General features: G+C 43.3%; 2 protein-coding genes and 1 long non-coding RNA gene across 6 annotated transcripts; 1 reads left to right on the forward strand and 2 right to left on the reverse strand.

Moving 5' to 3' along the window:
* The first annotated feature begins 9,763 nt into the window (after positions 1 to 9,763).
* On the forward strand, positions 9,764 to 105,809 carry tm9sf4 (transmembrane 9 superfamily protein member 4). Of its 4 annotated transcripts, XM_070896186.1 has the most exons (19): positions 55,021 to 55,095; positions 68,474 to 68,587; positions 73,049 to 73,148; positions 74,007 to 74,175; positions 77,827 to 77,956; positions 80,597 to 80,720; positions 84,428 to 84,546; positions 85,017 to 85,128; positions 88,406 to 88,476; positions 89,352 to 89,484; positions 89,577 to 89,658; positions 92,517 to 92,592; positions 94,740 to 94,823; positions 96,548 to 96,723; positions 101,544 to 101,607; positions 102,392 to 102,511; positions 104,173 to 104,262; positions 104,446 to 104,624; positions 104,724 to 105,809. In XM_070896186.1, exons 1-18 carry the CDS (start codon positions 55,036 to 55,038, stop codon positions 104,593 to 104,595), a joined length of 1,974 nt encoding a protein of 657 aa, XP_070752287.1. In that variant the 5' UTR covers positions 55,021 to 55,035; the 3' UTR covers positions 104,596 to 104,624; positions 104,724 to 105,809. The 4 variants fall into 4 exon arrangements, with proteins under 4 accessions (XP_070752288.1, XP_070752289.1, XP_070752287.1 ...); XM_070896187.1 differs by lacking the exon at positions 55,021 to 55,095 and adding an exon at positions 9,764 to 9,798 and having other exon boundaries at positions 104,446 to 105,809; XM_070896188.1 differs by lacking the exon at positions 55,021 to 55,095 and adding an exon at positions 53,587 to 53,627 and having other exon boundaries at positions 104,446 to 105,809.
* LOC139277564 (uncharacterized) lies at positions 20,639 to 45,272 on the reverse strand. Its single transcript, XR_011596109.1, has 2 exons — positions 44,943 to 45,272; positions 20,639 to 20,963 (listed from the first exon to the last, which is right to left on the reverse strand). It is a non-coding gene; the product is annotated as an uncharacterized lncRNA (long non-coding RNA).
* Positions 105,810 to 116,520: 10,711 nt separating the features above from the next.
* plagl2 (pleiomorphic adenoma gene-like 2) lies at positions 116,521 to 129,191 on the reverse strand. Its single transcript, XM_070895080.1, has 2 exons — positions 128,932 to 129,191; positions 116,521 to 117,775 (listed from the first exon to the last, which is right to left on the reverse strand). Exons 1-2 carry the CDS (start codon positions 129,189 to 129,191, stop codon positions 116,521 to 116,523), a joined length of 1,515 nt encoding a protein of 504 aa, XP_070751181.1.
* Between the last annotated feature and the right edge of the window lie 14,988 nt (positions 129,192 to 144,179).

Raw genomic sequence — 144,179 nt, forward strand, 5'->3', positions numbered from 1 at the left:
TCCGTGTCTCTGAAGCATATATTAGGGCGGGTATCACTGCTGCTCTGCAGACCATGAGCTTGGTGCCAGGTTTGAGATACTGGGCTTCGAACACTCTTTTCCTCAGGCAGCCGAAGGCTGTACTGGCTCACTGAAGACCTTGTTGGACTTTGTCATTGATGTCTGTCCTTGCTTGATAGTAGGCTCCCGAGTTATGGGAAGTACCTTGGTATACATACCAGTGTTGGAAAGCTGAAGGGTGCAGGAAGGGAAGTAAATTTGGAAGAGGTTGCAGGATTAGTGTGGGGAGAGGCTGTGGAGAGGACAAGAATTTTAAATGTAATTCAGTAGGGAACAGGGAGCCAGTATAAGCCTGCAAGGTCAATGGGCAGATATGGACAGCTTTACTTTGGACAAGGGGAAGTTTGTAGAAGACCAGCAAAGAGAGCTTTGGCATAATCTGGTCTGCAGGGGACGAAAAAAACATGCAGAAAGTTTTAAGCGAGGGAGGGGATAATGCAGAGACAGGCAATGTTATACAGGTAGAAATTGCCCCGCGCCCGAAACGGGGCGCTCGCACCGCATTTGAGCCTCCGGTACTACCGATCTGGATGGGGTGGTATTGAGAGAGAAATTGTGTGGCTACGGAGTAGAGTTGCACCACAAAATTCCCCTCCGAGCTATTTGATGCAAACCATCTTGCTAATGTTGTAGCTGCTCGCTGGCCTTGTTAAAGGGCAGGTCTTGCAGCTGTGTCTTGAGTTCATTTTCACCTGCATCCGAGGAGACGGCCGCAAGGGGAGATTTGAGGAGGGCCAGGCGCTTCAGTGACCCAGAGCTCGAGACTCTAATCGAGGGTGTGGAGGGAAGGAGGCGGATACTCTTCCCTGAAAGTGGTGGGAGGCGAACTCGAGGCATCTTCACCGAAGCCTGGAGGGAGATAGCGGAGGACCTCCATTCACTAGTGAATGCCCAGACAATGCAGGAAAAGACTAACTGACATTCAAGTGATGAAAGTGAGTACATGTTCTCCTAACTCCTAACAATACATCTTCCACACTCTTCTTCACCTTAACTTGTTTCTCACCAACACTACACAGTAGCTGAAGTGCCTGTTGGTTGCTAGGCCTGTACGTGTGCACATACACAATGGAGGATGCCTTGCATCTGACATTCACAGCTGCATGTAATGGGCCCACACTGGCACTCATTGTCGGAGCCTCTTGAAACTGCTACTTACCAACCCTTCATTGCTTTGCAGGCCAAGGTGGCGCATAATGTGCCGACCAACAAACCACCGGTGGGGGCGAATCCCAAACTGTGCCATCACAGATCTTGAGCAGAGGGTGCAGCGGCTAGTGGGTGCGCATGTCGGTCGCCCTGTGGCTGCTAGTTGCTCTGATGGTGCTGGGGGCAGTATGGGTAAGTGAAGGCCTTTGTGCAATCCCATCTCTCCCTCACAGTGCAATGGCCTATTTGGCTATTGTTTATGCTTCTGTGCAAGCTGCTTGCTGCATGGTGCAATGCAGCTCCTCACCCTCACAGCACCCCTTCTCCTTTTTATGATTGCAGATGATACCACCCCCCAGTGTCATCATGAGCAACACAGACACCCTTGACGCGACTGGCAGCCACAGTCAGGAGGAAACACGACACCCTCGATGATCTTGGATGAGGAAGCTGGAGTGGCGGAGAGCTCTGCCTGTAACAGTGCCTCACTGATTCCTACAGTCCCACCCACCAGCTCAGATACTGGGAGTCCACGGTCAGGTATCTTCGATTCAGGAGAGGGGTCTGCACTGGGGCCTAGCGGGCTGCAGCATGGTGCAGGGCCAAGCGAACTTCGGGTGCCATCTCTCCAGAGGGCGAGAGCGCAGCTGAGTCCTGCTGAGGAGGACTCAGACGAGCCCATCGAGGTTGGGGCTTTTGAACAAAGGGTGGAGGCCATGCAATTGGAGCTCTTGGCGGCAATGCAAGGGATGCCCGAGAGGTGAGGAGCATGGAGGAGTCCGCCTCCCACATTGCGGACAGCTCTGCGTGCACCATGGGGACCATCATTGCCAGTGTGCAGATGATGGTGGAATCCCAGAGTGACTGTGCGGATCCAGCTGCGATGACATGTCTTTTGGCGGAGGTAACAGCTGCCATTGCAACACAGGCGCAAGGGAACGAGCGTGGCTATGCTTCTTTGGACAGGATGGCCGCTGCCCTGGAAGCTCAGAATGCTCTCATGCACTCTGGGCAACAGGGCATGGAGCGGCTGACTGCTGTTGTCTCTGATGGCTTCCAGAATGTGGCTGCTGTCATGCAGTCTCAGCTGGAGGCTACGCAAGATCTGACTGCTGTCACTGCGGCTGGGTCCACCACGATCCACCGGAGGCCTAACGGTGGCACCCCACTCCGCCTCCCTGTGTTCCAGCAGCTTGGTGGGGGAGGTGGCGTGCTGCCCCGGGGGAGTGGCACGGGCTCCTTGGACCAGGATACGATGTGGGCTCTCCGGTTCACTGCAGCCTTGAGCTGAGACCTGCCACTCTGCAATTGTTGCCAATCATGGAATCGCCCCAGACACTTCCAACTGAAGGCGCACAGGAGGATGCGGCCCAGTCTTCACCCAGTCCTTCCAGTGCTTGAGCTGGTTGAGCTGTAGCTTCCTCTACAGACATACAGAGGCCTTCCCAAAGCCATGAGGCAGCCACAGGGGACAAACTGCAGTGTAATAGGGATAATAAGGAGTTGCACAAGGGTGATAATTATGTGAATGTTTTGGAAACCCATTGTATGGTTTCTAATAAATCCTTATTTTCTGTTTGGAATTTGTGATCAAGGTCTCTCATTTTACTGTGCGGGAATGATGTGACAGGGATCACAGGTTGGCCCATGAACATGGCCAGATGCAGGCTCAACTGGGCGTTGAGTTATGTGAACCACGCAGCTATGAGATGGCATTGTGCTTCCCTTGTAGGGTCACGATAGTAATGCCGCCTTCTGCGTGACTGCCCACCCACATCCTGCTCCTCTTCCTCCTCCACAGGTGCTGCCTCGTCCTCCAATGGCTGCGCCCTCACGATGGCCAGGTTGTAGAGCATGCAGCACACCACCACTAATATGGAGACACACTCAACTGAGTACTGCAGCACACACCCCTGAGCAGACCAGGCAACGGAACCTCTGTTTGAGAATGCCAATAATGTGTTCGATGATGGTCCTGGTGGCCGTCAGACTCCCATTGTACACGACCTGCCCAACAGTTCTAGAGTTGCACAGAGGCGGCATGAGCCAAGTGCTCAGCGTCTAGCCCTCGTCACCCAGGAGCCAGCCGCAATCTTCATTGGGACCAGTGAAGAGGTGTAGCACACCGCTCTGGCGCAGTATGAAAGAGTCGTGGCTGCTGCAAGAAACTGAGCATCCACTTGCATAATCTTGCGGTTGTGGTCGCAAACGAGTTGAAGATTGAGGGAGAAGAAGCCCTTGCGGTTTCAGAATTGCTCGAGAGTTTGTTGGGGTGCCCTGAGAGCGACATGGGTGCAGTCAATGACTCCCCCTGGACCCTGGGGAAGCCTGCAATGTGCAGGAATGCAGTCGAGTGCTCCAATTGCTTGTCCCTGGTCATGGGGAAGGAGATGTAATCGGCCCCCCGCCTATACAGAGCATCTGTGACTTACCACATCGATATATGGGCTGCAAACTGTGAGATGGTGCACACGTCCACAATGGCAGCTTGGAAGGACCCAGTCGCATCAAATTTGGAGGCGATAGTCACCTTGAATGCCACGCTTAGGCTGTCCTCACCCGTGTCTGTGGCTCCAATTCTGGCTGCAGGAGATTTCAGAGCTCCGTCATGGCGTTCCTCCGAAATCTCAGTCTGCGCAGGCACTGATCATCATTCATATCCCTGTATGAGAATTGCTGGCGGAAGACCCTTTCTCGATATGGCCTGTCGCCCCCATGTCTGTGTGGCCATCTTGCTCTGTGAGGTGACTCATTGGCTTCTCCCTGTTGCTCTGCTGCCTCCTCCACCTCTGCAAGCTATTGCTGCCCAGCATCTGGCTCTGCTGCAGGCTGCCTCCTGGCCTGCTGGCCCTATATCTGGTGTTGAGGGTCCGCGTACCCCACCCTTGCTGAGGGCTTTCCTGTGGCAGCTCTCTTGCCTCCCTCTGTGGCTATCTCCCTGGCCCTCTCCATGCTGGACCGCCATGATGCCTGCGGCCCTTGCCCGCTGCCTCAGCAGCCGTTGCCCCCAGCGCCGCCACCTCCTCCGGAGTGGAGTAGCAGGCGATTTTTCATGGAATGGCCGCCGATAGCCCAATTATCCTGCCGCGATTTTCCAGCGGTGTGTATCACCGCACTGCTTCCCCACTTCCGCGGCGGTGATGGCCAGCACTCCTAAGTGAGTCATCACTGCGCAGACCGCCGAGGTCCCCGGCCGGAAGCATCATTGCTCTATAAAAGTTGTCCCACCGCTGGGCTTTGGCAAGAGTTTTTTTCGGGTGATGCATAGTTCCTGATGCACATCGCCAGAGTGCCTTAAAGGTGTGTTGCTTTCAGTCGATTTTGTGTCGCCGACTTTTTTGCCTTGCTTCACTAGCAGTGCAAGGATATAGTGTGTTGTGTATCTGTAAAGCATGCACTCCCATGTTCCGCCACCAGAGAGCGCATCCCCTGAAGTCCCAAGGGATCCCAGCATCTCTTGGGAGCACTGTATATAAGCCGGCCCCTAAGGCCTCTTCCTCACTCTGTAGTGCCTTGTTAAAGACTGAGGTCACTGTTACTTTAACCTCCCTGTGTGCAGCCTCATCTCTGTTAGGAACACAATAACTGGTGACGAGAATACGAATCCAACGCAAAGATACAGCAAACTGTGGGCAGCCTGGAGTAGTTCTCGGAGGGTGAGGACTGGGAAGCCTATGTCAAACGGCTAGACCAGTACTTTGTAGCCAATGAGCTAGACGGAGAAGGAAGCGCTGCACACAGTCCTCCTCACAGTCTGTGGGCCACCGACTTACAGCCTCATGAAGAATCTTCTGGCTCCGGTGAAACCCATAGATAAGTCTTATGAGGAGCTGTGTACACTGGGTCGGGAGCATCTGAACCCGAGGGAGAGTGTGCTGATGGCGAGGTATCGGTTCTACAGGCGCCAGCGATCTGAAGGTCAGGAAGTGTCGAGCTATGTCGCCGAGCTAAGGTGACTTGCAGGACAATGTGAGTTTGATGGCTACCTGGAGCAAATGCTCAGAGACCTTTTTGTACTGGGCATTGGCCACGAGACCATCCTACGCAAACTTTTGACTGTTGAGACAACGACCCTCAGTAAGGCCATTGCGATAGCACAGGTGTTTATGTCCACCAGTGATAACACCAAACAAATCTTACAGCGCACAAGTGCGAGCAATGTTCATAAATTAACTGGAACTGTTTTTGCGAGCAGAAATGTACAGGGCAGAAACCACGAGTCTGCAACTACCAGCAGGACTCAGATGATTCAGAGTCCCCAACAAAGGATGAATGCAAGGCAATTCACACCTTGTTGGCGTTGTGGAGGCTTCCATTCAGCCTATTCATGCCGCTTCAAAGGATATGTTTGCAAGAGCTGTGGAACAATGGGGCACCTCCAACAAGCTTGCAAACGAGCTGCATGCTCTGCAAAACCTGCTAACCACCACGTGGCAGAGGAAGATCGATCCATGGTGGATCAAAGCAATTTTGAGCCTGAGAGAGGAGGAGGCAGATGCTGAAGTACACGTGGTGCACACATTTTTCGACGAAATGTCCGCCTATAATGCTAAACATAAAATTGAATGGCTTACCCGTAGCCATGGAACTGGACACTGGCGCTAGCCCAATCCACCATGAGTAGAAAGATGTTTGAGAGACTGTGGTGCAACAAGGCATTCAGACCAGCCCTGAGCCCCATCCACACGAAACTGAGAACGTACACCAAAGAGCGTATCACTGTCCTGGGCAGCGCCATGGTCAAGGTCACCTACGAGGGCACAGTGCATGAACTGCCATTCTGGATTGTCCCGGGCAATGGCCCCACACTGCTTGGAAGGAGCTGGCTGGGCAAAATCCACTGGAACTGGGATGACATCCGAGCGCAATCACATGTTGATGAGACCTCATGTACCCAGGTTCTTAACAAATTTCCTTCCCTTTTTGAGCCAGGCATTGGAAACTTTTCCGGGCGAAGGTGCGGATCCACTTGGTCCCAGAGGCACGACCCATTCACCACAAGGCACGAGTGGTACCTCACATGATGAGGGATAGAGTGGAAATCGAGCTGGACAGGCTGCAACGCAAGGGCATCATCTCCCCATTGGAATTCAGCGAGTGGGCCAGCCCGATTGTTCCAGTACTCAAAAGTGATGACACAGTCAGGATTTGCGGTGATTATAAAGTAACTATTAATCGTTTCGCGCTACAGGACCAATACCCGCTACCTAAGACAGATGACCTATTTGCGACGCTGGCAGGAGGCAAGACCTTCACCAAGCTCGACCTGATTTCGGCCTACATGACGCAGGAGCTGGAGGAGTCTTCGAAGGGCCTCGTCTGCATCAACACGCACAAGGGACTGTTCATCTACAACAGATGCCTGTTTGGAATTCGGTCGGCTGCAGCGATCTTCCAGAGAAACATGGAGCGCCTACTCAAGTCGGTACCACACACAGTGGTCTTTCAGGATGACATATTGGTCACGGGACGGGACACCGTCGAGCACCTACAAAACCTGGAGGAGGTCCTCCAGCGACTGGATCGCGAAGGGCTGCAGCTGAAGAGGTCGAAATGCGTCTTCATGGTAACAGAAGTGGAGTTTTTGGGGAGAAAGATCACGGCGGATGGTATTCGGCCCACAGACGCCAAGACAGAGGCTATCAGGAACACGCCCAGGCCACACAACGTCACGGAGCTGCGGTTGTTCCTGGGACTCCTCAACTATTTTGGTAACTTCCTACCGGGGTTAAGCACCCTTTTAAAGCCCCTACATGTGTTATTGCGTAAAGGTGAGAGCTGGGTATGGGGAAAGAACCAAGTAATTGCTTTTGAGAAAGCCAGAAACATTTTATGCTCCAACAAGATGCTTGTATTGTACAACCCGTGTAAAAGACTTGTGCTAGCATGTGACACATCGTCGTATGGAGTCGGGTGTGTATTACAACAAGCTAACGTTGCGGAGAAGTTGCAACCTGTCGCCTATGCTTCCAGGAGCTTGTCTAAGGCTGAAAGGGCCTACATCATGATTGAGAAAGAGGCATTAGCGTGTGTGTTTGGGGTAAAGAAAATGCATCAGTACCTATTTGGCCTCAAATTTGAGCTGGAAACCGATCACAAGCCTCTCACATCCCTGCTCCCTGAAAACAAGGGGATAAATACTAATGCCTCAGCCCGCATACAAAGGTGGGCACTCGCGCTATCAGCATATAACTATACCATCCGCCACAGGCCAGACACCGAGAACTGGGGTGGAAATGGGGCAGCCTGCAAACTTGTTGATGGTGGCACAGCCCGCAGACTTGTTGATGGTCATGGAAGCGTTTGAAATGATAAATCATCTGTCACAGCCCGCCAGATTAGGACTTGGACCAGCCAAGATCTTCTGCTGTCCCGAGTAAAAAAAACTGTGTACTGCATGGGAGCTGGGCCAACATCCCCGTTGAAATGCAAGAGCCAATCAAGCCGTTCCAGCAGCGAAAGGACGAGCTGTCCATTCAGGCAGACTGCCTGTTGTGGGGTAACCGCGTAGTGCTACCAAAAAAGGGCAGGGAGACGTTCATCTCAGATCTCCACAGCACACACCCAGGTATAGTAATGATGAAAGCGATAGCCAGATCCCACGTGTGGTGGCCCGGTATCGACTCTGACTTAGAGTCCTGTGTACGGCAATGAAGCGTATGTGCTCAGTTGAGCAACGCACCCAGAGAGGCACCACTAAGTTTGTGGTCCTGGCCCTCCAGACCATGGTCGAGGATCCATTTCGACTATGCGGGCCCGTTTCTCGGTAAAATGTTACTGGTGGCGGTGGATGCTTTTTCAAAATGGATTGAGTGTGAAATAATATCGGGAAGCACCGCCACCGCCATTGAAAGCCTGAGGGCCATGTTTGCCACCCACGGCCTGCCTGACATACTGATCAGTGACAACGGGCCATGTTTCACCAGTGCTGAATTTAAAGAATTCATGATCCACAATGGGATCAAACATGTCACCTCGGCCCCGTTTAAACCAGCCTCCAATGGGCAGGCAGAGCGGGCAGTACAAACCATCAAACAGAGCTTTAAACGAGTCTCAGAAGGCTTACTCCAAACCCGACTGTCCAGACTACTTGCTCAGCTACCGCACGAGGCACCACTCGCTGAGCTATTCTTGAAAAGGACACTTAAAACCAGACTCTCGCTGGTTCACCCCAACCTGCATGATCAGGTAGAGAGCAGGCAGCAGCAACAAAATGTAAATGATCGTCACGCCACTGTGTCACAGGAAATTGATCTGAATGACCCTGTGTATTTGCTAAACTATGGACATGGTCCCAAGTGGATCGCGGGCATGGTGACAGCTAAAGAAGGGAATAGGGTGTTTGTAGTCAAACTAGACAATAGACAAATTTGCAGAAAGTACCTGCACCAAACGAGGCTGCGGTTCACAGACTGCCCTGAACAACCCACAGCAGACACCACCTTTTTCGAGCCCACAACACACACCCAATGGATCAACGACACCACGTCAGACCAGGAAATCGAACCCATCACGCCCAACAGCCCAGCAAATCCAGGCTCACCTAGCAGCCCTGCAGGGCCAACAGCACGCCAGCCCAGCGAGGGCACAGCCAACACACCAGAACAGATATTTGTACCGAGGCGGTCCACCAGGGAAAGAAAGGCTCCCGACCGCCTCACCTTGTAAATAGTTTTCACTTTGACTTTGTGGGGGGGAGTGATGTGTATCTGTAAAGCATGTTCCGCCACCAGGGAGCGCATCCCCTGAAGTCCCAAGGGATCCCAGCATCTCTTGGGAGCACTGTATATAAGCCGGCCCCTAAGGCCTGTTTCTCACTCTGGACTGTCTTAATAAAGACTGAGGTCACTGTTATTTTAACCTCCCTGTGTGCAGCCTCATCTGTGTTAGGAACACAATGCAGTGCGTGCTGGAAGCACCTCCCGCCTGCAGAGCAGAGAGCCGACTTCGAGGAGGCTGGGCTTGTGGAGGGCTTTGAAATGGGGGCAGTGCTGGCAGGCCGATTTGCGGTGGTAACAGACCTTAAGGAGGGGGGCAATTTTGGCCCAATTTTGTCTTGGTGATGAAGGCGATGTATGGTTTGAACGGCAGTTCAGCTCCACTCAGGGTACTATGATTTCGCCTGATCTTGTCCAGCCTGATTGACTGGTTAGACAACAGAATGAAGTCATTGGCAAGGAAACAGTTTACGGTATGTGCCAAGAACAATAGATTAAGTCTTCTCAAATTTTCAGCTGAAGGAAATTGTAACTCGACCATGGTAAGGTGACCATATGCTCCCGTTTTCCGGGCACTGTCACCAGATTAGGGACGGTGTCCCGAGGCAAACAATGTGCCCGGAAGAGACGCCTGTTCTGGAAACACATTATCTATTATCACAAGTACGGTTGATGTTTCAACAATTCTGGTCGTGACGTGCTGAAGGCATCGCCCACCATGTCGTCAAACCGGAGTGACTGACGATTGATGGTGGAACTGACCAATCAAAGCAGGGGGAAATTGAGCTGCATCTACATCATAAATAAATTAGATGAATAAAGTGCAGGCAGACGTGGAATGGAGCAAAGACAGTGTGCCAAATTTAAGAAAGTAAGTTTATTTAACCAGTATCTTTTAAGTACTTTTCTAAGCATTAGTAAATAAACAAAATCTGTGTGTCTTGCGCACGTTTCGTTTGCTCTGTGAAAACCCGGCAGGTGTACCTGGCAGGGGTTCACCAAATGATGCCAGGAAGATAAGGACTAACTATTACTGCCTGGCTGTATAGCCTCCTCCGGGTAACCCGAGGTCGAAAGCAGCCTAGACTCAGTCAGCTTCTTGCATTGCACTTCACATTTTTTTTCAGTTTTGTTTCCTCCCCAGATTCGTAGCCATCCGGTGTCACAGGCTTCCTTTCCCCGGTTATAAACAAGGCCCAGGAGCAGCCTCTCCCCCCCAGGCCCGGTGGACGCGTGTCTCTTCCTTTCCCTCCCCGGACTCATTGTCACCACAATCCCTTAAATATCAGCTGATCCAGGTCTAGCCCCGGAGGGTGAGGGGCCGGGAGAGAGGGAGAGTGTGATGGAATTTGATTTAACAACACTTAGCATGGCTGCTGTGTATCACTACTCAACATTTAGCTTCCTCAACTGGCTGGAGTGGGGCTCCCACATTGGGTGCACGAATGTTGAATTCACAAGAATTATGTTTAACTCCGAGTCATCATGAAAACCAAAAAAAAAGAGTAACGGTTTCTAAGTTGTAAAATAGTTTAAGAAATGGCCACAAAAAATGCCTGATTTTGAGTGGACTAACTCTGTTCTTAATTATTCTTGAAGCGGGGACTAGAAATTACTGTTGGAAATATTAGTGGATAAAGTGGATAACATGGTTACTTGAAATTTCTCTGGCCACTATTTTAACAGGGATATTAATCCATTTAAAATAACCTGGTTAATACAGCATTAAAATAGTGGACAGATGACTCTAGCTAAAGTGAAAGTTTGGGCGAGACAACTAGTTGGTAATCACTTATGACTCGGGCTTTTTCAGTGCGTTTTCTCAGGCCTAACACAAACAACAGCTGCCAAAGGCAAGATCATACTTCCTATTAGTTGAAGTGAGGCCTTGTAATATGGGAGCATGCCCTTGGTGAACAATATTTATTGCCTCCGGATTTCCGCCTGGTATTCCTATAAGGTACCTATTTCCCTGCACTTAATATTTCACCCGAGGCACAGAAGACTGAACTACCAAGTGTGTTAAGTCCTGACTCTAATGTACTGACTTACATGAGACACATGCTTTAGTCAAGGTCACTCAGGACCTGCACCTTTAATTCCAGCTCTCCAGTGCTGCACTTGCCGCAAGACCTCCCTTTATATACCTCAGTGGTAAGGTATGCTTATTGTTACAGGTCATATCCAGTTACAGTCATGTACAGCATGGTAAGATACAGTTATATACAGTAATGTGAGATACATGACATCACCCTCCCCCAAGGTCTTATTGCCTTTATAGATTCAGTCTCTCAGGTGGTCTGCGCTCTCGCGTGGAGCGTCTTAGTTGTGGTTCAGTTGTTTGCCTTGGTGCTGTTTTTTGTTCGGTGTGATTGCTGGTATCTCGCCTGGGTTGTCTGTTGAGACTGCCCTTTCCTCAGGTTGTTCCACCTGTCTATCCACCAGGTGTGGTGTGAGTTCCACATTGTAGTCTGCCTCTGGTTCTTCAGTGTTATCAGTGAATCTACTTTTTACTTAATCTACATGCCTCCGGCAGGTTTGGCCGTTGTCCATTTGTACAACCAGTAGCCGGTTTCCTTCTTTGTTACTGTCCCTGCAAGCCATTTGGGACCCCGGCCATAGTTTAGCACAAACACTTTGTCCCCTATCTCATTCCACCTCCCCCTCGAATTTCGGTCATGGTACTCAGTTAGCTTTTGACGCTTAGCCTCAACAATTTCATGCATGTCTGGGAGGATTAACGAGAGCCTGGTCTTTAAGGTTCTTTTCATCAATAGTTGCACGGGGGGAATCCCAGTCAACGAATGCGGACGAGATCTGTATGCCAGCAGCAGTCGCGACAGGCAGCTCTGCAGCGTGGGAGCTTGGATTCTGAGCATGCCTTGTTTAATGATCTGTACTGCTCGTTCCGCCTGGCCATTGAAGGCCGGCTTGAAAGGTGCCGTCTTAATGTGATTTATACTGTGGTTAACTATAAAATCGTGAAATTCTGCGCTGGTGAAGCACGGACCATTATCACTGACCAATATGTCAGGAATGCCGTGCGTTGCAAACATGGTTCTAAGGCTCGCCACAGTGGTGGAGGTGGTGCTCGAGTTTAAAATGGTGCACTTGATCCATTTTGAAAATGCATCAACGACTACGAAGAACATTTTGCCCATGAATGGGCCCGCATAGTCTACATGCACCCGCGACCACGGTTTGGTGGGCCAGGGCCAGGGGCTTAGGGGGGCCTCCCTGGGGGCATTACTGAGTTTGATACAATGGTGTACCAAAGGACGCAGAGCTCCAAGTCCGCGTCAATGCCAGGCCACCAGACATGAGATCTGGCTATGGCCTTCATAAGGACGATGCCCGGGTGCTCGCGATGGAGTTCCCGGACAAACACCTCCCTGCCTCGTAAGGGTATAACTACTCGGCTGCCCCACATCAGGCAGTCTGCCTGTAGTGAGAGTTCATGCATGCGCCTATGGAAGGGTTTGACCTCCTCGGGGCAGGCATCGTGAGCCTCTGCCCAGTCACCGGTTAAAACGCATCTTTTAACTAGAGATAACATGGGGTCGCTGGTCGTCCAGGCTCTGATTTGGCGAGCCACCATGGGCGAACCTGTGGATTCAAAGGCATTGATTGCCATGACCATCTCACAGTCCTGTTCGTCGGACCCTTCTGTGGTCGCCAGGGGTAGCCTGCTAAGCGTGTCGGCACAGTTGTCTCTGCCTGGTCTGTGCCTTATCGTGTAGTCGTAAGCCGCCAACATGAGAGCCCACCGCTGAATGCGCACCAAGGCGCTGGCATTGACTGCCTTGCACTCTGATAGTAGGGACGTGAGGGGTTTGTGGTCGGTTTCTAACGCAAACTTAGCCTCAGAAAGGTATTGGTGCATCTTTTTGACACCGTATACGCACGCGAGCGCCTCCTTCTCAACCATACCGTACCCGCGCTCCGCCCGCAAAAGTGACCTGGAGGCATAAGCAACGGGCTGCAATTTACCCGCATCATTGATGTGCTGTAAAACGCACCCGACCCCGTATGCTGACGCATCACACGAAAGGACTAACTTTTTACCTGGGTCAAAAAAGGCTAAAACACTCCTGGAACATAGACGGTTGCGTGCCTTATTGAAGGCGTGTTCTTGGGCGTCCCCCCAAAACCAATCGCACCCCTTCCTGAGTAGCACGTGGAGAGGCTCCAGCAGCGTGTTCAAGTTCTGCATAAAGTTTCCAAAGTAATTGAGTAGCCCGAGAAAGGCGCGCAGTTCTGAGACATTCCGGGGCCTGGGTGCCAGGCGAATCGCTTCGGTTTTGGTTCGGTTGGGTGGATTCCATCAGCGGCAATCCTTCTGCCCAAAAATTCAACCTCAGTCGCGAGAAACAGACACTTGGATTTCTTAACTCTTAGGCCTACCCGATCCAATCGACTTAGTACTTCCTCAAGATTGCGGAGATGAGAGTCTGTGTCCCTGCCCGTGATGAGTATGTCATCTTGAAACACAACCGTCCCTGGGATGGACTTGAGCAGACTCTCCATGTTGCGCTGGAATAGAGCAGCTGCCGACCTGATGCCGAATGGACATCGATTGTACACAAAAAGGCCTCGATGTGTGTTGGTGTGGAAGAGTAGTTATCATGTCGGTTTTCTTCAAACACGGAGATGACACAGCAGTCATTAATAAATCTGTAAAAAATTAATGACATGGGCAGTGATATGAAGAAAGATTTTCTGAATAGGCTGTATAGGCAGTGGGTACATTCCTGAACAGTGCTATTATATTACTTATAAACAATGTTTGAATGCACTTCAATAGTGTGATGTCACATCCATGGTAATTATATGCACATTTATTTTGCATTTGTGGTGTATATGTGCAACTGTTCAGATATAGACTGCTGAAAAAAATTTGTTTCACTACGCTGCACAATCTACATTTTCCATCGTGGCTACTTTGTTGTGCTCCCACCCTGTGTGTCCCTAGATTTGGTTTAGAAAATATGGTCACCCTACACCACGGGGAAGCAAATAGATAAATATAAGGGTGATTGGAAGGCAGTATACAATTGGAAGTTGAGCAGGATGGAACAGAGTGAGGTGCACGAATGAGAAGACAACAAGATGTGATTTAGCAATCGGAGCTTCACTGTTGCTGTGATGATTTGGGCAAGGCAAACAATGGAACAAGTAATCAAGTGGGGAAGCTCCGGTGAGGGGGAAGGAATCACCAGCCATGAGCCACGCTCATGTCAATTGCAGGATGACAAAAGATTCCCTCACAAAGCGAAGCATGGTGAGGGACTGGTTTGCAAAGGAGTATATCATCTAGAGGGTGATACAGCGTGGGCAATAAAAGTAAATCTGCCAGAAGATCATGGGGAGGGCAGATGAAGAGGTCAGAGGGATAGAAAGGAGGTTTGGAGAGATTAATCCACGAGAAACAGACAAGTGTGATGACTGCCAGGAGTAGAGGGTGAGGCAGTTGGGATTTCCACTCTGGGAAAGCAAGTGACAGGTGCCATTGTGGCATAGTAATGCATACCAAGTGGGGCTGTGGGCTTGTTCAGGAGGGATTGAAACCTGGGATGGCAGCGAGAAAATGTAGGCTGGGAAATGGTGGCAAGAGGGAGGAATGATATTGGAAAAGAGAAAGGGGGCATAGCTGGATGAGAAGTAGAGGAGTAGAGAGCATGGTCCGCAATGGCCAGAAAGGAAGAATGGGGGAGTGAGGGTCTGGGTCTGGAGCAGTAGTCAAAATGGACTCAGATGGAAACCTATACTATATGGACCAGTAGGAGAGATGTCATCATCACAGGCAGTCCCTCAGAATCGAGGAAGACTTGTTTCCACTCTTAGCATGAGTTATTAGGTGGCTGTACAGTCCAATAGGAGAACCACAGTCTCTGTCACAGGTGGGACAGATAGTCATTGAAGAAAAGGATGGGTGGGACTGGTTTGCCGCATGCTCCTTCCGCTGCCTGCGCTTGATTTCTGCATGCTCTCGGCGACGAGGAGCTCAGCGCCCTCCCGAATGCACTTCCTCCACTTAGGGCGGTCTATGGCCAGGGACTCCCAGGTGTCAGTGGGGATGTTGCACTTTATCAGGGAGGCTTTGAGGGTGTCCTTGTCATGTTTCCTCTGCCCGCCTTTGGCTCATTTGCCATGGATGAGTTCTGAATAGATCCTGCAAATCCCCTGGGAGGACAGACGCACAAACGTTAGCATCCTCATCCAGGCCAATATCCCCAGCATTGAAGCACTGACCACACTCGATCAGCTCCACTGGGCAGGCCATGTAGTTCACATACCAGACAGGAGACTCCCAAAGGAGAGACGTAGGCATGATGAGGAAGGTGTATTTAGGGTAGTGACTGACAGAAGAGGTGATAACCAGACCAAATTATATGACCTATCTTGAGGGGAAAGGGGATAATAGTTTTCCAAAACCAACCACAAAATAATTAATTAAATGTTTGCAGCAATCCTTAAAAAAACTCGCAAACCAGTGCTGTTTATCTTTATCCTTCCCATAGTTGACAGACACTCAAGACCTTCTCTAACAAGCGCTACTGAATACCAAGGATCAATCTCCAACCTGGTATATCTTGCTACATATACACAGTTTTTAAAAAGGCAACCAATTAATATTAAAATACATACCTAGGTAAAAGAATATATATAAAATGAAGGCTGCTCGTTTATGAACAGTTAAGGCCACCAGTTTACAGTTTTCACAAAGTGAAGAATTGCTGAATTCAAACTTCAAAACAACAATAAAAATCCAAAAATACCAAGTAGCAAAAATGGAATTTGACTTATTTGGTTACTTTAAATCATTGGCCCTGATAAGGCAATGTGCATTACCTGGCGTAACACCCCTATTATTATAAAGCAGTGTATCAGCGGAGTCACCAGAGGACATCTGCTAATACCTGTATACATAAAGAATAAGAAATTTGTTGTGTATCTGTAAAGCATGCACTCCCATGTTCCGCCACCAGGGAGCGCATCCCCTGAAGTCCCAAGGGATCCCAGCATCCCTTGGGAGCACTGTATATAAGCCGGCCCCTAAGGCGTGTTCCTCACTCTGGAGTATCTTAATAAAGACTGAGATCACTGTTACTTTAACCTCCCTGTGTGCAGTCTCATCTGTGTTAGGAACACAATAACTGGCGACAAGCATACGAATCCAAGGCAAAGATGCAGCAAACGTTGGGCATCTTGGAAAAGTTCTCGGAGAGGGAGGACTGGGAAGCCTATGTCGAATGGCTAGACCAGTACTTTGTAGCCAATGAGCTGGACGGAGAAGGGAGCGGTCCTCCTCACAGTCTGCGGGCCACCGACCTACAGCCTCATGAAGAATCTTCTGGCTCCGGTGAACCCCACAGATAAGTGGCATGAGGAGCTGTGTACACTGGTTCGGGAGCATCTTAACCCGAGGGAGAGCGTGCTGATGGCGAGGTATCGGTTCTACACGCGGCAGCGATCTGAAGGTCAGGAAGTGGCGAGATACGTCACTGAGCTAAGGCGACTTGCAGGACAATATGAGTTTGATGGCTACCTGGAGCAGATGCTCAGAGACTTTTTTGTGCTAGGCATTGACCAAGAGACCATCCTACGCAAACTTTTGACTGTTGAGACACCGACCCTCAGTAAGGCCATTGCGATAGCACAGGCGTTTATGTCCACCAGTGATAACACCAAGACAAATCTCTCAGCACACAAGTGCGAGCAATGTTCATCAATTAACTGGAACTGAGTTTGCGAGCAGAAATGTACAGAGCAGAAACGACGAGTCTGCAACTGCCAGCAGGCCTCAGGTGACCCAGATGATTCGGAGTCCGCAACAAAGGATGAATGCAAGGCAATTCACTCCTTGTTGGCGTTATGGAGGCTTCCATTCAGCCTATTCATGCCGCTTCAAAGGGTATGTTTGCAAGAGCTGTGGAACAATGGGGCACCTCATACAAGCTTGCAGACGAGCTGCAAGCTCTGCAAAACCTACTAACCACCACGTGGCAGAGGAAGATCAGTCCATGGTGGATCAAAGCAATTTTGAGCCTCAGAGAGAGGAGGCAGATGCTGAAGTACACGGGGTACACACATTTTCAACGAATTGTCCACCTATAAAGATAAATGTAAAATGGAATGGCTTACCCGTAGCCATGGTGCTAGCCAATCCATCATGAGTAAAAAGATGTTTGAGAGACACTGGTGCAACAAGGCACTCAGACCAACCCTGAGCCCCATCCACATGAAACTGAGAACGTACACTAAAGAGCTCATTACTGTCCTGGGCAGCGCCATGGTCAAAGTCACCTACGAGGGCACGGTGCATGAACTGCCACTCTGGATTGTCCCGGGCGATGGCCCCACACTGCTTGGAAGGAGCTGGCTGGGCAAAATCCACTGGAACTGGGATGACATCCGAGCGCAATCACATGTCGATGAGGCCTCATGTACCCAGGTTCTGAACAAATTTCCTTCCCTTTTTGAGCCAGGCATTGGAATCTTTTCCAGGGCGAAGGTGCGGATCCACTTGGTCCCAGAGGCACAACCCATTCACCACAAGGCGCGAGCTGTACCTCACATGATGAGAGAGTGGAAATCAAGCTGGACAGGCTGCAACGCAAGGGCATCATCTCTCCAGTGGAATTCAGCGAATGGGCCAGCCCGATTGTTTCAGTACTCAAAAGTGATGGCATGGTCAGGATTTGCGGTGATTATAAAGTAACTATTAATCATTTCTCACTACAGGACCAATACTCGCTACCTAAGGCAGACGACCTATTTGCAACGCTGGCGGGAGGCAAGACTTTCACCAAGCTCGACCTGACTTCGGCCTACATGATGCAGGAGCTGGAGGAGTCTTCGAAGGGCCTCGCCTGCACCAACACGCACAAGGGACTGTTCATCTACAACAGATGCCCGTTTGGAATTCAGTCGGCTGCAGCGACCTTCCAGAGAAACATGGAGAGCCTACTCAAGTTGGCACCACGCACGGTGGTTTTTTTGGGGCAACATATTGGTCACGGGACGGGACACGGTCGAGCACCTACAAAACCTAGAGGAGGTCCTCCAGCAACTGGATCGCATAGGGCTGCGGCTGAAGAGGTCGAAATGCGTCTTCATGACAACAGAAGTTGAGTTTTTGGGGAGAAAGATCACGGCGGATGGCATTCGGCCCACAGACGCCAAGACAGAGGCTATCAGGAACGTGCCCAGGCCACAGAACGTCACGAAGCTGCGGTCGTTCCTGGGACTCCTCAACTATTTTGGTAACTTTCTACCAGGGTTAAGAACCCTCTTCGAGCCCCTACATGTGTTATTGCATAAAGGTGAGAACTAGATATGGGAAAAAAAAACAAGTAATTGCTTTTGATAAAGTCAGAAACATTTTATGCTCCAATAAACTGCTTGTATTGTATAACCCGTGTAAAAGACTTGTGCTAGCATGTGATGCATCGTCATACGGAGTCGGGTGTGTATTACAACAAGCTAACATTGCAGGGACGTTGCAAACTGTCGCCTATGCCTCCAGGAGCTTGTCTAAGGCCGAGAGGGCCTACAGCATGATTGAGAAAGAGGCATTAGCGTGTGTGTTCGGGGTAAAGAAAATGCATCAGTACTTGTTTGGCCTCAAATTTGAGCTGGAAACCGATCACAAGCTCCTCATATCCCTGTTCGCTGAAAACAAGGGGATAAATACTAATGCCTCAGCCGCATACAAAGGTGGGCACTCGCGCTATCAGCATATAACTATACAATCTGTCACAGGCCAGGCACCGAGAACTGTGTGGATGCTCTGTCGGCTACCATTGCCCACCACGGGGGTGGAAATGGCACAGCCTGCAAATTTGTTGATGGTGGCGCAGCCCGCAGACTTGTTGATGGTCATGGAAGCGTTTGAAAATGATAAATCACCTATCACGGCCCGCCAGATTAGGACTTAGACCAGCCAAGATCCTCTGCTGTCCCTAGTAAAAAAAACTGTGTACTGCATGGGAACTGGGCCAGTATCCCCATTGAAATGCAAGAGCCAATCAAGCCGTTCCAGCGGCAAAAGGACGAGCTGTGTCCATTCAGGCAGACTGCCTGTTGTGGGGTAACCGCGTAGTGCTACCCAAAAAGGGCAGGGAGACGTTCATCTCGGATCTCCACAGCACACACCCGGGTATAGTAATGATGAAAACGATATACACATCCCACGTGTGGTGGCCCAGTATTGACTCTGACTTAGAGTCCTGTGTACGGCAATGCAGCATGTGTGTTCAGTTGAGCAACGCTCCCAGAGAGGCACCACTAAGTTTTTGGTCCTGGCCCTCCAGACCATGGTCGAGGATCCATGTCGACTATGCGGGCCCGTTTCTCGGTAAAATGTTCCTGGTGGTGGTGGATGCTTTTTCAAAATGGATTGAATGTGAAATAATGTCGGGAAGCACCGCCACTGCCATCATTGAAAGCCTGAGGGCCATGTTTGCCACCACGGCCTGCCTGACATACTGATCAGTGACAATGGGCCATGTTTCACCAGTGCCGAATTTAAAGAATTCATGACACACAATGGGATCAAACATGTCACCTCAGCCCCGTTTAAACCAGCCTTCAATGGGCAGGCTGAGCGGGCAGTACAAACGATCAAACAGAGCTTTAAACGTGTCACAGAAGGCTCACTCCAAACCCGACTGTCCCAACTACTGCTCAGCTACTGCACAAGACCCCACTCGCTCACAGGGGTGCCCCCGGCTGAGCTATTCTTGAAAAGGACACTTAAAACCAGACTCTCGCTGGTTCACCCCAATCTGCATGATCAGGTAGAGAGCAGGCGGCAGCAACAAAATGTGAACGATGGTCACGCCACTGTGTCATGGGAAATTGATCTGAATGACCCTGTGTATTTGCTAAACTATGGACATGATCCCAAGTGGATCGCGGGCATGGTGACAGCTAAAGAAGGGAGTAGGGTGTTTGTAGTCAAACTAGGCAATGGACACATTTGCAGAAAGCACCTGGACCAAACGAGGCTGCGGTTCACAGACTGCCCTGAACAACCCACAGCAGACACCGCCTTTTTCGAGCCCACAACACACACCCAATGGATCAACGACACCACCCCGGACCAGGAAATCGAACCCATCACGCCCAACAGCCCAGCAAGGCCAGGCTCACCCAGCAGCCCTGCAGGGCCAACAACACGCCAGCCCAGTGAGGGCACAGCCAACACACCAGAACAGACATTTGTACCGAGAGAAAGAGGTCCACCAGGGAAAGAAAGGCTCACAACCGCCTCACCTTGTAAATAGTTTTCACTTTGACTTTGGGGGGGGGGAGGAGTGATGTTGTGTATCTGTAAAGCATGCACTCCTATGTTCCACCACCAGGGAGCGCATCCCCTGAAATCCCAAGGGATCCCAGCATCTCTTGGGAGCACTGTATATAAGCCTGTTCCTCACTCTGGACTGTCTTAATAAAGACTGAGGTCACTGTCTCATCTGTGTGCAGTCTCATCTGTGTTAGGAACACAATAAAGTTCATGTTCTGTTGTTACAGCACAAACATGAAGTAAAAAGGCTTGAGAACTTTGTTTGCATTGAATGAATTAAATCTGAGAATGTATTATTAGCACTTCAGTGTCTTTAATGTTTCATAGGTGATGCAGGACTGCAGATAGCTGCTACTGTTTAACAGAATGTATTTAATGAATGTTTGAGGCATTTAACAAATAATTGCAACATATTTTAATATCTTCAATATGAATGATCACATTCCAGTAATAATAACATTTGAAAGAAAAATAATTGTGATTTAGAACACTGGGCTTCCAGCCGAGGGAGATATAACTCCCCCTTGTCTGGCATTCAAATGAATGTTTCTTGCCAGAATAAGCTAGCACAGCAGTGGAGCTCTCTATCTCGTGGGAACGGAGAATTATGGGGGGGCGAGGTCAAAACAAGGTAATCTACTTGTACATAGGGTAGTATTAAAGTCAGTTGTAGAGAATTCTGTAGCTCAGACTGTCTCATCTTCCCTGCTGGATGAGTGGATGTGCTGGTGGAAGATGAAAGAAAAGCAGTAACTATCGGTATTCACTTCTATTGCTTGTTCAATTTTTTACAGTCGTAGTAACTGTTTACATACATAGCTCTAAGAATAAGAGAACCACATCCAACAAGTAAGAAATTCCTGTCATTATCTGTAACTAGGGAAGTATTTTATTTATTCTGAGGTCAAGCATTTTAGGTTCAATTTGTTATAACATGTTGGAAAAAAGAAATTAAAGACTTTCATTGTGTCTTTGTGTGGAATTCCCCAGCACTGTTAATTGGACTGTAGGGTACAGACCATAATTTTGAAATTTGCAGATGACATGAAACTTGGAAGTGTAGTAAACAGTGAGGAAGGTAGCAATAGACTTGAAGACATAGACAGGTTGGCAGAATGGGTGGACACATGGCAGATAAAATTCAACGTAGAGAAGTAAGAAGTGATCCATTTTGGTAGGAAGAATGAGAAGAGACCATACACAAGAAATGGTACAATTTTAAAAGGGCTGCAAGAACAGGGAGACTGGGGAGTCTTGGGCACAAATCTTTGAAGGTGGCAGGACAGGTTAACAAAGCTGTTCGTAAAGCATCTGGGATCCTGGGCTATATAAATAGAGGCATAGGTGCCGAAATTGCTCCTCTGCGCAAGGCCCGTTAGCGCCTCCGGCCAGCACTAGCCAGGCAATAAATGGTTTGCACCCGAGGGCAGAGGGCGGGATACCGCGGACGAAAATGGCTTTGCGCCGCACCCCGTAGTTGGCACCCCAGGAGGCGGCCCACACGGGGCGACGAAGCTGTCGGTGGCTGGAGCGCAGCGGCCCCCCTTAAAGGGGAGGGCCCAGCACCGCGGCTGCCATCTTAATTTAATTGTCGGCTGACTCTAGAGTTGGCCCGACAATGGCGGCTGCTGGTTTGGCCATGCCGGCAACAGGTGAGGGCCAAGCCGCCGACTCTGCGGGTGGGAAAAAGGGCCATCCCTGGAACACCAGGGAGCGAGGTGCCGTAGCAGCAGGCCGTCACACAAGCAGAGTGCTGGGCTGCAAGATTGTGACAAAGGCCCCGTGACCGAGGAGGAAGAAGGCCGCGCCCGGCAAGTCGGCTATTTTTGGGGGTAAGTTCCCCACCTCCTCTTTAATTGTCACCCCGCAAGTGGTTTCAGGGGGTGCTATCGAATGTTCGCAACGAGGCGAAAACGGGTCACTGCACATGGTGATGACATTGTCATCGCTGGCGCAGCGGAGCAGGGCGCTATTGGTTAGAGTGGAGCGATACTGGTTACCGCTGCCACTAAACTCCCGCGGAATTTTACGGGAATCGGTAACGGTGAAAAGTCGTTTGCGTCCCGTTAGCGCCCTCCAGCGACACTAATGGGAGGCGCAAAAGCCCCGAATTTCTCCTCCTAAGCCATTTAATATGAATGGGTTAATGTTAAAGTAGCAGACAAAGGAATGTTGTAGAACTTTATTAACTATTAGTCCACTAATACTAATTCTAGGCTTATATATACTTAGAACATACAGAGAGTAATGTTTATTAAAAAGAATGTGCAATGATGAACTAAACACTCTACATCCGTTGTTGGATATCTTAATTATAGAATTTACAACACAGGAGGTTGCGGAACTTACCTCTTCCCAACTCGACTCTATCTTTTCTCCCTTTGTTCACTCTCTTCCCACTGACTCTTCCGTCACTCTCCACCACTTTAACAGTTTCCAGTTTCCTGGCCCCAAACCATTTCCTTTTCGCATGGACGTCCAATCACTCTACACTTCCATCCCCCACCAGGATGGCCTGAGGGTGCTTCGCTTTTTCCTTGAGCAGAGACACAACCAGTCTCCACCCTCCTTCGCCTGGCTGAACTTGTTCTCACATTGAACAACTTCTCCTTTGATTCCACTCACGTCCTCCAAATTAAAGGTGTTGTTATGGGAACCGACATGGGTCTGAGCTATGCCTATAGGCTACATGGAACATTCTTTGTTCCAGTCCTACTCGGGTCCCCTCTCTCATCTCTTTTTCTGGTACATTGATGATTGTATCGGTGCCATTTCCTTCTCTCACCCTGAACTAGAAAATTTCATTCACTTTGCTTCCAATTCCCACCCTTCCCTTACCTTCACATGGTCCATCTCCGACTCTTCCCTTCACTTCCTCGACTTTTCTATCTCCATTTCTGGGGATCGATTGTTGACAAACATTCACTATAAGCCCACTGACTCCCATAGTTACCTGGACTACACTTCCTGTAAGGACTCTATTCCATTCTCCCAGTTTCTCTGTATTTGTCGCATCTGCTCTGATGATATGTCTTCCTTTTTCCTCAACTGAGGATTCCCTTCTACCAAGGTTGACATGGCCTTTGACTCTCCACTCTATTTCCTGCACTTCTGCTCTCACCCCTTCCTCTCCTCCCAGAACCATGATGGGGTGAAATGTGAGGACAAGGGGAACCCTATCAGTCTCCTCATTCACCATATCATTCTCCGCTATTTCTGCCACCTCCAGCGTGATCCCACCACCAAACAAATCTTCCTGAACCGTAGCATAGTGGTAATGTTACTGGACTAGTAATCCAGCAGCCTGGATTATTAATCCAGAGGCGTGAGTTCAAATCCCACCACGGCAGCTGGGGAATTTAAATTCAGTTAATTAAATAAATCTGGAATAAAAAGCTAGTATTAGTAATGGTGACCATGAAACTTTCGGATTGTTGTAAAACCCCATCTGGTTCACTAATGTACTTTAGGGAAGGAAATCTGCCGTTCTTGTCTGGTCTGGCCTACATGTGACTCCACACCCACGGCAATGTAGTTGACACAACTGCCCTCTGAAATGACCTAGCAAGCCACTCAGTTGTAACAAAACCTCTACGAGTAACAATAAGAAGAATAAAACCAGATGGACCACCCCGGCATCGACCTCGGCACTGGCTACAGACACGACAATGGTACAGCCAGCCCAGTCGACTATGCAAAGTCCTCCTCACCAACATCTGGGGACTTGTGCCAAAATTGGGACAGCTGTCCCACAGACTAAAAAGATTAGGATTAGGCAAGACTTGACACAGACTAGTCATGCAACAGCCAGACTCACAGAATCATATCTTTCAGCCAATGTCCCAGACTCTTCCATCACCACCTGGATATGTCCTGTCCCACTGGAAGGACAGACCCACAGGGGTGGTGGCATAGTGGTATACAGTCAGGAGGGAGTGGCCCTGGGAATCTTCAACATTGACTCCGGATCCCATAAAGTCTCATGGTTTCAGGTTAAGCATGGGCAAGGAAACCTCCTTATGATTACAACCCACTTTTAAACAACTAATGAGGAGAGGCAGAGGCTCCATGAATATCTCTGTCCTTGGTGATGGTGGAGCCCAGCACGTGAGTGCAAAAGACAAGGCTGAAGCATTTGCAACCATCTTCAGCCAGAAGTGCCAAGTGGACAATTCATATCGGCCTCCTCCTGAGGTCCTCATCATCATAAAAGCCAGTCTTCAGCCAATTCGATTCATTCCACGTGATATCAAAAAGTCGCTGAGCGCACTGGATACAGCAAAGGCTATGGGCCCCGACAACATCCCAGCTGTCGTGCTGAAGGCTTGTGCTCCAGAACTAGGCGCGTCTCTAGTCAAGCTATTCCAGTACAGCTACAAAACTAGCATCTATCCGACAATGTGGAAAACTGCTCAGGTATGTCCTGTTGACAAAAAGCAGGACAAATCCAATCCGGCCAATTACCGCTCTATCAGCCTACTCTCAATCATCAGCACTTACTCACCAATAACCTGCTCATCAATGCTCAGTTTGGGTTCCGCCAGCACCACGGCTCCAGATCTCATTACAGCCTTGGTTCAAACATGGACAAAAGAGCTGAATTCCAGAGGTGAGATGAGAGTGACTGCCCTTGACATCAAGGCTGTATTTGACCGAGTGTGGCATCAAGGAGCCCTAGTAAAACTGCAGTCAATGGGAATCAGCGGAAAAACTCTCCACTGGCTGGAGTCATACCTAGCACAAAGGAAGATGATTGTGGTTGTTGGAGGTCAATCATCACAGCCTCCGGACATCGCTGCAGGAGTTTCTCAGGGCAGTGTCCTAGGCCCAACCATCTTCAGCTGCTTCATCAACGACCTTCCCTCCATCATAAGGTCAGATGTGGGGGTGTTTGCTGATGACTGCACAGTGTTCAGTGCCATTCGCAACCCCTCAGATAATGGAGCAGTCTATGCCTGCATGCAGCAAGACCTGGGCGACATTCAGGCTTGGGCTGATAAGTGGCAAGTGACATTCGCACCGCCCAAGTGCCAGGCAACGACTATCTCCAACAAGCGAGTCTAACCACTGCCCCCTGATAATCAATGGCATTATTGCTCCACTGTAAGCATCTCCCATGATATGTTAATCTAAATTGGGTGAGATTGACATCAGGTTTTCATTACTCAGTGATAACATATCTCACTTCCTCGTGCCATTTATATCTCACTGCCTGGTCAAGGACTGATGAAATTAAGTGCAGTCAAGCAGGCATTTACACAGTGACGCAAACCAATTACCTCAAGGTTGGGAGGCAAATGCTGCATTCCCACCTTTTAATAAATACTTTTCTTCTGACCTCTGTTGGCTCATGCTGCTGCCTAAGGGAGATGAGAATTTTTTTACGCAGCGAGTTGTTGTAATCTGGAATGCACTGCCTGAGAGGGTGGTGGAACCAGATTCAGTAGTAGCTTACAAAAGAGAATTGGATAAATACTTGAAGGGGAAAAAATTGCAGGGCTATGGGGAAAAAGCGGGCAGTGGGATTAATTGGTAGCCCGTTTAAAGACCCGGCACAGGTACGATGGGCTGAATGGACTCCTTCTGTGCTGTAAGATTCTAAGTGGTAGATCTTTGTGTATTGGCAGACTATTCGAGCGTGAAGACATTACAGACAAACATAGAAACATAGAAAATAGGTGCAGGAGTAGGCCATTCGGCCCTTCGAGCCTGCATCACCATTCAATAAGATCATGGCTGATCATTCCCTCAGTACCCCTTTCTTGCTTTCTCTCCGTACCTCTTGATCCCTTTAGGAATATATCCAATGAACAATCAACAGCTCTCTGCAGCAGGGAATTCCACAGGTTAACAATTCTCTGAGTGAAGAAGTTCCTCCTCAACTCAGTCCTAAATGGCCTACCCGTTATCCTAAGACTCTGCCCCCTGGTTCTGGACTTCCCCAACAGCGAGAACATTCTTCCCGCATCTAACCTGTCCAGTCTAGTCAGAATCTTATATGTTTCTATGAGATCCCCTCTCATCCTTCTAAACTCCAGTATATAAAAGGCGCAGTTGATCCAGTCTCTCCTCATATGTCAGTCCAGCCATCCCGGGAATCAGTCTGGTGAACCTTCGTTGCACTCCCTCAATAGCAAGAACGTCCTTCCTCAGATTAGGAGACCAAAACTGAACACAGTATTCCAGGTGAGGCCTCACCAAGGTCCTGTACAACTGCAGTAAGACCTCCCTGCTCCTATGCTCAAATCCCCTAGCTATGAAGGCCAACATACCATTTGCCTTCTTCACTGCCTGCTGTACCTGCATGCCAACTTTCAATGACTGATGTACCATGACACCCAGGTCTCCTTGCATCTCCCCTTTTCCTAATCTGCCGCCATTCAGATAATATTCTGCCTGCGTGTTTTTGCCCCTAAAGTGGATAACCTCACATTTACCCACATTATACTGCATCTGCCATGCATTTGCCCACTCACTTAACCTGTCCAAGTCACCCTGCAGCCTCTTAGCGTCCTCCTCACAGCTCACACCGCCACCCAGTTTAGTATCATCTGCAAACTTGGAGATATTAAACTCAATTCCTTCATCTAAATCATTAATGTATATTGTAAAGAGCTGGGGTCCCAGCACTGAGCCATGCGGCACCTCACTAGTCACTGCCTGCCATTCTGAAAAAGACGCGTTTATCCCGACTCTCTGCTTCCTGTCTGCCAACTAGTTCTCTATCCACGTCAGTACATTACACCCAAAACCATGTGCTTTGGTTTTGCACACCAATCTCTTGTGTGGGACCTTGTCAAAAGTCCAAACCTCACCCGATGTTCACACCAATGCACACTTTCCATTGGAGAGCACTAGATAATAATCAAGATCAGGAGTCTGGGGATTTGTTTTCCTCTTCCTAGCACAGGCAAATTGAGGACAATTGTAGCACTTCCACTGCTGCTCTGGCTGAGACCAGTTAAGTCAGCATAGACTTTGAATCACACCTAGAAGCTTATGATGTATTTGAGTCAGGAACCACACCTGGTGGAGCATTTACCCATGATGCCATGGGGAAGAACAGATGAAGTAGTTTGGATCCAGTAGATCCATGGCTGTAATTCCACTGCTTCTCAAACATTATAAAGTATCCTTTTTGAATAATCTGCAGTTACAAGTAATTAACTATCAAATTAGTGAGGTGTTTATTACCTTGTACTGTTTGGTAACATGAATTAAGGTGTTTGTAGTAAATGAACAAAGTTGTTTTTTTAAGAAATCAAATCTTCCCAAACAAACACTTACTTCGGCTTTATGAACACAAGCTCAATTTGGCCTGGGTCTTTCAGAGAGAAAAAAATCAACATTGAACATTAACCGTGTTATTTTATGGATGTGTAAAAAAAACTGTGGCTGTCTGTGTGAAAAAGAACTGTTACTGGATCCAGGTCTCTGGCATCCAGCCAAGATCCAGTAAACCCAATCCCCAACTGTTTTGATCTCTTCTCTTGTTCCATCTCAGTCTGTGCCACTCGCAAATGTTTTGGTCAGGAGCACAAAAACAGTGGCATAGTTAGTAGATGCGGTGTAGCTAATATAGAAAGAGTGAGATGGTTGGATAATCTTACCCATTCTGTTTATTTTAACTTCTCTTCAGTTTAGTTTGGACTTAACCGCGTCTGAGTGGTGAGAATCTGGGTATACTATGTTAACATTTGTGGTTCATAAGTGCAATAAAAGAAACAGATGAGTTTTTAGAACTTCTGTACTTGGACAAACAGCCAGGCTGTTGTCTCTCTTTAACCATTTCCAGCAAAGTTCGTGCAATGTCATGTTTTACTCTGGTGTAGCGATGTAAGCTATATTTACACAACTAAATCAGAATCATACCACATGATCTCCATCGCACTTCACTTCCCTCAACTGATGGTTAGTGACTTGTTGTAGGCCACTGGATCATCAAAGCTACTATGAGGCCACTTTTAGTGTTATTGAGCCAATCAACAGCTATAAGACCATGAAACTTGTAACAGGACAGGGTGATTCCATGACCTGCTACCCCCAGCATGAAATTGCTTTCAGCCATTGATTTTAGATCCATTAAAATTAGTGGATAGAAAAGCACGATTGCATGCCTGAGATTTCTCAAGATGTGCCCGTATGAGGGGTGGTCCCCACAGACAGTGCTGGATCATGGCATCCCCCTTTAATGACCTTATGATGGCTCAGAGGGACATTTGCTTGTTCTGAGCAAGAATGTTACCTATTTCTTCTGATCTAAAGTGAGCTAACTGTATTTTACTAATTAGACCTGAAATTACCTATTTGGATTCTAGGGTTTGGTGTTTATCCCTCATGCTGGATATATCTTTAGGGAAAATTGTTGATTTGATTCCAAATTAAACAACTGGAAGAAGAGGTTTTGGTATGAAGCTAAATTCCATCTGATTTTGATAGGATTACTTTGATAACCTTGGACTAAACCCATTTTGTTGTTCATTTTAGGCTCAGTTAATGTTGCACTTTATTTTTGTAATTGGGCCAGGAACTCAGAGCTGCACGTTCCATGAGGAAAAAGCTGTTTTACCACTACGAGTGTAGCTCGGAGACATATTGGACTTGTTTAAATATCATATCGAATGTCAGTTCTCTGCTCTCTAGTGTGGGCTGGCCCGTGCTGTCCCTGGACCCTCGCCTCTTCTGGGCCCCAAACACTCGCCTCCCCTGGCCCCAATCACGATGCTCCTGGGTTCCAATATCTCACCACTCCTCCGCCCCAATCAAAAATGGAGCAGTCAATAACAGGACATCAATTAGTCTCCTCTTATCTTGGAGACATCAAAGTGGGAGTACGTGCGTGTGCACTAGGCCCATGCAGCAGAGCTTGGTCTCCAGTCATCTTGGTTAACTCTTGCCACTGGATCAAGACCTAGCTCTGTCAAGCCTGTGTGGTGGCTGGTGTACAATGGCCACCCCACGTTGAAACATCTGTGAACTCATCCCTTTTTGGTGTGGAAGCAGGTCATCCTCGATACGAGGGACTGCCTAATACTACTAATACTAATACATCACCGAATCCCCCAGCAGCAACATCCTGGGGGTCACCATTGACTGGACAATTAACTGTGGCAACAAGAACAGTTCAGAGGCTGGGTATTCTGCAGCAAGTGTCTCGCTTCCTAACTCCCCAAAGCCTTTCCACAAGGCACTGTATGGATGAATGCAGCTCCAACAAGAAGCTCGACACCACCCAGGACAAAACAGCCCACTTGATTGGCACCCCATCCACCACCTTAAACATTCACTCCCTCCATCACAGACCATACCGTGCTTGCAGTGTGTACCGTCTACAAGATGCACTGCAGGAACTCACCAAGGCTTGTACGGCAGCATCAGCCAAACCCGTGACCTCTACCAGCTAGAAGGGCAAGGGCAGCAGGCACATGAGAACACCACCACCTCCATGTTCCCCTCCAAGTCACACACCATCCTGAATTGGAAATATATCGCCGTTCCTTCATCGTCGCTGGGTCAAAATCCTGGAACTCCTTTCCTAACAGCATTGTGGGAGTACCTTCACCACACGGACTGCAGCGGTTGAAGAAGGCAGCTCACCACCATCTTCTCAAGGGCAATTAGGGATGGGCAATAAATGCTGGCCTTGCCAGCGACGCCCACTTCCCATGAACAATTTTTTTTTAAGTTCATAAGCGTAACCTCAGCTTCTAGTCGCCTGCCACTTTAATTCTCCGCTCCACTCCCACTTTGATCTCTCCATCCTCGGCCTCTTACACTGTTCCAATGAAGCACAACATAAGCTCGAGAAACAGCACCTCATCTGTCGATTAGGTACTTTACAGCTTTCTGGACTCAACATCGAGTTCAACAATTTTAGACCATAAACTCTGCCCCTATTTTTTTTATCTCTCACATGGCAGCTGTTATGAATTAGCTATACCCATTTACACCTCATCTAGACTCATCTTTTAGTTCTTTACTTGTCCCATTACCATCTCCTTTTGCTTTGCACTATCGTCCCTTTTGTCTTTTAATCTCTCCTGCCTTCCATCCTATCACAGACCTTCCATTTTGGCTTAAAAATCTGTTACATCTCTAACTTTTTCCAGTTCTGATGAAGGATCACAGACCTGAAACGTTAACTCTGTTTCTCTTTCCACAGCTGCTGCCTGATCATCTGAGCGTTTCAAGCATTTTCTGTTTTTACTCCAGAAGGGAGCCAATCAGTCCATCATGCCTGTGAAGGCATTAACTCTTCTCTTGAAGTTAATTCATCTAATCATATGTCCCCACCCTTTCTTAGTATCATTTTCAAATGCTTATCCTGTTCTAGTTTAAACTATAAAGTCTTTGTCTCGATAGCTATTTCTCATAAAGCATTCTATGTTCTAATAATAAAGTGTGAAAATATTCTTCCAACTTCCCCCTTCATTCTTCTAATGATAATCACTCAATTTCTCCTTGTTTCTGATTCACCAACCAATGGAAATTGTTACCAGCTGAAAACTTTTCATGATTTTGAAAACCTGTATCAGGTTCCACCTTAACCTTCCCCGTTGCAGTGACAAAAGCTCCAATTGTTTAAGTCATTCATACTATAATCTCTCATTTCTGGTATCATTCTAATAAATCTCTACTGTATCCTTTGCATTACCCTAATATCTTTCTAATAATGGTTTCCCAACACAGTACACATTAGTCATGCTTTGACCTAACTAATGTTGTGTTCAAATTTAACTTCACTTCCTTGGAATAACTGTTAAACAGAATTACAATTACAGCTAAAGTCTGATCATTTGTTTTCGAGGCTTTTGTGGCTTCCCTGTTGATTGAGAGTTGTAGTCCTCTTGTATGCTGCAGTTACAATAAAAATGTTCTGAGAAGATATTTGCCTCTTGTACTTCAATGGAGATGATACAGTGCAATTTCTTAAGTTTAAAACGGCAGAATGTTGTGACTACTTACAAAAGATTAAGATGTTTACACTGGTAATGCAGTGAGTTAAATTCACATTCTTTCACCTCTTGAGTGCCTGAGGACGTCCAGTAGACACCCACAGCACGCTGTCCGAATTTAAATGAGGCTATTTACATCTACTTAAATGAAATCCAATATTGAGTGGGCCTTGGGCCAACCTGTTCCGGCACAGGGATTGTTCCCCGCATACAGTTCGTACTGTCAGACTCAAACTCGCCAGTTATCCATTTTAACCCTCGCTATTTAACGTAGTACTGTCCTCCTCAACTGTCTTCTCTCCGTGAACGAGGAACTCCTCCCGGAATCAGTGTGGATTTCGGCCCCTCCAGGGCACAACGGACATGGTTTTTGCAGCGCGACAGCTGCAGGAAAAATGCAGGGAACAGCGCCAGCCCTTATACATGGCCGCCTTCGACCTTACAAAGGCCTTTGACACTGTCAGCCGCGAGGGTCTATGGAGCGTCCTCCTCTGTTTTGGATGCCCCCAAAAGTACATCACCATCCTCCGCCTGCTCCACAACGACATGCAGGCCATGATCCTTACCAACGGATCCATCACAGACCCAATCCACGTCTGGACCGGGGTCAAACGGGGCTGCGTCATCACCCCAACCCTCTTCTCAATCTTCCTCGCTGCTATGCTCCACCTCACAGTTGACAAGTGGAACTAAACTACAGTAGCAGAGGGAAGCTGTTCAACCTTTGCCGTCTCCAGGCCAAGTTCAAGACTACCCCAACCTCTGTCGTCGAGCTACGCATACACAGAGGCTGAACTCCAGGACATAATCGACGTATTTATTGAGGCGTACGAAAGCATGGACCTTACGCTAAACATCAGTACGACAAGAGCCTGTCCTCGCCGCACAGCACTGCCCCCCAGACATCAAGATCCACGGCGCGGCCCTAGACACCGTGGATCACTTCCCTTATCTCGGGAGCCTTCCATCAACAAGAGCAGGCATTGACGACGAGATCCAACACTGCCTCCAGTGCGCCAGTGCAGCCTTTGGCCGCCTGAGGAAAAGAGTGTTTGAAGACCAGGCCCTCAAAATTGTCACCAAGCTCATGGTCTATAGGGCCATAGTAATATCCGCCCTCCTGTATGGCTCAGAGACATGGACCATGTACAGTAGACCACCTCAAGTCACTGGAGAAATACCATCAACGATGTCTCCGCAAGATCCTACAAATCCCCTGGGAGGACAGATGCGCCAACATCCCCCAGCATTGAAGCATTGAACGCACTTGATCAGCTCTGCTGGGCAGGCCACATAGTTCGCATGCCAGACACGAGACTCCCAAAGCAAGCGCTCTATTTGGAACTCGTCCACGACAAACGAGCCAAAGGTGGGTAGTGGAAACGTTACAAGGACATCCTTGAAGCCTCCCTGATAAAGTGCGACATTCCCAGTGACACCTGAGAGTCCCTGGCCAAAGACCGCCCTAAGTGGGAGAAGTGCATCCAGGAGGGCACTGAGCTCCTCGAGTCTCGTCACCGAGAGCATGCAGAACTCAAGCGCAGGCAGCGGAAGGAGCGTGCGACAAACCAGACTCCCCGCCCACCCTTTCCTTCAACCACTGTCTGTCCCACCTGTGACAGAGACTGTGGTTCTTGTATTGGACTGTACAGACACCTAAGAACTCATACTAAGAGTGGATGCAAGTCTTCCTCGATTCCAAGGGACTGCCTATGATGATGAATGAATATCATGTGGCATTGCTCACATTATGTCAGAGCAATGCATATGTTATAAGTACAGGAACCTTTTATAATGTAAAACATGTTGTAATAGTCTGCTGAAATATAGGTGTCTGTCCCTGTAGACTGTAAAAGTTAAATGCTGTTAATTTAAAAACTGGGTGTGCTTGTTCAAAAGTCAGTTAACAGTTGCAGTTATTGTCCTTCTCGTATTTCACCACTGGAGACTTTACATTACAAATTATTGCCTTTGTTTTATAAGAATATAAGAAATAGGAGGAGACATGGGCCGTACAGTCCCTCGAGCCTGCTCCATCATTCAATCGATCATGGCTGCTCTTCTACCTCGACTACATTTCTCCGCCCCATATCCCGTGATACCCTTAGGAGGAGAAATTCAGATAATTTGTGCCTCCCGTTAAAGGGCACAAATGACTTTGTGACTGGGCGAGGTGCCGCTAACGACTCCCGCTAAATTTGGCAGGAGTTTAGCGGTGGCGGTTAAACGTAGCACCCCGCTCTACTGCGCCGGCGATGCTGACATCATCACCATGTGCAGTGCCCCGTTAGCGCCCCGGACCCTAAATTGGGTATCGCTCCCTGAAATTGCACCGGGCGATGACAGTGACAGCTTCAGGGGACGTGTACCGGGCGGCAGGCCGATAGCGGGGTGAAAGTTGAAAGGGAGGGGGGCTGCTGTTCAAAAAAAAAGGCCGGTTTTCTTGTGCGTCCCTTTTCTGCTTTGGACGCGGGGTCTATGCCGCAATCAGTCAGCCCAGCCTCTGCTCGAGTGCCTCCGCTCCACAGGTAGGATCTTTTCATTAATGGAGAATATGTAGTTTGGCCCGATCCCTTTAATTCAGGGAAGAGCCCCTCCTATGCGGCAATGCCCCTCCCCCCCCAGCTGTGCGCCCGCTCCCGCCCCAGAAAGGAAGTGGAGCGCTTGATTTTGCCAATTTCTCATGAGAGGTGAGACTTCTACGCCTGCCGCAAAGTCTCGCACCCCGTGTGTGTTACCACCCACCACCCCCAAATGGGGCGCACCCAAATATTTAGCCCTAATTAGAGTCCAAAACTCTATCAATCTCAGTTGAAGGAAAAATCTGCTTTAAACATCCCTAACAACAACAAGATCTTTTAATGATGGCTAAACCACATTAAAATGCAAGTTGAGGAACAGGAATATGGAAGAACCTTTTAAACACACGCTGCCCTGGTTTTTGCAGTAGTAGTGACGGCAAAACTGTCAGCGTTCGCCGTCATTGTCCCTCTGAAACTGAAACTCTGCAACTTCAGGATTTAGCGTATGCGCAGATAAACGTGGAAATCCTGAAGTTGCCGTCAATCATTCCCTGCTCCGCCACAGGTTGCGCTGTGGAACTCTGCAGAGTCGGCAATCAATTGAAATGACACTGAAGGATGAAAACTGCCCTCATTGCGCTGGAATATCGCTGTTAAACAATTTTGCTGGATAAGAAACAAACTCCTTCTGGTTCCATTTTTATGTAGCGGGGCCCCGATCTGACTGAGAAAGGCACAGAGTGAGAGAGGCAGGGAGGGGAGGAGGCAAAGTGAGAGATGAACCAGCGAGAGCGGGAGGGGAGGAGAGAATCAGAGCGACAGACAGAGCAGAGAGTGGCCTCTGATGTTAACCCCCCCACGCCCCTGTTGAAAGAGATGTAAATGAGGTTTTAATAGCATATTGACTGTTGTACAACCGTTCTGGCTCTGAAAAATGAATGTTATATTTATGGAATGTCAATTTTTTTCATTAATATGATTAAGAATTACATGGTTTTTAAAACAATATTTTTTTAAGTTTGTTTATGCTATTTCAGTTTCTACCATAATCCTATGTGTATGTCCCAATCTTTATTTTACTCTCTGTAAAATTTATAAAAGGTAAATTAGAATCTGTGCATTTTACTTCCTGATTTGCTGTCTGTGAAAATTCTTCAATGTGATTGACTGCTTAGCCAACATGATGACACCTGTTGCTGGACACTGGAGATTTGTTTTATTTGGCGCCAGATTCAAGCAAAGTTTGGGAGAGCTGAAATCAATGTCACAGAGATCATGAGATCTTTGTGGGCAACTTTCTTGGAGGTGAGCGACGAGTGCCATCGCTTGCCGCTGACCATAAATTCCAGGCCAATATGTCAGACAAAAGCAGCTTGTAACCAAGGATAAATCTTGGGTTGCTATGGGACCAGTCGGTACTGTCTTGAGATAAGACACTCATTAAACTTCAATTGTTTCTTATCCAGCAGCAATTTGAGTGGTGAAATAACCCCTCTAAACTTTGGTTCCTTCAAGCATGGCTGTTCCCCTTCTGGTTCAATCATTGAGACGTCCATGTGAAAATCACATGCGAGAAGTCTGGACACAAAGAATATAAGAACTTAATAATACCTAGCTCGTTTACTGCAGTCAGCCAGGACAAACATAAGAACATAAGAACATAAGAATTAGGAACATCTAGCCCCTCGAGCCTGCTCCGCCTTCAACAAGATCATGGCTGATCTGGCCGTGGACTCAGCTCCACAACATGTCCTGGTCTAATGGAAAGAAGACGTCTAAAGGTTTCAACAGACTTCAGGTGATCGGCGTTTTGGTCACCAGACACTTGAAGACTCCAGAACAGGTCTGGAAACTTACAGCATAGAAGGAGACCATTCGGCTCGGCATGCCTGCGCTGACAAGTTGTGTTTCTTATTAAATCCATGCATTAATGGTTAAATAAAAGATCTCAGAGAGGTGATGTATCTATGTGTTTTTGTTAAGGTGGATTCAGGTCTACAAATCCCATTCCAACAGCTAAAGTGGGAGGTGCGAAAGTCATAAATAATTCTTACAGTCTTGACTATATTCAATGACTGAGCATCCAGACTGAGCCTTCTTGGGGTAGAGAATTCCAAAGATTCATAACACTCTGAGTGAAGAAATTTCTCCTCGTCTCAGTCCTAAATGCCAACCCCGTTATCCCTAGACTAGTTCTAAACACTCCAGTAAGTGTAGCCTCTCAGCATTTATCCTGTCATTTACCGGCTTTGGACACGACAACAGCACACCCAGCCCAGTCGACAGTGCAAAGTCCTCCTCACTAACATCTGGGGACTTGTGCCAAAATTGGGAGAGCTGTCCCACAGATTTGTCAAGCAACAGCCTGACATAGTCATACTCACAAAATCATATTTTCAGCCAATGTCCCAAACTCTTCCATCACCATCCCTGGGTATGTCCTATCCCACCGGCAGGATAGACCCACCCGAGATGGTAGCACAGTGATATACAGTCGGGAGGCCCTGAGAGTTCTCAACTCTAGACCCCATGAAGTCTCATGGCTTCAGGTCAAGCATGGGCAAGGAAACCTCCTGCTGATTACCACCTACCGCCCTCCTTCAGCTGATGAATCAGTACTCCTCCATGTTGAACACTATTTGGAAGAAGCACTGAGGGCAGCAAGGACACAGAATGTACTCTAGGTAGGGACTTCAATGTTCAACACCAAGAGTAGCTCAGTAGTACCACTACTGACCGAGCTGGCCGAGTCCTGAAGGACATAGCTGCCAGACTGGGCCTGCAGCAGGTGGTGAGAGAACTAACACGAGGAGAAAAACCTACTTGATCTCGTCTTCACCAATCTATCTGTTGCAGATGCACCTGTCCATTATAGCATTGGTAGCAGTGATCACCGCACAGTCATTTGTGGAGACAAAGTTCCGTCTTCACACTGAAGAAATCCTCCGTCGTATTGTGTGGCACTACCACCGTGCTAAATGGGATAGATTCAGAACAGATTTAGCAGCTCATAGCTGGGCATCCATGAGGCGCTGTGGGCCATCAGAAGCAGCAGAATTGTATTCCACCACAATCTGTAACCTCATGGCCCGGCATATCCCTCACTCTACCATTAGCATCAAGCCAGGGGACCAACTCTGGTTCAATGCGGAGTGCAGAAAAGTGTGCCAGGAGCAGCACCAGGTGTAGTTAAAAATGAGGTAGCAACCTGGGGAAGCTGCAACACAGGACTACATGCATGCTAAGCAGCGGAAGCAGAATGCTATAAGCAATCCCACAAACAACGGATCAGATCAAAGCTCTGCAGTCCTGCCACATTCAGTCATGAATGGTGGTGGAGAATTAAACAACTAACAGGAGGAGGAGGCTCCATGAATATCCCCATCCTCAATGATGGCGGAACCCAGTGCGCAAGTACAAAAGAAAAGGCTGATGCATTTTCAACTATCTTCAGCCACAAGTGCCAAGTAGATGATCTTTATCAGCCTCTTCCTGAGGTCTCCGCCATCACAGAAGCCAGTTGTAAGCTAATTCAATTAATTCCACATGATATCCAGAAGTGGCTGAGTGCACTGGATACAGCAAAGGCTATGGGGCCCGACAACATCCTGGTTGTCGCGCTGAAGACCTGTGCCCCAGAACAAGTCGCACGTCTAGTCAAGCTGTTCCAGTACAGCTCATCATCATCATCATCATAGGCAGTCCCTCAGAATCGAGGAAGACTTGCTTCCACTCTTAAAATAAGTTCTTAGGCGGCTGAACAGTCCAATACGAGAACCACAGTCCCTGTCACAGGTGGGACAGATAGTCGCTGAGGGAAAGGGTGGGTGGGACAGGTTTGCCGCACGCTCTTTCCGCTGCCTGCGCTTGGTTTCTGCACACTCTCGGCGATGAGACTCGAGGTGCTCAGCGCCCTCCCGGATGCACTTCCTCCACTTAGGGCGGTCTTTGGCCAGGGACTCCCAGGTGTCAGTGGGGATGTTGCACTTTTTCAGGGAGGTTTGAGGGTGTCCCTGTAACGTTTCCTCTGCCCATCTTTGGCTCATTTGCCATGAAGGCTTGCTTTGGGAGTTTTGTTTGTGGCATGAGAATGATGTGGCCTGCCCAGCGGAGCTGATCAAGTGTGGTCAGTGCTTCAATGCTGGGGGATGTTGGCCTGGTCAAGGACGCTAATGTTGGTGCGTCTGTCCTCCCAGGGGATTTGTAGGATCTTGCGGAGGCATCGTTGCAGGTATTTCTCCAGCGACTTGAGATATCTACTGTATATGGTCTATGTCTCTTTGCCATACAGGAGGGCGGGTATTACTACAGCCCTTATACATAGCCTTCTTCAACCTTAAAAAGGTCTTTGACACTGTCAACCGTGAGAGTCTATGGAGCATCCTCCTCCATTTCGGATACCCCCAAAAGTTCGTCACCATCCTCCGCCTGCTCCATGACGACGTGATCCTTACCAACAGATGCATTACCGACTCAATCCACGTCCGGACCGGGTCAAACAGGGCTGCATCATTGCCCCAACCTTCCAGTACAGCTACACCACTGGCATCTACCTGACATTGTGGAAAACTGCACAGGGATGTCCTGTCCACAAAAAGCAGGACAAAACCAATCCAACCAATTACCGCTCCATCAGTCTACTTTCAATCATCAGCAAAGTGATGGAAGGTGTCAACGACAGTGCTATCAAATAGCACTTACTCACGAGTAATCTGTTCACTGATGCTCAGTTTGGGTTCCGCCAGGACCACTCGGCTCTAAACTTCATTACAGCCTTGGTGCAAACATGGACAAAGGAGCTAAATTTCAGAGGTGAGGTGAGAATGACTGCCCTTGACATCAAGGCAGCATTTGATCGAGTGTGGCATCAAGGAGCCCGAGTAAAATTGAAGTCACTGGGAATCAGGGGGAAAATGCTCCACTGACTGGCTGGGATGATTGATCTTCAACAACCACAACTAGCACAAAGGAAGATGGTTGTGGTGGTTGAAGATCAATCATCCCAGACCCAGGACATCGCTGCAGGAGTTCCTCAGGGCAGTATCCTAGGCCCAAGCACCTTCAACTGCTTCATCAATGACCTTCTCTCCATCATAAAGTCAGAAGTGGGAATGTTCGTTGATGACTGCACAGTGTTCAGTGCCCTTCACAACTTCTCAGAAAATAAAGCAGTCCATGCCCACATGCATTACGCCCTGGACGACATTCAGGTTTGGGCTGATAAGTGGCAAGTATCAATCATTCACGCCTCACAAGTGCCAGGTAATGACCATCTCCATCCAGTGAGAATCCAACCACCTCCCCATGATATTCAACGGCAATACCATCACCGAAACTCCCACCATCAATATCCTGGGGGGTCACCATTGTCCAAAAACCTAACTGGACCACCCACATAAATACTGTGGTAACAAGAACTGTTCAGAGGCTGGGTATTCTGTGGTGAGTGGTTCACCTCCTGACTCCCCAAAGCCTTTCCAATATCTACGAGGCACAAGTCAGCAATGTGATGCAATACGCTCCACTTGCCTGGATGAGTGCAGCTCCAACAACACATCAAGAAGCTCGACACCATCCAGAACAAAGCAGCCCGCTTGATTGGCACCCCACCCACCACCTTCAACATTCACTCCCTCCACCACCGGCGTACCATAGCTGCAGTGTGTACCATCTACAAGATGCGCTGCAGCAACTCGCCAAGGCTTCTTCAGCAGCACCTCCCAAATCAGCGACCTCTACCACCTAGAAGGACAAGGACAGCAGGCGAATGAGAGCAACTGATATGTCCTTACTTTACAGTATAAATGCACACGAGGCCCATACTTGAGAGAAGGTCACTCTGTGACTAGTTACCTTTATTACCAAGACCTCAAATGATGAAGGTGGGTGGAGCTTCCCCTTTTATACCTGAAAGTCCAGGTTAGGAGTGTCTCCCACAAGCTTGCCCATTGTGGTCAATGTTCTCAAGGTGTACAATTTAGGTCAGCTTATACATGGGTTACAATGATAGTTGAATACATGACAGCAACATCACCTACAAGTTCCCCTCCAAGTTACATACTGACTTGGAAATATATTGCCGTTCCTTCATCGTCGCTGGGTCAAAATCTTGGAACTCCCTCCCTAACAGCACTGTGGGAGCACCTTCACTATACGTACTGCAGCGGTTCAAAAATGCGGCTCACTACCACCTTTTCAAGGGCAATTAGGGATGCTCACATCCTGGAACGAATTTTAAAAAATTCTATTCAACCTTATTCCCTCCCTTAAGCATGACACAGTGTGTGATGCCTGAAGTCTGACAGATAGGAAGCACGTGGATATACATAATTTATAGTTATTATATTTGAATTTGAATTTCCTTTGTGATGTTCAATAGAGTACTGATATTTGATCACTTCTCTCTCTCTATTTCTCTCATATTGTTTGAAAATGTGGAAAATAACGCAGAGAATGATTCATACAAGAACTTTAAAGATTCTCACATCACACAAAAATATCAAACAATCAGAAAATGATGGAAATATACAGCATACCTGTCACCATCTATAATTAGAGGAGATAATGTTTTCGATGTTTGCAATTTGTCAGAACTCGAAAGATTGCAATTTAGAGTGGAGTTATACTACATATTTAATAAGAGTGCAAAGTGGTTTCAGCATTGCACCAATGGTAAATTTGTGTGTAAATTACACATTAAGGCCCAAATTGAATGAAGTGAACTGAGACCACAAATTCTAGTGTCCATGTGTGGTCAGGGAATGTCACTTCAGTTTGCTTTGGTTTCAATTCTGGTCCTGACTTTTTAAATATACATTAACATAAGAACATAAAAAATAGGAGCACGAGTAGGCCATATGGCCCCTCGAGCATGCTCCGCCATTCAATACGATCATGGCTGATCCGATCATGGACTCGGGTCCACTTTCCTGCCCGCTCTCCATAACCCCTTATTCCCTTATCGTTTTAGAAACTGTCTATTTCTGTCTTAAATTTATTCAATGTCCCAGCTTCCACAGCTCTTTGAGGCAGCGCATTCCACAGATCCACAACTCTCTGAGAGAAGAAATTTCTCCTCATCTCAGTTATGCCCTCTAGTTCTAGTCTCCCCTATCAGTGGAAACATCCTCTCTGTATCCAACCTGTTAAGCTCCCTCATAATCTTACACATTTCAATAAGATCACCTCTCATTAATGACTGGGACTTGGGTATACAGGGAATAATTTCAAAGTTTGCAGATGACACGAAACTCGGAAATGTTGTAAACAGTGAGGTGGATAGTAACATACTTCAGGAGGACAGAGACAGACTTGTAGATACATAGCAGATGAAATTTAATGCAGAGAAGTATGAAATGATACATTTTGGTAGGAACAATGAGGAGAGGCAATAAAAACGGAATGGTCCAATTTTAAAGTGGATGTAGGAACAGAGAGACCTGGGCGTGTACGTGTTCAAGTTTTTGAAAGTGGCAGGACAAGTTGAGAACATAAGAACATTAGAAATAGGAGCAGGAGTAGGCCATTTGGCCCCTCGAGCCTGCTCCACCATTTAATACGATCATGGCTGATCTTCTACCTCAACTCCACTTTCCTGCACTTTCCCCATCTCTGTTGATTCCCTTAATATCCAAAAATCTATCCCTCTCTGTCTTGAATATACTCAACAACTGAACATCCACCACCTCAAGGGATAGAGAAATCCAAAGATTCACCACCCTCTGAGTGAAGAAATTTCTCATCTCTGTCCTAAATGGCCGACCCATTATTCTGAGACTGTGACCCCTGGTTCTAGACTTCCCAGCCAGGGAAAACCTCTTCCCTGCATCTGCCCTGTCAAGCCCTGTAAGAATTTTGTATGTTTCAATGAGATCACCTCTCATTCTTCTAAACTCTAGAGAATATAGGCCTAGTCTACTCAATCTCCCCATCTCAGGAATCAATCTAGTGAACCTTTGTTGCACTCCCTCTGTGGCAAGTATATTCTTCCTTAGGTAGGGAGACCAAAATTGTACACACTACTCCAGGTGTGGTCTCACCAGGGCCCTATATAATTGCAGAGATTACAGTGTAGGTGAGTGCATTAATCTTGGAGCAGCCTGTGAATTGTTCCATAAAATACTGACACTGTAGCTCCAGCACGCTGCTCTCCTGCGCTTTTCCGCTCACTCTCCAGCCACTCAAGCTTTGGTCGTTGGTTCTTTACTAGTGACCACACATATTCTGGCCTCGTGTCCCGGCCTCGCTGCTGGCCTCGATCTCCCGACCTCGCTGTTGGACTCGGCCTCCCAACCTTGCTGCTGGTCCATGCTGTACCTTCCCTGGGTCCCGGCCTCACTGCTGGTCCGTGCTGTACCTTCCCTGGGTCCTCGCTGCCTTCCGATTCCTGCCGGTCCTCCGATCCTCATCACCCGCCGATTCTCGCCGCCCATGGCCCCCCGGCCCCTGGTGCGCATTGGTTTTACCAGTTTCCTCATCCCTCGCCACCCAATGTCGCCGGATTGGAGACGGCCGGTGGTTGGGCCGCCGCCATCTTGCCCGCCATCAATGGCCGCAAAAATTGCAGAAAGGCATCTTTACTCTTAGACTCAACTCCTCTTGTAATAGGAGTTGAGTCTAAGAGGCCAACATACCATTTGCTTTCTTAATTGCTTGCAGTACCTGCATGTTAACTTTCAGTGATTCTTCTACAAAGTCACCCAGATCCCTCTGAACACCAACATTTCCCAATCTCTCACCATTTAAAAAATACTCTGCTTTTCTATTTTTCCTACTCAAGTGGATAACTTCACATTTAATTCCTTTTGCCATCTTCTTGCCCAGTCTATATTCCCCTTGAAGCCTCTTTGCATTCTCTTCACAACTTACATTCCCTCCTAGCTTTGTATCATCAGCAAACTTGGATATATTACATTTGGTCCCCTCATCCAAATCATTGGCCTAGATTGCGAAGAGCTGAGGCCCAAGCACTGATCGTTGCGGTACCACATTAGTTACAGTCTGCCAACACGAAATATGGATCCTTGGCTTTATAAATGAGCCATAGAGCCATAGAACCGTAGAAAACAAGCTATGCAAAACAATAATCCATGAGAAAATTACCAGTTACTTGGATAAGCATGCACTCTGAAAGGAGAGCCAGTATGGATTTGGTAAGGGCAAATGATGTTTGACTAAGTTGATTGAATTTTTGATGCGGTAACAGAGAGGGTGGATGAGGGCAGATTTGTATATGGACCTTCAAATGGCGTTTGAGAAAGAACCACCTATTGGTATAAAAGGGGCAGTAACAGCATGGAAACAAAATTGGCTAAGGGATAGAAAAAAGAGTTGAGGTGAATGGGTTTTTTTTGGACTGGAGAGAGGTATACAGTGGAGTTCCCCAAGGTTCAGTACTAGGACCACTGCTGCAGGAACATTGGATACAGGGCACAATTTCGAAATTTGCAAACGACACAAAACTTGGAAGTGTAGTAAACAATGCGGATAATAGTAATAGACCTCAAGAGGATATAGACAGGTTGGTGGAATGGGGGAGTACATGGCAGGTGAAATTCAACCCAGAAAAGTGTGAGGTGATACATTTTGGTACAAAGAATGAGTGGAGACAATATATGCTAAATTGTACAATTCTAAAGGGGTGCAAGAAGAGAGAAGCCTAGGTTCTCCTTTTAAAAAAGGAGGGAGAGAGAAAACAGGGAATTATAGACCGGTCAGCCTGACATCGGTAGTGGGTAAAATGATGGAATCAATTATTAAGGATGTCATAGCAGCGCATTTGGAAAGAGGTGACATGATAGGTCCAAGTCAGCACGGATTTGTGAAAGGGAAATCATGCTTGACAAATCTTCTGGAATTTTTTGAGGATGTTTCTAGTAGAGTGGACAAGGGAGAACCAGTTGATGTGGTATATTTGGACTTTCAGAAGGCTTTCAACAAGGTCCCACACAAGAGATTAATGTGCAAAGTTAAAGCACATGGGATTGGGGGTAGTGTGCTGACATGGATTGAGAACTGGTTGTCAGACAGGAAGCAAAGAGTACGAGTAAATGGGTACTTTTCAGAATGGCAGGCAGTGACTAATGGGGTACCGCAAGGTTCTGTGCTGGGGCCCCAACTGTTTACACTGTACATTAATGATTTAGACGAGGGGATTGAATGTAGTATCTCCAAATTTGCAGATGACACTAAGTTGGGTGGCAGTGTGAGCTGCGAGGAGCTATGAGGCTGCAGAGTGACTTGGATAGGTTAGGTGAGTGGGCAAATGCATGGCAGATGAAGTATAATGTGGATAAATGTGAGGTTATCCACTTTGGTAGTAAAAACAGAGAGACAGACTATTATCTGAATGGTGACAGATTAGGAAAAGGGGAGGTGCAACGAGACCTGGGTGTTATGGTACATCAGTCATTGACATGCAGGTACATCAGGTGGTTAAGAAAGCAAATGGCATGTTGGCCTTCATAGCGAGGGGATTTGAGTACAGGGGCAGGGAGGTGTTGCTACAGTTGTACAGGACCTTGGTGAGGCCACATCTGGAGTATTGTGTACAGTTTTGGTCTCCTAACCTGAGGAAGGACATTCTTGCTATTGAGGGAGTGCAGCGAAGGTTCACCAGACTGATTCCCGGGATGGCGGGACTGACCTATCAAGAAAGACTGGATCAACTGGGCTTGTATTCACTGGAGTTCAGAAGAATGAGAGGGGATCTCATAGAAACGTTTAAAATTCTGATGGGTTTAGACAGGTTAGATGCAGGAAGAATGTTCCCAATGTTGGGGAAGTCCAGAACCAGGGGTCACAGTCTAAGGATAAGGGGTAAGCCATTTAGGACCGAGATGAGGAGAAACTTCTTCAACCAGAGAGTGGTGAACCTGTGGAATTCTCTACCACAGAAAGTTGTTGAGGCCAATTCACTAAATATATTCAAAAAGGAGTTAGATGAAGTCCTTACTACTCGGGGAATCAAGGGGCATGGCGAGAAAGCAGGAATGGGGTACTGAAGTTGCATGTTCAGCCATGAACTCATTGAATGGCGGTGCAGGCTAGAAGGGCCGAATGGCTTTCTCCTGCACCTATTTTCTATGTTTCTATGTTACTTGTGCACAAGTATTTGAGGTGGCAGGCAGGTCAACATAATAGTTAATAAAGCATATGGGACCCTGGGATTTATAAATGGAGGCATAGGGGCCGAAATTCAGGCCCATGAGAAAGCTGGCACACCTACCTTTTTTTTAAAAATGTTTTTACTGTCAGGTCCGATGAGGCGGGCTCTCGATCAATTTTCTCCTCTTTGCCGTTTTTTTCAGATGGTCATAAAAGGGGCGGAAGTGCAGCGGTCAGTGCTAGTGAGGGGCGGGACAGAGTCTCTGCAGCAGTCATTCAGCAGCAGAGCAGTGGTGACGTCAGTGCGCATGTGTGTCACCACGCCTCTCTCTTATTTAAAGGGGAGAGAAGCAGCGTTTTTTTTAGGTTCAGCCACTGGGCCACCAGGGAGGGTTTTGGCCAGGCCAGCAGCCTGGCACCCAAGAGGGGCTGCCAGGCTGCCTGTTGGTGGCCTGGCTGAACTCAGGGCCATAATTGTCCAGCCAATCGGGAAGTCAGCCGGCAAAAAAAACATGCCGGCTGCGGCAGCGCGCTGCCCCTTGAAGGGCCGCCACGCTGCCGTGCCTCACACACAATAAACCAGGTGCACTGACAGAAAAAGCTTTCGGGGGCACTGCGCGGAGGCTCGTCAATTTTTTTCAGGTAAATTTCACGCTGGGTGGGATGGAGGTGTGGGAGAGCAGCGGTGGGCACTTTGATGATGCGCTTGGAGCGGTCGGCAGCTTCAGGACGAAAGTGGGGACTGGCCGAAAAATCTCCGAGTTGAATTTGGATCGTGGTGGCCAACGGACTGCAACGCGCCGGCCACTCGATTCCGCCGCATGGCCACTGCAAAACGGTGGTAACGGGCCTTATCCGGACCCTGAATTTCAGTAGAGTACAAAAGCCAGAAGCTATGCTAAACCTATATAAAACACTAGTTTAGCCCTAGCTGGAGTATTGAGTCCAATTCTGGGTACAACACTTTAGGAAGAACGTGAAGGCTTTGGAGAGGGTATAGAAGAGATTTACTAGAATGGTTCCAGGGATGAGGGAATGCAGTTACATGGACAGACTGTAAAAGCTGGAGTTGTTCTCATTGGAGCAGAGAAGGCTAAGAGGAGATTTGATAGAGTTGTTTAAAATCATGAAGGGTTTAGATGGAGCAAATAAAAAGAAACTGTTTCCAATGGCTGAAGGGTCGATAACAAGAGATTTAAGGCGATTGGCAAAAGAGCCAGAGGGGACATGTGGTAAAACTTTGTTATGCAACGAGTGGTTAGGATTTGCAATGCATTTCCTGATAGTATGGTGGATACAGATTCAATAGTAGCTTTCAAAAGGGAATTAGATAAATACTTAAAGGATAAAAAAATTGCAGGGGTATGGAGAGTGGGGAATTGCTCTTCGAAAGAACCAGCACAGACTCAATGGGCTGAATGGCCTCTGTTATGTATTTAACCCTTTGTAACCTGCATGACACTTAATCACCAGAGAGCCCACCTGTTGGAGTCCCAAGGGATCCCAGCATCCCTTGGGAGCACAGTATATAAGCAGGCCACCCACAAGGTACCTGCACTCTGGAATCTTACTAAAGGAGCTAAGGTCACACTTGCTCATTACACACAAAACTCAGTTTCAACTTTTATTATGAGTGTATCAATTGGCGACGAGGTAACAAACAACCGCGCAAAAACGCAAAGAACAGTCGGCATCCTGGAGAAGCTCTCAGAAGGGGACGATTGGGAGGCCTTCGTGGAGTGACTCGACCAATACTTCGTGCCAACGAGCTGGAAGGGGATGAGAACGCTACCAAACGAAGGGCGATCCTCCTAACTGTCTGTGGGGCAACAGCCTATGGCTTCATGAAGAATCTCCTGGCCCCGGCAAAACCAACAGAAAAATCCTACGAAGAATTGTGTACGCTGGTCCGGGAGCACCTAAATCCTAAAGAAGGCATTTTGATGGCAAGATATCGGTCTACACGTGTCAACGATCGGAGGGCCAGGAAGTGGCGAGCTACTTCGCTGAACTAAGGTGCCTCGCAGGACATTGTGAGTTTGAGGGATTCCTAGAACAAATGCTCAGAGACTTTTTTGTACTGGGCATTGGACATGAGACAATCCTTCGCAAACTGTTGACTGTAGAAACTCTGAATCTAAGTACAGCCATAACGATAGTCCAGGCATTTATGTCCACCAGCGACAACACCAAGCAGATTTCACAGAATAAAGACGTTTTGGCCAGTACTGTGCATAAAGTAATGTCGGTCTCGAGCAGAAATGTACATGTCAGAACGTACACGCCGGTTGCTGCGGCCCGACCTCAAATAACCCAGAGTCCGCCATCAATTGTTGATGCGAGGCAGTTAACACCTTGTTGGCGGTGCAGAAGTGATCATCGGCCCCATCAATGCCGCTTTAAGCACTGTGCGTGCAATGGTTGCAGAACAATGGGACACCACCAACGAATGTGCAGGCGAGCTGCAAACTCTGCAAACCACTACGTTGCAGAGGAAGATCGAACTACAGTGGATCAGGCTGAATTGGAGACTCGTACTGAGGAGGCAGAAGTGTACGGGGTACACACATTCACTACGAAATGTTGCTGGTCTTCCAGAGCAAGGAGATGTCCACGGCCGAGTGTTGCAGACTGGCGCAATCCAAGGTCCAGGAGTACGTGCTGAGGGACGCACTAAAGATTGGTGCAGTTGCTGCAAAGGCACGGTGGAGAAGAGCCACTGTTTAAGGCCCTTCCGCCACGGTAAACCCAGAGGTTGAAATCAGACCCACCTCGGGCTGTACTTGTTAATCTGCTTATATACATAGAGCACCATGTACTGAAAAAACACCTGTGCTGTGCCATGTATAATGAAAATCTCTGCACTGTTCAGTAACTTGTAAAGAAATATGAATGTATCCCCATCTGTTCCGTGTACTGCTTTCATCTGCATAGTGCTACAAGTAACATGATTCGTGATCGGTATTGAAATGTATCCTGGAATGTAATGTAAATTTGTTCTTATCTACTCCATGTAATACCCTTACTTACACAGTACTACATGTAACGTGATTTATGGATTGTACTAAACTGTACCTTGAAATGAAATGCACACTAGTGCATTGTATGGAACCGCTGTCAGCATCCAAACGAATTGTATGGAATTGCTGACCACAAGGTACTGAGCTATTTTCCAGTGTATTGTGAAAATTTTATATGAATAAAGTATATTTTTGAAAAAAAGAAATGTCCACCAATAATGTTGAAAGTTGAACTGAACGGCATTCCAGTATCTATGGAGCTGGACACAGGGGCAAGTCAGTCCATTATGAGTAAAAAGGTCTTCAACAAGCTGTGGGGCAAAAAGGCACACAGGCCCAAGCTCAGCCCCATTCACACCAAACTAAGGACTTACACTGTAAAGTCCTTACTCTACAATATGAAACCACACGAGGCACATTCTGGGGAAAAGGTCACTCTGTGACCTTAACTCTTTATTCACAGGACTCCAACAACGATGACCCTGCGTGGGACCTCCCTTTTTATACCTGATCAGGTGAGGAGTGTTTCCCACAAGTTCACCCCTTGTGGTCAAGGTGTGCATTTAGGTTGAGTGTATACAGTAATACAGTGGTGTTACATTGTGGTTACATACATGACATCACCTTCCCCCCCCCCCCAAAGTCTTATTGGGATCATAGGTTTAGTCTTTCAGGTGGTCTACGCTCCCTCGTGGAGTGCCGCAGTTGGGGCTCTGGTTGTTGGACACTGACGTGAGTTTCTGTCACCTGTGGTAATTCCGGCCTGTCCGGACTGACCGCAGGGAATGTGCATTCCTCTGATTGCTCTTGTTGCTCGTTCACTGGTGGTAGTGTGAACTCCATCTCGTGGTCTTCTTCAGGTTCCTCCGTGTCAATACTGAACCTTTTTTTTACTTGGTCTAGATGCTTATGGCCTATCTGGCCATTGTTGAGTTTTATCACAATGACCCTATTCCCCTCTTTGTCAATTACAGTGCCCTCAAGCCATTTGGGCCCCATGGCATGATTGAGGACGAATACAGGATCATTTATTTCTATACACCTCCCCCTCGAAATACGGTCATGGTACTCATTTTGTGACTTGCGCTTGCCCTCAACTATGTCGGTCAGGACTGGGTGAATGAGGGACAACCGAGTTTTGAGTGTTCGTTTCATTTGTAGCTCTGCGGGCGGGACCCCCATGAGCGAGTGCAGTCGGGATCTAAAGGCCAGCAGGAGACGCGATAGACGGCATTGTAGGGAGGGTCCTTGAATCCTGAGCTACCTTGCTTAATGATTTGGACCACACGTTCCGCCTGGCCATTGGAGGCCGGCTTGAACGGCGCAGTCCTGATGTGGTTGATGCCATTGCCCGACATAAACTCTCGGAATTCATAGCTTGTAACACTTGGGCCATTATCACTAACCAGGATGTCCAGCAAGCCATGGGTTGCAAAGATCGCACGTAGGCTTTCCATGGTGGTGGATGGCATGCATGAATTCAGATGATGCACTCGATCCATTTGGAGTACGCATCTACCACAATAAGGAACATCTTTCCCATGAACGGGTCCGCGTAGGCAACATGAATGCGTGACCATGGCCTGCTGGGCCAGGGCCTCGGGATGAGCGGGGCCTCCCTGGGGACATTACCCAGCTGGCACACGTCGTGCACCTGCGAACACAGTGTTCCAGGTCTGAATCAATTCCAGGTCACCAAACGTGTGACCGGGCAATGGCCTTCATCAGCACAATGCCTGGGTGCTCGCTGTGGAGTTCCCTGATGAATGCCTCTCTGCCCTTCTGGGGCTTAACTACCCGGCTGCCCCATAGTAGGTAGTCGGCTGGGACGGAGAGTTCATCCATCCGTCTGTGAAACGGTCTGACCTCTTCAGGGCATGCTCCGTGTGTGGGCGCCCAATCCCCAGTCAGGACACATTTCTTAATCAGGGATAGGAGGGGATCTCTGTTTGTCCAGATTTTGATCTGGCGGGCTGTGATGGGGGAGCCTGCACTGTCAAAGGCATCGATAGCCATGACCATCTCAGCGCGTTGCTCCGCTGCCCCCTCAGTGGTGGCCAGTGGAAGCCTGCTGAGCACGTCAGCGCAATTTTCAGTGCCGGGCCCGTGCCGGATGGAGTAGTCATAAGCAGCCAGCGTGAGAGCCCATCGCTGTATGCGAGCTGATGCGCTGGCATTGATAGCCTTGCTGTCTGACAACAGGGATGTTAATGGCTTGTGGTCCGTCTCTAATTCAAACTTCCTATCAAAGAGGTACTGATGCATTTTGTTTACACCATAGACACATGGAAGCGCTTCCTTCTTGACCAGCCCATATCCCTGTTCTGCTTGAGAGAGTGACCTAGAGGCATAAGCCACAGGTTGTAGTTGACCCTCAGCATTGCCCTGCTGCAACACTCACCCAACCCCATAGGATGATGTATCACATGTCAGAACCAATTTTTTACAGGGGTCGTACAGGGTCAACAACTTGATTGAACAAAGTAGGTTTTGCACCCGATCAAAAGCCCATTCCTGACATTCCCCCCAAAACCAATCGCAACTGTTACGCAGGAGCATGTGTAACGGCTCCAACAACGTGCTCAAGTTCGGCAGAAAGTTCCCGAAATAGTTCAACAGTCCCAGGAATGAACGCAACTCCGATGTGTTGCAGGGCCTGGGTACTCGTCAAATTGCCTCTGTTTTGGATTCGGTGGGCCGAATCCCATCTGCAGCAACCCTCCTGCCCAGAAACTCAACCTCAGGAGCTAAGAATGCACATTTAGACTTCTTGAGTCGCAGGCCTACCCGGTCCAGTCGGCGTAGCACCTCCTCCAGGTTGTGGAAGTGTTCCTTGGTGTCTCAACCCGTGATGAGGATGTCGTCCTGGAATACGATCATTCCAGGAATGGATTTAAGCAGGCTTTCCATGTTTTGTTGAAAAATCATGGCCGCTGATCGAATGCCAAACGGGCACCTGTTATAAAGGAACATTCCCTTGTGCGTGGTGATGGTGGTCAGTAGTTTAGATTCATCCGCCAGTTCCTGGGTCATATAGGCTGAAGTGAGGTCTGACTTGGTGAACAGCTTGCTGCCTGCCAGCGTGGCGAAGAGGTCCTCCGCTCTCAGGAGCGGGTATTGATCTTGTAGGGACACCCGATTGATGGTGGCCTTGTAGTCGCCACAGATCCTGACAGAGCCATCCGCTTTTAGGACGGGAACAATGGGGCTCACCCAGTCGCTGAATTCAACAGGCGAGATGATGCCCTCTCTCAACAGCCGGTCCAATTCACTCTCGATCTTTTCCCGCATCACATACGGCACCGCTCTGGCTTTGTGGTGAACTGGCCTGGCATCCGGGGTGATGTGTATCACTACTTTAGTGCCTTTGAAAGTCCCGATGCCAGATTGGAATAGTGAATCGAATTGTTGCAGGACTTGTGAGCACGAACTTCGCTCCACAGATGACATTGCGTGAACATCCCCCCATTTCCAGTTCATCTCGGCTAACCAGCTCCTCCCCAACAGTGCGGGACCATTGCCCGGGACAATCCAGAGCGGCAGCCGATTCACTAACCATTGTGTGTGACAGCCAACATTGCACTGCCTAGCACCGGAATGATTTCTTTAGTGTAAGTCCGTAATTGTGTCTCAATACGTGCTAAAGCCACTGGCTTTAAGTGGCCATAGCTTCTCAAATTGCTGAACGCCCATGAGTGACTGGCTGGCCCCAGTGTCCAGCTCCATGCATACTGGGATACCGTTTAATAAAACCTTCATCATCATTGGTGGCGTTTTGGTGTGTCAACAGTGAATATTCGCCACATGGACCCGCTGAACCTCGGCATCCATCGATTTGTCCCAAAAGTCATCCTGCCTTAAAGAACCCTCTTCTGGTCCATCCGCCTCATATATTAATCTGGTTGCAGATTTCCTGCACATTCGAGCTAAGTGGCCACTGAGATTGCAGTTCCTGCAGACAAACTGTTGAAATCTGCAAGAACTAGCTGAGTATTTTCCCCCACACCTCCAGCATGAATTAAAGTTTCCATTGTTGGGAACAAAGGGACTATGGTCAGGCATTCCGCGCTGACTGTCCCTTTGACTGCTCTTAAGTACCCTATTAGTGGGTGTTAATGGCCCCATCCCGGGCCGCGTTGTCCACTGTGATGGCGTGAATGTCCGTTCAGCCTGCCATTGTCTCTGTTGAAGTCCTACTCTGGGGTCTATTGCTGCCTGGGGAGTGTCGGACTGCCCCTGCCTGCCTGTGGTGCTCTGAGTCGCATTGATGGTGTTGACTCCCTGATCCATCACCGCGTTAGAGGCAGAATTGCGCGCGTATATTATTTTCGTCTCTTCCTCCCCCGCCGTGAAAGTTTGAGCTATCAACGCGGCTGCTTCCAAGATCAAATCCTTGGTCTCAATTAATTTGCGGAAAATTCCCGCATGACCGATGCCCTCGATAAAGAAGTCCCTTAGCATCTCCCCCCTGCAGGCGTCTGTGAACTTACAGAGGCTGGCCAAACGCCGGAGGTCCACTATGAAGTCCGGGATGCTCTGTCCTTCACGACGTCGGTGGGTGTAGAATCTTTGTCGGGCCATATGTATGCTACTCGCCGGTTTGAGGTGCTCCCCGATCAATTTGGTAAATTCTTCAAAGGTTTTGTCCATCGGCTTTTCGGGTGTTAATAAGTTCTTCATGAGCGCGTAAGTCTTTGGTCTGCAGCTGGTCAAAAGATGAGCCCTTCGCTTGTTGGCCGCTGCATCCTCCAGCCATTCTTTCGTAACGAAGCTTTGCTGAAACCTCTCGACAAAATCGTCCCAGTCTTCCCCAACACAGTACCGTTCCTCTGCGCTACCGGTGGCCATTCTCGTGGGTCGTGAATTCCCGTTTCTCGTCGCCAATGTAAAGTCCTTACTCTACAGTATGAAACCACACGAGGCACATTCTGGGGACAAGGTCACTCTGTGATCTTAACTGTTTATTCGCAGGTCTCCAAAGACCTTGACCCTGCGTGGGACCTCCCTTTTTATACCTGAGTGATCAGGTAAGGAGTGTCTCCCACAAGTTCACCCCTTGTGGTCAAGGTGTGCATCTAGGTTGAGTGTATACAGTAATACAGTGGTGTTACATTGTGGTTACATACATGACATGCACCAAGGAACTAATCCCTGTAATTGGCAGTGCAGAAGTCAAAGTCTCCTAAGACGGAGCAGTACACGAACTCCCGCTGTGGATTGTACCAGGGGATGGCCCCACGTTGTTTGGCAAAGCTGAATGAAAAAAACATTTATGTAGCAAATTGTTATGGTCTGGAATAATAATTTTCAAAAGGGAATTGGATAAATACTTGAAAAGGGAGAAAATGCTGGGCTATGGGGAAAGAGCAGGGGAGCGGAACTATTTGAATGGATCTCTTTCAAAAAGCTGGCACAGGCACCATGGGCTGAATGGCCTCCTTTTTTGCTGGATCATTCCATGATCCCATGACTTATTTTTCAAACTGCATTTGTACTATAGCTGTAGTGACTCTGAACTAACGTGTAAATGCACCCCCAGTGAGGTTGAGGAAAACTGCAATCACTGGGAGAAAATAAATGGCTTTCTTTAAAGTTACACTCAACTGTAAATGCTCAACCCCCAAAAAAAACCCATAAGCAGCAACCTGGTGCCCAACCCCTCAGCAAAGGTGCAATTCAAAGTGTTGAAACGTCAGTACCCACCCAGCAAGCAGGGAGGGAGGGCCTGACCTCACATCCGATGACGTCACGGATGACACGTGGATTCCAAGATGGCGCAGAGGAGGGTAAGAGGAAAAGTGTCACCCTCTTCCCCCCCCCCCTCCCCCCTCCACTCAACCAACAACCCGTTTGCTCGCTGTCAGTGGGGTCGCGGCCGGGAGGGGTGAGGTGGGCAGGACGCGGGGATGTTGGAGACCGCGCTGTTGCTGTGGAGCGCGTTGCCGCCGCCCGATCCTGTCAGCGAGCGATGGCCTAAGAGACCGGCTCTCGGTTGCCTTTGATCGGGCGGTTGGGCGAGGAAAGGAAGTAGCCGCTGCCGGGACAGAGCTGGGCCTGGCTCTGCCGAATGTATCTGCTCCCTTACAGCAGCCGCTGTAGCCCCCCGCCCGGCAAACCTTCCCTCAGCATATTTGCGACGGGTTACTTTGAACTTTAGGAATGCGATACTAACCCATCCTCGCTCCGTGCTCGCCTATATCTAGAAATCCTTGACCAAAGTGGACTCCGCGGCATCATAACGCTTAGTCGTTGCATTTTACCCAAATAGTTCTGCAAGTACTTTTTGATAAAGATAAGGCACATCAAATGTGTTGACGTTAAATAGTTGGATTGGTATGTTCAACACGGTTGTAAATAAAGAGCTGTTGCAAGTTTATTTAAAAACCAATGTACGTAAGCAAGGGCTGCACATAACATAGTTTGATTTTCCATTGCCGAGGATTTTCAGGGTTTGCTGAGACTGACAGCATTTGCAGGGAGATGTTTGGCGTTGTTTCCCCCACCCACCCCTGCCAAGAGGGTCCCCAGGAATACAGAGAGATTTGCAGGGGGTGCTTCTCAAGAGTGTGTCAGGTTTTTTCCCGGGGGATATGTCCTGGGAATGTTAGAATTTACAGTTTCTCAGGAGTGTGTTAGCATTTGGAGAGGGATCTTGGGGCGTTTATCAACATTTTTAAGGGAGTTCTCCTGAATACTCAAAAGATTTGGTTTGAAAACTACTTTTAAGATAAAGATTTATATGCATTCTACTGTTAAATTAATAAAAATGAAACTCATTGGAATTCAGAAGAATGAGAGGTGATCTTATCGAAACGTATAAGATTATGAAGGGGCTTGACAGGGTGGATGCAGAGAGGATGTTTCCACTGATAGGGGAGACTAGAAGTAGAGTGCATAATCTTAGAATAAGGGGCTGCCCATTTAAAACTGAAATGAGGAGAAATTTCTTTTCTGAGGGTTGTGGATCTGTGGAATTGCTGCCTCAGAGAGCTGTGGAAGCTGGGACATTGAATAAATTTAAGATAGAAATAGACAGTTTCTTAAACGATAAGGGAATAAGGGGTTATGGAGAGCGGGCAGGAAAGTGGACCCGAGTCCATGATCGGATCAGCCATGATTGTATTATATGGCGGAGCAGGCTCGAGGAGCTGTATAGCCTTCTGCTCCTATTTCTTATGTTCTTATGAAACCTACATGGAGCAATTGCATGTCTATAGTCTGGAGGTGTTCAACATCTGGACACTGAACAGTCAGGTAAATCTATATCAGGATAGTAATTCTGAATATATAGTTATTTTTATATGACACTAATGTCCACTTGAGTATGAAGCATTTTTGTGACAGTTTTGGCTATCTTATTCACAGGATTGCTTGCAAATTCAGCAGTATTGTATTTTGTCAAATTATGAAATAATTGAAGGGGCATCTTGCCAGAGACTGAAATATGTATTCCTATTTTGATATTTATGCACATCAAATGTAAGAGTTGCATAAATCTTAATTTTTTTTTGAAGTGTTCAGTGTGCAAGTGAAATCATATATTTGGTTGATCTTTGGTCCTTGGCTTTTGAAAAAATGTGAAGATGCCTTGTTGATTATGGTGATATCTGAAGAATCTGATTTATTTACCTGTTGTTTACTGCATAATCATAAAGTCTAACCATCAGAAAATAAATGCGTATGTGGAAGGCCATTAACTTCCACCCAGAACAACCTTGGAATCCAGTTTTTTAAATGATTCCAACATTTTTGCCTCCATTACTGTAACTGGAAGTCCATTCCATGTGTGTTAAAGAGGTTCTTCACATCAGTCCTAAATTGCAGGAGGATCCTTTTTTAAAAAAAAAAATACTGTTCGAGATGATAGTTGACTTGATTGTTCTGATATTTTCCTCTATTAAACATATTTAAAAGTTGAGTCCTGATAACATGCATGGCAGATCTGCTGATTCCAAAAATGTACCAGTTGAAGTAATATCAGCTGATACTATCAACAGCTGTAGTTTGTTTTAAGCTGTGTACACATTTAATTCAAAAGCAAAATACTGCAGATGCTGGCAATGTGTAATAATAAAAAGAGGAAATGCTCAGCAGGTCAGGCAGCATCTATGGAGAGAGAAACAGAGTTAACGTTTCGGCTCGGATACCCCAAAGCACATTACAGCCAATAAAGTACTTATTGAAGTGCAGTCACTGTTGTAATGTAGGAAATCCGGCATCCAATTTGTGCGCATCAAGCTCCCACAAACAGCAGTGTGATAGTGGCCAGATAATCTGTTTTTAGTGATGTTGATTTAGGGATAAATACTGGCCAGGACACCGGTGATAACTTCCCTGCTCTTCTTTGGAATAGTGCTATGAGATCTTTTACATCCACCTGAGAGAACATCCAAAAGATAGCTCCTCCGACAGTGCAGCACTGCCTCAGTACTGCATTGGAATCTAGATTTTTCTGCTCAAGTCTCTGGAGTGGGACTTGAACCCACAACCTTCTGACTCAGAGGTGAGGGTGCTACCAACTGAGCCACTGGTTGGCACTCAATGGATGGCACCTTACTTATTTTGCCGTTATTTGAAAAACTAAAGTGACGAGCCAAGGTGCATAATTCAGAACACCATTGAGGTTAAAAATAATAATTTCCTACATTGCAACAATGACTACATTTCAAAAAATACTTCATAGGCTGTAATGCGCTTTGGGACGTCCAGTGGTTGTGAAAGGCACGATAAAAATGCAAGTCTTTCGTAAAAGTGGAGACCAGGTTATGCTAAATATGCATTGCCAAGCCTGTAGATCATCGGAGAAAGGAAGGACTGGGTGGAGGCAAAGAAAGCAAGAATGAACTTGTATTTATATATTGGCTTCAACAACTTCAGGATATTGCAAGTGCTTCACAGCCAGTGAATAGTGTGGAGTTGCACAATTTAGGGGTCCTGGAAACTAATCTTGATTCCTACACTCATGTCCTAGAGGGAGTGTTTGCTGGTGCTGTTGGGGAGGGGTTAAACTAATATGACAGGGGAATGGGAACTTATGCAGGGAGACAGAGGGAAGTAGAATGGGGGCAGAAGCAAAAGATAAAAAGAAGAAAAGTAAAAGTGGAGGACAGAGAAACCCAAGACAAAAATCAAAAAGGGCCACATTACAGCAAAATTCTAAAGGCAAGCCTGAAGGTTCTGTGCCACAATGCGAGGAGTATTTGTAATAAGGTGGACGAATTAACTGCGTAGGCAGCAATTAATGAATATGATATAATTGGCATTACGGAGACATGGCTCCAGGGTGACTAAGGCTGGGAGCTCAACATCCAGGGGTATTCAACATTTAGGAAGGATAGACAGAAAGGAAAGGAAGGTGGGGTAGCGTTGCTGGTTAAAGAGGAAATTAATGCAATAGTAAGGAAGGACATCGTTAGCTTGGAGGATGTGGAATCTGTATGGGTAGAGCTGCGGAATACCAAAGGGCAGAAAACGCTAGTGGGAATTGTGTACAGACCACCAAACAGTAGTAGTGAGGTTGGGGACAGCAAACAAGAAATTATGGATGCGTGCAATAAAGGTACAGCAGTTATCATGGGCGACTTTAATCTACATATAAATTGGGCTAACCAAACTGGCAGCAGTACAGTGGAAGAGGATTTCCTGGCGTGTATTAGGGATGGTTTTCTAGACCAATATGTTGAGGAACCAATAAGAGGGCTGGCCATCCTAGACTTGATGTGTAATAAGAAAGGACTAATTAGCAATCTTGTTGTGCGAGGCCCCTTGGGGAAGAATGACCATAATATGGTAGAATTCTTTATTAAGATGGAAAGTGACAGTTAATTCAGAGACTAGGGTCCTGAACTTAAGGAAAGGTAACTTTGATGGTATGAGATGTGAATTGGCTAGAATAGACTGGCGAATGATACTTAAAGGGGTGACGGTGGATAGGCAATGGCAAAACATTTAAAGATCACATGGATGAACTTCAACAATTGTACATCCCTGTCTGGAGTAAAAATAAAACTGGGAAGGTGGCTCAACTGTGGCTAACAAGGGACATTAAGAATAGTGTTAAATCCAAGGAAGAGGCATATAAATTGGTCAGAAAAAGCAGCAAACCTGAGGACTGGGAGAAATTTAGAATTCAGCAGAGGAGGACAAAGGGTTTAATTAGGAGGGGGAAAATAAGAGTATGAGAGGAAGCTTGCTGGGAACATAAAAACTGACTGCAAAAGCTTCTAGAGGTTTGTGAAGAGAAAAAGATTAGTGTTAGTGAAGATAAACGTAGGTCCCTTGCAGTCAGAATCAGGTGAATTTATAATGGAGAATAAAGAAATGGCACACCAGTTGAACAAATACTTTGGTTCTGTCTTCACGAAGGAAGACTTAAATAACCTTCCAGAAATACTAAGGGACCGAGGGTCTAGTGAGAAGGAGGAACTGAAGGATATCCTTATTAGTCGGGAAATTGTGCTCGGGGAAATTGATGGGATTGAAGGCCGATAAATCCCCAGGGCCTGATAGTCTGCATCCCAGAATACATAAGGAAATGACCCTAGAAATAGTGGATAATTTTCCAACAGTCTATCGACTCTGGATCAGTTCTTATGAACTGGAGGGTAGCTAATGTAACACCACTTTTTTAAAAAGGCGGGAGAGAGAAAACGGGTAATTTTAGACCGGTTAGCCCGACATCAGTAGGGGGGGAAATGTTGGAATCAATTCTTAAAGATGAAATAGCAGCGCTTTTGGAAAGCAGTAACAGGATCGGTCCAAGTCAGCATAGATTTATGAAAGGGAAATCATGCTTGACAAATCTTCTAGAATTTTTTTGGATATAATTAGTAGAGTGGACAAGGGAGAACCAGTGGATGTGGTGTATTTGGACTTTCAAAAAGCTTTTGACAAGGTCCCACACAAGATCGGTGTGCAAAATTAAAGCACATGGTATTGGGGGTAATGTACTGACGTGGATAGAGAACTGGTTGGCAGACAGGAAGCGGAGAGTCGGGATAAACGGGTCCTTTTCAGAATGGTAGGCAGTGACTAGTGGGGTGCCGCTATTTACAATATACATCAATGATTTAGATGAAGGAATTGAGTGTAGTATCTCCAAGTGTGCAGATGACACTAAGCTGGGTGCGGTGTGAGCTGTGAGGAGGATGCTAAGAGGCTGCAGGGTGACTTGGACAGGTTAGGTGAGTGGCAAAAACACAAAGGCAGAATATTATCTGAATGGTGGCAGATTAGGAAAAGGGGAGGTGCAACGAGACCTGGGTGTCATGGTACATCAGTCATTGAAAGTTGGCATGCAGGTACAGCAAGCGGTAAAGAAGGCAAATAGCATGTTGGCCTTCACAGCTAGGGGATTTGAGTATAGGAGCAGGGAGTCTTACTGCAGTTGTACAGGGCCTTGGTGAGGCCTCACCTGGAATATTGTGTTCAGTTTTGGTCTCCTAATCTGAGGAAGGATGTTCTTGCTATTGAGGGAGTGCAGCGAAGGTTTACCAGACTGATTCTCGGGATGGCAGGACTGACATATGAGGAGAGACTGGGCCTGTATTCACTGGAGTTTAGAAGGATGAGAGGGGATCTCATAGAAACATATAACATTCTGACGGGACTGTACAGGTTAGATGTAGGAAGAATGTTCCCGATGTTGGGGAAGTCCAGAACCAGGGGACACAGTCTAAGGGATAAGCCATTTAGGACCGAGATGAGGAGAAACTTCTTCACTCAGAGTTGTTAACCTGTGGAATGCTCTACTGCAGATGCCAGTTTGTTGGATATATTCAAGAGGGAGTTAGATATGGCCCTTACGGCTAAAGGGATCAAGGGGTACTGAGGTGAATGCTCAGCCATGATCTTATTGAATGGTGGTGCAGGCTCAAAGGGCCAAATGGCCTACTCCTGCACCTATTTTCTATGTTTCTAGGGGAAAAGTTAGGAGAAATAAGAGGAAAATTGAGCAATATTTAGGTTGATAAAAAATATACAATGGTTGTAACCGTGAGAACGCTTACACTTGGGCAGATCTAGCGAGAGAATGTACTAAATAGCTGCAATTATATAAAAAATGGTTATTGTACTGCAGATGTGTAATAAAATAAGCAGAAAGTGTAATACAACCATAATTTTAGTGCTGCTTGTAATGCGGACAAGTATAAGTTATTACTTTGCTACATCACTGGAATCTGGAGCCATACACATTAGGATTAGAGTTGAGATTACCCAAATGCTTGAGAGTATGAAGGAAGATTTGTCCCACCAAATTAGGCTAGATTCAAACGCACGGCACAGAGGTGAAAGAACAGTATGTTCTTCTTAGGCAGTCCACTGGAGTTGAGGATGACTTGCTTCCACACTAAGATTTATGAGTTCTACGGTGACTAATGAGTTCTACGCAGGGTCTACAGACTCTGCCATAAGTGGGGCAGGTGATGGTTGAAGGGATGGGTGGGTGGGGTACTTGGTTTGTTGTACACTGCTTCCGCTGTTTGTACTTGGTTTCCGCATGCTCCTGGCGAAGAGACTCGAAGTGTTCGGGGCCTTCTCGAATGCTTCTCCTCCACTTTGAGTGGTCTTGGGCCAGGGATTCCCAATAGTCTGTATGGATGTCACTGTTTTTCAAGGAGGCTTTGAGGGTGTCCTAGAAGCGTTTTCTCTGCCCTCCTGGGACATGCTTGCCGTGACGGAGCTCGGAGTAGAGTGCTTGTATCAGGCATGCGGACTATGTGGCCCGGCCATCGGAGCTGATTGAGCATAATTAATGCCTCGATGTTGGCCTGAGAGAGAACACTGACTTGGTACACATATCCTGCCAATGGATTTGCAGGATTTTGCGGAGGCAGTGTTGGTGATACTTCTCCGATGCTTTGAGGTGCCTACTGTACGTTGTCCATGTCTCTGAAGCATATAGGAGGGCGGGTATCACCTCTGCTCTGTAGACCATGAGCTTGGTGCTGAGTTTGAGGTCTACTGCCTATACCCTATCCCACATGTAGTGGCCTAGAATTTATAGAGAACATTGTGCTTATGATTTATGTGACAAGGTAGAAACATTTGCCTGGTTTGCAGACTAATTCTTTTGTGAAAGGAAATAATTTAAAACAATACTGTTCAAAACCTGCCTTTTTTGAATGTAGTATAAACCCTCAAATTCAGGAATACTGGAACAGAAAAAATGATTGTGTTTGGACTTTAATAATAGAAAGCTCGATTAAACAAAGGCCATTCTGCCCATCCCTGTTATTTTAGGTCTATGTTCAGCACCCACATTGTTTTCTTCTATCTTGTTGCCTACCTATTTTGGTTTTCTCCATTTTGAATCAAGATTATATGTTTACCTGCATATTTTAAATATATTTTCTCTGGTCAGGCTATTCAGCCCAACTGGTCTATACCAATGTTTATACTCCACACAAGCCTCCGCCTACTCTAATTACCTCTTCTCAAACTACCCTGCATCCCTTCATTCCCTTCACCCTCGTGGATGCATCAAACCTCCAACAACAATAACAACTTCTATTTATATAGTGCCTTTAACGTCGTTAAAAGTTCCAAGGTGCTTTACAGGAGTGTTATAAAACAAAATTTGATACCGAGCGACATAAGGAGATATTAGGGCAGATGAGGTCAAAGAGGTAGGTTTTAAAGAGCGTCTTAAGGAGGATAGAGAGGCAGAGGTTTAGGGAGGGGATTCGAGAGCTTAGGGCCTTGGCAGCTAAAGGCGCGGCCACCAATGGTTGAACTATTAAAATCGAGGATGCTCGAGGCCAAATTTGGAGGAGCGCAGATAGCTCGGAGAGTTGTGGGACTAGAGGAGATTATAGAGATAGCGAGCTCATAGAGGGATTTGAAAACCAGGATGAGAATTTTGAAATTGAGGCATTGCTTAACCGAGAGCCAATATAGATCAACAAGCCATCGGTTGATGGACGAACAGGACTTGGTGCGAGTTTGGGCATGGGCAGCTGAATTTCAGATGACAAGTTTACATAGGGTAGAATGTGGGAGGCCCGCCAGGAATGTGTTGGAATAGTTAAGTCTAGAGGTAACGAAAGCCATGTGGTAGCGAGTTCCACGTTTTGTGTAAATAAATTATTTATTTTATCTGTAAGTTGCTATTTTATATTTCTGCCCTCTTGTTCTGGGCTCACCCACAAGTAGAAACTGTGAGCCCAAGTTTCCACAGAAGTTGTTCCTATTTTTTTGGAGCAACTAGCTTTTTTTTGGAGTATCCTAAAAATCGCAATTCTCCACATTTAGTTTGCTCCAGTTTCAGTGAGTTAGTTCAGTTTCTTTTTAGTTTTTTTTTCAAAAGGGGGCGTTACCAGCCACTTGCACCTGTTTTGGCCATTAAGCAAGTTTAGACAGCAAAAAGTTACTCCAAACTAAGTACTGTGTCCACTTTTGTACGCTCAGGAAAAACTTTGCGGACACTTTAGAAATCAGGCACAGGTAGCTAGATGTGGGGGGTAGGGGGGCGGGAAGTTAGAGGATTTTCCAAAGCATTAAACACTTCACTTTTAACAATAAAGAACCATCATCAATATGACAGTGTTATGATAGGAATGCTAATTTTTTTTTTTAAAGTCCCAAGCACAAATAACCTTCCAGAAATACTAAAGGTTCGAGGGTGTAGCGAAAAGGAGGAACTGAAGGAAATCCTTTTTAATCAGGAAATTGTGTTAGGGAAATTGATGGGCTTGAAGGCCGATAAATCCCCAGGGCCTGATAGGCTGCAACCCAGAGTATTTAAGGAAGTGGCCCTAGAAATAATGGATGCATTGGTGATCATTTTCTAACATTCTATTGAATCTGGATCAGTTCGTATGGATTGGAGGGTAGCTAATGTAACACCACTTTTTAAAAAAGGAGGGAGAGAGAAAATTATAGACCGGTTAGCCTGACAATGTTGGAATCAATTATTAAAGATGAAATCGCGCATTTGGAAAGCAGTGACAGGATCGGTCCAAGTCAGCCTGGATTTATGAAAGGGAAATCATGCTTGACAAATCTTCTAGAATTTTTTGAGGATGTAACTAGTAGAGTGGACAAGGAAGAACCAGTGGATGTGGTGTATTTGGACTTTCAAAAGGCTTTTGACAAGGTCCCACACAAGAGATTAGTGTGCAAAAATAAAGCACATGGTATTGGGGGTAATGTATTGACGTGGATAGAGAACTGGTTGGCAGACAGGAAGCAGAGAGTGGGAATAAACGGGTCCTTTTCAGAATGGCAGGCAGTGACCAGTGCTGGGACCCCAGCTATTTACAATATACATCAATGATTTAGATGAAGGAATTGAATGTACTATCTCCAAGTTTGCAGATGACACTAAACTGGGTGGCGGCGTGAGCTGTGAGGAGGATACTAAGAGGCTGCAGGGTGACTTGGACAGGTTAGGTGAATGGGCAAATGCATGGCAGATGCAGTATAATGTGGATAAATATGAGGTTATCCACTTTTGTGGCAAAAACAGGAAGACAGAATATTATCTGAATGGTGACATTAGGAAAAGGTGAGGTGCAACGAGACCTGGGTGTCATGGTACATCAGTCATTGAAGTTTGGCATGCAGGTACAGCAGGCGGTGAAGAAGGCAAATGGCATGTTGGCCTTCATAGCTAGAGGATTTGAGTATAGGAGCAGGGAGGTCTTACTGCAGTTGTATAGATGAGGAGAGACTGGATCAACTGGGCTTGTATCCACTGGAGTTTAGAAGAATGAGAGGGGATCTCATAGAAACATATAAAATTCTGACAGGATTGGACAGGTTAGAGGCAGGAAGAATGTTCCCGTTGCTGGGGAGTTCCAGAACTAGGGGTCACAATCTAAGAATAAGAGGTAAGCCATTTAGGACTGAGATGAGGAGAAACTTCTTCACTCAGAGAGTGGTTAACCTGTGGAATTCTCTACCGCAGAAAATTGTTGAGGCCAGTTCGTTAGATATATTCAAAAGGGAGTTAGATATGGCCCTTACGGCCAACGGGATCAAGGGGTATGAAGAGAAAGCAGGAAAGGGGTGCTGAGGTTGAATGATCAGCCATGATCTTATTGAATGGCGGTGTAGGCTCGAAGGGCCGAATGGCCTGCTCCTGCACCTAATTTCTATGTTTCTGAGAGAATCTGGAGAGTAGGTGCTATCAGTCTGATTAAACGGAGTATATTTTTAGTACTGGAAAATCTTTGAAGACCCCCCCCCCACCAGATCAAAACTCTCTTTTTCTTTTGCCCCCCCCCCCCCATCCCAATCAAACTCTTCTCTTTTACCCCCACCAACCTGTCTCTTGTAGCCCTCAGCGCAGGAAGGCAGTGGCCGGCCTGCAAGGCAGACCACTCGCCCCGGGATAGGGACGGTGTGCTTTGGGCCCCTCCCACACAGCCTGCAGAGATTCGGGCTGCCAGGAGCTACTACACATGCACACGCATGTGCAGAGGTCCGGGACCTGGCTCCGCCCCCCACCCTTTGTGCTGCGCTGCGCCGAGCCCGAAGACATCCCGAGAAGCGTGGGGAATTACAAGATAAGTTTACGGCGCCCTTTTTATTCTGGAAAGTCGGGGCACCTCATGGTGGTGCGCCGTTCTAAGGGTCGGTAGAAACTTGGGCCCAGTATCTCTACATCTACCTGATCAAAACCCCTTCATAATTTTAACAATCTCTACCAGGTCTCCTCTTAGTCTTCTCTTTTCCAGAGAAAGGAGTTGCAACCTGCTCAGTCTTTTCTTGTAGTTGTATCCTCTCAATTCTGGTAACATCCTTGTAGATCTGTTCTGCGTTTTCTCCAGTGCATCAATATCCTTTTTGTAGTACGGAGACCAGAACTGCAAACAGTACTCCCAAGTGTGGTCTAACTAAGATTCTGTATAAATTTAACATTACCTCCTTGCATTTCTATTCTATTCCTCTAGAAATAAACCACAGTATTTTGTTTACACCCTTTATGGACTTGATCAACTTGCATTGCTACCTGTATTCCCAGATCTCTGCTTCTCTATCCCAAGTCGTCCTTAGCTTCCAGGGAATAAGTGACCTTATTTCCTATGAAAATGAACCAATTTATACTCTGCTGTATTTAATATACTTTGCCATTTATCTCCCCACTCTGCAAGCCTGTTTATGCCTTCATGTATTTTGGGGTAGCCCTCCACATTATTAACTATACACCCCCAATTTAGTATCATCAGGTCTATCCAAAAAGTAACCAGCCGAGTGTGATGTAGTTGATAGTTGCCTTTCAGGCTAGGGTTTATTTAGCTTATAATAATGTCTTCTCTACTTTTATCTATTGATTGCCATTTGCGATTTTAATACCCTGTCCGCCTCTCTTCTAGTACTGCACATGCATCTTACAGCATTGTAGTTCATTGGCTTATTACCGAGTGTATGAATTTTGTGCCCTTGTGTCCTTTTCAATAGCTAGCTTTTTACAATTATGATGATGAAAGCTGTGTATGGTACTCCAAGGTATGGTTTCGCCAGTGCTCGCTCTATGGTTCTACTTGTACACCCAAAGAAAATGTTTATCATTGAAATTGCTGCTGGATAATGAGAGCGTTTCATCATGTGGTCAAATTGCGTATTTAAATATCTTTCTTGCTGCAGTTTAAAAAAAAATAATTTCCTTTGCAATTGTATTTGCTGTCTTCAGAATAGATTGTGTTATGCTTCTCATTGTTGACCGCCACTCGCCCAGTTATTAACATAGATCTCTTTGTAGTGATGTCTAGTTATGTGGGAAAGGAGAATGCTAATATTCAAAGTTGCGTACTCTACTTGCAGTATCTTTATCAGGATTATATGAAAGATTGGTCGAAGCTATCTATTTTAAAATACCATTATGACTAACTGTTTTATTATTTAATCAATTAAGATATTCCACATCTGCTTTCATTTTTGATCCTATGTGGTTGCACTTTAGCTGGGAATTGAGTGATCTGGTTAATTTTTTTTTGAAAGTCAAGCAAGAAATAAATCATATTACTCATTTAACTCGGAGTCCCTGGCCAAAGACCGACCTAAGTGGAGGAAGTACATCCGGGAGGGTGCTGAGCACTTCGAGTCTCATCGCCGACTGTATGCAGAAATCAAGCGCAGGTAGCGGAAAGAGCGTGCGGCAAACCTGTCCCACCCACCCCTTCCCTCAACGACTATCTGTCCCATCTATGACAGAGTCTGTGGATTTCGTATTGGACTGTTCAGCCACCTAAGGACTCATATTTTTAGAGTGGAAGCAAGTCTTCCTCGATCCTGAGGGACTGCCTATGATATGATTGGGTCCTCACAAAAATCCATGAGCTGCCTTTCAAGACTGCATATTGGCTTAGATTTTGATCGATAGCTTGAAGTGCTCCCTTCCCCACAGAGAAGAGAAATATTTAATGGGAGTGGAAGATGCAGTTTGAATGGGATACTGAAGTTGCATGTTCAGCCATGAACTCATTGAATGGCGGTGCAGGCTCGAAGGGCCGAATGGCCTACTCCTGCACCTATTTTCTATGTTTCTATGAATCCGAACTGCAAAAGCTCATAAACACTTCTCTTTTGCTTTGTTGTAATTTTTTTTAAATTTCAACTTTTTGGACTGAAAAATAGCCCGTAGAGATCTGTACTCATTGATGATCTGGCTAGCAAACTGCTGTTCAGGTGAAGTATGGAGCAGTTTTCCTTTGGTTGGCTCATCTCCTCCTATTATCAGTAATCACTGTTCTTGGATGTTGATTCAATGCCCAGCACAATTTAAAAAAAAGTTTAGTAGTTATACCAAACTTTTCAATGTGTAAATTGAGATAAATTGAGTTTGGCAAAGGATTGTGCTATGATATAATCTTGATTTAAATCCACTTTTTGAGCTCTCAGTGGTTGGCCGTTTTGTGCGAATGGTGGAATGGAGAGAAATAGAATCCCAGGTCTGTTATTGCTTGTACACGAAATGAAGTGAACTGATTGCACGTGACTCAGAGAATGAAAATGTAAAGCGATAAATTGAGTCTTAAACTTTATGGTAAATCATTGAAACAGTCTTGTCGAGCTCAAACAATGATCTTTCAGCACAGTTTTACCTATCATTAAGCACTGTTTTTACTCAATTGGAATTAGCAGGTGTTGTAAAAAGTTGTAAGTACTGTATACCCCACTGTTAATTCAACATAGCCTTTGCCCTGAAATTTGAATTAGGCAACTTTGAATTAACAGTGGGGTATACTTCGAAACAGTGATAAATGGGAAAGGGGAGTGTAATAAGCTTTTAATGTAATCTCTGTTCATTTACATCTGAGTTTGTCATTGATATCCAAAACCCCTCGAGTAAATCAACCGTATCACTCGCTTTTTGTATAGGTGATACATGCTTTTCATAAAATAGATATCCTCTGAATTTAATCCAGAGCTTTTTTGGTGTTTTGTACACCTAACTTGCTTTTTAAGGAAGGAATCTACAACTGTAGTTTATGCAGTTTATTTTGTGTTTATTGAGAATTCAGTTAATTGTTTTGTATGCATTTCTGTACCCAAGTGAGTGATGTTGGGTAGTGGACATTCTTTCAGTCACTTAATACCAATACTTTCCGATTAGGTATGGTATAGTTAGATAGTAAATATCCCTCTACTTTGTCCCAATAATGTGCCTTAGCTCCAAACTCCGAGCACCCCATCAGTTTTAATTTCCCATAACTACCAATTTAGTGTCTGTTAGAAGCAGTTCTGCACTGTTGGGCTGGTGCTCACTGGGAACTGGGTTAAGACTGTTGAGACATATTTTATGTTGGACCCTACAACCAACAGACAAAAAAAAACGTCATTGCATTAGTTTCGGTTGGATTTTCAACTTGGGTTCCAGAGATGAAAGGCTAGTCTATTCTTTGATTTAAAAAAAAAAGAGATTTACATTATAATAAAGTGAAAATTTAATGACACATGGGAAAGATTATATCATTTAGGATATTCATGGAATCAGATTGCATTACTGACTCTAATTGCTCGAGTGCGTCTAGTAGAGCGGACCTTCTGAAAGTGGCTGCAGAATTTTAACTGTGAACTGCCTGATACAATATTGCAGTACTGCGTTTGTGCCACTAGAGTACCTCAGTGAGTAGTAGATCTCCCTCTTGCTCAAGTAAACTGGTACAGGTACTGACTGCATCATTGCAACTTAGCAGATCTTGGACCACAGGGGTGTTTCAACATTTGTGTTTTGATGAACTGCTTAATTACATACAATGGGGCCCTCTGTGCCATCTCTGCTGCAAGTTGTGAATGGAGTTTCCAGTTTGGTGCAACAATACTAACTCTACACATGGCCTTTTTGCTACATTTCAAGTGTGCCATGCGAAGGTTCCAGTCTGGTTTTGCATTTCCACCTACAGCAACGGGGATGGTTGGTATGCACACAGAAAATGGAGTACTTTGGCTAGAGGTAGATATACTGCTCACAGCTCACTGAGGAGACGTCTAGGCCATCACAACATTCTCCTTATGCAACATTGCATGTTTTTAAAATTCAAAATTTGCTTCATGTAGGAATGAATATTCTTGAACACATTTTTATTTTGTATGTGTTCAACATTTCTGGTAATCTTATCAGTTCTGATCTTGTCAAACTCGTATACATATAGACCCTAACCAATTTTCATCCCTTATTTTTCAGGCAATATTAATCTGGCCATTGGTGCTTCTCTTAGGCCTGCATACTTCAAATTCTTTTTATGTACCAGGTGTGGCACCAATTGACTTTCATCATAATCATCCTGTGGAAATTAAGGTAAGCGAGTGTGCTATTTTTTCATTCATTCTTGAATGGCTGTCGCTGGTAAGGCTGACATTTATTGCTCATCGATAGTTGCCCAGAGTAGGAGGGAAACTGCTGTTTCTCTGATTTAATAGTTTGCCCATCAACGTAGGAAAACTGCAAGACTTCCCTCTTTATAATAAATCACTTAGTACGATAAACAAATTTCAGATTTAAATTTAATTCTGTTGGACGCAATGTCTGTTGGAGCACAAAATATTTGGAATTACATTAGATCTCAGAATTGGCTGATATGGAGTCCTGTTTAGTAAATGGCCCATGCAGGATAGTCTTGAAGCCTACACATGTAGGAAAACTTGCAGAAAATGTCCAAGTCCCCTGACGAGCCTCACCCTCCTACAGTTGACATGCAATCAATCTTGTACCAACGTTTTTAAATTATCTATTCTAGTTGTGGTGCTGCCGCTGACCGAAACAGCCAGACCCTGGCACTTCCTTTTTAAGGAAAGAAAAGTCAATGTGCAGAATATTTTCAACATCAGATTTCTTTTGGTCTGCATATGTCAAGCAAGATATATTAAATGTAAACCGTTATAGATGGAAGCTGGCTATGGAGCAGTTGGGAATAATGACTACATTTTTTTCCTACCTGGCAGCTCCAAAGTCTGTACCTAGTATAGAAAGGAGGAATATGAATATATGATTTGTTTCTGAATCCCAAACTAATTTGTCACGCTAAATAGAATATAAGAAACTGGATTATAATTTCCACCGCAGTTTGTTACCTTATACTCTCCACTATCCAGACTCTTAACTAGGAATTTGGTTTTGCAAGTAGTCATGCAGGCAACTTGAGATATGTAGTTTAATAGAACATAAGAATTAGGAGCAGGCCCCTCGAGCCTGTTCCACCATTCAATACGATCATAGCTGATCTTCGAGCTCCACTCCACATTCCCGTCAGATCCCCATATCTCTTGATTTTCCTAAAGTCCAAACATCTATCTGACTCGGCCTTGACAATACTCAACAACTGAGCACCCACAACCCTCTTGGGTAAAGGATTCCAAAGATCACAACCCTCTGAGTGAAGAAATTCCTCCACATCGCCATCTTAAATGGCCAATCCCTTATCCTGAGAATATGTCCACTAGTTCTAGACACTCCACCTAGGGGAAACGACCTCTTAGCATCTGCCTTGTCAAGCCCTCTCAGAATCTTGTATGTTTCTATGTGATCACCCCTCATTCTTCTAAACATCAGTTTATAAGCCCAATCTACTCAATCTGTCATCGCAGGACAACCCTCTCATCCCAGGAATCAATCTAGTGAACCTTTGTTGCACCACCTCCAAGTCAAGGAGACCAAACTGTGTACAGTACTCCTGGTGTGGTCTCAACAAGCCCTGTAGAATTGTGGCAAGACTTCCTTACTCTTGTACTCCAATCCCCTTGCAATAGAAAGGAATAGACACTTCATCAGAACTGGAAACGGGAAGATTAGCCTCTGACTGAACAAAGCAAAAGTGCCGGAGGAGAGTGAAAACAACAGGTGAAGTCAGGAGTGCTGACTCCAAGTGTAGAGGCAGCTAATCAGTTTAGTGCACTGCGAATAGGTTTTTACAAAAGCTGTAAATAGCTGAAAACCAGTGATTGATGTATAATGAAGAATGAAATGGCTTGCAAAGAACAAAAGGGTGTGAAAATATCTAAACAGTTCAGTGAAAAAGCACAGGAAAGGTGCACACAAAAAATGCCTTCCAAAACAGGTCAATGAACTGGGAGGCAGATGACAAAAGTGGGCAAAAAAATGGGGAAATAGGCAAGAATTGATGATGCTAAAATCCGTGTTCAGATCAAAGGACTGGAGGATGTCTAGTCAAGGAATGTCAATTTTGATTGCAATAGAAACATAGAAAATAGGTGCAAGAGCAAGGCCATTCAGCCCTTCGAGCCTGCACCACCATTGAATATAATCATGGCTGATCATGCAACTTCAGTACCCCACTCCTGCCTTCTCTCCATACCCCCTGATCCCTTTAGCCGTACGGGCCACATCTAACCCCCTTTTTGAATATATCCAACGAACTGGACTCAACAACTTTCTGTGGTAGAGAAGTCCACAGGTTCACAATTGTCTGGGTGAAAAAGTTTCTCCTCAACTCGGTCCTATATGGCTTACACCTTATCCTTAGACCGTGACCCCCTGGCTCTGGACTTCCCCAACATCGGGAACATTCTTCCTGCATCTAACTGTCCAATCCCGTCAGAATTTTATATGCTTCTATGAGATACCCTCTCTTCTAAATTACAGTGAGGAGTATAAGCCTAGTCGATCCAGTCTTTCTTCATATGTCACTCCTGCCATTCCGGGAATCAGTCTGGTGAACCTTCGCTGCTTTCCCTCAATAGCAAGAATGTCCTTCCTCCGATTAGGAGACCAAAACTGCACACAATACTCAAGGCCCTGTACAACTGCAGCAAGACCTCCCTGCTCCTATACTCAAATCCTCTCGCTATAAAGGCCAACATGCCATTTGCTTTCTGTACCTGCATGCCTACTTTCATTGACTGATGTACCATGACACCCAGGTCTCGTTGCACCTCCCCTTTTACTAATCTGTCACCATTCAGATAATCTGCCTTCCTGTTTTTGCCACCAAAGTGGATAACCTCACACTTATCCACATTATACTGCATCTGCCATGCATTTGCCCACTCACCTAACCTGTCCAAGTCACCATGCAGCCTCTTAGCATCCTCCTCACAGCTCACACTGCCACCCAGCTTAGTGTCATCTGCAAACTTGGGGATATTACATTCAATTTCTTCGTCTAAATCATTAATATATATTGTAAATAGCTGGGGTCCCAGCACTGAGCCTTGCGGTACCCCCAGTAGTCATTGCCTGCCATTCTGAAAAGGACCCATTTATTCCCATTCTTTGCTTCCTGTCTGCCAACCAGTTATCTATCCACGTCAATACATTACTCCCAATCCCATGTGCCTTAATTTTGCACATTAATCTCCTGTGTGGGACCTTGTCAAAAGCCTTTTGAAAGTCCAAATACACCACATCCACTGGTTCTCCCTTATCCACTCTACTAGTTACATCCTCAAAAAATTCTAGATTTGTCAAGCATGATTTCCCTTTCATAAATCCATGCTGACTTGGACCGATCCTGTCACTGCTTTCCAAATGCGCTGCTATTACATCTTAAATAATTGATTCCAGCATTTTCCCCACTATCGATGTCAGACTAACTGGTCTATAATTCCCCGTTTTCTCTCCCTCCTTTTTTAAAAAGTGGTGTTACATTAGCTACCCTCCAATCCATAGGAACTGATCCAGAGTCCGTGGAATGTTGGAAAATTACCACCAATGCATCTACTATTTCTAGGGCCACTTCCTTAAGTACTCTGGGATACAGACTATCAGGCCCTGGGGAATTACCGGCCTTCAAGCCCATCAATTTCCCTAACACCATTTCCTGACTAATAAGGATTTCCCTCAGTTCCTTCTTCTCGCTAGACCCTCGGTCCCCTAGTATTTTCGGGAGGTTATTCATGACTTCCTTAGTGAAGACAGAACCAAAGTATTTGTTCAATTGATCTGCCATTTCTTTGTTCCCCATTATGAATTCACCCGATTCTGACTGCAAGGGACCTACATTAGTCTTCACTAATCTTTTTCTCTTCACATAGCTATAGAAGCTTTTGCAGTCAGTTTTTATGTTCCCTGCAAGCTTCCCCTCGTACTCTTATTTTGCCCCTCCTAATTAAACCCTTAGTCCTCCTCTGCTGAATTCTAAAATTCTCCCAGTCCTCAGGTTTGCTGCTTTTTCTGGCCAATTTATATGCCTCTTCCTTGGATTTAACACTATCCCTAATTTTCCTTGTTAGCCACAGTTGAGCCATCTTCCCCGTTTTATTTTTACGTCAGACAGGGATGTACAATTGTTGTAGTTCATCCATTTGATCTTTAAATGTCTGCCATTGTCTATCTACCGTCAACCCTTTAAGTATCATTCACCAGTCTATCCTAGCCAATTCACGTCTCATACCATCAAAGTTACCTTTCTTTAAATTCAGCACCTTAGTCTCTGAATTAACTGTGTCACTCTCCATCTTAATGAAGAATTCTACCATATTATGGTCACTCTTCCCCAAGGGGCCTCGCATGACAAGATTGCTAATTAATCCTCTCTCATTACACAAGACCCAGTCTAGAATAGTTGACTCCAAAAGCTGATGAGACATTGAAATTAATAAATATTAATTAATAACAGTTTCTCATTAATACAATATGTTAACTGAATCAAAAGTGTATAGACCAACATGATGTAAGTTTTTTTCCCAGCTGATATATATGCTCTTGTGCTGTCTTATGATTAGTTTCACCAAAATAAGTGACCTTGCATAAAATGCCAATTTTTAAAAAAAAAGTCTTGAGCCTTTAATCTTCATATTTCAGGCTGTGAAATTGACTAGCTCACGGACACAGCTCCCCTATGAATATTATTCCCTCCCTTTTTGTCGGCCAGAAAAAATTGAATACAAGGCAGAAAATCTTGGTGAGTTTATTATAATCTAAAATGTTTTATGGCATAAACAAAGGCACAACTTGCATGCTAATTGACTTGTGCTGTATTGATGGTCTGAGTTCAGAGCTGAAGGGAATGGCCAGTATATTAAATGCAAAGACAGAATTAAGCAAAATGATTGCAGAGATTGGAATGTTTTGTCCTAATCCTGTAATGCATGTTTTATAATGTCAGTTAAATGTAAAATTGCAGATTGCCATGAATAGATGCATGCAGTATAGCCTCAAGAATACTATTGAACTGTGGAAGATGCAGTTTGTTAATGTAACAGGTTGAACTCTTCTAACGAGTTATGGTTCTGGCATTGAGGTATTAGTAAGTATTTCTGGCTCTGTTTGTGCTGTTCCTAATCTGGAGGCAGTGCAGTTATCTTTCAGTGACATAGTTCCTGAGCTCGGAGAAAAATTATCAGTGTTTTATGATTCTAGTAATGGATTCTAAAGACAGCACAGGTTGGTTGCTGCTTGCAATGTCAATTCAAATCTAAGCAAAAACTTGCTTTTGTTCGTGATTTAGATCGTTACTGATAAGTTGCTGCTTAGTCAGCACAAAATGGCATTGATTTTTGCATCTGATAGGGCATTTAAGAGCTGAAACCTATGTTGAAGTGCAGAGAATTTAAATACAGTACCACTTAGCACATCATGGTTCAAACAGTACAAATGAACTGAATTTGTATTAACATGGCAATACTGGAAGGGTCTGGTACTGCTGTTTTATTTGGTCCCTGTACGTGTCATCAATAATCTTACACATCCAAAAATGATGTCGATAGGTGGAATGCAAAAAAGAAATAACTTCTTAAATTTGTTTTTTTTAATTATACAGGTGAGGTGTTAAGAGGTGATCGGATTGTGAATACACCATATGACTTGCATATGAACATTGAAAAGAAATGTGCAGTGCTCTGTGACAAGCCAAACAAGCCTGTCAAGTTTAAAGTGACAGAAAGTAAACTGGTCGTAGAAAGGATTCGGGAAGAATATTATGTTCATTTGTATGTGTAACTATTTTTGTTCTAATACATTGATTGTGTGCAGCCTGCAGTTTGATTTCTTTAAAACATCTTTTTTTAACCACACTGCTTCTATAAAGGAACCTTGCTTTGAGTTTATTGTAGACTGTGTATTGGTAGGCTATTCTCCCATGGGGCATCACAGCTGAGCCCGAACCTATAGGCCTGTGCATGCATGGCCACAAATACATGTTGGATAGCAAGCAGGACCCAGGATTTATTTTCCCCTCCCGAGGATGAAGGTGCTGAGTCCAATGATAGCCCCTGTACTCCTGCCCCAATTAGCTAACACAACACAACCAGGAATTAAACTTGGAATCTTCGGGCCTGTATGGCTGCACCGTCACTTAACCAACTGCGCCATCAGTGAAGCTACTATTGCCTTTTAAGAACCAACAAAACTTTAGCTTTTTTAAAATTTTAATGTTGTCTAAGTTGTCATGGAGAAGTTAATGCCTATTTTGTAGTGCAGAGTACATTTAGAAGTAGTTTTTACCAACAGGAGGGTGAAAGCTACCTTTATTCATTGCACAGTATACTTAAAATCCTTCTCCACAATGTGAAGTCTGGAGAAAGCCCTTGTGACATGCATGGTTTAATTAGTCTCCTGCTTGCTGTTAAAATAGGTGGAAAGCTAACTGTGTGCACGGAGTTAAATCTGTAGATAGATACAGACTGTTTATGCGATCTTGTCTTGCCCTTTATGCTGGCTGTTTAAATTGAGCTCCTTCATATCGTCAACCTTAGCATTCGTATCATTCTGCTGTCTTTCTGCATCCATGTGAATGCTCATAGTGTAAAGAAAAATATTGAAACAAATTAACAATAAAAATCACCCTTATCTCGCATACTTAATTTGTAAAAGGAATGCTAGTGGAAAACTGGAGTGGCTAAGACCAAAAAAATAATTCAGAATTGGTCAGTTTCAGAGTTGACAGAGGGCGATGAAGGCATTGCTAGTTCTCTGCCCTTCATTGTAATGGATTGTCAGTTGATCAGGGACTGGAAACAACACTTAAATGATTGTCACATCTGAGTTTTCCACACAGCTTTTAAAAAAAATAAAACCCACACACATAGAAATTAAAGCAGATTAAATAGGGTGTTTTCCTGGTGTAGTTTGACCTTTTTTGAAATCTGAGATCTTTACCTCCACAACTCGTGCTGTATCCACATTCAGCTGGAGATTTCTAAATGGGTGCATTATACTATTTCATATTTGCACTCTAGGGGAAGATAAGTGCACATAACTATTTTTCATCCACCTAGGAAGGGGTCCCATTTGGCAACCCTCAGAACTGATAAACTGAAAGATTAAACATAGAAACATAGAAAATAGGTGCAGGAGCAGGCCATTCAGCCCTTCTAGCCTGCACCGTCATTCAATGAGTTCATGGCTGAACATGAAACTTCAGTACCCCCTTCCTGCTTTCTCGCCATAACCCTTGATCCCCCGAGTAGTAAGGACTTCATCTAACTCCCTTTTGAATATATTTAGTGAATTGGCCTCAACTACTTTCTGTGGTAGAGAATTCCACAGGTTCACCACTCTCTGGGTGAAGAAGTTTCTCCTCATCTCGGTCCTAAATGGCTTACCCCTTATCCTTAGACCGTGACCTCTGGTTCTGGACTTCCCCAACATTGGGAACATTCTTCCTGCATCTAACCTGTCTAAACCCGTCAGAATTTTAAACGTTTCTATGAGGTCCCCTCTCATTCTTCTGAACTCCAGTGAATACAAGCCCAGTTGATCCAGTCTTTCTTGATGGGTCAGTCCCGCCATCCCGGGAATCAGTCTGGTGAATCTTCGCTGCACTCCCTCAATAGCAAGAATGTCCTTCCTCAAGTTAGGAGACCAAAACTGTACACAATACTCCAGGTGTGGCCTCACCAAGGCCCTGTACAACTGTAAGAGGAAATGCTCAGCAGATCAGGCAGCATCTATGGAGAGAGAAACAGAGTTAACGTTTCGGCTCGGATACCCCAAAGCACATTACAGCCAATAAAGTACTTATTGAAGTGCAGTCACTGTTGTAATGTAGGAAATCCGGCATCCAATTTGTGCGCATCAAGCTCCCACAAACAGCAGTGTGATAGTGGCCAGATAATCTGTTTTTAGTGATGTTGATTTAGGGATAGAGCAAAGAGCTAAGTAAGAAAGATAGTGAGCGAGCAAAAGAAATTAAGATCATGCCAAACAGTAATGAATGGTTGAGGGAGAAAGAAAGAAGAGAAATGTTGGTGGCTGAGGCTAAATTGATTTAATTCTGAGAAATGTTACCGATTGTTGCTTGTCCTATGGACAAATTTGTCCCACGTGAATAGAAATTTTGGGCTTTGCTTTTAAAAAGCTGATTTAGATTGAGCTCCTTTAATGTGTCGGCCCTCATTCATGTTTCTTCGACATCTGGAGTATAAAGTTACCAGTTGCTGATGAGGTGCTTGCCTCCCCTTTTGTAATTCATTAACATCGCACGCTCTACTAAATCATGTATTGCCCCACTTTTAGGTTCACTTTGCAGATTAAAAAAACTTGCATTTCTATAGCGCCTTTCATGACCTCGGGACATCCCAAAGAGCTTTACAGTCAACAAAGTACTGTTGAAGAGTAGTCACTTGTAATGTCGGAAACACAGCTGCCAATTTGCATAAAACAAGCTCCTACAAGCAGCATTGATACTGACCAGATAATCTGTTTGTGATGTTGGATTGAGGGATTAATATTTGCCAGGCCATGAGTTACTTTGACAAAGCATGATTGACTGACTGTTACAAAGATAGAGATACATAATTATTGGGTGATTTGTATCTGATTTGGGGTATTTTTCTTCATAGGCCTTCACCACGTATGATTAAAATAACATCTGGATACATAGCTTCTAGCTTTGATCAATATTAACAAAACTCATCTGTAGTCTTCTAGTAAATGTTTAAGAATGCAATCTCTGAGAGCTTGGAATGAAACATTTCTCTTCTGCTGGCAGCGCAGGCTCTATCTGAAATGTATTTGCATCAACCCAGTTCCGAATAGGCATGAATACCCAGTGCAAAATAACCTGCACTTAAGCACTAAGTTGGCAGTCTCGTGTGGAAAAATAGAAAAAAATCATCCTTGTCCTGTAGCTGTTGCTCTCCTGAGATTGCAGTTAGGATCGAGTAGAGCGCTTTATACTTGCTGTATTATGCATGACCAAGGAGTACTTGAAGCTAACACATCAGGGTAAATTCACCAACCCCAAGCTCCCAACCACAGCTTGAAGGGAACGAGAGTTAGACTACCCTGTCATATATTCCAGGAAAAATTCACTGGAATGATAGCAGGAATGAGAAGTTATAGTTATGAAGAAAGCCTCAAGAAATGGAGGCTTTTATCATTGGAACAGAGAACAAATCTAACAGGTTTTCAAAACTAGACACAGTTTTGAAAGGAATCAACTGTTTTGTGACCAGTGACCGGGGGGCATAGACTCAGGAATATGATTAGAACAAAGAGGGAAGTCAGAAGACATTGTTTCAGAGGTTATTCGAGCATCGAATACTTTACTGTTGAGGCTGTAATTTCTATGATCTTTTGAATGTAAAGTTTGAGGCATTCCTTTTCTCCTCGGTATATAAATGATAACTGTGTTACAGAATTGCAGATAACCTGCCTGTCGCAACACGGTTAGAATTTTACCCAAACCACGATGACAATGACAAAAAGAAAGATAAGGAAGTTCAGTTTGAACATGGTTACAGACTGGGATTTATCGATAACAACAAGGTAAAACTTCTTGAGCAAGTAGTTTAACTGCACTAATAATCTGAAATACATATTAAACATTTGGTCCATTGAGTAAACAAAGAACTAACCTTTAAAATATCTCTTACTGTGATTTGATCAGTGCTGAAAATTCTCAGCTTGATTGTTTCTAGATAGGCGTCCAGTATGAGAAAAAACTAGCTAACTGCCATTTTTCTGAAGCTGCGTGCTAGTGAGTTCAATAGTTGATGTAAGTTGAATGGTTTTGTAAGGGTATAGGGCCCAAGTTTCCACACGATAAAAAATGGGCGCCCCTCCGAGCTGGGCGCCTGTTTTTTGCGCCTAAAACGGCGCCTAAAAAAAACCTCGCGATTCTGGAGCGTTCTGCAGCTCCTTGTCTGCCTGGCGCGGCGCCCGGGGGGGCGGAGCCTACACTCGCGACAATTTTGTAAGTGGGAGGGGGCGGGTACTATTTAAATTAGTTTTTTTCCTGCCGGCAACGCTGTGCGTTGAAGCGTTCGCGCACGCGCAGTGTGAAGGAAACATTGACACTCGGCCATTTTTGTAGTTCTTTGCAGCTGTTTAGTTTTTGAAATTTTTTTTTTATAAAAGCACATTGCCATCAGCACTTGCAGCCTTCTCACTGCCCCCCCCGCGGGAAAGAACGGGCGCGTCCTCCCCCCCCCCCCCCCCCCCCCCCCCCCGCGGGAAGAACGGGCGCCTCCTCCTCCTCTCCTCTTTCCCCCCCCCCCCACCCCCACGGGAAAGAACGGGCGCCGCCTCCTCCTCCCCCCGCGGGAAAGAACGGGTGCCTCAGGCTGACTGCAGCATTCTCCTTGCCTGAAGCACTTTCACACAGGTAGGAAGATGTTTTATTTAATCTTTTCTTTGCTTATAAATGTTTATTCAGGTTGGATTTATTTGTATAATATTTGTAGAAGTATAAATAAGGATTTATTGTAGAATTTAATGACTTCCCTCCCCCCCCCTCCCTCCCACCTCGTTCTGGACGCCTAATTTGTAACCTGCGCCTGATTTTTTAATGTGTAGAACAGGTTTTTTCAGTTCTACAAAAATCTTCACATGCTCCATTCTAACTTAGTTTGGAGTACGTTTTCACTGTGGAAACTTTGAAATCAGGCGTCAGTGGCCGGACACGCCCCCTTTTGAAGAAAATATTTTGTTCCAAGGTAGAACTGTTCTACCTGACAAGAACTGCAGAAAAAAAAAATGTGGAGAATTGCGATTTCTAAGATAGTCCATTCTCCACCAGTTGCTCCTAAAAATCAGGCGCAAATCATGTGGAAACTTGGGGCCCATAGAGTTGTAGCAGGCAAAGAGCAGACAGATAGATGGTCAAGAATGGAGATACTGTGGTAGTGAATTGATCTGACATGTAAAATGGTCTGTATTAGGAGGTCTGAGGAATCGGTGAAGTTCCTCTACCTTACGGTATGGATTATAATTGCTTATTGTATGTAACACTTGCTTATGTATGTAAAGCACACTTATAACGAATTAAGCCTGATGGTTAATGAACCATCCTTAACCTTAACACATAATAAAGACAGCAGTTACAATACATAACATTTTGACTCGAAGTCTCTGGGGAAGAGATAAGAAAGCCAGTGTTTTGGAACAGAATTACTTCAGGCTTCATAAAGACTAAGGCAAAGTTCACATCACTGAATAAACACAATTAACATATGATAGGAGATGGACAGTTGCATGTTGCACTCAGAGCCAGTCCGATAAGAGACGACAAATCAATGTAACTTCGCTGATAAGCAGTAAACCAACTGGTGCTTTTGTGGAAGAGGCACACACTTCGGTTTGTTGTATAAACTGTGGGTGAGAACCATTGTTCTGAGAAGGTTCTCATTTGAACTTTTCCCTTGCATATGCTGTTAATAAGCTAGTTGTACCGAAGGTTTTGTTTGACTGATTCCGTGGTCATTACACGGGCGGGAGTGTCGATTCCTTATATCAGGGAGTGCACTTTTTAAGGAGAGAAGTCTTCTTTTAACCCCTACAGTTTTGTCCTGAATGTTGAAACATGAAAAATAAACTTAAAAATACTAAACCATGCCTTGTGCATGCTTTGTCAAAAGATGCTTTAAAATGAAAGTTCCACATACATATATATATGCCTTTTCAGATAATTTTCCATTGCAATTAAACATTTTTTTAAATTACAGTAAACTCTAAGTACCTGTATTTCACTTATGAATCCCTAATAAATGAATGTGTGTGATGGGTGAATAGAATTTTGTCGAGATTTGAGCCTAGAAATTAGCGATTTTGTAACACATGCTTAATTTGCATGTATCGAGTTTCTGTATTTCAACACTCTGGCTGTTTACAAGGCAGAAATTAATTACTGCATTGCAGTAACAAAATAAGCACCAATGCGTTATTCTCATCTATATTTCTCATTTTGAGAATGGCAAATGTGAGCTATATTCACTATCACCAGGTTAATATTTTAGACTTATCCAGTATAGAAACTATGCCACATATAAATTAAACATTGTAATTACCCACTATTTTATCTGTATTGTGAGCCCCTTTTTAATACAAGTGTGAGAACAGACATATATTTTATCTCAAGATTACACTTCTTTTCCATATTTTGGGAACTTACATATTCTTATTTTTCAGTTCTACCTCCACAACCATCTCTCTTTCATTATCTATTATCACAAGGAAGAAATAGAGAAAGATCAGGAACCTACCTACAGAGTTGTGCGCTTTGAGGTTGTACCACAAAGCGTTAAGTATGAAGGTAATGGCATTATCCCTGGATATAATTTGAGCACGCTTGCATGTAGTAATTATTTATAGACAAACAACTACAAAGCTGGAGAAATAAATGCAAAACATGTGAACAACTGTAAACTAGCATTATCAAAACTGCTCTGGTTTGTGTCTGTTATATTTGTGTATAGACTTGTGTATAAAGCAGTAAACTATGCTTAAAAAAAATCTTGTCCTAGGATGATGTTCTTATGGTAACCTCTACATCATAGTTAGTAATGTCATTGGTCCTATGCTGTACTGTGCTTATTTTGCTGCATTCTATTTTCAATAGGTTATCATGTGACAAACAATCGTATTGAACTTTAGAAAAAGAACGTAGTTCAAATTTCTGGTTCCATGGTTATGTGGATTTGCTCTCTTGATAGTCCTTTGTTGTGACTGAAAAATGTACTGTTTTTTGAGCAATGTTAGCAGGTTGGATCCCTCTAACTGTTCCTGTACATATTGGTAACTGGGTATTTCCGTGTGCTCTATATTGATTCAGTGATGTGAAAAAACAATGTTGGGGACTATGCAAACAATTCTTGTGGACATATAATATGTTTGTAATCTGTTGATGCAGTACAGTAATTCAATCCATTCACTCTGCAGTCACCATTTTTTTTAAAGTCACCATTGTTTCTATTGTCGGCTCTCTTTTCCTTTCAGGCTTCAAAAAGGGACCTGAAGGTTCAAACTATGAGGCCAGTGGAGTGTGAAAGGCCAAGAGTGTTGAGTTTAGCTCCAGTGGACGTTCAACACTGTCGTGCAGTTGCAGTTGGACAGGAGGCTTTTTTCTATAACTGATACTTATGTGAAGTGAGGTGGAGTTTGGTTCTTGCACTAATTTAGTGCTAATGGGAGTTCAGGAGAACCCTAGCTGTTTTTAAGTTAGACATGCAGGTATGGCAATGTAGGCAATCCTCGTGATTTATGTGGAATGCGATTTGTGGGTCAACATAGATCCTCAATGAATTGTAGAGAGGGTGAGGCGTTTCTGGATAATCAGCTGTGACATAGTGCCAAACAGTTCAGGATACAGGGATCGTGTAGAAAGAGAAAAGTGGGTGACCATTTGTAGGGACAGTAGATGGAGATGGGACTCGCAGGTGCGGGTAACCACTAAGATACTGGAACTGTATTAGATGCATAGTGTTGGGGAAGTTTGAGCTAGGCACTGCCTAGATACCAGACAGTGACTCGGAGGAGGATGGTCTTGAGTTTCATTTTGGCACCATGGAGCAAGGGACTACTTGGGGATCAATTAGCTGAGAATAATAGTGGTATAAGCAGGGTATAGACACGCTTTTTTTGCCTGTCTGGTATCTAGGTGAAGAAAAGATGGATAAACCTTTGAAAGGGGATGGAGAGCAGCTAGAGGTTTGGTTCCAATATGAACCACATGACATAAAGGGCCCAAGTTTCCACATGATTTGCACCTGATTTTTAGGAGCAACTGGTGGAGAACGGACTATCTTAGAAATCGCAATTCTCCACATTTTTTTTTCTGCAGTTCTAGTCAGCTAGAACAGTTCCATTTTGGAACAGAATTTTTTCTTCAAAAGGGGGCGTGTCCGGCCACTGACGCCTGATTTCAAAGTTTCCACAGTGAAAATGTGCTCCAAACTAAGTTAGAATGGAGCAAGTGAAGATTTTTGTAGAACTGAAAAAACCTGTTCTACACATTAAAAAATCAGGCGCAGGTTGCAAATTAGGCGTCCAGAACGAGGTGGGGGGGGGGGGCGGGGGGAGGAGGGGAAGTCATTAAATTCTATAATAAATCCTTATTTATACTTATACAAATATTATACAAATAAATCCAACCTGAATAAACATTTATAAGCAAAGAAAAGATTAAATAAACCATCTTCCTACCTGTGTGAAAGTGCTTCAGGCAGGCCTTTCGGGACCGAAGGCTGAACGGGCCGGCCCGAGACTTTGGGCAGGGCCCGTCCCCAGCACCAGATTACCAGATTTACAGGTAGGTGGCGTTGGTTCGGGTCGGAGGGATGGGGAGAGAGAGAGAGAGAGAGAGAGAGAGAGGTCAGGTCGGGTCCAGTCGGGGGGGGGGGGGGGAGCAGGAGCGCGGGTCGGGGGTGGGGGGGAGCAGGAGTGCGGGTCGGGGGGGGGGGGGGGCGCGAATTGGGTCGGGTCCGGGGGGCGGGGAGCGCGAGTCGGGTCCAGTCGGGGGGGGGAGCGGGAATCGGGTCGGGTCCAGTCCGGTGGGGGGGGGGGAGGGAGCGGGTGTCTGGTCCGGTCCGGAGGCGGGGGGGGGAGCGGGTGTCAGGTCTGGTCGGGGGGGAAAGCTGGAGCTGGCTGTGGGAGGAGCCTTATTCACGCAGCCCCAGTGAGGTCATTCGGCCAGGGCTCGGGGCTGCGTGCTTCGGGCCCCTCCCACACAGTTTCGGGCGCCTGGAGCTACTGCACTTGCGTGCCCACTGTAGCGCGCATGTGCAGAGCTCCCGGCACTGTTTTCAGCGCAGGGACCTGGCTCCGCCACCCCACAGCTCCTGCTGCGCCGAGGGCCAGAGGACCTGCAGGGAGGTGGAGAATACGGAGGAATTTTTTAGGTGCACTTTGTGGCACGAAAAACGGGCGTCCAGGTTGGGACTGCGCTGTTCTAGGCGCGTGTGGAAACTTGGGCCCAAATAGTGGTTTGTTTGAGGAAGATTAATGAATTCAACACTAAATTGTAAAACAAGATCTTGGGGTGGTAATTCCTGAATACTTCTAATTTAGGCTGGTACTTCAGTGCAACAGTGAGGGGGTACTGCACTTTTGGAGTTGTTGGCCTTTGGATGAGATGTTAAAACAAGACCCCGTCTGCTAGTTCAGCTAGATGTTAAAAATCCATTGCATTATTTGAAGAGCAGGAAGTTCATAGAATCATAGAAATTTACAGCACAGAAGGAGGCTATTCGAGTCATTGTGTCTTTGCTGGCCGCAAAACTGCAATTCAGCCTAATCCCACTTTCCAACTGTTGGTCCGTAGCCTTCAAGTGCATATCCAAGTACTTTTTAAATGTGATTAGCATTTCTACCTCTACCATGTTTTCAAGCAGTGAGTTACAGACCCCCACCATCCTCTGGGTAAAAAAAGTTCTCGACTCCACTCTAATCCTTCTACTAATTATTTTAGAGTTCTCTTAATGTCCTGGCCAATATTTCTCCCTCGGTCAAGGCCACCAAAAAAAAAAATTAATTGCTGTTGTGGAATCTTACAGTGGGCATTAATGGCTACTGCATTAATATACTTGGCAGCAGTACCTGCAATTTTTCTTTCCTTTCCTTCGGATTGTATTTGTTTGTATGGTGCTGAGTTTGACTAAGAACTACATTTCTTTGCCCACCCATAACATAATACATTTTAGGTCAGTATTGGAAAGGTAAATTCCCCTTTTTTTAAAAAATAACATTTTTAATAAGCTATTCTGGAAGGGAAAGTTAAACCAGAAAAATGGACACACTACTAAGGCTCACTTCACAGAATTTGGGTAAGTGATAAATTGCAGGTGGCTTCTTAATCATATTGTGCTAACAAATTCAGTCTGTACAGTTAGCATTTTTCTGAGCTAAATAAATACTTGCCTCATTACTGAATGAGTAAATATTCCAAAAATTATGTTTGAGCCCAATAAATATCTCGCTGTTGTAAAACTATTTATTGAATTGTCATTTTACTTTTTATCCCAGATCTGAAAGCTGATGAGAAAGGAAATTGCATCCTGCCCGAGGCTGCAGGCTCTCTTCCCCAGGAGATTGATCCCAACAAAGAAAATGATGTGCTTTTTACTTACTCTGTCCGTTGGGAGGTAAGCATAATGTCAGGAATCCAAGTGTCTGTTTAGAGCCCTACACGAGTCAATTCTAGAGCATCTGTGTTAGCTGACTGAGCTCACTCAGTGCTGATGGGTGCACTCCAAACTTAAATATTACAGTTTTGAAGATTTTGTGGAGTGAAAGTGTGAATCTCTGAATCTGAGGGACATGAGCCACAAAGCTATGCACTAATAGTCTATCATTTTTTGGATTATGCACCAGAAAATAACATCTGATTTTGTTTGTACATATGAACACCCAGTATGACCAGGTGACCTGAAGGTTTACGGTTGGCTTCTGTATTGCTATCTGGCTTCAAGTTACTTGTAAAAGTTTATTCAAATTGTGCAATTAAACTACTACAACATGAAACTATTCAGTGCCAAATTAATGCCAAATCATTTATGGAGAATATGTATAATGTAAAATGTTATGCAGAATTGTTTGTATTTTGTATTTCTAGGGCAGTCTTGTTAAATGGGCATCTCGCTGGGACACCTACTTAACCATGAGTGATGTACAGATTCACTGGTTCTCAATTGTGAATTCAGTGGTTGTAGTTTTCTTCCTCTCTGGTGAGTTGATTATTGTTACACTTTTCATTCAGAACTATTTCATGAGTTGTTGATATTATGAAAGTTTGAGATAGGGTAGATGATGTAGGGTAAGAGGATGTTTCCACTTGTGGAGGAGACCAAAACTAGGGACCATAAATATGATGGTCACTAATAGGTCCAATAAGTAATTCAGGAGAAACTTCTTTATCCAGAGAGTGATTAGAATGTGGAACTTGCTACTACAACGAGTAGTTGAGGTGGCTAGCATAGATGCATTTAAGGGAAAGCTAGATAAACACAAGAGGAAGGAATGGAAGGTTATGCTGATGGGGTTAGATGCAGAGGGATGGGAGGAGGCTTGTGTGGAACATAAACAGCAGCATGGACCAGTTGGGACGAATGGCCTGTTGTGCTCCACATTCTGTATAATTATATGTAATATGAGCAGGCTGTCTATGTGGCAGTTAAGACATCACCTCCTCCTTCATTACATATCTTAGCTGCATTTTGTAAAAACAGAGGCTAAGTTCACTGGTCTGGGGAAACTACATACCTAACATGCATAAAATGTCATGATGTACCAGATAGGTATGCCACATGTGTCTCTTACACTTAATTTAATAAAACCCAGGATCTGTGCCATTGTGCCAGTTCATCTTTTCCCAAGCTAAAAGTTGAGCTTGATCATTACATTTCTCAATGAAGTATTGGGAAAATGCTCTCTCTTTCTCCTCCGGAGTAGTTTAGATTAGATAATCCACATAATCTCAGAAGTGTATTCTGTTTTCAAATGGTCAGTCTGTTCTTTTTCAAGGTTTTTCCAGGAAATTCATGGTGCCAATGCTGGCAGACTTTCAAGATGAATTTCAGTTAACACGATGCAGCCTGCCGAAATGCTCAGATACTAGCTGTGCCCGGGTCAGTTCAGGACACATGGCAACAAACATCAACCAACCACACACACTCGAGGCAGCCATGTCAAAGATGGCGTGAAGTAGGCAAAACAAAAACAGCAGTGTGTTTGCCTCCACTCAATTCCAGTAGATGTAGTATAGGAATGCAATAGTCAGGGCATTATGTTGGAACCAATGTTGACACCAGTTTTTGAAAGCGGTTTCAATTATTATGCAAAATGCAGTCGCCTGTTCACATCTGAAGATGGGCACAATAAATGCAGCAAATGCTTGTTAATGAAACACCACCGTTGCCTGACGTTCTCCAAATACACCTATAACTGTATATCCCGTATAATTGAGGAAACATTGAGATCACTTCAGTTGGAAGTTGTTGATCTCCAGCTATTTATAATTGCCCATTGTCAAATCCTATCGGCACCAATTGGTACCAAGGTCCTTCCGGCATCGGCCAACACCACGAACCTACTGCGCCCTTTCGGGACCGGGAGGTGCATCAATGCTGAGCTACTGCGGGGTCTTGTTAACAACGGTTAGTGTTCAGAACACTTCAGCAATGTGGTTCCCAATATTACATAAGCCGTGCAAAACACACCCAATTAATTAAAGAAGAAAATTGCCCTGTGATGGGGGACTCTCAATAGACATCTCAGTCACATCCCAAATAGCTGTCGTGTGTGTGTGTGTGTGTGTGTGTGTGTATATACACAATTAAATATTTAAATACTCAAGTTGGGATTTATTCCTGTAATGTGTGAAGGATACATAGGGCTAGAAATTGTGTAGCGCCCCATTTGGGGCGATAATTTTCAGGGAGCACAAAAGTAAAGCCAGGCGGTGAAAAATTTTGGCTCCCAGGAACTTCTGCTTCCCCAAGAGGGAAGTGGAGTGCTAAATCAAGCACGATCAGTTCCCTTGGAGCACTAAAGTCAGAGAGGGATGGTAGCGGCAGAGCACTGAACAATGTTCCGTGTAGCGCTGCCGTCTTTGGAGGCTCCTTCCATGACTTAAAGGGAAGCCAATGTTGGTTTGATGCAATCTTGATCCTATCTCTGTGGGGCCACGGGACCTGCGCTACGTGCATAACAGCCCCTAGCACTCAGAGTGCACGGGTGACGAATCGCAGGGTCCAAAATAAAGCAAAAGACACCAGACTGGGGAAATTAATAAATTTTGCCCTACCTGACCACCACTGCCTTTAAATAATTCCCTGCTTTGCAAGCGGCCAGCCGAGGTGACAACACCTCTTGTAGCTGCCGTTGTTGACGCCCCGTGATGCTGCAGGGGACAGGAAGCGAATATTGCATCCGGGGCGCTGTGCACTGGATAACGTCACGATCTACGGGGCACTACAGAGCAAGGCGGTAAGTGCACGCCAGCTCAAAACTGCCAGGGAAATTCATGGGCATCAGTGAATTCGCCGCACCCGGTTAGCGCACCATTACCACCCCTGCAGGCACTAAAGGGGAGGCACAAAGCAGGCCAATTTCTCCCACGTAGCATTTGAAAAATGAAAAAAGGCGATTTTCTTTCACGTAATCAAAGCTTGTCTAAGGGCTGACTGTGTTGCTGAACCTGCCAACTACTTATGTCCATACCATAACCTCTGCCTCTGTTTTTTCAGATGGCAGCTGTTCAGCTGTTGATGATTCTGCTATAGCCATTTACATCTCTTCTAGGCCCATCTTTTGTTTCTTTGCTTGTCCCACTACCATCTCCTTTTGCTTTGTACAATCATACCTTTTTGTTATTTAATCATTCCTGCCTTTCACCCTATCACAGACCTTCCCTTTTGTTCTTTACTCACCACTCCCCTTTCCCTGGCCCTGCACTTTCTTCAAATCTGTTACATCTCTAACTTTTTTAGTTCTGACTAAAGGTCAAGTACCTGAAACATCAACTCTGTTTCTCTCTACCTGACATGCATGTATTTCCAGCATTTTTCTGTTATTTATTTTTAGATTGTTGGGTTGTTTCTAAGCTGCTGTCTAGAGATGGAATTTCTCATCTTCAGTGGAAAATTACACTGACTTTTCACTACACTAGTGTCTTGAATCCTTGGCATCAACATGAAAATTAAGTGGTTTATATTGTGATGCATTCCCTCGATCCTGCTCAGAAATGCATTCTGCATCTTTAGTGGGGTATTACTTAAAGGAATTTTCCAGAATACAAGTCTTACAGTTAATAATTTGAAAAACCCGTGTAGTTTTTCCATACACACTCTTGAGGGAAAGCATTTTTCCACCTCTTGCTGGTGCCTTGACATGATAGCTGAGTTGAAATTCGAGCCCATGCCACAACAATCTGAAAATGTTGACATTATTCAACTTTCATTTTTGAAAGCCTGATTTTTAAACTTTCTTTTCTTCCTTTCTCAGGAATTCTCAGCATGATAATCATTCGAACACTCAGGAAGGACATTGCGAACTATAACAGAGAAGATGACATTGTATGTATTTTGACTGGTGATCTAAAGTGGAATCTAACTTTGGAATAAGGAGGGTATTTCACACTTGCGTTGCTATCAGTTCCAGGGAAATTCCTGTCTTCCTGCAACAACTGGTTTAAATTTTCAGCCTGCACACTGCACTCTTGAGGAAAAAAAAACGTATACATCTATATAAATGTTTTCCATCTGGTATACTGCATCTATAGGGCAAAACAAAGTATCCTAAGGTTCAAAATATTCCAATTGGCTTACATTTCTTAACCAGTTAAAAAACACAAAGATCCTGCCTCTGGTACAATTATTGCAAGTCATTTCAGCATCCATGTTGTTCCTCAAACTCTTCCACCTCCCATACACCTCCCACTCTTCCATATACCCATACAAGTAAACTTTATTTTTTTTAAAACACCTACATTATATTAACAGTTCTGAAAGCCAAAAACAAAATTAAACAAAGTCACCATCCCATTTTCTAGTAACTAAAATAATTTTCTGCTTTACTCTTCCCAAAGCTTAGATTATTTACCTGGGCCTTCAGTCATGGTTTTTTTTTTGAGTCACATTGTAAATGTGACCAGACTCTGCCTCAGTTCCTTCACAAACCCTGTGTGTCCTACTGTGCTTTGGGCATGTGCTGTATATTTCTAGAGTTTTAATCTGGCCCATTGTAATATGCCAAACTGAACGGGAAAAGCTTTGGCTTTGAAAGAGGGTGCTGTCATGATTTCTTCAGCAGATAATGGGAATGACTAACTTAATTCATTTCTTGATGCACTTGTTTTATGCACTGGATAAAGTGGCGTGAAAATAATGTGCCAAATGACATTTTTAATACAAGATTCGTCCTCACAGAACTTTAAATTTGATGCTTGTAGGAGGACACAATGGAAGAATCTGGTTGGAAACTGGTCCATGGTGATGTATTCAGGCCACCTCAGTATCCCATGATTCTCAGCTCTCTCTTAGGATCTGGAATACAATTATTCTGCATGATCCTAATTGTAATCAGTGAGTATTTGCCATCATAACTCTTCCTTCAAAATATGATCAGCTGGGATTTTCATCGCTTTTTCTAATGTTGTATATGCATTCATTTTCAGTTGTTGCCATGTTAGGAATGCTATCACCATCCAGCAGAGGGGCGCTGATGACAACGGCTTGTTTCCTCTTCATGTTCATGGGGTATGTTAACTGAAAAGAATATTATTATTTTTCGATATGCTGAGTTTCAAGCACTAGAGTTTTTTCCTCCTTTATTAAGCCTCCCTGTACAAAATTAACAGATTACAGGTATCTCACAAATTGGGGGCAACCATTGGATCAGCCTCTGGTATTGTACAAGCACCAGACACTCGTATTCTCTCTTCTCCTCTTCCACCTCCTCCAATCTAGAGGCATGTGTTCATAACGTGCTTTGTTCCAAAAGTGGACCTAAGTTTTCTTTTCTCTCATCTTAGACAGTTCTACTGTCAACATGGTAAGGGAAAACTATTGACATCAGCTTTCAGGTCGTGAACATGTTCTCTAAGTTTTGTGTTGATTTTGGTGCCTGACGTAGTTTGGCTCATCTTCAACTTTCATTGCTAAATGGGCAACTGGCATGAAAATCCACCTTGCCATGGATCCTTCCTAGTTGCCGATAACCATAAGGAGTTGCATGGGCTGTGCTGAGCGCAGCAATGGTGTCTGTCATGAGAAAATTCATTGTGAAGAAGTCTTTCAAATGGGATTTGTATATCCAAATTAGCACATGTTCCCTCAGTACTCTGCAGAGACCTAGAGTTGCAGCTTGCTGAAGAAGCACTGTTCCAGGTCAGGCCAGCCGGGAGGAAAAGATCTGTAGAGGAGCAGTAGATGAGTCACATTCAATGTTGAATCAGTTTGTGGCTGAATAATCTAGTTGACTTTTTTTGAGGTCAGATACGAGTTGGATAGAGGAGTGTCTATGGGTGTTGCCTTCTGGAAATCTATGTAGACGTTTAGTAAGGATCCGCACAAGAGCTTATTAACAAAAATTAGACTGCGTGCAATTGGAGGTAACCTTAGGACATGGGTTGACAATTGGTTGTGAGACAGGCAGTAGGGGATAACTGGAATTATTCTGATTAGTATAGTGTGACAAGTAGTTCCCAAGGATTTGTACTGCGACCTCAGCTTTTCAACATGTATATCAATGACTTGGATGAAGGAATAGAGTTGTATATTCAAATTTGCATATGGCACTAAGTTACGAGGAACAGTATGTTGTGTAAATGGGAGCAGAAAGTTATAAAAGGACATAGATAGATTCAGTGGGCAAAACTGTGGCAGATGGAGCTCATTGTGAGAAAGTGAGTTAATCCACTTTAGATCCAAGAAAGATGAATCAGAATATGTTCTTAATGGTGAAAGATTGGAAACTGGAGCAGCAAAGGAATTTGGGTGTCCAAGTACACAAACCACTAAAAGCTAGTGCACAGGTACAAAAAGTAATCCAAAAGGCTTATGGAATGTTGACCTTTATCTCCAGAGTGTTGGAATACAAAGGGGGAGTAACTTGTGCTTCAGTTGTACAGAACCTTGGTCAGAACCCATCTGGAGGATTGTGTTCAGTACTGGGCACCGCACCGCAGGAGGGATATAATTCCTACCTGGAAGAGGATCGGCGCAAATGTACCAAAATTATACCAGGACTTAAAGGGTTAAATTATGAAGACAGGTTGCGAAAACTTGAGTTGCATTTCCTTGAGTTAAGAAGGTTGAGGGGTGATCTAATTGAGATATTTCAAATATAATAGAATAGGTAGAGAGAAGCTACTTCCTCTGGTGTAGGGGAATTCAGAGCAATAAGGCACAGTCTTAACATTAGAGCTAGGCCATTCAGAACTGAAATCAGCAAGCACTTTTTCGCACAAAGAGTAGTGGAAATGTGGAATTCTCTCCCCAAAAAGCTGTGGTGCTGCGTCAATTGAAATGGTCAAGATTGAGATCGAAAATAAATTTGTTCAGTAAGGGTATCAGGATATGGATCAAAGGCGGGTAAATGCAACTGACGTACCAATCAGCCATAATTGAATGGCAGATTAGGCTCGAAGTTGAATGGCCTGCCTATGACCTCAGCCATTGCCTCCCATTGCTGTTCCTGCAAATGCAGCAGTAAATTTTGATGTCAATTATAGATAACATTTAAATTCTTATTCAAAACTACTGCAAGATTCATTTTGTTGTTTTACCATGAATGCCACGTGGAGTTTATTTTACATATGAACTGAGAATCTGTGGTGACGTCCATAATTCTTAGGAAACCTACTGTGGCAATGCAGGTGGTCTATGTATAAAATGGCTAACAAAACATTTGCAGGAATTGAATTAAAATGAGAGATCCAATGCTGCCTTATTTCTCCAAATTTGTACCTGTGAAATGATTAAACAGGGAATAATTAAAAAGTGCACGAGTTATTGGGTAGCATTTTAAAGGGAGAAGGGGAGATATTTTTTGGAAGAATATAATCAGCGATAATGCCATATATTTATCTTGTCTTATTCCTTTAAGCACATTTCAGGAAAGTTCAATTCACACTGACTATTCCTTCCTCCTGTAAGTGCCAGGAAGTAAACTGTTCCTTTATGTGCAAAAATTAAAGTGGAAGTTAGAAAATAATTCTTTACACAGGGTTGTTAGAATGTGGAATTCTGACAAAATGTTGTAGCAGAATCTATAAATTCTTTTAAAAGGGAATTGATATTTGCTTGAAAAATAGTAATATTAAAGGATATGGGGAGTGACCAGATTAGTGTAGGTGGTTCATGAAGAGTAAAATATCAGCAGAGTTGATAAATCAAATGACATTCTATCATTTCTATTCTTTCAAAAATCCAGAACACTTAATAAAGTAATTGCTTTCAGGAAATGGCTTTTATTGGACATCTCTAAAGACAGTGCAAATGTAATACTCGTGTATAGTAAGACCCAGTAATACAGGTTGGGAGATTGTATTTGATGAACAGTATACCTCTAAACTTACCCAGTCAGTCTTATGGAAAATGTGTGTTTTTTTCAGGTTGTTTGGTGGTTATTTTGCAGGCCGTTTGTACCGCACTCTAAAAGGTCACCGATGGAGAAAAGGTGCCTTTTGCGTAAGTACATTATCCACTTTTATTTAGACAAACCTTTGGAATAATTTTGCGAGCTTAGTTGTTACTTGGGCAAATATTTTCTTGATCTGTGTAAATTTACTTTGAAACAGAATTTTTTTAAACCATAGTTCAATTCTAATTCCGTGCATATACTTCAAAGCTACTGTAAGCATTAGGGCGTAGCTTTGCGATGCTTGGCTCCTGGTGTTGAGGCTTGTTGGTGAGTTCAACAGTAGAGCTAGGGCTACAGCATTGTAGTCTCGATTTTATGTTGCTTGCTCAAAACCCCATAATTACCCATTATTTGATTTTTAAATTGCATTCTAGTAGTTAATACATTATTTCAGGTCTTGGAGCTGCTTGGCCATTTTTTTCATAGCCTGCATTGGGCATGGAGAGCCTTGCCTGCAAGGAATGCGTATTGGAAAATTGTGGCGCGTATTCCCACAATTTCATGATATGCACTTCTGGTGGATGAGGCCCCGTGCTCAGAGCTGCATTTGGAAAATTGGCCCTATAGCACTTCAAAATGGGACTGAAGTCTTTAAAAAGTTTGAAATCTTGAAGTCATCGTCTGTTTACAAGTTTAAGGTTTTGCCTTTGTGTACAACAGTTTAGTCACTCCTGTCAGTGTTCTGAGCATCATACTTGAGCAAAATAATTCCTAACCAACCTTTTGAACCTGGCCCCTTCTGCTTTCTATTTGGTAAAACCTGATTGACTGCACCCTTTGCTGGAACCGACCGCTCGCTTGCTCACCTTGCTCGCCCACAGTCAGCCACTCACCCACCGCCTCTGTTTTCTATCCCCCCTATATTCACATCCAGAAAGGAAGACTTCCCAACACACAGGTGTTTATCGATTGCCAAAATAGGCTAACAAGTTGCCGACTAGCACATTATTTAGTCTATTGGCAAACAATGTCGAAGCCAGCTTATTAGCATTTTAACTACTTATCGTCGGTGTATTTTAAAAAAAAACTTGTCTGAATACACACCACTTTACAAACACAGCATTTAAAAGTAATTCCCCACCCCTCTGCCTGAAATCCTTTCTGTGCAAAAGTTGTCGTAAGGATCCCATAATGTGTCACTGTCTTCTGTTATCACTTGCCCTGATGAGCACAAAGTTTAGAAATAAAGTTAATCAGCTAATTAAAACAGTGATGGTAAGCACGCAATGTTAATACAGGTTGTCCCTCTCCAGTCTGGGACACTCTAGTCCGGGAACATGCCTGGTTTGGCTTCATTCCCGGCGGGGGTGGCGTCCCGCACTGTGTCCTGGAGCTGGTTGCTCCTCTTCTGCCCGCTGCCTCCGGGAGTGTTCTCTCCTTGGTCAGGTCGGTGCGGAGATGGAGCGAGGCCTGAGTTTTGCAGCCGGAGCGTGGCGGCTGACTGAGCCGCCGAAGCTGGGCCTGAGAAATGCTGCGCAGTAGGCCTCTGCGCAGCATGTGCGCAGAACGCGGCCGGGTCATTGTCAGTAGTGTTGTCAGCAGTACCCGGTAAGTCTATTGCTGACAATGCTGCTGACGACGTCTAGGGTTGGTGTTCCTGCTGTGTATGTTTGTGTCATTTATGAGGTCCCAAATAAAATAAGGAATTTTAATTAAGTCTGAGCTGTTTGTGTGCATTCTCCATCAGTACAGAGTGTTCCAACAGAGAGTGAGACAAGTCTAGGGTCGGTGTGACCTCCTGTAGTCCGGCACCAGTCAGGTCCCAAGGATGCCGGACCAGAGGGGTCCAACAGTACGCTGTTTTGAGGAATGGAGTAATATTTTTCCACCATGTCCTGCGACAAAATGCTCATTATTTTCTACTCTGCTTCAGTCTAGGCTAACCAACACATAGTTAAGAATTGGATTTCAAATGCCCCTAGGCACTTTGTGCACTTTTAGATGTAACTTTCTCCTGTACCTTATTTACTCTGCTGCTCTGGGAAAGATGAATGCATGAAATCTATTTGACCTTTGGAAGAAAAATCCACAGAGCCAAAAGTTGGACACTCGGCTGAGTGATGCAGCAAGTGTGTTCCACCACTGTAGTGTTGTTGTTTGCTACACTGTCTCAAAGAATACTGAGGTTTAAAGATTTTACTGCCTATCTGTATTTTACTCATCAATATTTGTTTGTTTTCTTCTTTATTTGCAGACTGCAACTCTCTATCCTAGCATTGTATTTGGATTGTGCTTTGTCCTAAATTGTTTCATTTGGGGAAAACATTCATCAGGAGCTGTAAGTAATGATATAAATATAATTTTAGTAATTAGAACTATTTATTTGTAGAATAATTTAGTGCTGTAATCCAGGTTTAATTCTTGGTGAGGAAAAACTGCTTATGGAAAGCTGTTTATCTTGTGGATAATCTTAAAGCATAAAAATATATATGCTCCTGCCTTTCTGTTTGTTTAACAATTATGTCTCTACACCTCCCACACCCACCTCAACCCACTTTCTGCTCCTGGTATTCTAAAATTAAAAGCAAAATAAAGCAGTTACATTTTACTTTAAACAAGCGTGTCCAAATGTTGTTTCTTTGCTTATTTTACTTTTAATTGTAGTATGAGAAAAAACACATGGAGCAAGAGTAGTAGAAATTCTTGGGAGGATTTAGTTTAAACAAGGCATCAGTTACTGCTTTTATATTTAGATATTTGTGATGGAGTCCAGTTTTGAGTGAAAAGCAATGTGTAGAATCCTAAAGGAATATTACAGAACAGAACTAGGCCATTTGTTCATTAACCCTGAACCGGTGATTTTTTCCCCCCCCCCACATGAGCCATCTACTGTAATCCTGTGTTCCTCGTGCCGCAAATCCTTTAATATTCCCCTTTTCCAAGCAACTATCTTCTTCAATTTTAAAATAACTTATGCACTCCGCTTTTACAATGATTTCTGGCAGAAAATCTCACATTCTAACCTCTGTGTAAAGGAATTGTTTCTAACTCCCCTTTCATTGTTTTGGTGATTATCTCATTGTACTCGCAAGCGGTAAAGAAAGAACCGGAGAACATCCCAAAATTCTGCACAGTCAATGAAGTACTTTTGAAATGCAGTGATTGTTGTAATCTAGGGAAATGCAGCAGCCAAATTGTGCACAGCAAGATACCACAGACAGCGATGAAATAAATAATTTTCTGTTTGAGGGATGAATGTTGGCCAGGACACGCCTGCTCTTCGAATAGTCTCGTAGGATCTTGCGTCCGCCAAGGAAGGCAAACGCAAGATCCTTGGTTTAACATCTCATTGGAAAGACTGACAATGCAGCACTCTTAGGGTGACACTTCATTGCAGTACCACAAGTTATGTCTCTGAGTTGGCTTTGACTCTCTGACCACCTGACTCAGATGAGATTATAACCACCGAGCCAAGGCTGACACCTAAGCAATAGAATTTTTAACATTAACTACCATCACCACTGTTGAAAGAAAAAGTGTGAGGAGCGGTGGTGTGAGCACAAATTTGTTCTACTATCTGTGAACACAACTTTGTCATTACAATGAAATCTCAAACTCTGAAATCCTTTAGAAAATGGATATAATGGAACTTTTGTTCTTGACTACGAGTAACAATCCTGGTATGAAATACATTGTAACAAAATGCTTACTGTGATTTAAGATATTCTGAGGAGTGTACTACATGTTTAGATATGGCTTGAATTTGTGCTGTGACTTTTTAACCCTACTTTTCATTTCTCCGAAAGCAGCAAAATCAGCTCCGAAGTTTCAATCTCCCTACTGAATGTTGGTGAAACTTTAATTGCTGAATTGCAGTAACAGGGCCATAGCATAGTCTACAAGCTTAAGCTTTAAATAAAAGAGAACCTTATAAATGAGTTTTGTTTCCTTCTAATCACAACTGGACAAGCACTTTAATTTCTAAAACCATCTCTACAGTTTTTTGAAAGAAGCTTATAAACTTTTAAGCTAACTGTTGGTGCTTTTTCTGTATTTTTAAAGGTTCCTTTTCCTACCATGTTGGCTCTTCTCTGCATGTGGTTTGGCATCTCTCTTCCTTTAGTATACCTTGGCTATTATTTTGGTTTTCGAAAACAGCCATATGACAACCCTGTGCGCACCAATCAAATACCACGTCAGGTCCCTGAACAGAGGTGGTACATGAACAAATTTGTGGGGTAAGTTGTAGATTATTAGTCCAAATTTGAGGTATTGTGAAGTTCCGTAGTAATTATGTCTCCCGTTTAACTTTCTGCAATCAGAAATTATTTCATTTATCATGCCTTTATGCTGAATTTTTTTGGACAAAATTTAATTTGATTGAAGTTGGACTATATCATAGAATCATAAAAACTTACAATACAGAAGGAGGCCATATGGCCCATTGAGTCTATGCTGGTCGAAAAAGAGTTATCCAGCCTAATCCCACTTTCCAGTTCTTGGTCTGTAGTCTTGTAGGTTACTCCTAGCTGTGGCCTAACTAGTCTTGCACAAGGCTTGCAAACATAATGCTTTTAGTAATCATGGTGGAGGGCATCCTGTTTACTTGAGTGTTTGCATAAGATTGCTTAAGTAAATGTGTGAAACAAATGCACAAATAATAGCCTTACTTGCAGGGCATCTCACCAACAACGTTAAAAGAAAAAAAGCCTTTGGTGCAACATACCCATAAGATGTTGGGTCCATGCTGGCATTTCATAGTAACATCGGAACAGGAGTAGGCCATTTGGTCCCTTGAGCCTGTTCCATCCTTCACTTAGATCATGGCTGATCTGTACCAACACTCTCTTTACCTGCTGTTGCTCCATATCCCTTCATATCCTTATCTAACAAAAATCCCATCAATTTTAGTCTGAAGATTTAACTGTTCCAGCAGTCGGAGCCTTTTGAGGCAGAGTGTATCAGATTTCCACTATCCTTTGTATGAAAAATTGCTTCCTGATTCCACTTCTAAATTGGTCTAGCTCTAATTTTAAGATTATGCCCCTTTTGTTCAGGATTCCCCACAAGAGGGGGAAATAGTTTCTCTATATGGGATCCAAAGGAAAGTGGCAAGTTGGATCCAACATTGGCTCCGAGACAGGAAGCAACGGGTAATGGTCGGCGGGGGGTTTTGTGACTGGAGGGCTGTTTCTCGTGAGATTCCGCAGGGCAGGGCTCAGTACTAGGTCCCTTACTTTTTGTGGTATACAGGTTGTACCTCTCCAGTCCGGGACTCTCTTAGTCTGCAAATGTCCCTGGTCCAGCATCCATCCTGGGGTTGGCTGTTCCCTGCCTCCGTGTTCCCTCCTTGGTCGGGTCGGCGACGGAGACAGAGTGAGGCCTGAGTTTTGCAGGCAGAGCATGGCGGCTGACTGAGGCGCCAAAGCTGAGCCTGAAAAATGCTGTGCCGCGTCGTTGTCAGCAGTACCTGGTAAGTCTGCTGCTGATAATGTCTAGGGTCGGCGTTCCTGCTGTGTGTGATTGTGCTCCTAAGGAATTTTAATTAAGTCTGAGCTGTTTCTGTGTGCATTCTCCATCAACACAGAGTGTTCCAGCAGAGAGTGAGCGAGACAAGTATGGAGTCGGCGTGACCTCCCATGGTCGGGAAAATTCTCTGGTCTGGCACCGGTCGGGTCCCAAGGATGCCAGAGAGGTCCAACTGTATAATGATTTAGACTTCAATGTAGGGGACATGATTAAGAAGTTTGGAGATGATACAAAAATTGGCTGTGTGGTTGACAGTGAGGAAGTTGCCTGTAGACTAGAGGAAGATATCAATGGACTGGTCAGGTGGGCAGAAAGGTGGCAAATGGAATTCAATCCAGAGAAGTGTGAGGTAATGCTTTTGGGGAGGGCTAACCAGGGAAGGGAATACACAATAAATGATACGATACAAAGGGACTGTGGAGTATATTTCCACAAATCCCTGAAGGTAGCAGGCCAGGTAGATAAGGAGGTTCAGAAGGCATATGGTATACTTTCCTTTATTAGCCGAGGCATAGAATAAAAGAGCAGGGAGGTTATGCTTGAACTGTATAAAATACTAGTTAGGCCACAGCTAGAGTACTGAATACAGTTCTGGTCACCACATTACAGGAAAGATGTGATTACATTGGAGAGCATACAGATGAGATTTACAAGGATGTTGTCAGGACTGCAGAATTTTAGCTATGAGGATAGATTGGATAGGCTGGGGTTGTTTCCTTTGGAACAGAGGAGGCTGCGAGGACACTTGATTGAGATGTATAACATTATGAGGAGCTTAGATAGAGTGGATAAGGAAGGAAGGACCTATTTCCCTTCGCAGAGAGGTCAATAACCAGGGGGCATAGATTTAAAGTAATTGGTAGGAGGTTTAGAGGGGAGTTGAGGAGAACTCAGGGTGGTGAGGGTCTGGAACTTACTGCCTAAAAGGGTGGTGGAGGCAGAAATCCTCATCACATTAAAAGTACTTGGATATGCTCTTGAAGTGCTGTAGGATACAGACCAAGAGCTGGAAAGTGGGATTAGGCTGGGTAGCGCTCATTCTGCCGGCACAGACACATTGGGCTGAATGGCCACCTTTCTATGATTCTATGTACCCTATTGAATCTCTCTCTTTAATCACTTTGATTAGATCACACCTTGACTTTCTAAACTCGAGGCAATACAAACGAACTTTATGCAGTGATTAATCCCTTTAAGCCCTGGTATCATTCTGGTGAATCTGTGCTGTACCCCCTCCAAGACCAATATATCTTTCTTGAAGTATGGTGCCCAAAACTGAACACAGTGCGCCTGATGGTGTCTGACCAAGGTTCTGTACAACTGACTCATTTGTATTCCAAACCCTTTGAGATAAAGGTCTACACTCTATTCGCCTTTTTGATGACTTTTGCACCTGTGCACTCGGACATCTAAATCCCTTTGCTGCTCCACAGCTCCTACTCTCTCACTATTAAGAAAATATTCTGATTTGTATTTCTCTGATCCAAAGTAGAGGACCTTGCACTTCCACACTATGGGCTCAAAATTGCCCAGGAGTTGCTCCATTTTTTTTTGGAGCAACTTGATTTTTCTGGAGTATCTTAAAAAATCCCCATTTTGCACATTCAATTTGCGCCAGTGTAAGTGAGTTAGGATTTGCTTAGTTTAGTTTTTTCAAAAGGGGGCGTTACCAGACATCTACGCCCGTTTTGGCCATTTAGGCCACTTTGGACAGCTAATAGTTACTCCAAACTAACTTAGGCCAGCATATATGTGGCCGCACAGAAAACCCTTGCGGAGAGTTAAGAAATCAGCACAGGTAGTTACTAATGACTTGATTAAAGAATGTGAATAGGATCGAACAGCTATACAGGACATCATATGACAAACTTCGCAAAGTTAATTTACTATACAATGGAAGCTTAAACTACAAAAATAAAAGTAGAGAGACGAAACCTATTTACATAATTTTTTCAAAATATCTAAATAAAAATAAAAGTACCTCCTGCTTGTAATTCTTATGTAGGAAAGTATTTTCATCAACAAGGTTAAGGAAAGTCTTGAGTAAGCTCATTAAAATTACTGGCTACACAGTTATCACCCCTCCCCCACCCCAGGATCAAAACACTCCTCCTCCACCAACACCACCCCCCATCCTATCAAACTTTTGAGATGGATTTCAAAATAGACAATTCTACCTGAACTTTTGCATGGCAATGTCCTCAAGTGTTCAAGTTGTGTGTAGAATATTGACACAAAGTGGCAATAATGCAGGCAGCCAACAAAAGAACCAAGTGCTTTAAAAGAAGGCAGGCTTCTCTCATTACTGTGCGGCAGGCCACCCGGCCCAGGATAGGGGCGGGACGCATCGGGTCCCACGCCGCAGCACACATCATCGGCAGGAGCTACTGCGCATGTGCGAACGCTCTAATGCGCATGCGGACAGCTGCCGACACTGCTTTTTGCACAGGGCCCTAGCCCCCCCCCCCCCCAATCGATTGGCCACGCTGCGCCAAGCACTGGGAGAGTCAACAGAGCGGCCAGAATCCGGGGAGATCTTTTTGGTGCCGTTTACGGCCTACGAAGTTGCTGCATCTCTGATGAGTGCACTGAAAAAATGGGTGGGCCAAATTTGGGCCCATTGAATGGCATTTGCCTGTTCTGCCTATTCACTAAATCTGTCTATATCCCTTTGTAACTTTCTGCGTTATAAACATTTTCTATTTTAAAGACGGCTCTCCAAGAGATGCCATAGTTTGTAATTCAAAATTAGACCCATGCACAGATCAGTCTGCAGAAGCAGTGATTGCAGAATGTGTGGTCAGAACATCAGTGAAATTCCAGATGAAGAACCTCTGCATTTTCCAATTGTTGCAAAAAGGCTCGAGTTAAGCTGCAGGCTGCATGTTGCAGTCCTTCTGGAATTTATTTTTATTCATTCTCAAATGGCAATGCTGACATTTATTGCCCATTCCTAGAAGCAATTTAATACAAATGCTGGAAACACTCTAGGTCAATCAGCAACTGTGGATCTTCACAGATGCTGACTGAGCTGTGGCAGTTTCTAGTGTTTTCTCATTTTGTTACAGATTTCAAACACCTGCAGTTTTTTGTTTCCAGTTAGAATAGTAATACTAATTCATCTGTTTTCATCATAGAATGTTAAGACACAAATAGTCTTCACCCCAGCAAGTATTATGTCGATGTGTTTCTCCACGTTAGTCAACTAGTCTAATCCCACTCGCCAGCTCGCTCCGCATGCCCTTTAATAATCCTTTTCTTCAAGCAACTATCTAATTCTCTTTTGAAAACAATGTATGAACTGAGCTTTAGAAGTCCACATTATAACCACCTGCAAAAAAAAAGTTCCAGCCATCACCTTAATTTTTGTGATTATTTTAAGTTTGTGTTCACATTGTCTTGCCAATCAGTCCAAACATCCTATCATTACTTATTTTGTCATAACCTTTAATAATAATGTCAATTAAATTGCTGTATTTGTATTTCTGCACCATAGGCTGATTTTACTGATTTTTTTTTTTTGTTGCAGAATTCTTATGGCTGGTATCCTGCCATTTGGTGCCATGTTTATTGAGCTGTTCTTTATTTTCAGCGTAAGTAAATCTAACACATTTTGTTAGTTGATGCTAGTTCTTTTACTGGAGTTACCTACTTGTTCCATTACCCTACCCTTCCCTTTCCTTGTATCCTTTTTGATTCCTCCTTTTCAAATATTTATCCAATTCCCTTTTGTTATATATTTTCTGCCTCAATGGCTACTTGTGATAAAACATTCAATATTCTAATAACTGACTAAACTACTAATTTGTTACTTCATCCTAGTAATATTAGAGTTTATGGCTTAGTGTTACCTATTCACTGACCCACGGAAACAATTTTTCATTGATTTACCATCTCAAACCTTGCATAATTTTGAGAATCTCTCTTAGATTCTCCTGTGTTTTCAAGTAGAATTTTCAATAACTCGGGTAATGTAGTACAGGTGTGACATCCGAAATCCGGAAACCTCGGGACCAAGTCCGTTCCGGATTCCGGATCGTCTTTACCTAGGCCGAGGTAGGTGGGGTCGGGCCACCGAGGCGGGGGAATCCAGATTTCGGAACAGTTTCCGGACAACCCCGCCATGGATTGGCCTGGATTCCGGAACTCCGGATTTCGGATGCTCAACCTGTAATGTGAAACATGCCCATTAACGCAATTCTTATCTTGTAACTCTGTCTTTATAGTTTAAAAATATTACAGCATTTATAAGGCTTTCCTAGCCAGAAACTGATGCTTTAATTAACTGCCAACTAAAATAGATTTGATTAGAATCACACGAGGAATTGTTATTATTCAACAGTAGTTTTATTCAAATTGAAACCATTTTTTTTGCAGGCAATTTGGGAGAACCAGTTCTATTATCTCTTTGGATTCTTATTTTTGGTATTTATTATCCTGGTTGTGTCATGCTCTCAAATCAGCATTGTCATGGTTTACTTCCAACTCTGTGCAGAGGTATGGTCATTGAAATATTGAATTATATGACTGTCCTTAACTTAATTTTTGTTTTATGTGATAAAACCTGGTTTTAAACGATTAAGTTAGATGGTCCTTTTCAATTGGCATCAAGAAAAACTGGAACCAATTTTTAATATTGCAGTTTCCCTCCCCTAAAAGTTTTTGGCTTTTTACTGGGACCATGGGTTCCATGCCATAGCACATAACCCAAATGACCATTATCCATGAATGAGCAACGATGGAAACTATCACCAGGTTATGGACCATGGCGTCATCATAATTAAGTACAATCCTGTCCGTACCTAGTGTCATTCTCATCTACGTTTGGCAGAAGTAGTTGCAGTTGGGACAAGAAACCTTAAGGCGATTTCCCCTGCCAAACCTGTGAGTGCTAAAGTCAATTGTAGTGCTGTGCCTGAGATCAGCTAATTGCCTACTCGATTGAATGTGGGAACTTTGTGGTCTGTGGCTCAGTGGCTCAGTTACTTGCTGGGTAAACTCAGCTATTGGGAGCTCAGTCCATATTTAATTGCGAATAGACAATTGTGAATCAATGATTCACAATCGTTTTGTTTAGTGTGGCAAGCAGACATTTGATTTGTCGGCGAACTTAGCTGAATGTACCCACTCTGCTCTGTGTCCAATTGGCCTTGACCCATGTAAGATCGTGATCTAAGACTTAGACCATAAGTGACCTTGGCCACTCATTTATGCTGCCAACACCCCCAAATCACACAAAAGCAAACCTATAATTTTCCTAAAACAATCCCATCCTTCTACAGCTTTCTTGTACTTTTGCATAGCTGCTTACCTCTTCAGCTGGTCCCTGCTTTAGGCCAAGATAACTAAAGAGATTAGATTTACTATATTGGCATTTTTACTTTTTAAAAAAAAACTTTGTTTCTCCCCAACTCCCTTATTTCCTAAAGGAGCTGACTCATGCTGGGATGTGATTCCACCACTGTCTGTCTGCAGCCCAATGGTATTTTGTCGAAGTGACCATGTGTGAGCCTAGATAGTGAGTGTTGGCAGGCTGTGATGTGGGAGTCATTGTAGCTGAGCCCAATTCTGCTTTCATCCAACATTTACATACAAAAAGTTTCCTACAGGGGAAATTATAGAACAGTCACTGCCCTATGTTGCCTATTCTTTTCTCTCTGCCCCCAGTCCAGAGTTGCTGAGGCCAATTATCACACCCCTATTGAGATTAGATTCTGCAAGCACTGCGATCAAACCTGGGACCTCTTTGGTCTGTATAATGAGTTCCATACTGCGGAGTGTATTTACCAAATGAGCTGTTGAGAAAAGGTTCTGCTAAGGCGCACTTTGGATGATTCCAAGTGGGAAAGGAGGAAACTTTTTTTTCAAGACTGCTAGATATAGCATTAGGATAATGGCAGCCATCTTTGCTGATACTGGAAATGAACAAAATAAGCTGTCATAAGTGTGAATTTCAGAATTCTATGCAAATTCCATTGACTGTCATTTGTTTAATACTAAACAGCATTAATAGAATACTCCTGAGATGAATTTAGAGTCTATTTCGATGAAATGTTTTAGCTGGGAGAGTCTTGGGATGAATATGAAGTTTCTGTGGAGGAAGCCTTTGCTCTAGTTCTAATGAAAATGTTAACAACCTCTTTCCTTTGACATTTCAGGATTATAGATGGTGGTGGAGAACATTCTTGGTGTCTGGTGGATCAGCGTTTTATGTGCTTGTTTATGCCATATTTTATTTTGTTAATAAGGTATGAATGATGGAAAATCAAACCTGATTAAATGTTGCTTTTTTTTTTTAAGTTTGACTAAAATTATGGATTTGCTGATGCACAGTTTGATATATATTTAAAAAAATGTTTGCAGTTTATCCTTTGGTACTGAAGTTCAAAACTGTTACACAGAATTTAAAACAAAATGTTCTTCTTTTCTAGTTGGATATTGTGGAATTCATCCCATCATTGTTGTATTTTGGCTACACAACTCTGATGGTGCTTTCTTTCTGGCTGCTAACTGGAACTATTGGATTCTATGCTGCATACATGTTCATACGAAAAATCTACGCTGCTGTAAAAATAGACTGAAAAGACCAGCCTCACAATAAGGAGCTCATGTACGTAATGGGGCCTTCTAACTGTAAATGTTAAGGGACATGTTGGCAAGCACCTCTTGATTCCGAAGAATATAATTCTGAAAAATTCCTTCAATTTAGGTAATTGCACGGTGTTCACTTTTGGAGCGATTAGGCCACAATATTGGAGTTCTTAAGAGGTAATTTTTATATGCCAGTTTTGTTTTGAAAACAAATGCCCTTTTTGGAGACAGACACATTTAGGATGCTGCATAGGCATCAATTATAAAATGCAGTGATCGCCATCCCCAGCTTTGTTCCAGTATGTGTCATTGTGAACATAAAGAATTAAACTAGCTTTTACCTACTTCATCACATTGAGTGTTATTGTGCTGACACTTTTATTAAAAAAAAGTCTATTACTGGAAATATTTGTTGCCTCTTAAGCAGGATATGGAAATTTGAGTGCAAATGCAACAGATTTCAGGCTAGAGCCAATTTGCTAAGTGAGAGCCATAGAAAGTCTATTGAGTGCCATTTTTTGTTTGATTCGAGAAATTCATTACTTGTACTTTGTATGTAGGTCCACTAATTTGAAAAAAAATTATCTCTTTAATAAGGGGTACAGAATACTTGTAGCTCAAGAAGTACCAGGGTGACCTACTGTACTCAAGTGTATTCGTAAACAATGTCCATTCTATGAGTACTCCAATACTTTGAAGAAAGCAGAGTTGCTCAGAGAGGAATGTCATAAGGATGGAATGCCTAGAATTTGGTCATGGATTTCCCACTTACTCTTAATGTTTTCACATTCAGTTGAAGTGTACCTTGTCTGAACACATTTGTTACTACAATTACAGTTGGGCCAAACAACTGAAGTGGACTACACACCAAAAAGCTGACTACATTTATTTGTTTAGATGTAAATAAAGGAAGTTTTTTGTTTTGTTTTTTTGAGTTCTTGTTAAAGTAATTAAGACAAAACCATGTAAACACAAACCTTATAATGGAAGCCTTTAAATTACTATAGGTGCATATTCAATGTGTTGGTTCTAAAATACAGAATGTGGTTTATTAAGAGTTTGAAATCGCCTGTACTATACTGACTAGTGTTTTGATTTGGACCTCAATTTACTGAGGCTGTTGTGCATTTTTAGATATGAATATATAGGCATAGCTGCAAAAATTCAGTAGAAATATTAAAGTATTACCAAAGGCCTGACCGAATTTATATTGTTTTCTATCACTTCCTTTACGGTTTTTGTGAATGACTCTTAATTAAAGCACTGAGGAACTGCATTCAGATCATCTTGCACTTTTTTGCCTGTGCACAGTGCATGTGTAATACATATAAAGCAGTTTGTTCTTTATTTTAAATACTTCATACTATAATTTGCAACTGGCTTTTTGCATTGTGTACCTATCTTTTTTTTCTCAAGCCCTTTTTTGATTGAAGACCGAATACACATTTGTCTGGCCGTGAAATTTGGAAATGTAAGAAGAATAGACATAAGTGTCTCTTCTTTGCATCTAAACCTGTGATCAATATGGATGAGAAAATGAAGCTGCTGCCATGCTTATATTTACTAGTCTACTGATGAAGTATTACAAAATACTGCACTGACTTCATCCAGTACAGACACCTCCTGGTCTTTGGCTGTTCAACATATAGTAAACCTGTTGATTCGCTTTTCTGTACATGTTTCTCTAACAATTAGTGGTAAAATAGCCCCCAAAGTGGGGTGGGGGAAGGGTGATATGAAGTTTACTGTGATTTAAATTTTAAGTTTTGTACATTTCTAAATATTTAAATGCTCCTTTTGAAATTCTGCACCAGATTTTTTCCTTCAGTGGTTTCATGGGATCCATTTAAATTTTTGTGACTTAATGGTGTAAATAAATGCAATTTTGTACTTTTGCTTTTTGGTCATAGGCACTGTATGTACTGATGATTATGTAATTGTTTCAGAGGCATGTTACTCTTTATATAATGTCCAATATAAAATAAAAGTGTGTAAACTTTCCTTTATACATTTTGCAGTGGTGTGACTTGCGCTTTTTTCATGTAATAAATCGGAGGGAAACTGCATGAAGCTTGTATGGTTTAGTAAATGTCATGAGTAAAATATATTTTGACATGCTTATGAAATTAACTTTGCAATATGACTTGCTTGTCCTGAAATTGTTACTTTCTGGGTTTAGACAAGGTACTTGTATTTTTCTCAATATTTGCATTTAACCTATTACATAGCAAATTTGTCCTTTTTTTGTCTTCCAGGAACAGAGTTGTGTATATTTTGTTTCTGGCAAATATTGGTCAACCAATTGGGGAGGTGCAGCAGAGTACAGTGTGAAACAAATTTTAACTCAGTTAGAATTATTGTTGGTTTGATTTGCAGAGCTGTGTCACTCAGGTAGTATTTAGATGGGTGAGCTTGGTTTGGTCTGGGTATGCAGTACTATGAGAACTGAAGCATTTTATTTTGGATCGCTTACGGTCTCGTCAGGCTGTTGGGAAGAAACTGGGATTACATGGCCAAATGCTAAGATTTTATCTTTACACACTGCATCTCCAAGTAAGAATTGCTGAAAGCATTCTGAGAGGAGTGAAGCAAGGTTATGAAGTAATTCAGCCCCATTGTGCATTTGCAGAAGTATCTCTCAAACTGGAACTATTCCAAGCCCATTTTGCTGCCCTTTCCCTGTATCTTTTCATATTTTTCAAATACTTAGCGAATCTCTTTTAAATGATATATTCTCCACCTCAAGTCACTTGTGGTATAAACTCCATATGCTCTCGTTTTTTTTAAACTTTTCATTCTGCTGGTGATATTCCAGAGACTATGCCTCCTTGTTACTGGTTTGCCAACCAGTGAAATGGGCCAGAATTGCTGTCAAAATAACAGCAAGGCTAATACATGCTGTTATATATGGGTAAACGTCCCATTGCAGTACTGAAGGAGGTGCCGTCTTTGGAATGCGACGTTAAACATAGGCCCCCCCCCCCCCCCCCCCGGTCTGCGCTCTCTGGTGGATGTAAAAGATCCCATGCCACTATTTTGAAGACGAGCAGGGGAGTTATTCCCGGTGCCCTGGTCATTATCACATTGCTGTTGGCTGCCATGTTTCCCACGTAACAGTGACTACACTCCACTCCAAAAGTACTGAATTGACCGCAAAGCGCTTTGAGATGTCCCATGGTCGTGATAGGCGCAAGTCTTTAAATAAGACAGTAACTTCAGGCCTAATATTTCACTACTTACCCTCTCAACACCTTTTAGAATTTTGAACGCTGCAATTAGATGCTCCTGTTCCACTGAATAAAGCCCCAAATTTTCACGCTTTTATTCATAACTCACCTTTCAATTCTGGTCATTCTAGTAGATTTTACTGTGCCCTTTCTATAGCTTTGCTATCCTTCCTTAAATGGGATGGGCAGAACGGCATGCAATATTTTGAAGTTCCCTATTTGATTTCTTGGTGACTGTTGTATTCATTGGAAAGGTCATCGACCTGAAATGTTAACTCTCTCCACAGATGCTGCCTGACCTGAGTATTTCCAGCATTTTCTGTATTTATATGCAATGTTTTGATGTTGGCCTATATAGTATCTGTTTGCTTTTGCATTCAAGGCCCTTGCATATATAAAAAAAACTTGAGTCCTAACTCTCAATTTGTGGCCATTTCTACCTGGACTCCCACCTTTGCAGACCTAGGTATCCCCAGCCCTCGGTCCTTACTTTTAGAATCTTTTGCACACAATAGTATGCATTTATTCAAATCATACAGAATGGTGTAAATGCTGACTATTCCCCATTGTACATGTGGCAAATTTAGATTTTCTGTATCAGTAATGCACAATTGCATGTTCTGAAAAGGGGGGTGGGGAGGAGGAGGAGAGGAGCCTAAAGCTTATTGATATGACATTTCTTTTTTTTGTTTTCTATTATGATGTTGCACAAAGGAAACCAAGCTTGAAATTGGAGCGATTCCAAGTGGCTGCTGTAACTTTGGCAGAAGATTGGTGTGAGGAGAGAGAGACTGGGGCATGTTGACCTTTGATGCATTCACATGGACTGTGATATGTTTCTGCTGGTTTTTTCTGTTCTCTCGGTTTAAATCGTTCTGATTTTTTAACCTTTTGAAATTCAACACTCGTGCGTTACTACTTTCTATGCATGTGGGTTTGAGTTCCTGTTCTTGTGAATGCCATGGAACCTGAAGTAGAAAAGAAGAAAAAAAAAACTACAATTCAAATAGGGTGTGGCTGAGGTGAAACAAAAATGCAAAATAAAATGTGCTGCATAGTGTTCAGTAAAAAATGCCATTGAACAAACTATTTCCTCGTGATTTCCAGCTTAATCCACCATGAAAAAACATCTTTCCCCTCCCTATTCAGACTATAACCTCTGCCCCCTACTTTTTTTCAGATGGCAGCTGTTGATTCTGCCGTTCCTATTACCATTTCATTTTGCATTGTACAATCATACCTTTGTCATTTAATCCCTCCTGCCTTCCACCCTAGCAGACCTTCCCGTTTGTTCTTTCCTCTTGTCCCCTTTCCCTGCCTTCGCACTTGCTCAAAATCTGACAAAAGGTTAACAACCTGAAATTTTCCTTTCTCCACTGCTGCTGCATAACATTATTTCCAGCATTTTCTCTTTATTTCAGATTTCCAGCATCTGCAGTATTTTGATTTTGTAAGCTATTTTCTGTAACCATTTAATTAATTTGAGATTTAACTAACTTTTGAATCAAATAATGAGTTTATATACCGCATTATTAATGGTCCTGAAATCCACTGCAAGTTGGGGATTTCCGTTTGCGCAAAATCCAGAACTTGGGGCCTGTCAGCGTATGTGTTGACGGACCTTCTGCAGGGGCCATGAAAAAGCAATCGCGTGCATAGAATTGGGCTTTTTGCCCTGCGCCTGCGCACAGAAGTCTTTCGGTTCATGCATGCAGGCACAGGCCCTGTTAGATACCACCTGATGCAAAGGCTTTAAATATTTTCATATCTTTAAGAGGGGGCATGCCTCTGACCACAATTTCTAGCCTAATATTTTACTGAGGTTAAGGGCACGTTTACTAAGCTTTCATCTCAAAGTAAAACCGTCACCATATCTCCACTTTCAAGCTTTGTTTCCCTGTGTCATCATAGTCAAGGTATGGTCACATGAATAAGACTTAGGCTTTCCCCACTCACAGGCAACTGTGCATTACTGATACTGATAGAAAATCTAAACTTGTCACAGGAACAATGGGGAAATGCTAACATTTACACCATTCTGCATGATTTGAATAAAGCCACACTATTGCAAAAGTGATTGGGCTAAAAATTCGGGTGGTCTCATATTGGGGACGGAAACAGTCACGAGATGTGAAACTGCGCCAAGGCAGAAGTCTCGCCTCTTGAGGTTATCGCCCCTGAAAGGAAGTGGAGCGCTGCTGCGTTGGAAGAGCCCGTGGGGGTGTCATGTCAACAGCCCGGCCCTCAAGCAGAGGGTCGAGCTGACTGATCGCTGCAAGGACCCTGCATTCAAACCGGCAACGAGGCACACAAGAAAATCTGAATTTTCTTAACAGATGGCCAACTCCCCTTTAAACTGTCGCCCGCACTGTCATCACCCAGCACAGGTTGAGGGCATTACCCAATTTAGGGTCTGGGGCGTTGCGCACGGTGATAATGTTGCCGGCGTGGCAAGGCGCTACACATTATTGCTGTCTCAACTCCCACCAAATTTAGTGGGACCAAGCCCTGTCGTGAAGTCATTTGCTGGGAGCGTAAATGACTTGAATATCTCCCCCTTCGTGTCAAAGATTAACATAACGTTGCTGTACAATTCTATTTTACATTAAATTTACAAAATTGGACTATCTTGAAAGGTATTAAAAAGAACAGTCCTCAGTATAACGATAGTATAAATTATTAACTGCACTAATTCATGGTTATGATCTTTTGATGTTCAGATTGAAATCATTGCTTTTAATGGGGAAACTTCTCTGATTACACCATCAAAACATACCACTGAAATGCACAAAAAAAGTTACAAACTGATATTCAACCGGACCAAAATAAAAGGCTCACATCATTACTTGTGGTGCTGCATCTCCTTCCACTTGAAGTACAATCACTTACACCCAAGGACGTTCCCGTTCCATTCCGAATCACAGCAATTCCCAGCAATGTCAGAGGATACTGTAAGAAGGGCACAACTTGATCGGCCTTTTGCAATTCCTGCGAAAAGCAAAGATGCAGAATATATCTGAAGGGTGGAAAACAGCGGAATTGCAGACAGCTGGCTGTGCAAAACGTGAATGGTTGGCAACTATAAAAACCACTGAACAGCAAGCAGGCCTTAAGAACGTATGAAACGATTAAGAAAAAGTCTGTATTTTTATTTCAGGTTATCCTTTTCCCCTCATGTGAGAGTACCCCATTCTTTGTTTTGCGCGCTCAACATTTTTTAAAGTTAGAATTTTAAGAGCTTACCCACTTCCTTGTTCACTGTCTGTGAGAATTCTGTGTTTTGATTGGCTGCTGATGCAGCTTGTTGCCATCACAGCAGCTCGCTCTATGGGATTCCCACCAATGTTCCCTCAAATTTTGTTTAGCCCTGCACAACCTCCTTGAAGGGGCTGCGCAGGCCATTCAAAATAGCATGCATGCGTATTTTTTTTGTATTGAAAAGCCGGCTGCGTGGGTTCCTTGGCACGCTCACGGCCATGCAGCTTACAGGGAACCTTGATTCCCACACTATACTATGTTGATTTGAATTACGCGTTGGAAAACGCGAGCTTCGACACAGATCGCAAAATCTTGTGTGAAGCTCACTTCGGGACCAGCGGCAAAAAACCTTGACCGCTGCCTGCAAATTCTAGGCCAATATTCGAATTTTGCTAACCACTGGAATTGGGGGAAATGTTCTTGTTGGTTTACATGCGGTTGCTTACATTATGGGAGTGGTGCCAGACGACTGAAAGTATTGAATAGCTTAAATTTGTTTCATGATCTGTAGTGACATTCTGGGTAAATATAGATCAAGAATATCACAAAAACATCTCGATTCATTCTAAATACAGTATCAGTTCCAACTTTCTTGTGCCAATTTCTGCAAAAATAAAAGGTGCCAGTAAATAAATCAAGTTAGACTGGATTAATGGATCATGGGGAAATTTGATCAAAAACAGAAATGTCTGCCTCAATTATGATGTTATAATGATCCAGAAATAGATGTGGTGATCTTTCTGTATGCAGCTATAAAGGGGTTTTACAACCAATGGGTGAATGGAGAAACAGGTAAACATGGAAGACTGAACAGGTTGAGCAGTGAAGCTAGGGGTTCTCAGTGTACTCCACAATGAAAGCTTACAGTAGGAATCAAAAAAACAAATTTGCTTGAAATTGTTAATCTCACTGCATGGTTTTCCTAAAATTGCAAAACAAGAAGTTTCAATGTTAATATTTCATGCAGCACTTTCCTCATGAAATGTTGACTTGTCTCATCAAACAATGTGTTGGAATCAGAATTAATGTAAATAATGAACATTTAGCAGTTCAAGCTCCATAGTTTAATTGTTCAAAAGTAACATGGTAGCAGTCAAAGTATAATGTACAATAAGTAAATATGTTTGCCGAAATACTTCTTTGGATCTACCAATACAAATGTCCAACAAATTCAACTGCAGCAACAGATTGCAAATGAAACCTGATAAAACACTCATGTAAAAATATGTGATTATGTTGCTCTTTACCTGAAATACATTTTGTACAAATACCAGTAGTATGTAAATAAAATGCTATATAAAAATAATGATTACCATATGCAATAAGCATCCTGTCATGACAGAATGCAGTAATTTAAAAACAAAATGCAGAAAAAAAAATTACTATTTACTACACAATGTATAAAGGATAGAAATAGACTGCAATTTTTCCAACTGCAATAACTTTTTGCTATCTATTACTAATGATCTATTGACACTTTATGTTGACTCTATGCATTAAGTGTTTTACACATTCACTTTAGTCCTGGGTGAAACTTGGCACGTGGATGTTTGAGAGGAAAACCATCGTAGCAGTATTTAGTGATTTGTGAGGAAGCCAAACTGTTTTTTAGTCTTCGGTCATCCACTGCGGAACAATCCAGCAAAACACCATTATGTTGATTGTGCCTCCATTCCCCAAGTCTATGCACTTCCTTTAGGAGTAGGCACATTTATTTTTTTGACAAAAAATATAAAATGGGCAAATTACCATGATCTGTTTTCATTCAGTCCTAAAATATCAGTACAAATATAGAACATGACACTTTTAACTGTAAAGAACTTTACAAAATACAAAGAAATTGTGCAACTATGGAAGCACACTGACTATTGGCCATCTGATGTATGAATCATTGGTAAACATCTGTTAACATACAGGGAAGAAAGATGCAAGTTGTACAACTCCAAATACAGTTATTAAACCTTTGAATGTTGATGTAGACTTTCAACATTCATTTAAACAATTGGAGATTCCTGCACTCAGTTAAACAAGAAAGAAAAAGGTTTGAGAGTAATTGTGGTTTATACATTAGGTTGATTTATACATCAGACATCCTAGGTATTAAAGTACAACACAGAGCAGCTGAATGGTAATAATACAAAACACTGTAATGCTCTATTTTATAATAAGGAATACTAATACATTTAACAAAAATCTAATGGCACTTAATTTTATAAAAGATTTATTACCAGTTTATGGTGCTGAAGAGATACTCTTCTACAAGGGTTTCTGAAAGTGCTAGAACATAGCAAGTTAACCAGCCATAAGAGGAACTATTAGCCTTACAATGAATACAGCAATTAAAGCTCATTGAAAAATGTGTATTTGATCATTGTGCAGTTGTTTGCCGGTGTGAATAAAGTTTCTGCTGTCATTTTGGCCTACACCATAAGTATTTTAAGGTTAACTAGGAAATGTTTGTCCACAGGTTGTACAGAGTTGCCCTCACTCATTTCCTTCCAAAACATCTGTGATATGAACTATTTCCTTTTGTTGCAGGGCAGAATGGAACACAGAACAAATTAACAATTTTCCCATTGGTACCACAATAGTCTACATATTAATGTCCTCCAAAAATAGTGAACTCAGGAAATCCACTTAAATATTTAGAATAAAATGTTTAGTAATGCCACACTATAATATTGCTGTAATGCTTTATCTGTATTAAAAACAAACCACTCTTGATTATGAGAGGAATAGCATTAGAATTCTGAAATAGTAATTTTGTAGTGATATTAATCAACCCCTAATTTCATAAAAATAAGTTTCTATATATTATTAAAATATATATGGTTGATTTGCAAGAGAGTTTTTAATGTATTTAGTCATGCAGAACTAGATTGTTGTTGTTTTGTATGACAGGTAAAGTTTATAATGGGATGTCTAGTTTGGCTATCCATTCGATGGGCTCCTGAGATGCCAAATGGAGAAAAGATTTTTGTGAATCAATAGCAACAGTTTTTACTGCTGTTGATTCTGTATCCGTCAGAATTGAAGTTGTGTCCATTTTCACTAAGGCAGGTTTGGTTTTCTCCTAGGCTTATAGCAAGAAGCATGCATGAGGTGATGTGTTGTGTCTTTGTGAGGTCCTGCTCAGAGAACTGAAATAAGGATTCAAATCGCTCAAAGCCTCTGGTGGCCAGAATAAGGCACTGTCAGGAGAGGCAAAAACAGTAACAGAACTAAAATCTTTACATTGAAACACAAGCATAACATAAAAATCTTTCTTTATGAGACCCTGACTTAATATAATCAGGGTATTCTTAAATCAAACACCCTGTTCTGTATCCTTTCTAGATCTCACAGCCTAAATACAAGAAAAGGTACAATATTTTCAAAGTACATATTCACTACAATAAAAAGTCTGGTGATATTCAATGCATTTTAAGATTACTACATCTACTAGCCAACAATGCATTTCTTGCAGACGATGGTTAAGAATTTCATTAGCTTGATGTGCTTTAACTACTTCATTTGGAGCTAAATCTTCTAAAATATGCATTATAGTATTTATACACAGATGTATATCATAATGTCTTTTCTTTTTTTGAAGATACGTTTGGGGTTTAAATGAATACACAAACAAAATTTAGGATTACTCAGATGTAAAAGGCAGGATGATTAAAATATCAGAAGCAACTGCATTATAATTAAGCCACAATATCTCCCCATTAAGCTCCGAGTGTTCAGTGTTTTTTTAGCTGATTTTTAAAAAAAGCAAAATTAGTGTTGGAAGGAAAACTGCACCACACGCATTTACCTACTGGCTATTATGACACTGAATTTTATTCAAAATGCTAATTGTGCCATAAATCTGAAAGCAAAGAATAATTCTGCAATAATAGTTTAGTAAAATAGAGCCAGAATTGTGTAAAAATGTGCATCATGCTAAGTTTGATCGAACGGCTATGATTATTTTTGTGCATGTATCTTTGTTACAAACGAATGTTAAGTCTACCTTGCCTTAAGCTATTCCTCTTTCAATACTGTTTGCAATGTTACCTTTAGTGAGCAACGCATTTACAGTACTTGCAGGGAACACAAACAGGGTGTTCCTGAGCCCAGCGCTCAACAATGTCACTGAGGTGCTTAATCTGTACCCTAGATAAATAAGCACCAACATTTTAAACTGCTGATTTTTGAACATGTTGCAATATTTAAGCTTCGCTGTAAATGAGCTACTGTTAACATTCAAAAACTTTCATAAGCAGACTGCTGTACGAGTTCTAAGTGCCAGCTCTGCACAAGACAGTAAGATAATAGTTATTAATGGATCAACCATGGGTTGAAGTGATGAATCATAAATAGGTGATATTTACCCTCCCAAGAAATATTATTTAATATGAAAAATGAAGCAGCTGCTTTGCTATTAAAAAAATAAATAGGGTTCAATCCTGGTAAGATGATAACTTTCGTACACCCCAGTATGACAAATATAGTTATAACAGATAGAAATATAAAGCTAGAAATTACTGTTGCCACCATTAAAGTGTCCATAGGAATGTTTTCTGTCTGATATTTTAACCTGTATTGACCAGTTTACTTAAGATGGGTTAATGCCACCATTAAAATGAAAGAGAAAGTCATATGGACATGCTAAGCATTTTCCGACTCATATTACAAACAGTAATTTCTAGGCTATAGCTTTTTGAATGATTAAGCAGGGTCAGCACTTTTTTGCACATATTAACATCCTGATTCTCTCAAAATATCTGATTTTTTAGGAAAATAAAGGTATTTTAATAATGAAATAAGCCAATACTTTATTATCAAGAGGGCAATTGACTGTGCACAACTCACATTGCGGGTATAATCCAAGTCTGCTTCACTCTGCAACTTCTGTTTCACGTTGAGACTTTTGTGTGTGACAATTTTTTTTTAAAACACTATTTGAACAGACACCCAAGCATGATCGACAAAGCGGAGATTAATACACGTTGCATAATGCCATAATAACTATATTAATTTTTCCCATCCTTCACTAATTTTTCCCTGTAATTCTATTTCAGACATTTAGCTCATGAATAACTTCTCAATTGTAACAGGTCTCCATGTATGTTAAAACATATGAAGCATGTAGCTGTCTGGGGAGTAATTTTCACATTAAAACTCATCCACTTCTTAGAGTTCTGATAGGTTCAGCCCTCCTGTGGATTTGTATCCATGTTAAGAATGTTGAAAGCAAAAGGCTCACTGTTTGTACTGTATATGCCTCATCAGTTGCTAATAGATTTAAAAACCTCCATATTATGGATTAAATTGAATAACGGAAATTGCCTTATAAAAGCTTCTTCAAAGCTTTAAGCTTCCCTTGAGTTCTAGAAAGCTTTGTGCGCTTCAGAAAATTCCACTTCCAAGCACAGATTACTGAATAAAAGATCCAATAGCAGTTCACTGGAATGCCTGGTGAAAACGTGGCAATGTTGTTGTGCTCAGACTGGTGGTAAAGACTGGAGACAATGGATGAAGAGGCCCAAGGCTCAGGCCATTTCCAGATCCTTGCGAGTCCTGCAGCTGAGGTTGAAGAGAGGCAAGTAAGGACTGAGGCTCACTTTGTGCGTAGCCCATTATCAGTCCCCCTGCTGAAACAGGTGGATTGTATGTAGGGTGGTTCAGTGGTAAGAAGCTCAGCAAATGTGAAAAGTCCATGTTTGCTGTACAGAGGGATTCAGTAATTATAGCAGGGCTTTTGGAAAGCAAATGTTCACCAGAAATGTCATCCAGAGGCCCAGTTTGCGAATCTAAACCTACTTTAGCTGAAGACTGAGATTCATGGGATGAAAGTGGCAAACTGCTGTGCAAGTCCATTAAGTAACTTTCCATCTCGATTTTTGTTGGCTTATCTGGCAAGCCAGTGGCATATGAGGTAGATCCAAGCTGATATTTAGAAGGGGGTTGAGGAGGTGCTGAATGAATTGAAGATGGGGACTCCATTTGGCAACCCATTCCCATAGCTAGAGAACTAGCAACCAGACTATGCGATGATCCTGAATTTGTCATGGTTTGAATGTGTGGACTGTACATGTTCATTGGCAAACTAGTAAATGGCTTACCTACTGCCTCCTTAGAAGCCATGCACATCATTGGACTAAGTTCTTCCTTCACTGTTATGGGTGGACTGGAGTGAAGCAGACCCATCATATCGGATGGCTCAGTCTTAATTTTCAACAATTCCTGTGAATGACTCTTCTTCATATGTCTTGTCAGGTGGTCCTTTCTGCCAAATCTCTGAGCACAATACTGACAAAGGAAGTCTTTCCTGCCTGTGTGGACTACCATGTGCCTCCGAACATCTTTCCGAGTGTAGAATCGTCGGTCACAGTGGTCACACTGGTGCTTCTTCTCCTTCACTCCACTCGTTGACTTGCCCGAATGTGTTTTCAGGTGCTCAAGCAGAATCTCTGTGCTCTCAAATGTCTGAAGGCACACTTTGCAGGTCAGGTCACCACTGGAGGCAGCATGCAGCGCGAGGTGGCGCTTGTAGCCCATCTTGGTGTTGTAGTTTTTGCCACATTCTTCGCATTTGAATGCCTCTTTATTTGGATCATGCGTTTGAAGGTGGTTCTTCAGATGGTCTTTCCGGTGGAACATTTTTTCACAGTAGGTGCACTTATGTGTTTTTTGTGGTGAATGTGTGGCCATGTGCCTAAATAAAATAATAGGGAAAACAATCAGAACTATGCACAAGCTAGTTTAAAATAATTAATGGTAGCATCACATTAGATAGATTTACTGCTGATTACAAATAAGTGTAAACTTAGCATTTAATCTCAATTACTTTTATGTTTATTAAAAGTTATGAGCGCAAAAAAGATCAATTATATTAGTGAGATTTAAAATAATGCAAAATTCAGTGCAAATATCACAACTTATCGAAGTAAAAATATATAATGCAGCTTTTGAATTGTTACAAGAAAATGCAAAAGACTAGAGAAAGAATTCGACATTTTGAAATGAAAATGGAAAGCAGCATTGCATACTTGAGTACACAAAATTATACTTTCCATCTCGTAAATCAAATGCTTTGTTAACTACGATTTGTTTTCTGAGGGAAATGGAAATGTTATAAAGAACTGAAAAATAGAACAGCAGAAAGAATAACTGTCGAGTTGCTATTAAGTTGATACAAAGTAAAATAATTTGATGTTTGTCAACATTTGCATACATCACAAAATTAGAATTTAGGTTACTAGTTTCAAAACAACAGCAATTTGGAAAACATAGGAAAAGGTAGCCATGCAGAGCGAGGCAGAGGATGCCTACAATACTGAAGACAGCAAAGGAAGTGTAGACAGGGATCATTGGACACAACGAGTGTATAGAGTTAGGGCCCTTGGGATGGCTGAATAATTAAGCCTATAGATTAAGCCGTGTGATATATCACGGCATTTGGGTTGTCAAGCTGCATTTCAAAACTCGGCCCAAATATCAACCAGATTTGTCTGCTGTTGTAGATAACCATTATTTCATATTCCAGGTTTCACTATGCTCTTTTATTCCTTGCCAATTTTGTTCTTCCTCATCCTCTCCTGAAGATCTTTTCTTCCACAGGCACTGATTGTCCTCTGTCACCTCCCCAAGTGGCCATTATGCATGCGCGAGCCTGGACAATGACTGAGCATTATAGTCGAGCCAGACTCAGTTATCACTTACTGTCCACACATGCACACTTTCAGTAAGAGTTGCTGGATAATGTCCAAGATTAAGAATTTGTCAGATAATCCTTCCAATCCAGAATCAAGGAGGCCAATTTGTAGCATTCCCGTCCCATGAGACTGGGGTCAAACCTAAGTCTTTCTTGGTCTGAATACTTTAACTACTTACTGAATAAACTCACTGAACCATTAGGGTGAAGTCTTCAACTGATATTTTGTGATGGTGGTTCCAACTCTTTTTTTTTCCCCCACCACCACAAAGACAGCTAACACTCTCAAATACAAGAGTACAAGGAATTGATTGGCCATAAGGGAGACGAGAAAGGAGTGTGTACCTTGTGGATGTAGAATATTCCCATTAAATTTATAAATCTTGATGTGGATACTAACCGGTTTCAATTTGAAATGTCTCCAGCAATGAGGCAACAGGACAAAGAACAGTCTTTTCCAAGCCTCCAGGCCCACCAATGGAAACAGGACAAACTAGCTAGTAAGAAATATAAGCGCAAATAGAACGGAGTTGACTGTGATTCTTGGCCTGTGTTGTGGTCATGATCAATAATTTTATGTATTATGCTAGAGCATATTGCAGGTGTTTCTATTGGGTTTGTGTGTGCATATTGACATGATTGCTGAAACAACTCCATCACTGCAAAAATAATTTTTTTAAACTTTCATTTAAAGGCAAGTAAAGAGGAAATAAATTAGGAAAGTTTATTGTTTTGTGTAGCCAACGTGGTGGAAATTCATTAATTTTCTTGGTGGGTTATTCCAAGTTTTCTCAATTTAGCCTGCACGGTTATAAAAAACCCTTCACACAGTGGTCCAGGTCATTATGAACTTTTTATCACTGCCTTGTCTATGATAGTTTTATATAGATTTGAAACAAATCATCTGTTGGTTCTACAAACTCGGAGGAACATGACTAGCCTACAGAGTCTAGTAAAGTCTATTTGGAAGCAGTTTAAGACATCCAAAACCTTGACCCAGATAATTCCTTCAGTTGTAAATGTTGACGAGGCAGATTATATGGTCTTCATAAAATCTTTGCTCACAGAATAACCCAGGTTTAATGCAACTCTGCTAACTTAATGGTTGGCTAAATATCCTCGTTATGAAATGATTCCACTGGATGGTCCCTTAGTGTAATTCATTCGTTCTCAGTGAGTATAGAGGGCCCATCAGATGTCCAGTTTGCTGAAGTAGATATACAAACTTCGTTGGTGATAATCATAGATTGTGGATGAAAGCTCAACACATTTGTATGACATTTCTCTGTGTGCAATTTTAATGACCGCATTAACCAATTATTTTAAACAAGTTAACAGGTTCATTAAAAGAGCAGACAGAGGCTTGTCATGTCAACATGTCCACTTATCTGCTACAATCGGCAACTATAATTTCTAGCCTGGTATCACTAAAGTCAATGACAAAAAAAAGGGCATTTTCTTGCTGCGCAGAGCTACTTTGGGCTAGATTTGATTCAGAAGAGTCTATATCTGAAAGGCAATCTACAACAATGGAGCCCAAACTCCAATCTTAAAATCATTAGCAGACAGTTCTGGTCATACCAAAGAAATGCTGTAAACAACTGCCATAGTTTGATAAATTATCGTGGGTGTATTGGTTATTCATCATTATTGTGTCATCTCAATCCCCATAGTGAGAAAGGGAGGGAGGCAGAATCAGCTTTTAACATCAACCAACTTTCTGCAGAATGAGAGTCAGATTGGTATCAAAAGCAGTTTTGTGTCGGCAAATCATTTGTTCTAATGATATTGCTGAAGAAAAACAATAATAGTGTTTCACACAACATATCGAAACAATGGGGCAATTTCCTCTGCGCACTTTATGTAACAAAATCATAAACCCATTTATAAAGAAGGTAGTTATGATTCTGGTACACATAGTGCAAACAGAAAAATAATGGCAACACTGAACTGATTAGAAAGCAGTCTAGAGGTTTAATTAATCAGGGATCTAGTCTGCATTTGATAGCACTTTTGCTGCAAATATAGGAGTGGGACAGGTGAGATACAGCTGTCATACAGCAGTATTAATAGATTTTGTTAGCTATAAAAGCAGCCCAATTTGGGTGGGGAACGGGTGCTTCAAAGATTTTCAGTACTGTAGTCTAATCACTCAATTTTCAAGCATACAATCTGCATGTTCTACAGTCCCATTATTGTTTATTGTCCAGGTGATTTTGTTAAGCAAAATTCGCAGTGCATTTCTATTGCTGAATAACATTTTTTAATTAAATTTGAATTTTCTAATACTTTATTAATTCTTCAGCAATTACTTCTGTATATTCAAAAAAGGTAGAATTTCTGATTTGCAAAGTTCACATACAGAAAGTTTAACACCCTCATACTATATTCTTGTGTGTGCAAATGTTACACAGGCATTAACCCATTAAAAATAAACAGGTTATCCCTGTGTAAAAATAGCCACATCGGTAGGTAGCACAAGTTATTAAGCATTTACATGTTAACTTTGCCAATCTAAGTTTTTCCCTTAAATGTCTTAATCTTATAAACTGACCTATTTCAGTGCTGATCTATGACAGTGATGCCATAACTACAGGGGGTTAAAACAAAAGATGAAATACTAAGCATAATAACCTGGGTCTTGTCGCTGTGTTCATTTAAAATAAAATGTAACTCTGATAACAACATTGTAGCATTGTATCTTCCCCACTATTAAAGTGAAAAGTGAATTAAGCAACTTAATTTTGAAAAGGTATTTATTAAATTTGAAAAATTCAAATGAGAGAGGAATCAGAATGTTCCAAATCAGCTGTTTTCCTTGATAAAACTCATTCTCTTGATCTTTCTTTGATTATTTGGGAATCTCTTATGGCACAGTTCATAAGAAGTCAGAAGGTGGGGTTCGCTGACAAGGAAAGGATTTGAAGTTTTGGAATGGAACCAAGGTGTGCAAGGCGGGGGTGGCAGGTCTCGAATAATACTAACAACTACAGTTTTAGAGGGGAGATTGAACTAAATAATTGAGGTGGAGGGGGGGCATGAAATAAAGAAGTGAGGGGGTTGAAAGAGGGCGGGAACACAAAATCAATGAAACTGAAAAGGGAGTATAACTTTTTTTTAAACTTTACTGGAAAGGGAAATTAAATAAATAATAAAGCTGGAAGAAATACATCAAATAACAAAACAATGGAGATCCAAGAGGAGGAATGAAATAAATAATTAATAGAATTGGAAGAGGATGGAATGAATTATTAGAGCTATATTTATCTATTTTAACCTAATTACATGAAGGGGCAGATTAATTGGAGGAAGGTAAGTAATACTGCCTGTTTCTTTGGGGCACTAGGAAAGGGGAGTGCTGGGGATGGTTCATTATCAATATGATTGGGAATGATGGAGAGTTTTAGATCCTTGAAGAGTTGGACAAGAACACCTTTCATTTGAGTCCTGGCTTGGGAATCTATTCAATTGTAGTTACATAGAATTTTACAGCACAGAAACAAGCACTCAGTCTAACAGGTCTATGTTGGTGTTTATGCTCCACAAGAGCCTCCTCCTACTTAACTTCATTTCACTCCATCAAATTATCCTTCTATTCCATACTCCTTCGTGTACTTACCTAGCTTCTCCTTAAATGATTCTAAGCTACTTGCTTCAACTACTTCATGTAATAGCGAGTTCAACTCTCTTACTAAAGAAGTTTCTCCTGAATTCCTTACTGGATTTATTCATGACTATCTTCTATTAATGGCCCCTAGTTTTGGTCTCAAAAAGTAGAAAAATTCTCTTTATGTCTATCCTATCAAATTCCTTCAAACTTTTAAAGACCTCTATCAGGTCACCGCTTAGCCTTCTCTTTTCTAGAGAAAAGAGTCCCAACCTGTTCAGTCTTTCCCGATAGTTGTAGTTAGTTTTTGGATTGGTCGGAGAGCGAAGCAGGAGGCTTTCTGGAGTAAAGCTGGGGCATCCTAATGCTTTTCATGACACTTTTCAGAGGCCAGAAGCATAATCTGCTATTTTTTTCCAGCTACGGCCAGGGCAAGGAAGCTTATTTTATATTTGACAAAGTTTGGGTACTTTTGGTATCTGCATCTTTTTTTTTGCATCAAATGGCATTGGAGCAGGGAGCTCTCGTGCAGTTAGATCGAAGTGGTGTAGGTGCTGGCAGTAGATGGAGAAGGAAAACCGGAAGGGTTAAGGAGAGATGGAAAAGATACCAAAGAGGTAGTCTGGCTACATTGAGAAGAGGCACACTGGGGTTAAAAGGAGTGGAGGCTGAGCAGGCAGGGGACTGCAAGTGAGGAGCTTTCATGTTTTGAGATTAGTCAGCATTGAAGATGGGAGCAGGAGTACAGGCTGGACAGAGGCGAATGCAGAAGTGGGAGCTGGTAACAGGGCAGCATTTATTTGAGCATGGCAGAGGGGGTGTATAGGAGCTGTAAAAAAGTCACAGTAAAAAGTAAGTGTGAATAAAGAATGCAGGAGGTAAATTGTAATAAATAAAACATTATCAGGGCCTCAGGAGATACTTTCAGCTCTTGGGAATTAAGAAACAAACTGAGAAGAAGCACTCCACTGCCACAGATGGAGGATATGTGTACTGAAGGCCTGGCATGTAACTGTGTTCTTTGCATCTATCACACAGGAGTAACTAAGTGTGACTAATTATCGCAAACACTCAAGGATTTTAATATATTTTGGATGATACCCTTGTTTGTAGTCATGTGATCAAGGCATTCTGCATTTAACAAGCCGCATTTATATAGCCCCTTTAAACCCAAGATAAAATGTCCCAAGACAGTGTTGTCCAATATGTTTAGTAACTAGTCACGTGTGATGAATTAAGAATACAGATGTGGCTAATTATATTTTTCTTCTCGTAAATAAAAAAATTACAGTGGGCATGTAATCTCAATCTTCGTATCTACACAACAAATGCATATCTACTTTAACGATGTGCATTTGTTGGTAAAATGGTAAGACAAAAAGCAGTGTGTAAGTGCTTTACTTCCTTGGTTACTGTTTATTGGTTGTTTGTTGAAAATGGTTTGTAACGCGGATGAAAATGCCAAATTTCAGCAGCACGGAAACATCAAGGGAAACAGGAGTCGTCATCGTGATCAGCACAGCCAATCGGAATAACCGCTCCAGGCCAGTAGAAAAAAGCAAACCCAGCCAATAACAAGTAGCTCCAACAGGGCACATTATGACAACGAGTAAGCATCCTCCAACCGCGTTCTGTATGGAGAGCAGAGGCAGGTCCTGTTGTGCAAGTCAACATTCTCAATAATCACTCTGATGAAAGTGAAATGCCGCTTGCAACTGCTGGTCAAAAACTTAGAAGCTGCACTAAGATGTGCTGTGCCTGATAAATTCATGCCAGAATTCTAAACTTTGGTGAGAGAGAGACTGCAAAGTTTTGCACTGCATGGTAGTAGAGCCAAAGATAGATCCTTGGGGGACCCCAAATGGTCATTGTGTGGGGACAGGAAGAGAAGCCATTGATGAAGATGCTCTGGCTATGATCAGACTGAATAAGGACAGTCGCACTGAGTTGAAAAACAGAGGAGAGACACTGGATGAGAATGGTGTGGTCGACAGTGTCAAAGGATATTAAGAGGTCAAGTAGGCATTATACACCACAGTCTCACAGAGGATGCAATTTGTGACTTTGGATAGGGCTGTTTCAGCACTGTGGCAGAGGACAGAAACCCGATTGGAAAGCATGGAGTTGCAGGAACCATGGACATAGATTTAGGAGGCGACAATATGTTCAAGGGCTCTGAGATACTGTGACATTTATTACTGGCTGGGAATTCTGAATAAAGCGATGGCTGGTTATTGAAGTTCCCTGATCATGGAAATATGCTCCATTTATTTAATATGACTTTTCAGCACCCCGCAGCCCACCCACATCACAGTATCTAACTGCCTCGTGAATGACTCCGAGCTTTTGCTTCCATGATCATACTCAGAACACTATTCCAGGTATTAATCACTCTATGTGAAGGAGTGCTTCAGGAATTCAGTCCTGAACTTGCCTTTTACCAGTTTTTAACCTATTTCCACCTTTCCCACAAATGTGGTTGAATTCTGGATTAAGCTTTCTATTCCATTTAGTATCTTGCATACCTCTATAAGGTCCCCTCTTATTCCCTTTTAATCAAGGTTGAAGAGTCTGAGTTTTTCTATCCTTTCCTCATAAGTCAACCCTCAAATGCAGGAATCAGTTTGGCTTCCCTGCTCTGCACTGTTTCCCTGTGGTTCGGTAACCAGAACTGAACATAGCACTCCAGGGTGTTGTCTGACCAGAACACTATAGAGCTTCAGCATGATGGTCTCAGACTCGACTGATCTAACATGGCAGCTCAGCATTCTGTTTGCTTTGTTGCTAGTTGATCCGCAATTATTGTAAATGGTGAGTGATAAATACCATCACTCCCAGGTCTGATCCATCAAATGAGAAAAGTGGCCAATCTAATAAATGCACTACGATCATTACTGATAGGCTACTTGTCGAGAAGTTGGAAACTGAACTGAAGACTATAGGGATCGGCCTGAGAGAATCAAATTATCCACGAGACACCATGATTTCTATGCTACTTGGGACAAGGGAAAGTATTATCTTCAAATATCAGCAAGTCCGAGCTGACAGTGCAGGCGTGGAGATGAAGTTTTACGTGCTAAGCTTTGGGATACAGTAGGTATTTATAAAGAATTTCCTGGCGGAGGTGAAATAGTTGGGGTAGAGTCCATGATAGATTAGACTGTATGTGGCCTGAGCAAGGCAATGTGATGGGCCAAACAGCCTTTTCCTATTTCATTCTTTCGCATGTTCCACGCTCTTATATTTGTTAACGAAAACATCTTGTATTCAAAGTTAACATTTAAACCTCCAGTAGGCAGCAAGGAACTTTGCAGTAACTGAACAAGAATACGCTCTGCTTCCAGCATTTTCTGTTTTTCTTTCAGATTTCCAGCATCCACAGTATTTTACTTTTGTTATATTATGCTTGAGTTCAAATCTGTTGCTTTCCAATCCTGGTTCACATTTCTGGTGAACACAATGGTATTGGTAAAGAGAAAGCAAACTTGTATTGTTGAACCACACAATGATTCAAAAGACGGTTTTTAAGCAGGTTGAGAGGTTTCTATTGGTAATCTTCTTCTCATTGTTGGTATTAAGTACAATCGTGGACGAGATGCCGAAGGTTGTAATAAGAAGAAATAGGAGGAGTCGGCCATACAGCTCCTCGAGCTGCTCCGCCATTCAGTAAGATCACGGCTGATCTTCAACCTCAACTCCACTTTCCTGCTCTATCCCCATATCCCTGGATTCCTCTGGAGTCCAAAAGTCTATCTATCTCAGCCTTGGTTGTGGTTTGGATTTGTCTTTGCCACTACACAGAATGATGCCTTTGACAGTTCTAGGTGTTCTTCATGTTCTGTTGCTTACGTGAATGCTGTGGGCAGGGTAGAAAAAACTGAAATTAACAGATGGGCTTAAGATCCAGGTGGTCCTTTTGGGCAACAAGTTGTGCAAACTCTAAATTCCCATTGACTTCTGTGCCAAACTTCTCCTTATTGCGCCACCATTGGTAATAGGGTTCAGCCAGTCTAGTACAGAGGAAATTACACTCACCATGTGGTGCTTCAAACTCTGCGTCTGATTAGTTAAAGCTGGGATGGGAGGATCATGCGTGAAGGGGGACCAGCAGCTGGCAGTGAAACAATGGCATCAGCAAAGAGGAATGTTCCTATACTAGCACCTTAACAGATAAATGAAGCAATGATAAAAAAAAAAGTGCATTATAGAAACTTCTAAAATTTTACCTGGCTCAATCCTGAATAAAATCTATTTTAATGACATTGTCTAAAATAAAAGTTAAGAGTGTAAATAACAGTAAAAATTAGACTTTGATTTGTCAAAAATAATCTTTAAACAATTTGTCCCTCTTTTAGTTCCCCATAATCCATACAGTATTCTCTAATCAAATGAAAGACCAAACAATCTGGTTCAAGGCCTCTACCAATGCAACTTTGCAACTTACTAATTACTACGAAGTCCGTGGTGATCACCCACCCCGCCCACTCATCATATAGAATAAGGGAGGACGAAAATCCACAGTGACTTTCAGAACCCCACGTAAGTCACCATTCTTCATTTGTGGGCCCAGGCACTCATAGTAGTCTGTTCACTACTGGACAAGCCGATCCTATCCTCACTCTAGCAATACGGAACAGAAATCTTGCTTAAGACTTCCTGGACAATGATGTGAACTATAGCTCTACTACCAAATTCCTAATTGAGCTCAACTATTTCAGTACAGACTGTGGATTAAACCTCGCATCTTCCTCATCTGCTTGGTGCCTAATGACACCAGTGGGTGCACTTTGCTTTTATTCAGAGGCAGAGCAGGCTTCTCATTTCTTTTCTTTATCTTGTCAATTTTCTCTCCTTCCATCTCCTGAAGGCTTCCCTCAGGTATCCCACCCAAGACGCCATTATTCATTTGAGAGCCTTGATGGCGAGTGTCAATAGGTGCTTCAATTGCAGGGGCATCACATCTGACAATATTCTCATCTAACATCTATACCCATGCACTTCCTGCAGGGGTCACTAGATAGCCATGACAAGCAGGAATCTCTCCGGTACCCAGGACACCAAGGTTGATTGTGATCTTAGCAACTCGTCTAACTAAGCACAGACTAGAGATTCAACCAGAGACCGTCTCAGCCTGTACAACTCAGCCACTCACTGGAGAAACTTTCTGACCTAGGGCTGGAGCTTGAATCCAATTCATATTAAAGCCACTGTTGGTAAGGCAATTGTGTTTCTATTTGTTCCATTAGAAGACCAGAATCTTTGCATTTTTATATTTTACTAACTGCTTGGTAACTGAATGGGACCTGTCTGGCATGTCAGTTATCACTCGCAGCAAGATTCCAAGATCACCAGGAAGTTGAATTTCCCATTTTCAAAGACCAGTGATAGGGAGCTAGTGCTGAGGCTTAGGAAAGAGAGGTACCAACATTAATGATGTCTGTAACTGCCTTCCATCACCAGCATCATCATTTGATTTCTCGGCATGATCCGTGATGGAAATTTACATATTATTATACAATCATCAGGAGTTTTTTAGTGTTATAAAATGTTGTCACTACTTTTTAGCTCTGTGTTACGGTTTTTTTTGCTCTTGGTCTGACCACCAACACTACACTGCTGTCCCCTGGCTCTCTCTTGCACAGTTTTTTTTTCTCCTTGGTATAATTTCAATTAAATTTTAAGTAGCACCGATATTGTCTTAATAGATTCTTTTTATTGTTTCTACTGGATACATTCTCCTGTCCTATTCCTAAGCCACCTTAGAAATAAAACCGCTGTGAATTTTGCATCCCAGCATCACCTGGTATCAGGGCAGAAGCAATACACAAATTGTATTCAATCAAATGCTGTCATTCTGGTTTGGAATATTTTCAATGTATGTGTCTAACAAATACAAGACAAAAAGTGGAATTTCATGACATTGCTCTAAATAAAACCCAATATTTCTGTGATGATATGATACACTGTTGGCTGTTTGGTATGATTTCTGACTGGAATCATTGCAGAATTCCCAGTCAATACATCATATACAATTTGAAAAGCACATGTTTTTAGAGGTTTCTTTTTTTTTTTACACATTTGGGTGCCAGGAAATAATTTGACATCTACGTGATTTGTAACGGTAGCCAAACAGCATATTATATCCTTGCTGTATTGTGTGACATCATTTTATGCAGGAAATCACTGGAGCAGGCAATGGTCAGAAGTGGAGTGGTCTTTAGCAGATGGTTTGCAAGAATCCTCATTCAGCCTGGAGGAGGTGTATATACTTAAGTTAACCCTTTGAGGACTGCAGTAGCATTTCTGCAACATTCTTTAAAAAATGATTCATATGTTTGAGGTTAATAAGAAAATACATGAAGTACTGCTATTACTTAATATTGTTCCAATTAAATTTCATAATTTATTTACCGAATTTCTTTCAAAACCATTTTGTAAGCTAAAGATGATGCACGTGTTACACAATTAGCATAGAAAGTTGCGTCCTCAAAGGATTAAATACATTTGATAAACAGGTTTTAGGGCACTTTTCCCATTCAGCTTCCCATACCTGAGAAGTTTATACTTGGACACAAAGGCTTTAGCGCACTCCGGGTGTGAGCACTTGTAGGGCCTCTCTCCTGTGTGAGAGTATGAATGGACTTTAAGTTTGTCAACACTGCTGAAGAATGCTCCGCAGATCAGGCACTCAAGGGTTCTCCTTGGCTTTGACTCCTTCCCTTTCCATTTGGCTTCTAAAACCTTCTGCGTATCTTCTTTCTGTTTTGTTATTGTGATTTGACTTAGGTCATCAGTGGCAACAGCTGCCATTGCAGCCTTACAGGCCAAGTCCCTAGAAAAATGGGGCTTTACCCACCTTCTCGCTACCAAGTGTATTTCCTGTGTTTTCAGTCTGTGTATTATGATCACTTCCAGTTGATAGATACCTGTTGCATCCAGAGTTTAAAGGCTGCTTCAGCAATATGGGAGGAGTATAGAAATTTTAGGCCTAAAAGTCAAATTAAATACAAAGATTAACATTTCTAAACAGTATGAAAATCACTGTATCTGTGTACCTTCATTTATTAACCATCTCTGGGCGAGCTATGACCAAAGATACAAGATGTTCAGGCTCCCATTTTATTTTCATTAAGGAAAAGATTTCCTATCAAGGGCAATTTTATACAAAATCCAAAATTCTATTCATCTAAAACTGAAAATCGCACGATGCGGATCCTTATATACATGCAGACCACACTTTGCAGAAGCCAACTTCACTAAACATGCTTCCATTTAGCTCATTACGAACATATAGCAAAGGTCAGACTGGCAGAGCAGTACTTTGTGAGACAATATACAGTGTCCAGAAGTTCGAGGAATGGATTCCTTATTTGTAAGAGCAAAACCATGCCAGGACATCAGAAAGAGGGCATGTAGGTGCCTTCGCACAAGGAAAATTATAATTGGAGTCCAAGAAAAACAAGAGAACAAGTCAACTTGGGCTGCCTTTTCTGCATTTAGTGATAATGGTAAAAGCTTGATTATAGATTGTTGTCTGCATACCCTTTTGGTTGGAGATTTTTAAGAAACATGGAAACTACCTAAATAAAAAAAATAGTAAAAACAAAAATATAAACAGTGGAAACTAAACGGCTGCCTACTTTCTAATTGTTTTTTTTGAGAACTAAAGGGCTCAGATTCCTCAAACAAAATTGTTCTGATTGTAGTTTAGCCTTCAAAATTACTATACTAAAGCATAATGGAAGTTATTACAAAACAATGAACGAAAGGCACCAAAGCTTGAGCTCAGAATCTAGGGCGACACTCCAGTACTGACGGAGTGCTGCTTTTTCCAGAGGTGCCACCTTTCAGATAAGGCATAAGGCACAGTTGATTCTGTTGGTTCAGGTGAATGTTAAAGATTCCATGTCACTATTCAAAGAGCAAGAAGTTCTCCTGGTATCCTGGTCAACATTTCTCCCTCAACCAACACCACAAAACAGGTCAACTGATCACCCATCCCATTGTTGTTAGTGGGATATACGGTGCACAAAATGGCTACTGTGTTTGCCTACATAACAACAGTCACTGCACTTCAAAAGGAATTAAATGCATGCAAAGTACTTTAAGACGTTTGAGATATAATGTGTTATAGAAATGCAAGTCTTTCCTTTTTATAGTTTGAAGGAGAGAACATTCTGATCTTGCCTTACTTTTTGGATGTGGTGCAGAAACGTTACCAGCATTTAAAGTTAATTTATGAGTTATTATGTTCTTCTGTGTGTAAAGTTAAAGATTTGTTTTTACCTATAAACTATTATAAATCAATAGTTGAGTAAAATAATTCTTTTTTAATCTTGATACACAGAGCACATATACACCCTGGTGGTACAGATTTGGGGCAGCTGGCTACATGGGATAGTTTGAAATCTAAGTTTGAAATTCTTTCCACAGACAATATATAAATTTGCTAACTTTAGGTGCAAGTTCTTTTCAAGTAAAGAGAGGACTGCTGCAAGATTTCTACCTGCTCTCCCTGAGCCCCCAAAAAGTAATCAGATGAAACTTCAATACTAATTTACCCATCCAATCCACATTACCTAACTCTGACCAGTTGCATTTAACATTGTCCAAAAATAGGTTTGAAAAACACTCGTGAAGAAACTGCATTAAAAGTGACTTCAAAGAAACATATGTATTCCAGTGTATTTAGCATGATCGACTTGTTTCACTGTTAAGCAGCTCTTATATTTGATGCTTCTATAGTTCAGTTTTGGCGAGTCCAAGGTCCATGCATCAGATTTCCAGATTTCCGTCGCTAAAACAAGTGATCCTTTTTAATGACAGAATTGCAGACTGACAAAAATGTGAGCTTGTTTCTGTTGCCAGGACCTGAGCTACAGGACTTCAGAAATGTCAATGTTAGTTTAAAGTTTGGAAGGATTCTAGCTTCCTTTAAAAAATATCCTTTGTTTTATATTGTCATTCCGTTTGAACTCCCAACTGTTTAACACACCATTCCTCAGAAATAACAGGTAGGTAACTTGTTCTCAGAGCATTGTCAGTATCACTATGGGATTGGTTGCTAGAAAGGCCATGAGAATAGCCTAGGTTGATTTGGTTTTCAAGGTTCTATCCTTCCTTTTGGGGAAATGCTAAGACATCATCGATCTAGATAAGATTGGAAACCCCACGAGGGCAATTCTAGACAGCAATACAAATCCTATTAATTCATCATTGGGCTACCTAACCTGCCTTCCCTTGATTGTCACTTTTACTATTGTTTTTTTGTTGAATCTTTTCCTGTTGGGTTTGACATGCTTTAGCATGTTGGCTTTACAACAGAATTTCAGAACAACCTTCCTCTCTGTGACGAGAGCACAACATTAAGACTCACTCGTGTAAATCATTCATCAAGTATTAGAGTAATTTTATAGCATAGAAGGAAATTGTCATTATTCTGGTGTCAAAGATAGCAGCAATGCAGAGTCTTATGAATCACAAGCAGATCTCCCAAGACATTGTTCATGGGTAGTCCGGAGCACACTTGTGATATTTAGCTGTTAACCTGGCCTACCCCTTTAAAACCACTGCTCAGGTACTCCCTTGTTGGGAATTCAGGCAATTGAAGTTGTATAGATTGGTGAGGTCTACCGGAGGTCAGTAAATTATTTGTAGGTTTCACGCTCTAGCTGAAAATAATCCAGGATGAAATCTTTGGCTTTCTTTCTTTACACATTAAGTCAGAGGATGTGCCGATTTCTAAGTTCAGGAATTTTAAACCATACAAGGCATGTCCCTTTTAAAGCTACAAATTAATGTTAAGTCAGCATTGCGTGAGTTCATACGGATCTCAAGTAAGAGACAGCAGATATGTGTCTCTGGAAAGTTTTACTCCTGCAGAGTTCTCCTGGTTCTTCATATTTTTCTTTGAAATTGACACAGAAGGTGGAGTATGATGGAGAGGAAATGCATATTAAGTGCACTGTTTCTACAATATTACTAGTGAGTCAGTACATTCGAGGCTGTGCTGCTTTATAAAGCCAGGAACATTAGACGATGTGGGTGTATATCTCTAAAGCTAGAGTATAACATTGCTTTACATTCTTGAAATTGATGCTGCTGTAAGCTACAGGTCAGGCTAGACATCAGAACCCTGGTATGGTTTGATTAACAGTCAATCAAGAATTTGTATACATGGTTTGCATGCACAAGTGTATGTGTGTGTGTGTGTGTGTGTGTGTGTGTGAGAGAGAGATTACTTTGCAACTGTAAGAAAGGGAGGGTACTGCAGGATATATCAAATGTAAATGATCTTAATTCTGTGAATCATTGTTTAAAAAGTTTTAACTTTCCTACTTTTATACCTAATTTGGAGCAGTTGAATTGTTTTCAGCTCGTTTTCCTGCCCTAACCCTGAACTCGCATCTTTCTCTTCTATCTCCCTTCATGCCCCTCTCTGCGCACATCCCCTCCTGCTCCCAAAAGACTGCTGAACACCCAACTTCCCTTCCTGGCCCCCATGTTAACTCATATTGTTAATGGTTCCCTCTGCTCAAGTACTGTCCCCCCCTCCCCTTCCAATCTGCCGTCATCACCCCTGCCCTTTCTGACCTTGCAAACTACCACCACTTTTCCAACCTCCCTTTCCTCTCCAAAGTCCTTGAACGTGTTGCCATCTCACAAATCCGCATCCATCTTTCCTGCAACTCCACCTTTGAGCCCCTCCAATCCAGTTTCCGCCCCTGCCACGGCACTAAAATGGACCTCATCATAGAAACATAGAAACTAGATGCAGGAGTAGGCCATTCGGCCCTTCGAGCCTGCCCCGCCATTCAATGAGTTCATGGCTGAACATGCAACTTCAGTACCCCATTCCTGCTTTCTCACCATACCCCTTGATCCCCCTAGTAGTAAAGATGACATCCAACTCCTTTTTGAATATATTTAGTGAATTGGCCTCAACAACTTTCTGTGGTGGAGAATTCCACAGGTTCACCACTCTCTGGGTGAAGAAGTTTCTCCTCATCTCGGTCCTAAATGACTTACCCCTTATCCTTAGACTGTGACCCCTGGTTCTGGACTTCCCCAACATTGGGAACATTCTTCCTGCATCTAACCTGTCTAAACCTGTCAGAATGTTAAACGTTTCTATGAGATCCCCTCTCATTCTTCTGAACTCCAGTGAATACAAGCCCAGTTGATCCAGTCTTTCTTGATATGTCAGTCCCGCCATCCCGGGAATCAGTCTGGTATCCTATGTGACTGTGACCATGGTAAACTATGCCCCCCTCGTCCTTCTCGACCTATCTGTAGTATTTGACACTACTGACCACATCATACTCCTCCAACGCCACTCTTCCATTTTTATGTATCCAGTTGTAGCCAGAATACCACCTGCAATGGCGTCTCTTCCCGCCCCAGCACCATCACCCCCGCCTATTTCTCATATACATGCTGCCCCTCAGCAACATTATCTGAAAACATGTCAGGTTCCACATCTAAGCTGACGATACCCAGCACTACCTCACCGCTACCTCTCGATCTTCCCCTCACACACCCCCCTTTCCCCATATCTATGATTTGTCATACTGCTTGTCTGACATCCAGTCCTGGATGAGCAGAAATTTCCTCCAACTAAATATTGGGAAGACTGAAGTCATTGGGCCAACAATTCCGGCCTCCCCAGGTCCGTACGGAGTTTCTACGGACCCGGGAAGGCACCGGAAATGTTGGTTTCCGGCACGCAATGCGCATGCGCTGGAAACCTGCATTTTCGATCTGACAAGTTTCTGGTTTGACAGATGGCCGCATCTCGGGAGCGAGGACATTTGTAAGTGAAAATTTCCGATATTTACACTTACAAATGTCCTCAAAATTTCAGCGCCTGAAAAAGCAGGCGCATAGCCTACTTTTGCAGGCGCAAGTATTTAAAAAACACAAAAACATATAAAAATAAAGTTATTAAAACAGATTTTATTAAAAACCCTCCCCACAACGGTAAGTTTATTTCACAAAATCTTTTTTAAAAATTCTCTTTTTTAAACAAAAAGACATTAATGACTTTAATTTAAATGATGGTAGTGTAATTATTTTCTATTTTTTTTATTAGTGTTGTGGGTATTTGGGGCTGTGTTTTGGGTGTTTCGGGCTCTATCACAATCATAGTAATCGGAGTTTAGGACCCTGCAGAACTCCTATTACTATGATACTTTACCTGATTGGCTGCCCAGAGCCATGTGACTCCAGCTGTAGGCCTGCGCACGTGTCGACGTGCACGCAATGCGACTGGCAGTCAGGAGAGGCCTCAGCATCGGAAAGTCGAACGTGGGCAGCAGCTTAAGGTAGGTACATATTTTTTCTCTAAAATGCCCATGGGAAGGCCAAAACAGAATTTCAGGGCCTTTGTCTTCATTCCCCACCACAAACTCCGTTCCCTAGCCTCCGACTCCATCCCTCTCCCTGGTCAGTGTCTTGAGGCTGAACCAGATCGTTCGCATCCTATTTGATCCCGAGCTGAGCTTCTGACCACATATCCACTCCACCACCAACTACTACTTCCACCTCTGTAACATCGCCCATCTCCGCCCCTGCCTCAGCTCATCTGCTGCTGAAATCCTCATCCGTGCCTGTGTTACCTCCAGACTTGACTATTCCAATACGCTCCTGGCCGACCTCCCATCTTCCACCCTACATAGACTTGAACACATCCAAAACTCTGCTGCCCGTATCCTAACTCGCACCAAGTCCCATTCACTCATCACACCTGTGCTCGCTGACCTACATTGGCCCCTGGTCCAGCAACACCTCCATTTAAAAATTCTCATCCAGGTTATCAAATCCCTGCATGGCCTCACCCCTCCCTATCTCTATAACCTCATCCAGCCCTACAACTCGTCAAGAGCTCTGTGCTCCTCCAATTCTGGCCTCTAGCGCATGCCCGATTTTAATGGCCCCACCATTGCCGGCTGTGCCTTCAGCTTCCTGGACCCTAAGCCGCTCCACCTTTATCTCCTCCTTTAAGATGCTCCTGGTCCTGTGTAATGAGACAGGAATAATAAACGATCTCCTAGTAAAAGATCCTCTCGGAATGAGTGATCACAGTATGGTTGAATTTGTAATACAGATTGAGGGTGAGGAAGTAGTGTCTCAAACGAGCGTACTATGCTTAAACAAAGGGGACTACAGTGGGATGAGGGCAGAGTTGGCTAAAGTAGACTGGAAACACAGACTAAACGGTGGCACAATTGAGGAACAGTGGAGGACTTTTAAGAAGCTCTTTCATAGTGCTCAACAAAAATATATTCCAGTGAAAAAGAAGGGCGGTAAGAGAAGGGATAACCAGCCGTGGATAACCAAGGAAATAAAGGAGAGTATCAAATTAAAAACCAATGGTATAAGGTGGCCAAGGTTAGTGGGAAAATAGAAGATTGGGAAAATTTTAAACGACAGCAAAGAATGACTAAGAAAGCAATAAAGAAAGGAAAGATAGATTACGAAGGTAAACTTGCGCAAACATAAAAACGGATAGTAAAAGCTTTTACAGATATATAAAACGGAAAAGAGTGTCGAAAGTAAATGTTGGTCCCTTAGAAGATGAGAAGGGGGATTTAATAATGGGAAATGTGGAAATGGCTGAGACCTTAAACAATTATTTTGCTTCGGTCTTCACAGTGGAAGACACAGAAACCATGCCAGAAATTGCTGGTCACAGGAATGTGGGAAGGGAGGACCTTGAGACAATCACTATCACTAGGGAGGTAGTGTTGGACAGGCTAATGGGACTCAAGGTAGACAAGTCCCCTGGTCCTGATGAAATGCATCCCAGGGTATTAAAAGAGATGGCGGAAGTTATGGCAGATGCATTCGTTATAATCTACCAAAATTCTCTAGACTCTGGGGAGGTACCAGCGGATTGGAAAGCAGCTAATGTAACGCCTCTGTTTAAAAAATGGGGCAGACAAAAGGCAGGTAACTATAGGCTGGTTAGTTTAACATCTGTAGTGGGGAAAATGCTTGAAACTATCATTTAAGGAAGAAATAGCGGGACAGCTAGATAGGAATAGTGCAATCAAGCAGACGCAGCATGGATTCATGAAGGGGAAATCATGTTTAACTAATTTACTGGAATTCTTTGAGGATATAACGAGCATGGTGGATAGAGGTGTACCGCTGGATGTGGTGTATTTAGATTTTCAAAAGGCATTCGATAAGGTGCCACACAAAAGGTTACTGCAAAAGATAAAGGTACGCGGAGTCAGTGGAAATGTATTAGCATGGATCGAGAATTGGCTGGCTAACAGAAAGCAGAGAGTCGGGATAAATGGGTCCTTTTCGGGTTGGAAATCGGTGGTTAGTGGTGTGCCACAGGGATCGGTGCTGGGACCACAACTGTTTACAATATACATAGATGACCTGGAAGAGGGGACAGAGTGTAGTGTAACAAAATTTACAGATGACACAAAGATTAGTGGGAAAGCGGGTTGTGTAGAGGACACAGAGAGGCTGCAAAGAGATTTAGATAGGTTAAGCAAATGGACTAAGGTTTGGCAGATGGAATACAATGTCGGAAAGTGTGAGGTCATCCACCTTGGGGAAAAAAAGTAAAAGGGAATATTATTTGAATGGGGAGAAATTACAACATGCTGCGGTGCAGAGGGACCTGGGGGTCCTTGTGCATGAATCCCAAAAAGTTAGTTTGCAGGTGCAACAGGTAATCAGGAAGGCGAATGGAATGTTGGCCTTCATTGCGAGAGGGATGGAGTACAAAAGCAGGGAGGTCCTTCTGCAACTGTATAGGGTATTGGTGAGGCCGCACCTGGAGTACTGCGTGCAGTTTTGGCCACCTTACTTAAGGAAGGATATACTAGCTTTGGAGGGGGTACAGAGACGATTCACTAGGCTGATTCCAGAGATGAGGGGGTTACCTTATGATGATAGATTGAATAGACTGGGTCTTAAAGGGGCAACGTGGCCTGAAAAATATTACAGGAAACTTTGGCTGGGAGTCAATCAGATGAGAAGCTGAGCCAGTTAGGAGTGATAGAATAAATCTGCCTAGATTAGACTAAAGCTGACTGGGATCATGTGTGATTGTGGGGGGTTACAGAGAACCATTACAGGAAGTGGTCCAATGAAGCGTTACAGGAAGTTGGTGATGATGCACACTATAGCCAAAAATGTTAACATTCATTGATGGATAGAATTATTCATAATTATTCATAGATATTCAATGCAACTTAAAGGAGGGAGGTGATCAATGGCTGAACATGCTGTATGTATTGGGAGCTTGTAGGTCGTCCCAATGATGTGTTTGCAATTGTAGCCGAGAAACACAAGAGACACTGAGCAGAAGTGAGCTTGCATACAGGTAGATTCTGGAGGGAACCTAGAGGTAGTGCCAACCCACAGTAATCTAATCCATCCTCTGGCAGTAACAGAGTAACAATGGCAGATATCTACAATCAGGTCTCAGTCCGGGGAAGGGGTATGGCATTGTGGAACCTAAACAAAAAGGTGTGAGGGATAAATGCATTAATGAAGTAAAAAGACACATGGGAGGAAGAAAGATTTGGGCATGCTACAAATAGCTAATAAGAAACAATAAATTATGTTTGATGCGACTAGAGTGCATGCAAATGAACTCATTATGTCTCCCCACAAAGCACCGGAGGACATAGGCAAGGTATAATCCCTTTTCCCAGAACTAAACCGGAGATTCTAAAAGTATTTCACTCATTTGTATTTCCTGAACTAATTTAACTATACCTCTGGTCATCTATCCCGTAGATCATAATGTGTATTAATAACTAATCCCAAATAAAGTTCACAGATCACCACATCCTTTTATTGGGCACAAGCCAGCTGACTTACACAATATTACCATCATGTTCTTGGATTCCATTATGCGTCAGGCGTGGCTCAGTTGGTAGCACTCTCGCTCGAGTCAGAAAGTTGTGTGTTTCATTCCCACGCTAGAGAATTGAACACAAAAATCTAAGCTGACACTCCTGTGCAGTACTGAAGGAATGCTGCAATGTTGGAGGTGCCGTCTTTAGGATGAGACATTAAACCCTCTCAGGTGGACGTAAAGCGAAGAGCAGGGGAGTTCTCCCCGGTGTTTTGGCTAATAGTTATCCCTCAACCAGCATCACTAAAAAAGATTATCTAGTCATTATCACACTGCTGTTTGTCGGAGCTTGCTGTGTGTAATTTGGCTGCCCCATTGGTGTTAAATGCTTTGAGATGTCCTCAGGTGCTATGGTAATGAAAGTATCTCTTTTTTTCTTTTCCTTTTGGAACTTGGCCCATATTCTTTTTTTAAAAAAGAACCTTTAAAAATGGATTCAACCTTGTTACTGATGGCTGCTGCATTTTCAAGAAATATTCAATTTCTACAGTGGCCTTACCTTTTGGTACTTGGCTGCAAAATACAACTCTATAGCTCAGGCCATTATGGGACCTTATGCTGGAGTATTCTTCTAAGAATGTGCTGCACACGATTGCTATGGAGAGTGTAGATTCTTAGTGATTTTATACTGCCTACCATTCCATGGTTGCTGGCGAGATTCGCTGTAACCAAATCTGGGCCTTTATCAAGGAAAATGCAAAGCCTCAGTGCAAGTGAATGTGTGCTTAAGTTAACAAAATATTTTTAGTATTAATTACAATGTAGTGAGAGGATGATGGCAAAACTTACAGCGTGTTGGAGACGTCATGAAATGGAGGGGCTCAGGTTTAAATTCACCCCTGCACAATTATCCCGATCTCAGTCATAACTCTGTGGTCAAGTGTTTGACCTGCACTTGGCATCTACCAAAAGAGGCAGAGAATGTTGCCAGGCCACTGCTCTACACTTCTGAACAACCACTTATAAATGGAATCAGCGGAGGCCTTCTCTCTCAGTCACAGGAGATGCATGGCCCAGCGAGACCTACACAGGGAAAAACACAGAGATTTGAATCTGCCCCACGCAAAGAAAGTAAACATCTAGCGTTTAATAACCAACTTCTCTGGGTTTTCGCTTTGAATTCCTTCGTAGTGTGAGAAAGAGATACACACGTTCTCGAAGTGCAGAGAGGACCTTCAATAAATTGAATAAAATGAAACAGAATCACCCAGCACTAGAAGTAATGCCTGACTGACAAGAAGTCATAAAGGGATTTATAATTTGTCTCAGTTGGATAGCTGGTTGTGATGTCGGCAGGAGTGCCATCCACCGGTTATATCGACACTAGGGTTAGGTAGCTTGAAGGAGCAAACATTCACTCTCATACATCTAGCAGACTGTTGACCTCTTTACTGGCAAACCTACACTGTCATAAAGCTTATAGAAGAATTAGTGGGATGCCTGATTCTTGGATATCATAAGTAGGTCTTTCAGTTATATACAACTCAAAACAATAATGACTTTAACATTGAACATTAAAATAAGTTCTTTCAAGAACATTCTATGTATTTTTGTAAAATACAAACATGTCTACAACAGTAACTGACAAATTTACCTTTGGCATGACTTACTCCACACGTGCAATAACCTCCTCCAGTTCCGCCAAGACAATCCCTTTTCAGCCAGTTCCAACAATTCTCGTTGGAGGAGACCAGGAAGTGTTGCTGCACATCTTTACTGACCTACAGAGAAAAATCCCATCAATCAGAAAGGTTCAATGATTTTCTTAATAAGCAGCAGTTTGGTGAACAACGGTCTTGTTTAAAATGTATCAGTGTCTTTTGCACGTCAATAGCAATTTTGAGTGCACCTATCAGTTACAGTGCTAATTGCACTACTCTGACAACACAGCCTCAATTCCAAGTTTATATGAGCTCCTCTTAACTTTACCAAGTAATATTTCTGGTCTGGAAATGTTTTCACAGAACCTTTCAAATGATCTCGGTTTTAACAAGGAAAAATGTCCTTGTATCTCCAAGGCCAAAAGGAATTGGTTTCAAATATGGTCCCCTAATAGCCATCAGAACTCGTGACCTCTATCATCATTCACACAGCTTTCTTTAAACACAAGGATAATTGGCAATGACCCATATTCAGACTTTCTTTGTAACTAGTGCAGATAATTTTTCATGAAATTATGTATAGCAGTTACTCTGACTGACCATTATAGTATAACCAAAACAAAATAAAATTGGATCTCTGTCAGCAGCTCAAGTCAAGCTGTAAAACTAAGCAGAAGTACATTGTGTAGTACTGTAAACATCCTGTAAGCACTTTATAGGAGGGTCTTACAGAATTTGCTCTAAACCCCTGCGGGAAACCTGGAGGACATTTTGTCACCACAGGACAATTTCTGTGATATTCTTGAAACTCTCAGATTGCAATCCAGTCAAAATTAAAAGTGCTCTCAAACTTCATTTTTATAAACACTGCAATGAACTGCTAGTTATCAGTGGCTTTATCTTATGACTTGAACATCTTGACGGACTATAATGGAACTTGAACAGGACAGGTATTTGCTCGGACGGGGAGTTTTGTATTGACAAGATTCCAAGGTACTGTGCTTCCTTCCAAAGTGTACACATCAGCTATAACTCTCAGGACGATCCCACTGCTTTTAATGAAATGAATCAAAGCATGAAAATAATTAATCACTCAGTATCTCCACTAACATTTCAAAATTATTTTGGGATACAAAAAAATAGATTCAAGAAATTCAACTTGTTTGAAAGAGTGGTTAAAAATACAATACATTTTACATCAATTCATATACAAACCACAATGTTTTCTATCTTCTAGCCAAAATTTAAAAGCATTTCATTGGCACATTTGGTATGAAGACTTTAAAAAAAACTTAACAAGACATTTCCTAAAGTTGTGCCAAGTACTCAGAATATATTTCCTGTTTCTGTTAATAGCACATTGTCTCCACTAGGTGGCAGAAGAACTGAACAGATGCAACTCAAAGGAATTTTATTTCACTACAGATCTCAGCTCACCTGTAATGGGAACCACTGTGTACAAAATAGTCTTTAATCATATGCAAGATGAAGTCAAATTAAATAAATCTGTTAGTAAGGGAATATATATATATGTATCTGGCCTCATGCACATCCCCTACTTCATCGCTCCACCACTGGCGACCGTGCCTTCAAGCTGCCTAGAACTTAAACTTTGCAATACCCTCTCTAAACCGCTCCACAATCCCGCTCCTCCTTTAAGATGTTCCTTAAAACCTATTTCTTTGACCAAGCTTTTGCTCATTTGTCCCAATATCGCCATTTCTGGCTTGATGTCAAAATTTTGTTTGACAGTGCCCGTGAAACGCCTGGAGATATTTTACTTTGTTAAAAGTGCGATATAAATGCAAGTATTGTTGCATATATATCTCAAATTGTATTTCATATAGCACATGTTGTGATGCAGTTGTAGAGTAGTATGTGTAGTTAATGGTACATTGTAGTAGCTGTGTGGTATATTGGGTCATGTTGTAAATCGTAATATTTGTGCTGTATATGTGTAGATGTTGGGTAGGTACATGTTTACATTAGAATTTGTAGTAGTGCTAGTTGAAAATGAGTATATGTTGTATTGTATTTGCATGTTGCGTAGTTGTACATACATGTTGAGTAGCAACGTTTGCATCGTAGAATGTGAAACTGTGTAGTATACATATTGAATATTAATAGGTATGCAGTAATTATGGCGTAGTTTCTGCAATTTTGGTACATGTTGAACAGAACATGCAGCTGTTTCGTACATGTTGCATTGTAGTCCATGTTGTGTAGTAGGACATGTTTCAGGAATACATTTTTTTTAAATCAAGTTATGTTATAGTGGTTCTTATACACTAGGAGGTACTGCACTATTGTAGCTTTTTAAAATAAAAATACAACTCTGTAAAGTGTCTCCAAGAAAACAGAATAAACTCCACAGTTAGAAAATTCTTAGAGGGCTTGACAGGGTAGCTGCTGAGAGGCTGTTTCCTATGGTTGGAGAGTCTAGAACTAGGCTAAGGGGTCGGACATTTAGGACTGAGATAAGGAGACATTTCTTCACTCAAACATTTGTGAATCTTTGGAATTCTCTACCCCAGAGGGCTGTGGATGCTCAGTCATTGAGTATATTCAAGACAGAGATCGCTAGATTTTTGGATACCAAGGGATATGAGGATAGGGTGGGGAAAGTGGATTTGATGTACAAGATCAGCAATGATCTTACTGAATGGCAAAGCAGCCTCACGGGGCCGTATGGCCGACTCCTGCTCCTATTTTTTATGTTCTTAACTTCTGCGGGTATACATGAAATTCTTAAATATATATTTATTTTTTTAAAGTTTCCAATTTATCTCCAAAGTATGAAACAGGCATCGTTCAGATATAACTGCAATAGTAGCACCAGGATTCAGGGGGGAAAACCACCAGTGTCTTCCCAGGGCAACAAGAGATTGTCAATAAATGGAACATTGTCAGCGTTAACCAAGTGCCAAGAACAAGTGGGAAAAATCTATTTGCAACAGAAATAGAGAGACCATATCCATCACCAACTACTTTGGACTATCAGAATATTGTTCTTGGTACAGAACTTAAGTCGCTTATTTCACTGTAAACCAATAGCTGACAAGTTTAATGACCCTTAAACAAAACACTTGTTAGTTGGAGGACAGTAAAACAGGAAGTGATGGCAGTCTTGTGAACTTGTGATCTACCAGGCAAAAGGATATAAATGACAGTCTTGATTGGCACTGTAGTAAGGACAGTACAGGATTGCAGCTTCTTCAGATGGAAGCTGTGCTTAATATTTCAGTATCAGTACAAAATATACTTTAATCAAAAAGCAGACTTTGTCCTTTGACAATTCCTATTATTTTATTTCATAAGGGACAGACAACACCCAACATGAAAAAGTTAGTACTTGTATTTACATAGAGCCTTTCATGTAGTAAAATGTCCCAAGGCACGTCACAGTACAGTACAGTAAGGCCTTGCTGGTTGCATATACTTCAAAGCATATTGACCAATAGAGGTTGCTGACTAGCCATGGGTGTGGTCAGTCGACAGCCACATACAATCATGTTGGTAAAAAACGCCTTACAATACAGATAGATGTACTGCATGTGTACATTTACTTAAGCATCTACTACTAGCCAGTAACTAAGGAAGTAAAGCACTTGGAATAATCAAAAAATACTCGCACACAATTTTGCATTACCAGTTTAACAATAAAGACACAAAAAAAAGTCAAGCATACAAGCACACTGTGCAAATACGGTATTGAGATCACATGCCCAACCATTTGTCTACTCAGTTTTTATTGACTAATCAGAAATGCAATTCGTGACATCTGGATTCCCAATTAGTCACATGTGGCTAGAGGCGAATGTATTGGACAACACTGCTTTAGTGACAGTACAGGATTGCAGCTTCTTCAGATGGAAGCTGTGCTTAATATTTCAGGATCAGTACGAAATATACTTTCATCAAAAAGCAGACTTTGTCCTTTGACAATTCCTATTATTTTATTTCATAAGGGACAGACAACACCCAACACGAAAAAGTTAGTACTTATATTTACATAGAGCCTTTCATGTAGTAAAATGTCCCAAGGCACGTCACAGGCGTGTTATAAAACATTTGACACCGAGCCACGCAAGGAGAAATTAGGGCAGATTACCAAAAGATTGGTCAAAGAGGTAGGTTTTAAGGAGCATCTAAGAAAAGAGGGACAGAGAGGTTTAGGGAGGGAATTCCAGAGTTTAGGGCCGAGGCAGCTGAAGGCACGGCCACCGATACTTGAGCAATTAAAATCAGGGATGCTCAAGCCAGAATTAGAGGAGCGCAGATATCTCAGGGGGCTGTGGAGTTGGAGGA

The sequence above is a fragment of the Pristiophorus japonicus genome, chromosome 12, assembly GCF_044704955.1.
Source record: "Pristiophorus japonicus isolate sPriJap1 chromosome 12, sPriJap1.hap1, whole genome shotgun sequence".
NCBI classification, from domain to species: domain Eukaryota; kingdom Metazoa; phylum Chordata; class Chondrichthyes; family Pristiophoridae; genus Pristiophorus; species Pristiophorus japonicus.

What these genes read in the sequence shown, in the direction of transcription:
- tm9sf4 (XM_070896185.1), top strand. Translation starts at nt 55,036, where the DNA reads ATGGAGCAATTGCATGTCTATAGTCTGGAGGTGTTCAACATCTGGACA. An exon ending in ATAACAGAGAAGATGACATT is followed by an intron (nt 88,477 to 89,351) that starts GTATGTATTTTG and finishes TGATGCTTGTAG; the next exon opens with GAGGACACAATGGAAGAATC. An exon ending in GGAGAAAAGGTGCCTTTTGC is followed by an intron (nt 92,593 to 94,739) that starts GTAAGTACATTA and finishes CTTTATTTGCAG; the next exon opens with ACTGCAACTCTCTATCCTAG.
- plagl2 (XM_070895080.1), bottom strand. Translation starts at nt 129,191, where the DNA reads ATGGCAGCTGTTGCCACTGATGACCTAAGTCAAATCACAATAACAAAA. An exon ending in TCCAAGTATAAACTTCTCAG is followed by an intron (nt 117,776 to 128,931) that starts GTATGGGAAGCT and finishes TATTTTATTTAG; the next exon opens with GCACATGGCCACACATTCAC.